At 41.4% G+C, this 141,671-nt stretch overlaps 1 protein-coding gene across 1 annotated transcript; it reads right to left on the reverse strand.

Moving 5' to 3' along the window:
• Positions 1–2,867: 2,867 nt before the first annotated feature.
• Positions 2,868–63,134, reverse strand: mid2 (midline 2; the record flags this gene model as incomplete). The annotated part of the gene is made up of 10 exons (XM_079228427.1): positions 62,247–63,134; positions 39,268–39,333; positions 37,723–37,818; positions 27,918–28,025; positions 23,371–23,519; positions 22,232–22,359; positions 21,516–21,659; positions 16,248–16,409; positions 3,626–3,833; positions 2,868–3,291 (listed from the first exon to the last, which is right to left on the reverse strand). Exons 1-10 carry the CDS (start codon positions 63,081–63,083, stop codon positions 2,868–2,870), a joined length of 2,322 nt encoding a protein of 773 aa, XP_079084553.1. The 5' UTR covers positions 63,084–63,134.
• Positions 63,135–141,671: the final 78,537 nt, after the last annotated feature.

Consider the following 141,671-nt stretch of genomic DNA (forward strand, 5'->3'; position numbering starts at 1 on the left):
ATTGATCATCTATGTAGCCTGCAGCGGTGATGCAATCAATATCTCCATCAATCAATAATGACTGACGCATCATCTCCCTGAAAGAACACTGCAGGTGGAAAGATGCACTGAGAGGACACAACATGTCAGGTTTTCACTATCTTTCCAAAACTGACATTTTTACATTACTGGATCTTTGCCTGAACTCGTCAATATGTAACCATGGTTGAAATCAGTGTGTGTTTTCAAGGTCGAGCAAATCATAGCTTGTAAATACAAATGTTACATGACATTCAACATTAAGTATATACCTGGTGATGTGTAAAAAGAGTGAAGATGGCTGAGTTGTCAAATCTAACAAGATGGTATGTAAAACATCTGCTTTTATTCTTTACACACAACCTCAAGTGTCACTGTCACAATCCCTCCTTGCTGTTTGTCTTAAGTCTGCATAAACTATAATATATATTTGATTGTCTGAATTGGAGCCACTACCTGAATATTAAACCAGAGAGAAACAATCACCCACACTAGGCCTTCAAATCCCAATAAAAAGCAAACAATGGATCCAGCTACAGCTTCTATCTGAATAGTGATGGGTGACAACAAGAGGTCAAGTCAGCTGGAAGCAAATATGCAGGTGAGTCAGTCTGATGAAAAACAAGATTGAACTTGAAAGAGCTACTTAAATTACCCAGTGAACCGGTGTGGGATCCTACAATGTTTCATGCATTTATCACGACAAGGCCAACCTAAACGAAACATGACATGTGTGTAGGTTGGTGTGTGTATGTGTGTGTGTGAGTGTTAACAAATCACAGAGGAAAACACAATCATGCCATGACATTGCGACAGACAGCAAGTTAAAGTGTTAACCCCCTCCTTCCCTGATTAGTTGAAAACAGAGTGACGTTTTAAAAAAACAACTATTAGTTTATCATCATTTCATCATGGTAAAAAGCGCATGAACATCATCATAATCATATCCCTTTTCTAAACAAGATAAAGTTACTATATGCTATAGCTATATGCTATTGAAAAGAGCCGTGGGGAGGGAAAGTCACTGTTTGCGTTCAAAGCACAGTGAAAACACCTTTCTAACTTTACAGCAGGGGCTTCTGAATCTGTGTAGCATTTGTTCTTTTCATATTCAATTGGGAATCCAAAATCAGAAACAGAAATTTTATTTTCCAATTTTGGATCCCTATTGAATGTGAAAAGAAAAAAAAGAAAAAGTTGATAACTGTATTTTATTGCAATACTTTATAATGGTTGATATCCAGTACCCATCATCAATTATTCACCATAATTGATTTTCTTTTATAAATATGAGTATGAAAATAAAATGATGTAGATTTTTTTAGAGTGAACACAACCAGCAGTAGTGCTAGTTGTCACTTTCCCTCCTCATAACATCCCTGTCACAGCTCAATCTACTTTATTACTCATAGAGGGGAAATAGTGTTAATTAAAAAGTGCATTATTAATATGTTGAGATCATAATAAAAGTAAACCCTCTTTTTTTTGTCATAAATAACACTTTTTTCCCTTGAATATTCAATAAACCTCTTATAATACAAGTTGAGTAGTCACATGATGCAAATCTACTCCCTGTGATCATATTAATATCTGGGAGCATCGTTAACACTTCCTGAAACTTGGAAGCTACAACCCATTAATACAAAGACTGCTGAATCAAATCTGGGAGGAAGATCAAGGAAAATACTTTAGCAACGACCACTTACAGCTACTGAGGCTACGACACATGAAGAGTGATGTGATGCAAAACAACAAGTCCACAGCTAGCATGTATTTGCGTTAGCAAGATGGTAGCATGTAGTTCACTCTATAAAGTGGAGTCAAAGAAGGCACATCAATATTCAAAGGAAGAAATGTTTCGGGACATACGCTTGCTTTCTGGGATATAAATTAGAAAAATTATTCCACTCTCATGTCTGTGCTAAATATGAAGTTATGCAGCCAGCAGGTGGTTAGCTTAGATTAGAAACAAGGTGGGAAAACAGCTAGCCTGACTCGGTCCAAGCCAAGGTAAAAAATATTAAAAACTCCTTGCAGCTCTTCAAAAGCTCACAAATGTAGACACGTTATTGGAACTAACGAGAAATGTAAAATGGAGACTGTAGTTTTACTGTTGTCTTTATGCTATGCTAAGCTAACTCAACTGCTGGCTCTAGCTTCATATTCCTCATGCAGATATAAGAGTGGTATCAGTATCATCTAACTTGCCAAAAAAAAATAAGTATGTGTACTTTATATAATTTCAAACTATTCCTTTAGCTGCACATTAATGTACAGTTTAATTTAGCTTATGTCAGATTTAGTTCACTTGACATATCATGTCAACTTAATGTGACAGAAATATGGAAAATCTTAAATAAGGAGGATTCTTCACTGTTTTTGTTGCTGCCTCTGCATTGTGCTGTGTTTTTAATCTACAACAGGTGCGATGAGATCTCACAGTTCATATGTTGTAACTTCAAACTCTAAATGGCTGATGCCTGGGGTCAGGTCAGGAGGAAGATAAATCAAAAAGGAAGACCTTAAATGGTCATAAAACCAGATGTCCTCAGTGACTCCAGGGCCTCAGATGTATTTTAGGTCTACTGACAGCTGTAGTCAAGAGACCTTGCTCCTATTCACTGGTGGATTTGCAAAGCATTGGATGGCTACAAACTAACAGGACTGACATTTTTCCAGACCGGTGTGTATACCTCCGACACTTTCTAAATTCATAAGAAAGTTACTGGTCTGCTCTTAATTCAGAGGATAGACCAGAACTCAGTCCCACTGGCAACGTCTTTCAGCTCCCATCAACCTTTCAGTCGCCGGGGCTGAGTGGACTCTGCTCGGCCATCCGTGAGCCTTTTTCAGTGGCAGGTCTTCATCCCGGTCAAGTATGGTGACTCTTGTCGGCACAGGCCCATCTGCTGCTGTTGCTGCTCTAGCAGATCTGAGGCCACGCCATCGATAAAGTCGGGGACGGGTAGCCCTGAGAGTATCATGACGGACTTGTTCCAGATCATGAAAGTGGCTACAACGGGCAGGAGGAAGGAGACTTCAAAGGTGTGAATGTGCTGGGAGTTCATGGCATCATAGAAGGTCAGTGAGTTGTTGTCGTAGTCCAGCAGGACACCCAGCCGCCTCAGCTGCAGGCTTGCCTCCACCAGCATCTCCTTGCCATCATGGCGCACCATAAAGTTGTTGTTGCAGCGCGAGAACACCCATGAGGACGAGTTCTTGCCACTCCATTCGTTTTTGGGGGCTGATTTGTAAGCCACGCCGATGGCATACCTGCAGGGAAGGAACATTTTGGAATGCATTAGTGATCTGAAACCATAGTCGTCCTTAATGACTTTACTTGCACAGTCAAGCTACCTCATGCTGAGGACACACAAGATAGACACGGGCCCTTTGGGTTTTTCCTCCATGAAAAGGTCTACTTCAGAGCCAATTAGTGAAAAGAATATAAATAGCATAAGAGTATACACTGTGTGTAGTAAGTGTGTCTGTTTGGTGTGGGTTTGCATAACAGCCTAGATTTTAACTCCATAGAGGAAGATATTTTGGTTTATCGAGCCTCCTTGCTGGCTTATATAATGCAGTCTTCTGCATGCGTGTTTCTTACCAAGTGGACGCTCCCAGCAGCACCTCCCAGTAGTGGCACCCGCTGTCAATGAAGACGTTCCCAGCTGCCCCATAGGAGCCCGTGCTGCTGAAACGCTCCGGGGTGTGGCTCTTCTTCAGCGAGCTCTCGTCCTTCTCCATGGTCAGACAGTCGTTGGACAGACGCAGCTTCTTGTGGGCCGTCTTTGGATCTAACTTGAAGGGTTGACCTGCAAAGAAATGTTATGCTTGTAAGGGGCTTTTACTGTGTGTTGGCAGCTAATGTTGCTAATGATAATGATAATGATCACATCACAATCATCATTCCCAAGCATCGTTAACAAACTGGCACCTCGATCTAAAATCACAGTTCACAAAGTTTCTCCCTGAAAGGCATAACAATTGTTAAATGATGCAACATTTATGGCGACACAAAATATAAAAAAAAACTTCACTGAGAATAATAAAATCCCCTGCATTTCCTAAATGTAATGTTTTTTGTATAATTTGCTTTTCTTCTAATAATATTTATGTCGACGTACAGAAGAAGGCAGCAACTGTTAAGTAATTATGTACGTTTTAGCTTTAAGTTGCCATGTAATGTCTTGTTGAACAGATATATACAAAGAAGATCTGAAGCCAACAGAGCTGCTTTCTTTATGTATCACAAACACAAGGTAAAAAGATCTGAAATATAACATTTCCCAATTTTAATTCATTTAAAAAATATGTTTTGTGTTTGTCATCCCTGGATATTGTTTACGTGGAAAAAGGCAGCACATACCACAAGATCAGAATGTGAAAGAGCCGAGAGTGAGAATACAAATTAGGGCAAGATTTTAACTGAGAGCGGCAGCAAAAGACGAAAATAAATAGAAAGTGGGGTGAGAAGTGCTCGCAGAGAACTCACATAGAGAGACAGAACAGGAGAATGTTTGAAATACAAGGCCGAGAGTCTAAACTTCAAAGCCTCTCGCAGCCTTTGGTGAAAACATTTTATAACAGTGGAGGAAGCCACCCGGCATTCTCCTCAGTGCCTTCTACCTTCCATCACACAGACTTGGAAATTAGCTGAAGGAAATAGCCTTCACTTCCACTGCAGTAGGTAGCTGTTGAGTCGGCTATTCAGTGGAAATGCTGCTATCCGGTGGCAACAATTCAATTTGCAATGACACCAGCAATTTGGGTGTAATGGGGGAGAAATTAAGAGGGTAAAAGTAGGTGAGTGGCAGAGAGAGAGAGAGGAGTAAGGGAGTGAGGAGAGAAGCTGAGGGGATAATAGGAGGCCGAAGATTCAGCAGAGGAGCCCCTCTCTTTGTCCATAATATGTGTTTGTGTGTGTGTGTGTGTGTGTGTGTGTGTGTGTGTGTGTGTGTGTAGGCTTCATGGAGGTCAGCCACATCCCTTCCAGACCTGACATTTAACTCTGACACCTCTCATCTCATCTCTCAGCCTCCCTGAGCCTCCCACAGCTTAATGAGCGACACAATGAGGACCCCGACTCCTCCTCCCCTCCCTCTATCTGTCCTTCCCTTCATCTCTTTCCCCCCCGTTCTCTCATTCTCATCCTCTCGCCTCTCTCCCTCTCCAATAATCCGCGTGGTGAGTGTGTGTTACCGCGTGTGGATATGAGACGACGAGGCCAATGTGCTGCTGGCAGCCAATTACATTAATGCGCTCTCTTCTTTGAACTGCTTATCGCTGCCAGCGCAGCCATTTCCAAACACTGGGGCTCTGTCATGCCTTTCCAGGGGATGACTCCTGAGAGCCAGGCTGTGCCCGAGGTTGGGGAAGGGGAGACACACGTGACGGTAGAGGACAAGCACACACACACACACACAGAGCATCAACTCCGGCCAAGACCCAAGCAGACATGCAGTATAGTAAGTGGCCAAGTGGAAATGTTTTGAACCAACGCCAGCAGGATTCTTGAAAATGGAAAAAGTCATGCGTTATAAGCTTGGGTTTGAATGGTGAATACTTTGTATGTAGAAATACATGTATATATACACACAAAGCTGATAGAATACTCAAAATAAAACTGAACTTTTTTATTTGCCACAGTGTTGGCAGACTGCCAGAGTGAACTGTTCGCAATATTCACACAACCCTCAAGGCATCATTGTTTGAAACTGCTCAACACTGTCATATGATGTTGTGAACTTGTTATTTGTATTTAGTATAATTTTGACTTCCTGTTTTGAGAAATGTGCAAACTCCGTCAAACTCATCAGTGGTGGAAAGTACATTGACTTAAGACCTGTACTTAAGTAGTATCTTTATGTACCTCTCTATTTGTATTGTATGCTGCTAAATACTTATGAGAAGAGGAGAGAGAAATATTGTACTTTTTGTTCTACTATAATGTGTCTGACAGTTGTAGTGACTAATTACTTTGCTGATTACGATTTTACAAACAAAACACAAGATCAGTTTTTAAAACGTTAACGCATTGTTCTAAAACAGCTGCATTTAAATGTTGCTTACATGTCAAGGTTTCAAGAAAAAATTACAAATATACACAATAATTCAACAGTATGAAAGAAATCCTTCTGCACTACACTTGCACTTTTGACATTACAGTACTATTTGCTTCTAATACTTCTGTACTTTTACATAAGTCTGAACGCAGGACTGTATACTCTGCATTGAGTACTTCTTCCACCACTGAAGATCAGTCACGTTGCAGAGTTGCCATGAAATGAATAGACCTGCAGTCACAGTGAGTATAGTGGTATTTGCTAGCAGCCCTCAGAGAACATGCCAGATTTGATTTCTACTGGAGAGCTACACCGACGGCCTGAAGGCTGAAGAACGAGTGTGTGGTGCAATACATCAGCAAGGAGACCAATTCAAAATAAGAAAAGTATATATGCCTATATGTCGAAGAAAGTTCAAAATCGTTTTTACATTGGCTGCCTGCAGAAACAACGCACGCACGCACACGCACGCTCGCACACACACACACACACACACTTGCGCGTGCACACATGCGCGCACACACACACATGCACGCACACGCACACTCCCGCGCTGTCAGATTGTACATTACTGAAAATAAAGACAGGACAAGATAATGACACAGTACATCCCGCAGACTAGGTTTGATCAGTCTGCTTCCACTCGGTAAAACAGTAGCAATTAGAGATGTTTCCAACTGTCTGCAGAGGTAATAAGTGCTTTCCGTTTGACTGCTTTGAAGCTGAGCATTGTTCCAAACTAGGAAGTAATAAATTGGAACTTATACAACCCAAAAAATGAAGTCAAAAAAAGAGCGGAGAAATAAAAGGGGCGAGTGTTGGGGGAGCATGTATAAAAAGCAATTTAATTCCAACTTCATTTTGAAGGGTCCTTGTTGGAATACTTAAAGTGGGATAACATCTGGGTAATAGATTTTATTTCAATTCAGTCAATTTCACTCACGCTTCTTTTTTTTCACTTCCTCACACTTTCGCTGAGGGATATATTGAGCTGTCTGTAAAGAGGGAGATATTTAAAAAAAGATAAAATTTACTGGATAACTAAACAATTTCTCCAGTAGAAATAGCAGCATTGGCGACGTAGAGAGCTCTCCAGAGCTAAAAATAAAACGTATATCTTTACACATCTCTGTTAAACTTGCCAATCATTCCAAGTCATTCAAATGCATGGCTGTGTGCCACTTGGCCTCTAATTGACTGATCCATATATAATATGGTGTGTAATCCAACAGTGCTGTCTACTAAAACACAGATTTACACTAGCGACATAAAAAATGCATTAACCATGTACCATGGCTATAGCACAGCAGGCGGATGAGGTGCACAGCAGGTATTACTGCCACGGTCTCACATCTTGTTTTCTCGCCTCTTACTGGGCAGTTTTGTTTGTCTCTTTCTACTCGATATCCACAAAAACGGAAAATGTCTGTGTAGTGAAGAGCAAAGACAAACAGTAGTCACTGATCTTCTCCAACTTCACCCTTTAATGAACTCAGCAGAGTCTTCAGAGACCAGTGCTAGGAAATGATTTCAGTAAAGCTTCTGGGTCTGCTTAGAATTTCACTGTGATTAAGGAGCCGTTTTTGTAAGGAAAGTTTCTCTGATGGTTCGTTAGAGTAAAAGCATGTGAAAGATTTTTCCCCCCAACAAGAGTCACTGTCAGTACTATCGGTTGTGTGTAGAATTTAAGCATTCCTTAAAACTCAGCTCCTGTGTTAATGATTCAGTCTTTACTCCTGTATCAATGCACATGCATTAACTGTATTGCATTAACAAAGGTTTGAAAGAATTACCGATTAATATCAAGGTTTGCTTGGTGAGGTGTGCTCAGAGCTCAAATCCACTCTGTCTTGCCTGTCTTGGAGAAAAAAATAATGATAAAAAAACTCCCAGCCAACTGGCATTTAAACACACTCCCAATCTCCCCCTCCACCTGCTGGCATTTTCACCTGCTCAGTGAATGAAGGACGGTGCTTTGAGCTCGTGAACACATCACAGAACTCTTTGTTGTCAAGCCCCAAAAGACAAATGACAAAACACGGTGATATATTGCTGCTTAATGTAAAATCTCAGTTCTAATTAGCTTGTTTGTTCCCTGCTATCATAGTGAAAAGTTTTTCTCTTTTAAGTTACAGATTAAACAGACAGGTCAAAGGATATTTTCAGCAAACCCCTTGAAGACCAAAGCTGACAATGGGTGAGTGAAGCCCCAAACCCATTGGTTCCTAAATAAGTAAATCTATATCAAAACGAGTCACAAATATTTAGATTAATAAAAAAAAAGAATTCTTCTGTAGTTTTGAAAACTTTCTTCAGTAGTTTTTTTGCAATGTTACTCTAACAAGAGTGAATAGTGTATTTATTAGGACTATTTTCAGCTGCAGACAACAATGGAGGTCTATGGTGCAGTAAGTAGTAAGGTAGGGAAGGTACATTCAATGTAGTTTTTTTGTCTTTTTATGGGATTCTTTTAATATCTTTTAAGCAGTGCGAGGGAGATGATGTCCAGTTTTACTCGAGTTCCTACTGCTTCCTGATGGAGTTGGAGAAAAAGGTGCTGCTCTTCCCATTGTTATGTTGAATCTACTGTAAAGCAGAGCCTTCCTATCCTTGACATGAACATTTTACAGTTTGTCTTTGCTTCCCCCCTCCTTTTCTTTTTGTGTGTGGATACTTTGTCAGCATGTTTTGTCTTCAATTGACAGTTCACAGAAGAGATTGACAGGAACAACAGGGAGAGAGGAACAGGGGTGACAAGCAACAAAGCTCTCCCACCGGAATCAAACCAGAAACATTGTAATCACACAGTGTGCATGAAATACTTATATTCCATGGAGACACCTGTCTCTCCTGTTGTACCCTCCCCTTCACCTCGTTCTCTTCTTCTACACAAAACACTCTGCTCTTCTCCTCTCCACCTCCTACTGTTTACTTTAGGGGATGTGTGGTAGCTTGAGGCCTGTCACCAGAGATGCATGCTGGGTAAATATTATTGCAAGTCCTTCAACAGGAAGTAAAGAGGGACGTGTACCCCTTGGGCACTTTGACAAGTGATATTTTCAGCCTGGATTTGAGCTGCTTTCTCAACGCAGGGACTGGGATCTGAGAAACACACACACACACACACACACACACACACACACACACACACACACACACACACACACACACACACACACACACACACACACACACACACACACACACACTGGGGTGCTTGCCGACCCCCTGCTTCTTACACACAATATGGACGCCCAAAATAGTTTACCAACACGACGGCGGACATTATAAAGTCAACAGTCCAGTGTTTTGACTGTCAGCACTGTAATTCATTCAGACTAGCTTTTGTTTGGTCACAAACAATGTGCTCAGTCAATATAGAGCCCAGTCTTCACTTGTAAACAATAGAGCTGCTAAATAAAGACATATTTAAGCCAGAATGTATGCTTTCGGTTCTCCTACGTGACACCATCCTGCAGCTTTGGACTGCAAAATGACAAAATGTTGGATGTTGATGTTAGAGGGCTGTACACTGCGGGACAAGTGCTCCCAGGAGGCTGCAATGCTGCTGGTCATTGTGGAAGCACACAATCGTCCCTCAGCGGGACAGGATTTAACCAGAGTTGGCCCCTTTTCAGATGCACTAATCACATTTATACAATTAGGTAATATAATAATGCTAACATTACATTTAAAAACCCTTCAGGAAAGCAAATAGCCACGAGAATGCAACAAGTAAACAAAATATTCCACATCAAAAGTCTTCAGAGAAACCGCAAAACATCTTAAAAAATGTGCTGAATCTAAAGCTGAGGAAATCCCATCTTGTCTACCACATGCTCACATAATCAAATCAGACACTATAAACAGTACAGGCTGCTTTCTCTGACCGGACCAGCTCAGCCTGCTGGATGGAATACTCAGAGGAGAGACAACACAGATACGGACACATCCTGCATTATAATGGAACCATCTACATGCTGCTGGTACTACTGAGTCTACATTTGAACCCTTTCCTCCGTCCATAAATAACAAACTGCTTTCCTCTCTGTAACTTTGTCTCTCGTTGGTTTGAAGTCGTTACTGAGACCGACAATTAAAGAGCACAAACAAGGCGCAGTCTAATAAAAGCCTCCTTTATTAATGTGCAGGCTCTTGTTCTGTCAGCCGCCACTCTAATAAGTCGTGACCGAACTCGGGTGCAACCTTAATTCAATTTCATGCTCATGAATGGCGAAGAATACGGTGCTTTAAACAGAAATATAATTATGACAATGTTGTCATCCAGAAGCGCGGCTTTGACTTTTTAATGTGAAAATGTTAAATTAATAAGATAGGCTTCATTATTTTTGTTTTTCATACAAAAATCAGTCAGTGAGAGAAAAATCTGAACAGAAGAATATATTATAGTCTGTATTTTAATAACAATATTACTGTTTGATTGTTGATATTCAGATTTAAAAAAATGTAACTGGACCAGCAGAGTACGACCTCGCTGTGCATCGCTCAGGCATGGACTGTATTAATAGGTCAAGCAGTGGATTGAGGGCACTCGTGTCTGCAGACACTCATCCCTGCAAAGAGCTATTTGGTGTCTTCTTTTCGTTCAACACTCTCCTTCTCTCACTCTCAACCTGTCACTTTTCATCCACTTTCATATCCCTCCGTCTCTTTGTAGGTTCCTCCCTTCACTTTCGAGGGGCAGTTGTGGAGAAACCTGGTCACAGTTCGCTCTGAGGTAAATGCACAAGTATGATCATAGCAATAGAAGGTCACACACACATGCATGCACACACTTTCCCCTTTACTGCCTTCCTCTCCATCATACTTTATTCATACGGGTTTCACGAAGCTGTGGGTTACTTCACATGTTAGCTGTGAGAACCTAACAGCACAGTGATACTTCTCCAGTATAGTCTGCAGCGAGCCACTCGGGGTTCAATGAGTGGTTTCATTGGAGTGACATTGGAGTGACCTAAAAAGCCTTTGAAAGCTTTAAGACTTCACAACATGATTTTAAATGTTGTCTCCATCAAGCCAACTGAATTGCACGAGACAGGACTGCGGCAGAGGTGAGAAGCCATTAAAAGAGTACTCCACTGTTTTTGCATCGCAGTCGGACAACGTTGTGGGACTCATGGTGGAGAGTTCAATACAAAGCAGGGCCAGAGATGTTATCTTTGATTTGACTGTGTGTGTATCCCTCTGAAGCCACAACAGGCCTTGTAAAACTTTTCCTCAAATAAGCAGTGAAACTTCCCAAGTCGTGGGGAGTAACAGACTTTGATGTATAAAATTGGTGGAGTTCCACTTTAATGTTCCTGGGTATCATGATAGATTATACCTTCATCATATACTTTAATGTTTTCCAGATTTACTTAAATAGATTACATGTTGTTTGGGCACCATTTGATAAGCAGACCATTTTTTTAAACCAATGTTTCAAGTCTTTGGGGCTAATTTTGTTTCTACTGCTGTAACATTTAATCAACTCAATGCAGGTTGCTGCATTTGACCTTTCTCATGCAATTGCACAAATGGCTACAAGCTAAAGTTATTCCAGGTATCGTCATAGCGGTGCTGAGTAGGGCCCTTAAAAGGCAGGCAGACGTTGCCTCCCTCCCAGAAAACCACACAAAAAAACCTCACAAATGTGTATCCAGACTCTGGATTTATGTTATGTCTGTGTGGCATATCTGGCCTGTACTCGCCGTGAGACCAAAAATCGGTGGCATCTTGAGTTGAAAAGATTTACCACTGGGAAGAATTGACAGATGGCATAAACATTGAAGAAAAGGCACCAGAAGATGCCAAACCCAGAGGTAACCGAGGACAGCATGCCAAGAGAGGGGTTACAGAGGGACATAAAGGAGAAACCAAGAGGCCAAGCCATCACATAAGAACACAGACTCTAACAATCCCTCTTAAAGTTCAGGAAAACAAAAACAAGCCTGAGTCAAACTCCTTGATTTCTTTCCGACGCGAGCAGTTCCCTTAAACTTTATTTCAGTTGTCACCAATCAGTTGGTTGTTAAAAGAGATGAGAACCCGTGTGTCGTGATGCAAACCAATAAGTGTTTGAATGAGCTTTTCTCGAGCATTAAACTAGATGCATCTTTTATATTACAGAGAAAACAGATCACATGGATACTCCATACTATAATTTACACTATAGTTTATATAAAAAGTATCGAGAGAGTCGGCTGCTCAAATGTGTTTCACACACACAGCGTTTACGGGTGTACTTTGGAGTTACTCTTTCGAACAGACAGGGCTGTGACGCACAACTTTCCAGTATCTGCGTGACTTGTCACTGCCTTCTTTGCTTTGCAAGCTGCCTGAAATATATGATGAGCTTAGGCTAAAAGCCTCCAGAGCCTCATTTCTTTTATCTTCAAAAATGTGACAGCTAAACCCTCCAATATAGCCACAGACAGAACGAGAGACTTCAAGTGCAAGGAAAATAATTTGTGGTTCTCAGCTCAAAAGCTTGCTACGAGAGCTCGTACATCAGCAGTGTGGAGGGAAACACAATAAGCCTGTCAGAGTGAGATATGTGTGATACATTTTGTTGTGACCTCTTTTTAATCCAAAAACACTGCTCGACTTTACCAGATCAGATGAGAGAGACACTTTAACCTGAATACCAATTATTCTGAGATGAAGAGGGAGGAGAGAGAGAATGAAGCACAAAGACGTACGAACAGACATGATGCAGGTAACATAGCATGAAACCTTAATCCCGGAGAAAAATATTTAAGGATTCTTTTCTTATTTTGATGGCTTGTCTAAACCATTACAGCAGAGAGAAATGCTGGTTGCCAATCACATGCTCAAAATCTCAACCCAACTTTTCTGTGGGTGGACAAGCTTCCCCACCTGATAGCACTGACTAGAGAAGAAGATGACAGACAGTGGGAGTGGAAGAGGAGAGAGAGGCAAAGCTACCACATTATATACTGTCAACAATGTGTCAGTCAGGTCCACTGGTCGAAATTATTTTCTTATGTAACCAGTCTTTGTTATAGACATCATTTATTTTATTTTTTTTTACGCTGTATCCACTTATTTCTTTCTCTAAATTGTTTGAAAACACAGAAGTATTCTTTTCAAAGGAGATCATTCAAACCCTCTTTGGTGAAAATGTAATATGGCAAAACTAGCAGAGGAATAACGTGAACCTGCTTTTATAAAGTAAGAAATGCTTTTGTGTTAATTAGTGTTATCCTTTATTAGTCGTTTAATTTTATGTAGTATACGGTACATATCAATTTTTTAGGTATTTATTGTATTTATTATTCACTTTAATCTAGTTACGTATATTGTCTACACAATTTATAAAAAATTCCAATGTCAATAAAGTAAATACGGCTTAATTAACTGTACTCAGAGGGAGAGAGAGAGAGAGAGATAACAGATGTGAGATTAACAATGAAAAATAACACCTACACACAATCGTCCCATTCATCTGTGACAATGGAGCACATTATAAATCAAACTGCTACTTAGTGTCATTTATATGGTGCCTGGTAAGAGCATCAGAGACAGCGAGCTGACTGCCAGCTGCAGATACCCTGCGCTTCACCTCTAAACGCTCTGCAGCTAGATGTCATGCCCGCATCACGCGGAGGCAGTAATCCACTCTAATGCCACAAGAAAAGAATTCAAGCACTGACATGCTCCGCGTCCCACAGGCGGGGTCCGCCTGGAAGATTTTGACTTGGGGGGCAGAAGTTCAGATGACGGGGCCTGCTGATATTTGATGGATAAATGGTTCACTTGAGAGTGCCAGATGGCAGTGTTGAATGCTGGGGCAGGACAGGTGAAGTAGTGGAGATGAGGCAGCGCTCTCTTTAGAGGCCCCTTATCACTAATAACAATAACATACATTTAATTGCTAATATGAACATAAAAAGGGGACAAAATGAAAAGTATGCCCATGTGTCCTATTAGCTTGTAACTAACATTCTGCTTTCAGTTATTTAAAAAGAGAACATTCGTACCGGTAATGGCCTTTTTTAAGTGGCAGACAACTCTGCGCCAGTAAAGATTTCAAATCGTGTGTTGACGAATTATGACCCTGAATACATTCAATTTGGATTCATAAAGGCAGGCGGTGATGGGTGAGGGTAAGCAGAATATTTATTTTGTACTTATCATTACAGCTGACAGAATCATAATACATATTTACAGGCCACTACATTTCTTTCTCCTTTTTTCTAATGTTGTGTTTTTATTGTCATTTATTTGGGAAGGTAGTCCAGGCAGATTAAGGCAATAACTCTCTGTAAATTCATCATTACAAGGAAACCCTTTCCTATTGTCATTATATTATACAGATATCGATCATAGCCCTCTTTAAGCAGCTAGAAGTTTGGTCATTAGTCCTGAAGCTGGAGCTGACAGGTTTAGATTATGTGTCGCCCCTCGACCTGTCTCTGCTCACAGGCCCATTTAGAGGGCCAGCGAGAGACCAGCAAGGTGAGAGAAAGAGGCTAGTGGTTGAGAGAGAGAGAGAGAGAGAGAGAGAGAGATCATCCCCTGACTACTGCAGTTTCCTCACACACCTATTTTACCCAGCAGTCTCCAGATTACAGTTAATCCTAAATGCCACAGCCAGACTCCTGACAGCAGTTCAGAGAAGTAGTCATATCGGCTTCATTTAGCTTCTCTTCGCTGCTGCTGTAATTTAAGACCGATTTTAAAATTTTATTGAGCACCCTTGAGGCAAATCCTAAATTAGCTGCATCGCTGAAGCTTTAACCCTTTACATGCTGCAGTCGAGCCCGAGACCCAAGTGAGGAATATTTAGGTGATCAGACTTCGTAGAGTTGGCCATATTGTCCCTCTTCACTGATTTAGAAAGGCACATTAACACTTGAACTAGGATCTGTTAGTCGTACTAATATTAAGTACGTGCTCTTTGAAAATAAAGTATTTTGGGTTCACTGTAACCTAACATGCTCCTACCAGTTTAAATATCTTTAAACTCTTTCTCAGTTTATTTACTTGCATTTTGTTCACCTTTAATTAGCTTCTTTCTATATATGTATTTACTGTGTGCAGGGAAGGAGAAGAATGGAAAAAGAAAACTGTTCAAGTCCAAGAAAGGATTCTGTATCAGATAAAACAATAAAAACAAGACAAGGGACGCATGCAGCCAATTAAACGCAATCTTTTCAAAGTGAAAAAAACTGCGTAACTCAGCTGAGACCGAGAGAGAGAGAGAGAGAGTGAGGTAGAGAGAGAGACAGAGACAGAGAGTGTGTGTGAGAGAGAGAGAGAGAGAGAGAGACAGAGAGTGTGAGAGAGAGAGAGAGAGAGAGAAAGGCATAGAAATAAAACAGAAAAGGAGAAGTAAGCTTCTCCACCACAAAAGCCAGTCTAGATGCATCTACAAATGTAAAAATGTAAATGTAATGTAACTTGTTACAAGGTGACTGGAGTGTAGGGTCAATAATAATAATAATAATAATAATAATAAGAAGAAGCTCTTATATGCTATGTTTAATGAACTATTAGCACACCATGAATGCGCCCAAAGTTCCGGATCCTTTCTTATACCATGAAACACACATGCTTCTATGTGGACAGACCTCCCTCCTGCCTGTTTTTAATCTCATAATAGTATTCTGGAAAGCTTAAAGGCTCAAACTAAATAGTAGGTTGTTTCCTCCACACTCCCCCTGATGGCTTAATAAACAACCTGACAAACAACATTTGAATCAATTAAGATGACATTCATTTTAAGTGAACTTAATTCAAGTCAAGCTAGGTTGTGCTTCTCTTTTGTTAAAAACAAATATCTGAACTCAACCATCTGTTTCAACTTCCTGATTCAGCACATCACACAGCGGACAACGACACCCCACTTTCATGACTGAAAAGAATTGTTTCAATATGATACATTTCTAAAAAAGACAAATCATTTAGGGACTCTCTCATGGAACATGTAATGGATGAATGAGTGTTTGTGACAGAAATCTATTGAACACCACAGACGGTGTTTTCCATAGTTTACAATCTAAGTTTTTATCCTCCACTCTATTGTAAATCAAAGACACCCGCCCTGAGGAAAGCTTTGATGAGGTAAGTTATGTTGCATACACGACACAGCCTTTGTATTCTCAAAAACAAAGCGAACACACATGAGTCTCCACTTACTGTTGGTCTTGAGGCGGGCGGGCTCACTGTTGCGGCTTCCTGCCTGGTTGATAGCCTTGACAAAGAAGATATAACGGGTGCCACTCTGCAAGCCGTGCACCGTGTAGTGGTTCTGCTTGATGTTAGGTACGATCATCCAGCTGTCTGCCGAGTTGTACAAACCTGGCAGGTCCACAGAAAAACACAAGGATACACACAGCAGGAGTTACCAAGTGCTGTTGATTTGTTTTCAGGTTAATCACGCTGAATCCTGCAGGGCAGCTTTTCAGTCATTTTCAAAAGAGCAAAAAACTATTTCCCCCCCCGCAAAATCTGACCATAGCAGTTTGTTATTTTTTCTCCAAACATCAAGTGAGTCATCAGACAGCAAGATGCTCGGAAATCATACCGTTAGCGATGCCATGCAACATTTATGTGGACACGCTGATCTCCCCCATTACCTTTCTATCAGGTTTATCATGGCATGCTCCCCTGAGGCGATGCTGTTGCCCACTAAGCTGAATCCCTAACGCATTAAGAACAAGACATCCCCACAACATGACAGAACGTCTGCTAGTAAGCGCCTGAGGGCGATTACCTTCAATGTTCAACGGTATGAAAACGTGAGCTATACCAACATGACCCCGGTTGGTGGGCACTTTGATTCAGAGCGGCTTGCAGTAGAGGGTTAGTAAAGGTTGGGCTAGCTCTGCAGTAACCTGCCTGTAAACACAATGTTTACAGTCTCTCAGCTGCAGCCGACAGTGAAGGATGAAAAATAAATCTCAGCTCCGGGCTGAGGAGAGGCTCGTCTCCAATGGGGTGCTCGAGAAGGCCATGCTTTTTTAAAGTGCTATTTTGAAGCTGAAACACACAACTTTCAACACAAGGTGAGAAGGCGGCTGTTTATTTGAATCAGATATTGCAAAATGTGAAACATTTTACAGTTGCGACAGTGCTGCACCTGTGCTTCTAGTTGATGTGTGAAAAAACAAGCATGCCGTGACATTATCCACTGTCAGTGTTTGCACTGACTCTAATGACGTTGTCATAGAGGACAGGTTAATAGTGGCCTCTTCACCTCGGGAAACGTGTTTGTGGAACAAAAAAAGATACAAATTAATGAATTATTACTTAAACTGTGAGCTTCACTAACCGCATGAGAAATAGTGCCGTGATGTGACAGAGGACAGAACTTATGTTCTTTGAGCAAACAGTGAACGCCAGCCTCAACATTTCTTCCACCCACCTACAAAATTCCGAACACATTCAAACAAACCCTCGCCAAAACACACAACGCATCTTGTTTATAGCACTACAGCTCAGGCTAATGTTTAGAGTTGAAGGTAGAATAACAATCCCTTTCATTGTCTCATCTTTCTCCCCCTCCCTGCAGATTTGCAGGGAAATAAAAGTCCTGAGAGGGAGCGAGCTCTCAGGGCCATGCCTGCCATGTCCCTTCTGGTGAGGATGCCTTGTGAATTATTGAACAAGATGGCAACAGCATGCATAAGTAATATCCGAGAGTCTGCTTGTAAATATAAATACTTCACAGGACGCAAATAAGGCCTTTAAAAGTGAGGCGGCGTTAAGAATGAATGAGGGGAGGGGACTGTTCAAGTTAAAGTGAAGGCTGTGTCTTTACACATCTGCCGAATTCCACTAGCTTTACTCAGACAAAGAATACAACGTACAAGGCTTTCATCTTCTCTAAGATGAGAGAGAAAGAAAAACAGAGGGCGTTTTAGAGCAGCTCCTTCACACCTTGCATTTACCCAATCCGTTTTGTATCCAGAGATGGCCAACAGACTCATCTGCATTGTGTTTCAGGCTGCTCTTACACATATGTATCCACTGTGAAATCCTCACAAAAACAAGAATGTCGATCTACTGGGACAGCTGTCCCTTTTTGTGAAAATTGTGCCTCCCACCTGTCATTTCAGCCACTTCCTGTAGAAATTAGGCACGCTACGATGTTATGTGGGCTTTCAAAAAGAGATACAGGGGAAAGACGAGGAAGAAGGACTTCATGCTGCTTTCCATTTTTAAAGCTTTTGATCTCTGTAGCACCTCTCCCTTTTTGCAAAATCAAATTAGGTCAGAACACAGCAATACCGCTACTGCTACTTCTACCTCTGAAAAAGGGCTTTCTGACACTAACCGAGTGCTGCTGCTACGGAGAGAATTGTGACTTCAAAGTGTGGTGGAGCAGGAACTGAAGTGTCATTTAAAAAAAAAAAAAAAAAAGATAAAGGAAACGAGGAAATGGATCAGCTTCTGTCTTGCATCCAGATATCGAGTGAGTGTGTACAGTATTGTGTGTGTCTGTTTGTGTATGTGGACAAGAAGGGAACAGAAACACACGGTATCCTCGGCCTGCAGGAGGGTTTGTCATTGATGAAGCAATATAGAGTTCACGGTTACTGTATCTGTGTGTGCATGTGTGTTGGCTGCATAATATTATCTGTTGTATTAGGAACAGATTTTGTGTGTGTGTGTGTGTGAGCAGATGTGCATGAATAAAAGTAATATTATGCATCAACAGCATCTATCTCTTGGTGCCTCCACATAACTTTAAAAAGCTTATGGTTTCACTAGTTTCCTGCAAAGACTGAACCCTCGTCAACATTTCATCAAACTGTGGCACAGAGATCGATCCGGCTGTTACTCTGAAAGATGGCCTGTTGAGAAACAGAGATTTATACCAAACTTTAGGCTTTCCTAACGGCCACTGTGCTGCTGCTCTCACCTGTGATAATCATATTTACGCTTCACCACAGGCCAGTGCAAATGAATACACATGAAATACAGATGAAACCAGCAGGCAGAAGTATTGCTAGTGTGGTTAACACACAGGCCTCCCGAAAAAAAATTGGCAATAGAATCTGGAAAAGAGAGGTTGAGGTCATGCAGGGCTATTGACGTCTATTGGTCCAGAGTCAGCTCAGTAATGCAGGAAAACTGACGCGTCTGGAGCTAGTGAGGCTATTTGGCACCTTAACTTTATTAGTTTATGGGACCATGAGGAGCGAAATTAATAGAAAATAAAGTGGCCGTAGAGCCAACAATGGTGCTGAGGATGTAAAGTGGGAAGACTTTTCACCTGGAGAATATCTGAAATAGTTATAGTTATTTTTCGCCTCAATATGAAGTTTTCAGTAATTTAAAGAAATAGCTTGACATTTAGTTGAATATGCTTATTTGCTGACTATATTTATATATATGACTATATTTTGAATGCACATACATTGGGACCTTTAAAGTGGAAATGTGTATGCTAAATGGAACCCTTAGATCAATACAAGCATTGGATTAAATCTGTATCGGTCAAATAATCAGCAATTACGCTCTGCTTTTCTGTTTTAATTTGCAACTATGACGTGTCAGAGTGTGTGAGCATGAGGATACGAGTACAAAGTAAAAACAAAAACAAATATTGTCAGTGGGGTGGATGCATAGTATAAGTGGATAGTTGGGGTCAACATAGGGGTCAACAACACTAGACACTGCAACTTGCAAAGGGCCAGAGTTGGCAGCTACACTATTACAGTGCAGACATCTTTGCTTGCAGTCATATTTGGCTTTTTGACACCGCTTACTTCTCTCCATGGTATTTGGCTTTACTGGCTGATTCTATTTTCTGCCTCTGTGCTTGGATGATCCTGCAGAGGCAAGGTTCACAAGACCTCCCTCCTCATGGGAGAGCCAAGGCTGAGGTTGAAGCCAGGAGAAGAAGAAAAAAAAAGGATGGCGCTCAGGCGGGAGCATTTAGCCACGCAAACTTTGAGAAAAATGCTATGGTAAAAACTCAAGTGGTGTGACAGGCTAAATGGGTTTCTCTCTTTCTCAGTTTCTCCTGTGAATCTCTGAGGACTTTGTGGCAGCTCACTGCTGAATATCTGAGTCACTCGGTCTATCACAGCTGAAATGTATCCTGATGTTTTAAATGGCCTGGGCACTTGAGTTGCATGGCTAGATGGAGCAATGTCGGGCTCCACAGAAAGGAGGAGAGGAGAAGAGACGGTGAAAGGATCAAAGTGGAGAGGATCAGGCACGGTTATGTACATCAATCATACTCTCCTCATTTCAGTAAGTGGTCATTCTCACCTCCCCTATACAACCATTATCCACTAGGATTCTCACCTGTTCGTCCATTACTCTCCTCCTCCCCAGTGACTTTTCTTTCCCTTCATTTATGTTCATGTGGTAGACAATCAGCTGTAAGACTGATTAGCTAATGGGGCCAATATTTTGGGTCAATATGTAGAATTAAACTCTACCAGCAGATCCAAAATACTTGGTAATGATGGTATCTTTACAAGCCAGAAACAAAGATAAGCTTTGGTATAGGGAGCAATGGATGAGGTCAAAGCAGAAATTTTACATTCTTACATCTGGAGACTTTTCACGCAACAAAAAACTGATACTAAATAGTGAATTTTTTCAAAGCATCCCCTGATGATATGTACTGTATGTCCTATTTGTATAGTCTTGATAACTCAGTTCTATCTCTCTATAAATACAAGCATGGCAGAGAACAAAGACTAAAGTTGGACAGAAAATCTAGCTTATGTAACACAGTTTGTATAAAATATGAAAATCTGATTGAGCAATGCTCAAAGTAATTTGGCGCTCCAGCTCCACTCTTTTTAATGGCAGAAAGGTCAGTGCACACAAATGCAATCTAAAAGAAAGACGCTTCTTTTAGATTGCATATGTGTCAGAAGAACCTGATGATCAGCAGCAACAATTACAGTACATTTGTGTTATATTTGTAAGAGGAAGTTTGTGTTGTTTCCTCTTTCAAAAGTTACACAATCTTACTTTAAAAGCTCTTCAAATCTTTGTTTGATAAGAACACTCTTGATGATTAAAACACTCTTTATGCCTGAGAGATCCATTGATCTCAAACCTTTGAAGTTACCATGCAGGTATTTTGCTCTCATGATATAGTAGAAGCCTTCATGTTCGAGGCCTTCAAAAGGCAACTGGATGGGAGTCATTCTTTGAAAACTCTAAATAGCCAGTTTGACATTTAAATACATGACTTCCTTCATAAACAACATCAAAAGTAAATCAAAGATTTCTGACAGTTTTCCAATTCTACGTCAAATTAAACTGTTACGGTATTTGAACACAAGTCTACAGAGTAATGATCCCTCTCGGCCAACCTTTGATTAAACAAAATCTAATAAAATTCTTGGTTCAGATAATGAGTCCATGTGATCTACTGTACCGATCTCATTTTCTTTGATACCAGACTTGTGTGTGTATGTGCACGAGACTCACTGATGAAATTTGTCTGTCCAGTGTAGATGGTGTACTGCAGCTCGTAGGAGGTGACGCTGAACTCGTCCTCGGACGTCCAGTGAACAGTGATGGTGTCATGGGAGGCGGTGCACAGCTCGTCTCTTATGGATGGCGGGGTGGGAGCTATGCAATGAGGAAATAACAGCATGATTCATAGTAAAGCAACAGGTATAAATTGTCACAACACTTGAACTGAACTTGGTCACTTTAGCATTCACCTGGTGCAATATTACGTGGAATACGTTTAAGTACTTTTTTATATATACTTTTCTATTCAGTCTGTATATTAATATTCTACTGTTTTACTGTTTATTTATATTTATTTATATTACTTGTTTCTATTTTATTATTCTTTTATTCACTTGTGAGCAATGCTGCTGTAATCCTGTAATTTCCCCACTGAGGGACTAATACAGGATTATCTTATTTTATTTTATCTTAAAAATAATGATAATCTGATTTAATTAATACATAAGTAATTTTAAGAGAGATGAGTCTCCTCAATATTAGTATGAAGTTTAAGTGCACCGGAGCAGAAACTGCAATGTCACATACAGTAATATAATAAGTCATAAGTGATTTAAATAGTAATACATATGTTGAGATAAAAATGCTGTTTTAGCTTGCATGCATACATGTACTTAAGGCTTAATACTGTATGAGTCCTTTGTAGACCAGACTGATGCAGATCTTACCTGTGAGGTAATCTAGTCCCTCCAGAATCTTCTTCTCTCGAGAAAAGTCAAGGGCAAAGTTGTCAAACGCATCATTCAGGTTGACGTCAGGAATGAGGACCTGGGAGGAAGCCGTCGCCATGGCAACCCTGTGGCGAGGAAAGGAAATGTCAAGGGGACGACAGAGAGGTGAGGGCGCAGAGGAGGACGAGAAGGGACAAGATGAAAGGTGATGCAGAGGGGAACAGATGTGAGGAGCGAGGTGAAGGAGGCGAGGCGACATGAGGGGAAAGGTGGCAGACAGTTGTGGTTTGTGAGAAACGGAAGAAAAAAAAGGGATGGAGGGAATTAAATAAAAACAATAAATATAAAATAAAAACAATGTAGAAATGTATAAAGCATCAAATAGAAGTGTCTGCAACCAGCCCCGTCATAAACTATCACTAACCCAGAGATCCATCAAAACCCAAACCAGACAGACAGTGACACACTGACTCCATGGTCTGTGCAGCTGTGTGGAAACTTGTGCCTACTTCTGCACGGAGCGCCAGTGATCCGTCTGTGGCAGCGTCTTTTGAGACTTTTGTTCCTCAGAGACGAGAAACCAGCCGGTCAATAATGCGCTCAGCCAGGCGCTGGAAAAGAATATGGGCCAAATGAAAAGATGCTACGCTAGTTACAGATTTTGCACAGAGCTTTGTCTGTGTGAGAGAATAAGTGAGAAAGCTTCCAGCCGGTGGAGGCAGGAAAGGATGAAGGTATTACAGAAGTATGCAGGTGGAAAGAGAAACCGCATAGCTGGCCACTTAAAAGATAGATGATTCTCACGAGAGGCCTGGCATTGATCGCAGGAGCTAAAGAGGTTGATATAATGCTTATTTCACCAGCTGCATTACTTTCCAAGATTGGATTTCATGGAAAGAAAAAGGCAAACTCATTGTAGGGCTTTAGGATTTCTGTGTCTTACCACTGCATTTATTCCTGTGTGTCTCGTGTTTAGTGTCTCTCTAAGTCGCCTCTTACCGGTAATAGTGTAAAAACTGGAGATTTCAATATTACCTCCAAACAACCTCCGATGTAATCAAAGTTTACCAACCACTCTGTCACTTTTGCTCCCTCATGGTGTGTGCAGATGTGTGTGTATACACTATGTAACCCACCTTTCTGCTACATTTCGGGCAGTCTGGAGGAATCGGGCGTGGTCATTCTCCTTCAGGCTCTGTTCGGCTTGTGTGATGAGGGCACTGGAGCGCTCCAGACACTGGCGACAGTTTGCAATCTGCTGAGCCAACTTGCGCAGTTTCATCACCTGGTACAAAAAAACAAATACACACCATGTTGCTATGTTTTGACACACCTATTATAATCATTCGCTCAGTTGGAGCCTGTTTTGATGACTGGACTGTTGGTCTCTATATGAGGCATTCATCATTGTGACACGAATCCATAAATATGTTCTTCTACTTCCAGAAAATATGATGACGCTTTTATGTCAAATTGCTCTATAATACTGAAGTCTGAATTGGTAGCTGCCCCTGAGATGACACCTACGAGGTGAAACCAACAAGTTGCCATATTGCAGGCTATTGATTTTAGCTGAAGTTTTATTACAAGCAAAAAATAAATAAACACAAACCCTCTGCAGAAATTTGTGATAGATATTGAATGTGTGGACACTATCTTGTCAGAATACTCTTTGAATTATTGTGCAGTTCATTTAACACGTAGAAACACTGTCACAGGGCATTACAACAGCTTATGTGAGGAACTGATGAGGGGAGGAAAACAAATCAAGCAAAAATGTTGCCATTTCTATCAGCTTTTGACGGCTGCCATATACTCAATAATAAACCTCAAGATTCCCTTTCGGAGAATGCTCATAGACATCGTGAAACAGGAAAACACAGGGACAAACACCAGGAATGCAGCAGAGAAGACAAAGTCCTGCTGGCTCGGTCATAGTTCTCACATTGACCTGATGAACATGTTGCGTAATAGAAGGGCAGAGGTGATTAGCGTAATGCTTTGCTATCTCATTTAATATATATATAATCAGAGCAAAATGCTGAGAAAAAGATTCAAAACATGGATTGGAAACTACTATGAATCCACTGAAAAGCAAATCAAGGGAGAGGTCATCGGTCAGATCAGGGTTCAGACACAAACAAACACACAGGGTTTTGTAATGCTCTGTTGTATGCTTATCAAATGAGCATGAGGAAGCCTATGTAAGCTCATTTGAATTAGAGTAATCTATTTATCGTCATTACGGCTCATATCCTGATTCCTCAAATGAACTTAGCTTGATCAAACTCTCCACAGGAAACTACACAGGCTGCTTGTGCACCTGGAGACTGAGAATTCAATACCAGCCTCAGTACAGAGAGCCTATCAGCAATGATGATTAAATACAACTTTGTTGAACTGTTAAATGGCAAACGGTGAGGTAAAGTTGCTTTATTGTCTGAAAAGTATACCTTCAGTAACAGCTAACAATTTGAATCTCTGAACACTAAAGTTAAATGAAAAAGAGCAGAAACATGAAATGATGAGTGCCCTTAAATAATTAGTCATTTTTATTTTGAATTTTTTTGAATTATGCAAATAAGAAATATAAAAAACGCACACACTGGGTGGCAATCGGTTAAGAGCCTGCCATCAAAAGCTCTCAAAGAATCAAAAGTGTATCTAAGGTGCACTCGCTTTCTACTGCGGTGAAAACGGGGGCTGCTCACAAGCCTCTCTGAGCTGGCAACTTAATGGATTTTTCAATTGATGTCTTCGCTGCTCTTCCACCACATCCACCCTAACCTGTCGTCACGAAAAACAACATTAGAGCGAGTTGTTGACCGCACCGAGAGGAGAGTTTAATGGAGGGCTTATTATTCGGCAACATGTGTCGCAAACAATTTTAGAGATGATTACTCCCTCTCTCTCTCAGAGTAATGGGCAATATGGCAGGATCTGTGTGTGTGTGTGTGTGTGTGTGTGTGTGTGTGTGTGTGTGTGTGTGTGAGCATCTCACCTCCTGTAAAGACACACTTATCTAAAGTCTTTAATCACAGCTTAAATGTTGCGGCGGTGACATTTCAAGCACATGAAAAATGTATTTTGCAAGCACACACATTATCCATCCATCCATTATCAGCCGCTTATCCGGGGTCGGGTCGCGGTGGCAGCAGGTTCAGCAGGCCGACCCAGGCTTCCCTCTCACCCGCAACACTTTCCAGCTCATTCTGGAGGACCCCGAGGCGTTCCAAGGCCAGCCGGGAGATATAATCCCTCCAGCGTGTCCTCGGTCTTCCCCGGGGTCTCCTACCAGTTGGGCGTGCCTGGAAAACCTCTAATGGGAGGCGTCCAGGAGGCATCCTGACTAGATGCCCGAACCACCTCAGCTGACTCCTTTCGACACGAAGGAGCAGCGACTCGACTCCAAGCTCCCCCCTGATGTCCGAGCTCCTTACCCTATCTCTAAGGGTGAGCCCGGCCACCCTGCGGAGGAAGCTCATTTCGGCCGCTTGTATCCGAGACCTCGTTCTTTCGGTCACGACCCAGAGTTCGTGACCATAGGTGAGGGTTGGAACATAGACCGACCAGTAAATGGAGAGCTTTGCCTTCCGGCTCAGCTCCTCTTCACCAAGACGGACCGGTACAGCGCCTGTTTTACAGCTGCAGCCGCACCGATCCGCCTGTCGATCTCCCGCTCCACCTTACCCTCACTCGTGAACAAGACCCCGAGATACTTGAACTCCTTCGCTTGGGGTAGGCAGTTTGTCCCCACCTGGAGGGAGCAATCCACCGGTTTCCGGCAGAGCACCATGAGGCACACACATTATATTTATATTTATCGCTCAACAAATAATTGAAGCTAATGATAATCATTTTCTGTTTCCAGTCTTTCTAAACGCTACGCTAATCATATGCTAAGCTCAGCTAACCTGGCTCCAGTATATATTCACTGTGTAGGCCTGTACTGTAGAGACGTGTATCAATCTTCTCATCAAACTCTCAACAAGAAATTTCAAAATATTCCTCAAAGTCGTTTTCAGGTAAGATCCTGCTAATGGTTAATAGACACACACACTTTGAATGGAAGCATGAAGCTACACATGCTTTCTACACCCAACCCTCGATGATAACCTCCGCCCTCAGAGGATCGTGGTGTCATAACATCGTCACGCTCCCGCTGCCATTCCGTTGGAGACACAGCAGTAGTAATTGGCAGAGCCTCAAAAGGGTCATTACTGTTTTATGTATTCAAACAAATGCCTGCTGTTGTTATTCTAATAACATCAGTTTTTAGAAAACCCCAAACAGATTTGAGTTGTTAATCCTCAAGGCTCTAGCGGAGTTAAAATAGTTTTGAGAAGCAGAGAAGGGTGGAGGACAAGCAGAGTCACATGATGAAGACCCTCGTGCACACACCAGGACGTGGGAATAGTGTGTGTTTTGTTTGGGCATGGAGAGATTAGGCATTCTCCTCAGAGAGAGAATGGGAGCACCTTGCACAGCTCTGCTCACCACCATCACGCCTGCATAATCCTGTTATTCTGTTGCAGAGTCACCTCTGAACACTAACATGAATAACAAACAATATTTTTTGTCTGGGGAAATGCAAAAAACAACCTGTGTTTGGTTGACCTTAATGGTCTCCTCTCCTCCCTGCAGGCAGGCAGACATCCCTTCTAACACACTGTGGTTTGAATTACTCAAGGTGTATTTTATTCATCTTTCTTGACCCTTAAACAGCCTCAAATATGAACACATCACCTACTGACATAAATGAAGCGCTCCTCTCGTTTTTTATGTGTACTCCCCTCTTTCCTTCGTCTCCTACATATCACTCCCTCTACTAGACAGACTTTTACAGACCAAGACTCTCAGGAGAATAAGCCTTGCTCTTTGTCGGCAGTCGCTGCGGACACACTGACACATTTTCTCCTCCCCAACACACGCACACGTTCAGTCCTTGTGTTCAGTGTTTGGAAATCTTTCATCTTTCGACAAAGCTCTTTTGCTGTCTCAGAGGATCTTCCACAAGCACTTAAAACCTCACCCCTGGGAGGGTGAGATTTAGAGTTTGCCTCTGTCCTGAAACCCTTGGTGCTCAAAGGGCAACAAACCACTCATAAACACATGGGCACGTGTACACACACACACACACACACACACACACACACACACACACACACACACACACACACACACACACACACACACACACACTCCAGCAGTCTTCGCTGCCATCTCAGATTCTTTCCACACACATTCAGGTGTGCTGCCTATGTTTTTGCTGCTCTCTTTTTCCTCGCTTATCTTTTCCATCTCTCCTAAAGTGTGATGTGTGTTTGGGTAAACAAGCACGCAACTACAGAGGCAGCCTTATTTTTTTTTTTTAAACCACTCTGAGAGACTCTTTAAGTTACAAAACCAGCGTTTCTCTGCTGAGCTGAGTTTCTTAAATATGTAACTTCACATGGCCGTAAAACAGAACTGTGAATTGACGTACTCTGAATGAAACAATGTAAACTCAATAAACCCAATACTGTTATAAATCTAAAACTGCAATACAATTTATTACATTCGTTTACATGTAGTCTTGATGTCCCTTTTACTTACTGAAACCACCCATCATCATAATTTAATTATTCCTGTAGTCGAGCCAAAAACAGAAAAAAAGTATAAAGACATCATGGGAATATTTTACCTTTGATTCTTTGATCTTCACAGCGATGACCTGTTTTCTCTGGCGGATGATCTCCACTAGCTCATCACACTCCTCCACAAGCTTGGTTTCATGCATGGCTGTGTTCACCTGGAGACAGAGGCAGGTACACATGTCAACATAATGCTTCTTCCTCTCTGTTTGGTGCCATGACGATCCATATGATCACTTACATGCAGAGAACATCATTTGTTTTTCCATTTCATCGTGCATTCTACACACCCAGTGTGCTCCTGGATTAGAACTAACTGGATCTCTCTCTCGACAAGTGATTTCCAAATCTTTAATCGTCACTGGAAAAACATTTTACATGATCCAAGGATCCTTGGAATTGAAGGTGATAAAACATTGCATAAAATAATTTGTCCTCTGAAATGTTCTGTTTCTTGCTGCTGGATTTAAATAATTTAGTGTTCTTGTATGAAATAATACCATCTCATTGTAACCCTTTTTTTTTTTTTTCGAAAACATGTTTATTTCACTCATTATGAACAAGAAATAGGTTGAGGATTGTTGGAATATTCGACTCTTCATTAAAAATGCTCCCGAAAAGGGTCTGTGCAGACACTCATTAATTCACTGACAGATTTTGCTTACACCACAGCGATTTAATAGATTCTGTGATTATTTTAGGACCAAAGTTGCCAAGGTAACTCATCATCAGTTCACCATCTCAGGCTAACACTTAATGAAAAGCCAGCAACTTCAATATCGTGTGGGTGCGTGTTATACACTAAGGGTGTCTGCTGAACAGTTTTGCGGGGTGCTTTCACTCAAACTGGTAGCTCCAGAAGTACCCAGAAAGGAGGAGGAGGAGTTCCACTAACAAATCAAATGGAGGCTGACCATCAACGATGGCCTTAAGGCAACCAACATAAAACAAAAACAAAAACAGAAGCACTGGTGAATGCTTTCTGTTTTCTGTTTTCTGACTGTAGCAAACAGTACTGCTGAGCTGGCAAACGTTATACACTCGTACATCCGCGAATGCATTGTGAGGAGAGACCCTTTCACTGCCCAGACTGGGTTTGACCATTTTTAAGTTACATTTAAATCAAAGATCACAGCAGCAGAGGGACAGTAGAGGCACACATACCTGTATGATGAAAAACTGGAAAAATAAAGCAGAAGATCTAAGAAAGTCTCTTCATTTGAGATTTGGATGCATTTCTTAATAACTAGTTGTGAGAATGAAAAAAGAATAAACAGGCCACAACGATATTAAAAAAGTTTTCTGGAAACTATGAATAAATAAAAGAGTTGAATTCTGTTTTATTGCCACTCTTATGTAGTCATCGTTTCTCATTGATTGTCCCAGATGAGTTTTGTTTTGTTTATTATTACAAATAGTTTTACCATCTGTGGATTTTGTCTCTATACTTTTTACGGATACAAATAAGGTAGTTTAATTTAGTTCAGTGCATTCTCATATGGAGTAAAACCTGAAATGCTATGTCCAGAGAACAATTCATCTCCTTTTAAATGGTCCGTCATTCTTAAATTGGACATGGTTGAGACTTGCTGTCATGCTGCAAACGATCAAACTACTAACCCAACGACAAAGTTCCACTCATTACTCCACAAAGCTCATTATAACCCGCCGATCCACTTAAGCCTCTTTATCACACACACGCGCACACACACACACACACACACACACACACACACACACACACACACACACACACACACACACACACACACACAATTCATTCTGCAAAGCAATCTTATGACTGCAGGTTAGTACTTAAGCAGGATAAATGCAGCCGTCCAGGATCATTGTGAATTACAACTGAGCTACTTGGCAGCTTAGAGTTACGGAAACAATCTTCTTCTCCGTCCTCCTCCTCTTTCACCTCATTCAAAACCTCCTCCTCCTCTTCCTCCGACAGCTCCTGACATTGTATTCCACTCCCTGCTAAACAAACACTATCACAAACTGTGCATCTCCCTATTTATCCGGCTCCTCTGCAGGTGTTTTCCGAAATCACAGTGCCAACTGTTAAAGTATACTCTGGTTCTATTATTGGAATGTGTGGAGAACAACTCCAGCAAGGTTGAAAACTCTTTCAGTGTCAAAGACATTTGCAGCTGTTCCTGCAATCAGGACAGTTGTAAAAATCAGCGAAAAATAAAAGCTAAAACCTCTGTGCTTGTTTAAATTACCAGAAAGTATAATGAATGTATCTTATTGGTTGATGATATTTATGATTACGATATTTCTTAAATTAATTGAGATTGCCATTTCATATTGGAATTATTGTGCAATAATGTAGCACACCGGTCATATTTTCTATGGCAGTATTCATCCTGCTAATGCATATCTAGTCTTACTCAAGGATTCAAATATTCATAAACTACATTATGCAACACCGTTGCGCAATAAAATGCAGTTGCAGCCCATTTGCTAAACAAGAAAAACATGCAAAACAAAACAAAACCAGTAGTGCATTTCTGTAGTGCGTTTTTTGAAGTTGCATCAGGAGGAATGTAAAAAACACCAACAAACTAACAATTATCTGGGCAGATGATATGACTGACATCTTAATATGAACAATTTGTCATCAGGGAAACATTTTCCATCAATTATAAATATGTTTGAGCATCATTGTCGTCAATGTAGCGGACATTTGAGTGCATCCCATTCTTTGCCATCCACTTATTCTCTCATTAGGTCAAAAAATATAAAATTATCATCAGCAAAGATAACTACACTCTGTCAGTAGCTGCAGACATAATTAGCAACTGAATATTATTAAATAAGCCCATCTAGACAAATATGACACAATGTAGCTCACAGATCGCAATCTGACAGCAAAATCATTAAATTAAATGTCCACTACAAACCATCACCACATCCTCCATCACTCGGTGGTTACATTGAGCCCATATGCTCCCATACATCATTAAGTTGAGTTCAGCTCCAGCATTATGTCAAGATTAAATCTATCGCACAAATTTGTATTCAAAGTACTGTATTACTTACAAGCTGAAATGAAATAAAATGAGCCATGCTGCTACATTTGCTTTCTGGCTTCAAATGGCTGACAGTCACAATAAAACACTCACTCTGTGCTGTTTCAGCAAGTAATAGCGTGACTGGAAAGCGGGGCCAAGCCGAGTCAATCGGAAGTTGTCGATCACACAGAGGTGGACTGTAGGCAGGTTTTGAACCCCTGCAATTGTGATTAACATTGTAATCTCTCACTATTTTGTAATTTTGAAAAAATCAGTTTACTCCAGAGAGATGAACTGAATTGTGTGTGTGTGAGTTTGAATGATTCTCCAAAATCGAGATGACATTTTTGGGAAAAAGAAAGAGAGGACAATGGCTGCCTTGCACAATGTGGAGCCTGGGAATGTCACATCTAACAGATGGCAACTCTGAGACAGTCAGACACGATCACACATAATGTGACATCAATTCATTTGTGGTTCAACAAAATCAGAGCCCTGTTGTCTGAAGTGCCATGTTTTAAAAAGTGCCCCACAAAGCATTTTGCTTTTAAATCAGACCAGTAAAAGTAAACAAAGATAATTGTTTTTGGGGCATTTATTAGATATCTGAAAGTAGACACATGACAAGAAATGAGTGACTGACACACAACAAAGGTCTGTGTTGGATGTAAAACAGGGATGTTAAAGTTCATGGTTGGCACCTTAAAGCTTCAGATGGTAACTTTTATAAATATCAATATAATCATATTTAATTATATTTGTTCAACTCTCACTATATCCTGACAGGTCATGAGAAGATAATCTGTGAAAAATACTTATTTTAAGCAGGACCAGTCACTGCTTGAGAACTCTGGTCAAACTGTCAAACAAAGTGGCGCTGGTCAATATGAATCATGATTCAGTTACTTCATTGTCTATTTCTCAGAAACATGTTTTAGTGTCCTGTCAAGCTGTAAAATAAATGGGAACGTTTGTGAACCGGCCGCCATGTTGAAAACAGTTGTGCCAACACCAAGCACCACCCCTAAGCCGGAGAAAAGTGACTAACGTATTGTACGTTTCTTTGGATAAAAGCATCAGCTAAATGAAATGTAATGCAATTTTAAAGCTAAACAGACACTGTTTCAAACTTTATGATGTTGTTGTATTGTGTTTTACAAATATAATGTTATACGGTAAATTAATGATTCTAAGCAAACTGGAATAAAAACTACAGTGCAAACATAATATACCACATTAAAAGACATTAATATATTCAGATGTGACTTTGCCATAACATTTGCCATATTGCGGTATGCAAGATATTCTACTGTCCTACATCACACTCACAACTTCAGAATGTGGACATCCAGGGTTGCCGACAACACGCACAGACAATTGAACAATGGACGGCTCCCAAACTGACCCAGTCTGGCCAAAGTGGCTCCCATTCAAACCAAGTGAGCACTGGTTCGGAACAGCTGTTAACCTCTTGCTGACACCAAAACCTTCACATCTTGAATCAATTTGGTGCTCATTCCTCTCCAATCAGCTTTTCCTGCCTCCTATCCCACTTTACTTTTCCCCACTTCTTCCTATTATACCTCTGGTCCCCATTCTGTCTGCTTTACTTCGAAGACCCCCCTTTGCCTCTGTCTCTCAGACATGATCGTCTCAGAAAAATGCAAGGATTCAGTCTGACAGCTTTATCTCCGATGCTGTCCACAGATTCGCGGATAGTTCCCAGAGATTTATGACACCTTTGTGGCACCTGGCTTTAAAACAGGAAAGAGTGGCTTTATGGATGGCATAAAAGAAAGTGCCAGACATATATTATGGAGGTTATGTCGGAAAGAGGTGATACATGGGAATGCTTCGCTGGTAGTGAATTTGAAGTAGGGCTTTTAAAGCGAACAAAGTGTTTGTGTAAACTTTTATATGCTAACCACATTTACTTATATACTATTAATCAATGATTAATCGTCATGATAATATATAGTATATGGGTTTGGAGATAAACCGACACAGTCCTGTTGAAGGGTGAATTGATTCCATTGCAGTCTTTTTAGCACACTAGCTAATGGCAATTTTAATCCGCACCCCTTTGATCCAGATGAAATTTTTAAAACAATTATTAGATGGATTACCATGAAATTTGTACACACAATCATGGGGCCCAGAAGATAATGATTTCCGTGATCCCCTGACCTTTCCTTTAGCGCCACAGTCAAGACGCAGTTTTCACTTATCCTACTTGATAAATTGGAAAAAGCATTTTTAATAGACATTCATAGTTCCCTGACTAAAGACTTTGATGACCCTCTGACTTTCATCTAGCAGTCAAAATTTAAATCTGTCCAATACCTGCAAAACTTACACATTCCCATCGGACTTCATGTTTAGTGCTCAGTATAACATGTTAAAATGCTGAACTAAGGTGTGTACTGGGTAAACATTAGAGGCCTACCTGCTGAACTTGAGCATGTCAACATGCTGACATTAGGCATATGGCTTAAAGTATTGCTGCTCTTTCACTAACATGAATGGACTCGACAGATGGAAAATTAACATCAATATTCAGCACAAAATCTGAGAAATATATAATTTCACGAATGAAAACGTGGTGTGGCCATCTGCTGAAGGCACAAACAATAATAACTGCATGAAGACGAGAATTATATTTTAGTATCTGCCATTATCCCACAGCATTGATGTCCTCGTCTTCGCCTGAAAGTGGAACTGCAAATGGCTTTGGAAATATAGCAAAGACAAACAAAACCAGCGGACTCTTCGATCTCACTGATACTGACGGTAGAAAGGTAAAGAGAGGCGAGATGAGACCTGATACAAAGGATTAGGCAGCATTACAGCCATCTCCACACGGCTCATTTATATTCTGCACACAGTGGGATCAGCGTCGGTGTACACAAACCTAGACAGTTCTGGCTAACGACTTACAGCTCAATGTTTAATCAGCAGACATACATGTCTGAGAATTAAACCCAGTGGGCTCTTGATGTGATTCTTTCCTTTTTCCCCATCAGTCATAATACGCACACACTTAGAGCTTTATTAGTGAGCTAATTTATTTCCTCCCAGCTGGCAACACAATTGTAGGGGTTGTGAAAAAATGGCTGTTGCTTTCGACCGCTTCCACAAACAATACGAACGCGACATTTGTGGTGTCTGGATCTTATACCTAAAGATACAGTATACGAGCTAGGCAGCGTACACATGTTATGGAAAGCCCTCATTAAAAAGACGTCAAAAAGCAGAGTTTCAGGAGAGTGAGTCGACCCATAAACACAGAGAATAAGAGTGAGATAAAGTGGGGCAGAGAAAAATGTTCTGTTGTCGAGCTGCAAAACACATTCAGAGGAGCGGGGAAAAAAAAATCAAGAACTTCACAACAGTGACAAAGTTCTCAAGTGCACAAGCCATTCAGGAGGTGTTATGTGAGTGTGAAAGAGGAAGAAGAGGAGTCCTGGGAATTAAATGAAAATCTGCTCACAACTTGAACAGTGTTCAATTATATCAAAGTGCAAATGGTGAGATACCCATTAGAATAAGAGAGGAAATACCTTACATTTCCACAAAATAATAGTTGCCATGAAATTGGGCCATAATATACAACATAGCTGCGTTTGCATACAAGGTGGTAACTCGTATTTGAAAATATAAGGCAATGGATGTGATACTCGCACATAAATAAAGGCCAGCTGATTGTGCAAACAAATTTTCCACAAGAATGACTTTGTTTACACATTTTATAGTAAAACAGCTTGAAACATATTTTGTAATTGTGATAACCGGCATGCAGGTAAAAGGACATGATTGTGGGTATCTCAGCTTTTACTTTGGCTCCATACTTAGTTTTTATATCAAAATCTATTCAATATCAAAGTGGTTGTTGGGGAAATGCTCATGGCATAATGCCTCACTGAGTGTCTCTTCTCTGCTGTCTATTAATATCCAGCCAGCTATCTGGCATTGAATGGATGACAGTGAGTGTTAGCTCAACAACAATCATTGCAAATGCTTAAGGATGCTGCCATTTGCTCAATGTTTTTAAGAACCCCGAACGTTACTCTGAATGTCATTAAGCGCAGCAACATAATTAACAATCCCACAAAGGATGCGATAAGGAGTGAGGCCTCCCAAGAAAGAAACACATCCCACACATCATCAAGTCATCTTTCCTTCGCCTGAAGAGAAGATATCTCTCCAAAGAGATCCCCAGGAGAGCAGGGCTGCATCGCTGCCGTGTGTGCTGGCACACTGAAAGCTGACTCACACTATGTTTGATCATATCTTTGGCACCAATACAATATGATGCAAACAAGGAGAGGAAACCAGGCCATGCTCAAAGCCCTTACTTTGTGCACACACACACACACTCTTTTATTATTTTTGCTTAGCGTTTTCTTCCGCACAATGCCTGTTTCTGTCTCGGTCAAAGAGATCATTGGTTGTCACGCTAACACTTGCCTTCTCAATCCTGCACATTCTCTTCCCTCTTTCTTCCTCTACCTTTTCTCATTTGTCCTCCTCTCCACTCCTCTCTTCGACTCTAAAGAGCCACATTAATATGAACTCACCTGAAAACTTTACTTCAGCTCATTCTTCCTGTCAATAATTGAATTAGCCTCTCGACATTGACGTCACACAGGAGAATAGCTCTGAATGGGTACAACAGGGATGGAAAATAAAGTTTCTTTTCATAATTTGCTGAAGCGTCGATGGAGCATGTTCCGCCCCATGCTATTGCTCTTTATTTATTTTTGATGAATAAGGGATGAGATTCTGCAGTTGTTCTGTTGGCGGTGGCACAGCATTAGTATGCAGACAATATGAAGACAGACTTTTTTGTTTTCTCTCTCCATGCGTTGTTGACGAACTGTTTGTCTGTACTTAATGAATCACTCAGCGATCATTTCATTTTGATTTGGAGAGCAAGCTGCATGAGTTGTTGTTCACGGACCTCAAAGACTCAGAGAAAATGGAGTCAGGCCCGCTAATAAGAAATGAACCACACGCAGCGGCATCAATGTGCATTTGTCCTCCGTGGCTATTATTGTCAATTCTCACAAAGAAATGCTGCCGTTTATTAAGAGGCAGTGCGTTAAGAGAGAAAGCATGCTCTTGTGTGTGTGTGTGTGTGTGTGTTTGTGCGTGCACATGTTGACGAACACTTGGTGGCTCAGCATTGGCTGGACTTGGCACCTTCATTAAATCACAGCAGCAGCCCAAATGGGAGAGGTCAGCAGTGACACGACTGGCCGAGGTACAATATTCTGAAAACAGGTATGGGTTCACACTCGGACTTGAGAGTGAAAACACTTCTTCAAGGTTGTCACTAACTCAAAGCGACTGAGCTGTGAAACATTGCCGACTTGTGAAGATAAATACCATTTGACAGATAATCTTATCTGCTTTAAAAGTGAGAGCGTGCATTTCCTGTATGAGTGGCTCCAGCGGGACTTAAACTCTTGAGTGTTGTAATTCATCCTAACACAGTGAGATGAGAGCTGAACCTCACCGTATTACAAGGCACAGGTGGGACAATGACCTTGAACACAGGAAGCGCATTATATTACGCTGCTTGCATCTGTAATAGGAGATGCTGCTCAAGTGCTTTGGTAGTAGCGTTGTCCACAGTGTAGTGGTCAATCCAATGTTTGAAGTTGTCTGAATTACATAACTGCCCCTTTAAACAGCTTGAGGGTGGATGGTTGCTGAGAGCTACTCCAGCTCATTCTTTGTTCTTGCGTCAGATTATCTGGAGAGCTACTGATGGCAAAGTACAAGAGCGTAACTGGTATCTGGTGTCTTCTTTTCATGGCAGTGCATTGCGTCAGCCACTGGATCAAATAACAGATAACAAGATCAATCTGTACAAAAACATCCCAGTGGTTGTAAATATAAAGAGATTAAAGATAAAGGACACTTTAAAAGATTCTTAAGTCATTATGGTTGTCTTTGCTCGCTTTCTTTGGAATAGTTTTCTCTCATCTTCGGCTTCCAAGTAATAAGTCTATAATATAAATTGTCTGAAAACAGTGCTGCACTGCTGACCTTTAATGAACCCATGATAGGAACTGAGATTCACTTTTCGTCTTGACACTAATCAATATTTGATCAGTAGCGCTTGGAGCGTTCATTTTGTTGCTGGCACAAACCACAACCAGGAGCAGTAAGAAGTCCAATTTCTACCACTGCGCTTCTTCAATCAGAAATGTTCCAGAGTCAGAGACAAAGCGTAAGGAGCGTGGCATCGGAGCAGTCACAAATAGCAAAGGCTGTAAACGGAAGATAATCAATAACAGTGAAAGGCTTTGGGCTGTTTATGATTTACCTGTTCAATTCATGCAGGTTAAGGCCTCAATCTTTAAAACCTGCTGTCTTTTGTCTTGCATTGGTCATAAACCATAAAACTGAAACAATAGCTTCTTTTGTGATTGTTTTTTAAGCTTGACATTTAAAGTTATAGATGAGGGAGTAAATCGACTTTATGGATGTTAACTCTGACAGCAAGGACTTCCAATCCAAGGTGGTTGTAATTTATTGTAAAATGCCTAACTTCCATTTGATCAATTAGGGTTGAGGAGCAAATATTAATGTGTGTAGATTCACAAAATATTTAATATATATCAAATTCAGAGTATTGTCATATTCGGAATAATAGTGTAATCTTAGAGTGCACATGAACGTAGTCATTGACAGGTCTAACTAACACAGGCTCCACCCCTCTACTGGACTCTATGGGTAATACTCTCCAATCACAAGCATGCATTTGTACTGGACCTTTCCTTCTGTCACTCAGGACTCAAACACACAACATGTTACATACCTCGACCTGCTGACAGATCTGGATGAGCTTTGCCATTTGGTTCTCCAGTTCGCTGTTCCTCTTCACCAGGTTGGTCAGGTTGTTCTCCAGGGTTTGCTGTTGGGAGGAAGGAGGAACAGACTCAATCACTAGTACATACAGAGTGGTGATGGTTATGGATTCCACCATGTTTTTGTCTATTTAAAGTTTGAACATTCAGTTTAAGACACTGGCCAAAACCTGATAGATCACTTATTGTAATTTCTCCCCATGCAATTGTGTTTTTTCAAAAAACAAACAATAAATACGACAACAATCGTTCTCTATTAAATGGATCTGGTGACAGCATGCCATAGTATGTGATGTTTTTGGTGAAGTGCCTTGTTATCAACAACATAACCAATAATTAATTAATATCATATATTTATACTGAAAAGCAGAAGGATTTAAAACCAAATTACCTTCAAAGAAACTGTCTATTACAAATAAACAATTGACATACATATTTTTGGGGGCAGCTACAACACAGAAATGATTTAGTCTTATGATACTAAATAAATGGTCACTACTAAAAATATCTTTCCTGGGACATCAAAGCAAAAATACTGAACTATGTTTGCCTGAACATGTCCTGAGGGTTACCTTGTAACAAATGAAATCAAAGCAAAGAAAAGTCTTTACAAATGTTTAACTGCTGTTCTTTGGCATTTCAAATAGGACAGCAAATTGGTCCAAATGCTTTGAGACAAAACAGGATGCTATTAAAACCAATACCTTGAAATCTGCATTTGAAGCAAAATATACTATTCATTGCTGGCTGTAGGAAACAAAGTCAATCCCACCATGCAATTGTTTTCTCTTTTTTTCTCTGTTTTATTAGCTAACATACCATCTGTAATATGATTATCTAACTGCCTGGCCCTGTCATACTCTACTTTACAGCCCCAAAAACCACCATATGATCCCTGACAAACTAAAAACAATCGACTTTTGAATGATCAAACACTCAATTACTATCCGTTAACTGTGGCTGTTTGTCAAATGCAAAACAAAAGACAAACACACACACAAACAAATTCACTCAAACACATATACAGCACAAAAGATGAAAATGCAAACAAGCAAATGGCGAGACAGAAATAGAAGTGCCGATCAAAAGGAAGCAAATCAACGATGGCGGTGACTACGATGAGCATCAAAACAACAACACAACAACCACAGCTGCAAAGAGAACAGTACAACAAAGCAGCAGACAAGCGGCGGCGGGTGTTTGAAGTAGCTCTACTCATGCAAGTGAAAGGGAGGTGGGCTGAGAAAGCACCTGGCCACTCCGCTGTCTGTCTGTCAGCCGCCCTGCTTTTCCAATATCTCCTCCGCCTGCCGCTCAGCCTGATTTACTCTGTCTGCTTGTTGTCTGTTTGACTTTGCACCCTCTTAATTATTTATCTGCCTGCTTATCCCTCCCTGCATCCCTTCCTTATCCATCCAGGTGTCCACCTGTGTGCCTCTCTGCCTCTCTGCAGCGAAGGGAGTTAGGGGGTGGAAAAAGGCAGCCAGGGAACTCACCGCAGCGCTTGTCTTTGAAGCCTCCATTACCGCATCTGACACTCTGCCCGGGCTCACCTGATAAGCCTACAAATACACACATACACTTGCATAAGTGCACACATAAACACACACCTGCAGACAAGCCCGAGCGCACAACGTCTGCCACCTAAACGCAACTGAAGAGGAGAACTCCTCCCTGAAAAAGCTGCCACAAACCCTCTTCTGATGGTCTTCTACATGAATGCAGACGAGAATGTGGCTCACAGTGTCTGGAGCTGGAGTTACATCACTGGAACTTGCGCGTTTGTTGTGTCGCAGCCCTGCGTGAGTGTGTTTGTGTATGAGGGAGTTTGAAGTGGAACATCAGTGAGAGGGGACAGATGGGTCATTAATTAGCAAGCTGGAGACAAAGATGATTAATACATCAGAACACAGCTGCCTCCCATGAGACTGCAGTGAAACAAACTCCTCTGTCCTTTACATACATACATGCGTGTTTCAGTCTGTCTTTATGTGTGTGACTCAGTCGATGTATCTGCGTTTATACATTTGAGATACACAATATCCGTATGTCTCTGTATATGCAGATTATATCTGCTTGTACTTGCACATGTACATAAATAAAGCCACTAAACTTTGTTTGGGTATTTATTCTACAAGTGACCACAAAACGTCTGTTGTGTGTGTGTGTGTGTGTGTGTGTGTGTGTGTGTGGATAAGTTTCTGCATGGCACTCCTGTGGCTTCAGCCCGGCAGGCAGGATGAGTGGCAGAGAGAGAGAGAGGGTGGGGAGGCAGAGCAACCGTCAATAACAAACTCATTAAAACACACAACAGACATCAAAGACGGCGAGAACCACTCCGAGATAGAGAGAGGGAGGAGAGAAAAATACGGCTCAAGGAGGAAATGGGGGCAGAAAAGGGTGTGAATGGTGGGAGAGGGTGCCAGCAAGTGTTGGATGGATGGTGACAATCAGGAACTTCATATGATGGCTTATTCTGTCAAAATCATGATCAGAGCAGATATGGCGACTGTTTGGAACTTGAGAGAAGATCAATGCTGGGTTTCACCGGATGGTGTGTAAAGTCCCTCCTTAGTTCTTTGTTACTACAAGTTAGTTTCAGACTAGTGATTTACTATATTTAGGTTTCACCATTCAAACTTCATGCGATAACTAGTAAAGGAAATATCTGTAGCACCATACAAACTATTTATAATTTATGTACTATAACTTTTTAAACAGAAAGTCACTGTGGCATCATGAGCTGTAACATAACTTCTGTAAATAACATTTTAGGATGCCAAACAACAACTTACATCTCCACTTAGTAAACTTTATAACCATGATAAGGTTAATGTTCCAACCATGGGCGTAACTTCAACTTATTTTAACTAACTAATTTTAACCTATACTGGCAGGAAAAGTAGGAATACAAGGTACAATAAGGCACACAATTAAGGAGACAGCGAGAGATAAAAGAGATGGGAGAGGGAGATGGAAGAGTGAGAGAACGAAGAGCAGAGGAACCCCTGAATGGAGGGAGGGAGGAGAAGGTAAAGGGCAAGTAGAAATGAGAGACAAATTGCATTTCAGTTGCTTGAGGCACATGATGGTAGGGCTCTTAGCATGAGGTAATACCATTCATTCACTGATTCCGCTTTGGACGTGGCATGTCATGAGAGTGAACAGAGAGAGTGCCACAGAGATGGAGGGGGTTGATGGGATGGAAATGGGCATGAGGCCCGTGCTGAGCGGGGCAGCTTGGTAGAGTAGCTCCTGCATGGCCTGCCCTCTAATTCGGTCTTCTGTCTCTGCTGCAGCTCTCTTTTCCCTCATTATCTGTTTTTCTGTCACTCTCTACCTTCTCTCTTTTCTCCAGTACGTCTACTCTCCCTCTAACCTGGTTGTCTGTCTCCTCCTGTGCTCTGTGCCTCGCCACTTCATTCCATTTCCAGTCCGTCTTGGCACAGCTATACGACTGCAGCTGCTGACAGCCCATCATCCTGGGTTAGATCGCCACCCCCTCATATGACTTCATTGTGTTGAGGGGCTCCTGTGTCTCATCCCTCTACAGATGATCCCATTTCTCTTTGAAACAAAAAAGGACTGATCCCTATTTATATTACAGTAGCTACCGAGACTGGAGAGAAGGATAGTGGGAAAAAAAATACCTTTCTTACCGAACGTATGCGTATGATGGAGGTTTTACTGAACACACAATCGACTGCTGTCACAGTTTAATCCTGAGTCATCACTGTTAACAGGGTTTGTAGATCCATTCACATTACTGCTAAACTAGGATATTACATTACATCCAAAATAAATACAATTATTTGTGTCCATAAGGTGACAACCCAAATAGGAGTATTTAGGAGAAATCCAACAAGCCAGTGACGGATTTTTGAAAGAAAATTGTGTGCGTCAGTGATAACTGTGACAAATTTGCAGTTGGCAATTTGTGAAATCATATTACGGTAATCCAATTACAGAGTAATGTGTTACTCCTCAACCCGAGGCATGGGCTAAGCTCTTTGTTACTCTGGCACAGGAACATTAAAGGACTTTTATCTGAGGTCAAATTCAAGTTCAAGAATGTAATCGCATCAAAAGTGAGGCAGTGAGAGTGTTCCACATATCAGAGAGGCGAAAACTCTCTTCTAAATATTGCTTGGATAGGAAACAAATGTACACAGCGTGTTTAAACTGCAAGGCATTGCTTGCCAAATAAGATGACATCGTCCAGTGGCTGAATCTCTGGGTCGGTGCGATGATGTAACAACAACAATTCAACCACCGACACAACAAAAATGGAACAGAATGCCCTAAGGCAAAGTATCCAACTTCAAAGTATTTTTCTTTTAATTAATGCGGGATCCTCCCCCATTCACAACAAGTCAGTAAGAGAAACAGGAATGAAAGGGAGGAAGAGATTAAAGTCGAGAAAGAGCAATAGAATAGAACAAGCTCGCTTTACAGCTGTTAACAAGAGGCTTTTCAGAATATGGATGTGTCAGTAACACAAGCCTTCTGGGAAACAAGGTTTTTGTCTGAGGATAATATTCCATAGGGCACAGTGGTAGAGACCAGCCAATTGTAGCGGGGTTTAACAAACGGGGAGTCACGCTTGTCTCATAACCCTCTGGCTGAAGCCCAATTAATGAGACCAATAGGGATACTTAAAACTAGCTAAAATGTTCACACTTTTCTGTCTGTACCTTGCTACCAAAAGCAGTCCATTTGTTCATTTGGGCTCTGCCTGTTGTGTCGTACAAGAAAGTCCACCTGCTACCGATTCCACATGCAAATATATACACAACCAAAATGTCTGTAATGGACTCTAAAGTATTCACTTTCAAAGTTTTAGCTCTGAATAAGATGATACACATATTTGGACTCCAAATGGACTCCTGTGACCTTCAAGCTATAAGCGACCGCGCAAACGTTCAAGGGATCTTGAAACAGTGGGGTGCAGACGGCTAGAAGATGCTTACTTTCATTTTATAAGTCTGGTGGGGGAATTTATTTAAAGTTGCTCAGAGAAAGCAGGAAAAGGAAGCAGGGAAGGGTACGGAAGGACAAGTCTATGCTGCCTTAGTCAACTTCTCACAGCTTTGACGAATCCCAATTGCTTTTTCCCCCTTAAGTCTTATTAGGAGAAAAAGCCATCCTAAATGGATACAAATCCAATAGTAATTCAACTTTTTAGCCACATGAGGGAATTAGGATCAAGAAATCTCTCTGTAGGTTTGAAAGGGAATAATGAATCGTCATGACTACTGAACAGCGGCGAGGAGGCCAGACACAAGATGGCATTTGATTTTGTTTTTACGACTCTCAGATATCCCATGGGCCCATGTGTAAATTTGAGCTTCCCAAATATTTGTTTAGGTTCGGGACAGACTGACCCAGGACTACTAAAAACCAGAAGGATGAACGAACAGAATAAGAAAGAAAGAAAACACAGAAATAGATGTAAAATGAGGCAAAGCGATATCCCTGTCCATTTCCCAATGGCCTTTATAAAACAATGTCATATCATATTACAGGCTGAGAATACTGTGATATTTGAATGTTAAGAGATGGGAATGTAATTCTGCGGATTAGGGGGGGTCTGGACTGAGATGAAGTGGGGTTAGTAGAAAACAGAGATATGGTTGAATGGGCTTAAAGGATCTCTCTGTTTCATTTCAATTGGCATATACTGGATTCTTTCAATTCAGTTTCAATGATTAATACTGAGAAAGGAAAATCCCACAAGTACAAGTGACTTGGCGGTTGTTCAATATGATCAAGATTTTCACCTGTTTTTTGAGTCAACAGTGACACTAACAGTGTTGTGTGCTAATAGAGTATTTCTTACAAATGGAGCACGGAGAAGCAGCAGGCCAATAGGGGCTAATAAATTAAGTTAATTAAAACAAGTAAAATAATCAGTTCTTCACTGAGAAACATAGGTCACTTATGTTAACATCAATATACAGAACTAATGTAATTAGTTTGGTAGTAAATCAAAAGCAACACACTCACATTCACACTGGCTTGGTACTCTGCTTCTCTGATAAATACATACAATTAGTTGTCAGTCAATTGGTAACAACAATAAAAATGTTGTTACTGCAATACAGTGCAGTAATAACTGCCTAAAATCCAACAACATAGCCAAAACTCAAAGTGCTCCACTGAAGTTCCTCCAAGATTGATATTTTTGTGTCATGGTCATTTCTGTCTTCACACTGGGAGGATGTAAGTCATGACAAACATAGCACACTACACAGTGCAGAAAAGCCTTCAAACACAATGTTTTGTAGTGGTTGAAGGCTACATTTAAATTGGATGACCAGTCAAAAAAATAAATTAAAAAAGACTGAAGCAGGTTTATTTCTCACATATTTAGCAGAGAGCCATATTCCCACCTGACTGTGAAATCTATGTATCTTGTGAAGAATAGGACCACCGTTTTACCACTGCTTCTTAAGATCTATGAACTTGTGCTGGAAGTAAAATGGCACTTTGATTTGGTCTGATTATTCAGTGTAGTATTGACTTTTGATAAACACGGAATTTCCAGAGAAGAAGTCAAAGTCAAAATTGAAATCTTACTGATACAATAGATTTTAGTCTCAGCGTCTATGAAATCCTCATCTGTTCATTTATTTGTGAATTACTTACATGCCAGAGACGCCAGAGCCTACAGTACAGGGCATGAGTGGCTCTTTAAAATAGTTTAATCATCTTGTTGTACTGTATGCTGCGCAGCTCATGACAAATCCTTGTTATTCACCTACAGCCGTATCCATTGAAGATGATACCATTAGGTTGGTGCTACTAGCTGTAGACTTCTGTCCTCAAGACTGGAGCTGTAGCCAGCAACTGTGACTCCTGACTAAAGACATTGTTATCACCGTGCCTTGGTTTGGCTGCTTTGTGGAGTAGCAACGGGCTTTTGAATGTCTTCATATATCACACATCACTATTTAGTGTGTACAAGGTTATGTGCAATACTGATGGTAAAGTCCAGGGAACAGAGAGAACAGCTCTGTAGCTAACCTAAATCAGCTATGGCAAGGTCACCTTGGTGAATGTGTTTCTTTTAATCTGTGACTGACATCAGATGTAGCAATGAAAAGGGGCCCAGATTACAAAATGCAAATCAAATGAATACGATTACAAACAACTGCTTAGCATGTTTGGGTCTGATTTGTTGCTTGGTATGCTTTGTCCACAGATAACTATCAAAACAGCAGACCTGAGCCGAGCAGATAATAGCCCTTTCTGTATCCATGAGGCCGCACCTCCGTACTCCTGATCACATCTGGACTGTGACAGATGTGAACCAAACACAAGAAGAACCAACTGGTCTACTATTCTAACTTTATAGGTTAAAATGGCAAATGTTGGAGAACACCTTCAAGGGACCAAAAGGACTACACTAGTCTATTCATATCCTAAAATGTGAGTTTTGATGAGTAACAGAGTGGCCTAAAGAACAGGGAGGTGGCTCTCCAATCCGATAGTCCAGTCTGGACATCTCCACTAAAGTGTCCTTCAGCAACGCAACCCGAAAACACGGTCCTGTAACCGACCTTAAACTCTCTCTGAGAAACAGGAGGAGTAATTGTCCCGTGGAGGTTTTATTCTATCTTTCTTTTCTTTCAGGCCGTCTTTCTTTTATTCTTAAAAACATTTTTAATCTACAGTCTTGGCACCATTTGCACAGTGGCGACAGTTCGGCTCCCACAACGTTGGCTTGTTACTTTTGCAATGTCAGGCCAACTGGATCTACAGTACACAACAGGACATTGTTATGCTTTTGTCAATCCCTTACAACCCACACCCCTCTGATATTTCATCAGCAGTTTTTTACTTTACTTTTTTAGGGTTTTATAGGGTATGGAAACAAGCCTTTGGGCAAACTTTTGCACATTTTCTATGAATGTGAACAGCCATTATAACTTAAATAAGTATATAAGCCATGCACTGTAGATATTCTGATATGCATGCCATGTGTGGCAGTAAGGAAGAGGCCCAGCTCATTAGGATTTCCATGGCTCGTTACTAACCGCCTGTCCTCGACGTTCACCTCCCACAGCACCAGCTCCAAGTGGCAGCCTGCAGCTTGATGGGCTTCACTGTCCTCTTTTCCTCCTGATTGGTTGCAATTGCAAATGGATCTCATATTCACACAATAATTGAACCGAAATGCCTGCTTAGCTCCTGCATGAAAAAACAAGCGAGGTACAGAATGCGACAACGAGACAGAGAGAGAAAGAAAAATAAAGCTTCACAAACAGGCAGCGCAGAGCCACATTTCATTGTCTGTAATACAATTATCTGCCGACTCGTTGGTTTATTACTATGAAATGGTTATTAATTTTCTAAAATGCAATAACAGAGAGAACTGTTGAAATGTTTTGGGTTTGCTTTGCTCTGTGTCTAAAACCCTCTCACTCAAAATGATCAACAAAATACCAACGTCTTTTTAGCAAAGATCTGCTATAAATTTCTATTAATTTGGTCGACCATAAAAGTCAACATAAAATGATAGAATTCATACTTTGATTTAGTTCAGTCTAAGGTTCTTGGAGACAATATCTATTGAGCATTTCTTAGATACATGTTGAATTGTGCACTAACGGTACGAACAAAAAACAAATGAGATGTGTAATGAAGAAGAGGACTCTATTTCATTAGACTGTGACATTTATCTAGATTAGCCGTGTGATTACTTAAAAAAAATAGATCATATTCAGTGGAAGTCGCAGCGCTGCAAAGCTAGACCGCACAGGAGGTCACGGAGACGTGCCGTGAACACCCTCATAAATATAACAGCGTAATGAGACACACAGAAACAAGCGGCAGCTATAGAAGATGTTTGCAGAGAGACAAAACAGGCAACCTGATTGGTTAGCTGGGTGCCGAAAGTGCAGAAGATCCCCAAATGAGGTGGGAAGGCCTTGTATGTTTTGTATTAGTAAATAGTACGGATGCGTGCAGAGGCATAAGACTACGTCATGTTGATTTTCGTTCACTGGAGCCGGAGATTTCAGAGGTAATTTCATGTCAGCTTTGCAATTCTACACTAGCTGCATGCATCTCATACCCACATATTTGACTTTAATAATTACAATCAGGGCGTGCTTATAATTAAGTAGTATAATCCCAGTGGTTTCAACCACACCCAGCGTTGTGCAACAAAGTTACTGCAGAAGTAAGATAAGCACAGCGTCAGTGGAGCCTGGTTAGCCGATCCAGAAAGACTGCTTTCCTGAAACCAAGGTGTTGTTCTCACTAAACCTCTCCGTAAGCCTTTAAGCACCAAGACATGCACCCAAAGTGAGGGAAAGAGAAAAAGTTGTGAAAGCGTCAAAGAAACCACGTGTACAAATGTCGACGATGTTTGTCTTGTTTCAAAGCTGATACGAATCTGTTGTCAATGTGAATAACTGCAACCTGATAAGAGGCACTTAGACTCACATTAATTGTAATTGGTTTGACTATTTATTACGCAGTCACCATCACCCTCTCTTAGTTCAACATTTTACATCTATAAATAATTCAACAAAAAATATTTACAATTATGACTAGCACTTTGAGTGTTGACGAGAAAAGCACTTAAAAAATGCAGTCCATTTACCATTACATTGTACAGATAACAAAGTTGTTGTGTTTACTTGGGTTAACAATCCAGCATGGCCTTCTCTGGTGTGTCACTTTCACGATGTGCTTGCGGCCTCTCATTAGATTGTATTACTATAGAGGACATTATTTAAAGCCATTGGGAAAGACTGCTAGAGAAGAGTTGCTGCTGTATTCCCTTAAGATACAGAGATTCAGAGCTGTTTGCCCGTGAAAACGCAATGAATAACTGACATGACAGTTATCAAGTTTTCATCACGGCCCCACAGCTTTGAGAGTCCTTGACGGTGTTTTACTATATCACTCGTGGCAAAGTGACACACCACATAATCTCACTTCCGACACATGGAGCGCACCACATTTTCGCTTGTGGAAAAGTCACGTGCACTTCACAAACACTGGATCTGCAGGGCTTTCTGGTTGAGCTGGTACATGAACCTCAAACCCATTTCCCCCTCTGAGACAAGGCTGCCGAGAGGAGACGGCTGATTCAGGCAGATGAAGTGATTTTCTAGGAATGGTTCCACTATCATCATCATTATCATCATTCTTCTTCTATCTTAGCATAGCAATCTCTCTTCCTGTACACCTGGATGCATGCGTCAACATGTACACTGTGACTGTCAGCTCCTTCCTCTTCTCCTCCCCTATATTGCATTTTAATTAGAGTGAACTTCTCTTATTGCTCTATTGAGACTCATATCGCTTGGCTATATCCTATAATCCTCCAAAACATTTGATGGTGATGATGAACTAAGCCTGTCTGAAATCACATAAAGATACATTTGCATGATCTGAGACACAAAGAGTGACAATCAGAAAACAAGGCTAGGTATTGAGCACAAAAGATTACAGACGCCTGCAGTTGGCTGACAATCCTCAGCGATAGTTTCTGCGTCTGGTTCTATTTCTCCGTGTGCCGCAAGCAAATCTGGCAAGAAAACACAATGATGATCTGCTATGAACTATATAAATGATATATGATATGAATGATCTCATTCTGATAAATGTTCAAATATGCATGCTTCGTAAAGCAATAGTCTTAACATTGCTTCTTCACTCTCTTGCAGAGTTAGATGAAAAGATCAATATCAGTCTCACACCTGTATTATTAATATGGAGCCAGGAGCAGGTTAGCTAAGCTCAACATAAAGACAGCATCTCCCAAACTCATTTATCAACACGTTACATCTTTACAATTAATTTGTATTGATAAACAAACAAAATATAGCATGATAGTTAGTGAGCTTGCGAGGTGCAGGTAGGCATGTTTTAGTTAGACTAGCTGTTTCCTCCAGCTTACAGTCATTATGCTAAGCATCGTTAACCACCTGCTGGCTCCAGATACATATTTACTTTACAGACATGACAATGGTGTTGATCTCGTCATCTAACTCTTAGGGACAAAAAACAAGCAAACAAACAAAACAGCATATCTGAAATGTATCTGTTTACTAGTTTCTGTTGATGGCTGAAGCCTCCCCTGTGGGTTTGCTGCAGGCGGGCTGGCTGAAGGGAGGTCGTGTCATTTAAACCTTGAGCGATGATGAGTGAAACACACTAAACGCCTCACATCATGGAGTCCCTTTAGCTTCTCTCTCTCTTTCCCTCCCCCACTACCTGCTCTTCATTCCCTGCCACTTCGGATCTCTCATACTCGCTCTTCTACAATGTCAGCTGTCCCCCTCTCCGAATTTCTTCCTCAACCCTGACCTTCATCATCTTGTCTTCCACTTCTCCGCTCAGATTTTTTTTAAATATATAACTGTGACAATAACAATCCTGTCTCTAAGACTTAGAGCTATTTTTTTTCTTCTCTGTTTAAATGTAACATGTTTTATTGGGTCCCACAGCCAACAGCAGACCAAGTGGAAATGACACGTCTTATCTGATCTTCAATTATTCAAGTGCTACAAATTAATCTACTCTCTCTTTGGACTCGCGCTGCTGTACATGTCATCTTCTTTAACGTTCAGCCACAACACTGGAACAATAATCTGGTGTGAATGACACTTTCCAGGCTAAAAGCTTTCCACTTGCCAGCTTTGAGTAAAACCTCCAGAGGAGTTCATCCGATCTCGTGGACTACAGGAATGGGGGTCGTTTCTGTGAGAGTGTGATAAGGTTATGAGCGACACAGTTAGTTGATTTATTTTGAGGGGACAGGGTTCAGAGGCATACGAGACTAATGCAACCAGCAGGAGGGTAAACTACCCACCCAGACACATGCACTTAAAAACATAAAGAGGAACACATGTCATGATGCGTGTCAAAATTTAACCTGAGATGCTCAAGGGCATCTTAACAGAACATAATGTATCATCACTGGCGCATGATTTCTGGGGAAATGGAGGCACAGAAGGCTCTGATGTAAATCAACTGTGATTCCAAGCTACTTTTACCGCAGTCTCAAATTTAGTCCCAGAAATACGTCATCTCTAAGACTTTTGCTTATCTCGACAGATCTCAGCGTGTACTTAACTCAATCTGCCACAAATATGCTTCTCCCCTCCCCTGCCTCTCGAATTAAAAACCCGCTTTTGCTCTAGCCTAAATTTTTTTTCAGCACTGCCATGTGACTTTTTGAATGGGATCCCTGAGCTCTGTAGCTCAGGGAATAAATGTTTGATATTTACTTGCAGTACATAAAGGGCAAGTGGGGAAAAAAACAGCACGATTGGAGTTGTGAAAGAAAACGACAGCTTTATGTTTGGTACTGGATGTGATAGTAGACGATCCAGAGATGCGTCTGAGAGAAACGGTGAGATTTCCACCCTAAAGCGTTTTATCTTGTCTCCCACAAAAACAGCCCCTTCTGAGCCCTGCAGGCATTCAGATGTGGAGCAGAAAAAGACCATGACTCGTCTTCCCAGGCTGCAGCAGGTAACATGCACACAACAAATCAGACAAATGTATATGCACAATAACAATAAGTCAGAGCCTGCACACACTCCCCTCCTCCCGTTCACACACAGTGGCAGTGGTCAGCCACAAGACAGAGCGACTCTATTAGTATCAAAGTGGATCTGTCCACTCTAACAGATGGGTTTGCTTCCTTCAAGGTGGGCGAAGTGATTTACTCTATCTCGGCGATACTTTGCCTTATCTAATTGGACCGACCGTGGTCAGGAGGCAGGCCAGTAAATCATGCCACTATCATGTATTTATAGATGAGGTCATGTAACTGCAGTGCTGATGGCAGCTACATAACATCTATATATGACACCTGTTACCACGCCAGCTGCTGGCAGGATGCCTAAAAAACGAGATGGACAATGCAGTCAGAGGAGTTTGAGCAGAAAAAGAGGAAGTTAGCAAATGTGAGTGGCAGAGAGATAAACATCAGATTCTCACTGCACATATATATATATATATATATATATATATATATATATATATATATATGTATACATATATATATATATATATATATATATATATATATATATATATAATATGACATCCTCAGCTCGACTCTGACGGGGATATGTTACAACACCATGGATTCACATGCTGAGATTCTCAACTCCAGCTCACTTAATGAAATGAAAAATCGTAAAGGATGACAGCCGAAGTGCAAAATCACACAAGACAACCCTAACTGTGGCTCAGCGTGATATGGCCAGACACCAGAGTTCTAGTGCAGGGAACACATCTGGACAGCGTCCGCGATGGAAACAGGGCTCCCCCACAAACAGAGAAGACACATTCCCGGCGTTCCTGGGATTCTGCTCGGTTGACTCTCTGGCGTCAATATCTGGAACAGACATTTCTCTTGACTCCCCGGGGAGATTAACTTTGTTACTGACTAACCCGTGCGAAACAGGAACCTCTGGGGATGTCCTTGCAGATCAGTGACATCAGAATTAGAAAGATTAATTATTACATTTTTCTTTGATATATATATATATTTTTAAAAATGGCATCACATCTATTATACCTGGCATACTAGTGAACATCATCTCTATGGGTCTGGCTTAATAAATAAACTAAAATGCAATGCAGAAATCTGGGTTTCGGCAAAATTAAGAAGCTAACTGCCGATTTAAAGAAATAAAACCACTCAGATATTTTCTGAGGTTGGGTTATGAAGGACGTGCATTAGCTTGATGGCTTTTACAAGAACTGTTAGCTTATATAGTATATACATATATACTATATATAGTATATACCGACATATTTCTGTATGTCGGTATATACTATATGTGGATGCACTTTTATTAATTATTCTAACACTTACTTAAGCTGACAGGTCAATACAGAAATTATTTAGCAATTTTCACTTACAGAAAAAGACCATTTTTAAGGCATGGGCTGTCATATTTGTGTGTGTGTGTGTGTGTGTGTGTGTGTGTGTGTGTGTGTGTGTGTTTGTGACCATTTCAAGCATCTTTCAAGTCATCTTTATGCCATAGATATTGTACGAATATCCAGATGGTGTTTCCATGTTTGTACTGTATGCATGACCTCAGATGTAGCCGTGGCTTGTGTGTCTCTGTGGAGCTTTAGTGGACAGGGTGCTGGCTGCTGCTGTCAGCACCCGGCTGGCCAGAGAGGAAAGGGGATGTGTCCCTTTTTAGAAGCCATAAAAGAGTGTGCCCCTTTAAGAGCACAGTGTTGTTATGTGTTCTCAATCTTTATGTTACATGAGATGAAGAAGCGAACAGGTAACTCTAGTCACTTCATGGTCATATTGTTCTGCTGCTACGTGGCTCCAAAATCTTTTAAACCTAAATGACTTGTACATCTTGGACGGTCAATGCTCGATGACTGGTGCATCTCACAGGAGACGCAGGTTCAACTTGTGGTCAGAGGTGCATGCTGTGGAGAAATATAGGCCTGAACTGCTGAATACATGGAAGCAGAGAGTATTTTTTAAATGTTTAATCTAAACACACAGCCATTTTGTATTTTGCCAAAAACAATGGTTGTATTTTCGAGACAGATTAACTTTAATTTTCTGTTTCAGCGCCGATATGGACGTTTTTGGAACATAATAATAAGGGTAGATGTGTAATTAGAATTGGAAATGGAACTTTTCTGTCTCCTTTCTTTAATGAGTTCCTAAGAATAGAAAGCAATATAAACGCAACTGCTTAAAATACACATTTATTCAGAATATATATATATATATATATAAAAACTTCAAAAAAAAACTTCAACTTTAACAATGGCATCGACAAAAAAATCTCCCGCAACAATGTGGGATGTTGCTCGGATTACAGGCAGTGACTTCCTCCCAACTCTGCCTGTGTAATATGCAGCACTTCCTGGCTTCCTACATTATGAGTGCCACAGTGTTAGATAACGGAGCTAACAGTTGTGTGTGTGTACGTGTGCTTTGAAAGAGAATGTGCATGTTTCAGGAAGCAAGAGATTCATGGGAATGGCCAATGTCCAAGGCAGCTGTGTCTGAGACCGAGCGAGATGTTTGAGAGCAGTGTGGGAGACTGAAATCCTCCTCAGCCAGCCAAAACAACACACACATGCTTCCAAATATATTTGGAGGACTTTTCTACAAACAAAAAGGAAGGATGGTAATAACTTTATGTATGCGAGATATGTTACAATAGAGAGATGGAACAAGGCAACTCAAAAAGAATGTGTCCTCAACATTTCAATGAATTTAAAATGTGTAAACATCCAAAACATTCCTGCATATGGCTTCAACCAAACAATCACTTGGGTTTCTCCATCTTTCTTTCCATTTCACAGTCCTACACTAATATGAATGTTCATGAAATCTGAATATCCAATGCAAAACTTTTTTTTCCTGCGGGGGAAACTTTGTCTGCTGCCGTAAACTGGAAGTCAGTTAAATTATTAAACAAAGACTGGCCATGGGGATACCCATTTGGGGAACAGTTGGGACTTGTTCAAGGGAATTCATCAGTTTAACTGCCACTATTTCTTTTTGGTCAACTCTTGTCTCACATTTCACTTTTCTTTCTCTAAACTCTTGTGATTTTGAACGAAACTAACTTATTCCAGATTCCCTGGCTTTCACAGAGAAGCATTTTTTCTTCCTGTTACTGTAATGGGATTGCTGAAGCTGTCTGGTTGCTGCATCAATGACATGAAAGACAGAAACATAACTCAATTTATGAGAACAAAGTGTGACTGTAAGCAGATAGGCAAGATGGATTCCTCACTAACTCGCGGAGTGGTGTGTGTTTGGCCCACGTCCAGTTTTGGTAATTTACCGCTCTTAGCACCCAATGTCATTGAGTTCTTCATCTCTCTGCTGAAAGGGAAATTATACGATTTACATTACAAGCAGTTGCAACTGTGAAGCTGCAAAGAAAGGACAGCGCCACTGCCTTCCAAAAATGAAAAACACTCCATAATGAGAATGAGTATCGAGAGCGACTATCATCAAGTAGTCAAAACATTTTTCAAGATTAGAGGGAATGATGCAAATGAGGCTTGTTTTGCTAGTCATCAGCCACAGCCTACATAGTTGAGTCAATAATGTACCTACATTGAATTCAAAACACCAGTAAAATCAAAGAGAAACACACATCTTTAGATGAACTAGACAAATTTCCTACTGGGTGCTTTTGAGTTTCTATCCTTCAGGCGCAGTCACACTTCCATCAGTGACACAGGTTTGCAAGTCAGCAAGTTTGAAATGACTAAACCTTTAAACTGGCATGACAATTGATGATGAAAACACAACATTGATATATTACCATAATATCTGGAAGATTAGCCACTAAATGCCCCACTAGGTTCACCAGCTAGTCACCAGCTAGTCATGTCTGCTGTTTGGTGCTGGGCAGGTAACGCACAGCGAGTCAGAACGTTGCCTGCTATGGTCGAAAAGGACACAGACGAGTGAAGAGAGTGAGCCACAACAAGTTGGGGGCCATGAAACCAAAACGATGAGCTGGAAGTTTCTCGTAGTGCTGAGGGGAACTGCAAAGTCTGGTGATGATGATCTGTGGATTTGCCACAATCCATTGTTCATGTAACATATATACATGTAGTATTCATGAAGCAGCTTTAAATGCACACTTTAAAACTCACAAAGTGCATATTTAATTTCAGAACAACTGAATGTGGTTATAGGCCGAATATCCAGTAAAAATGCCTGTAATTCACACTTCAAAATGTAGATAATAGAGTTGATTCAATGCTGAAAAGTATTATTTACCTATCATTACTGTTCCTTTGGTGAAGCTTAGAGAATATTAACCACCGGGCTATTTTAAGTTTGGGGATGAACCAGAGGTCACTGTTGTCCTCAGGCCAGTGAAGACGTGCTGTTCACCTCACACTGGTGTCGTTAGTTTAAACTAAGCGTCTTCCCAGTGGCAACACACTGTTCCTGCCTGGCAGCCTCACAACAGGACACACAACTCATCACGCACACAGCAGCATGCGAAAAAGGAAGTGTGTGTCCACAGACACCAAAAACATGCCAAAAATGAGAAAACAGACATTCACCCGATGTTCCTTCAGCCTCTGTGTTTACACATACACACATTCATACTTCTGTGCACTTCTGTCCGACTTTCCAGCGTCAGTATAAATATTCCTGTTATGCTTCAGTGTCTTGTCCGCTGTCCCTGAGCCACAAACCAAAACAAAACAGAGGACCTGGGATTTATACTTTTGACTGACAAACCTCAGTTATGATTACAATTAGTGGATATTAGTGGAAGCTTTTTACATTTTTCACAAGTCCCTGAGAGACACTGAAATGTAATTTCTAAATCAAGTAATGTTCCTAGACTGCATGTGTCATCAGTTTCCTTAAACAAAGCCCCTCCTTTTCCCTCATGAATGTGATCTGTGCCAGGGATTGTTGCACATAATAATAGGGAGTGCTTACTCATCAGATATTATAGCAAAATAATGCGGCACTTTATTAAGGGTTGGGATCAAAATGCATAGAACCCAGTGAAATAAAAACCCATCAGCATGGCAAGATGAGTTTCCACTGTTGATTAATGTGTAAATCCTCTTATGTTGTGGTGTGTAGCTGCCAGCCATCTGACTAAAACACATACATATGGATGGGTTTATGATCTGCTGTGCATTATGACAAACCATGTTGAACAGTAAATACATGAATAAAGCCACTGCAAACAAAAAAGAGATGTTATATCACATGTTTTAAAAACAGATACAACATACACATAAACTCAATCTGGCATGCTCGAATGCTTCGTAAATATACATATATAGTATGTATTTTATGGTTAATGCCACACGAATCCAAAAGACGTATTTATCAGCTTCTTAGTTAAAAGGACTTTTCTTGAGTGTCAAAAGAGTCAGAGGCTCAGCTAAGCTTTTGTTGTCAGCTTCCAACAGCTTTACACTAAAACACACACAGCACACGCCCACAAAATAAGTGGGAAAAAGACAGATGAAAGAGAAAGACACGGTGCAAGGTCTAGCAGGGTTCAACCAGTATGGATTTAGAGGTCAAGCATTACAGGATACAGACTGAGGAGGATAGTCCGAAATATTTTGTTTACTTTTTTCAAAGTTCATGCAAAGGAAAATCCGAGACGGGTTTACCCAGGAATTTTATCCTTGGGAGTGTGAAACGTCCCTAAAACAAAAGTAATGACAGGGCTAAGAGTGCTAACCTGAGGGTGGGCGCTACACTTGCACGACGACGCAGTTGGTCGGGGCGCATCAGCTGTGACCACTGTATGAGCAGAGTGCAGAGCGGCGCCTGTGAATGAGCCAGTAGGGCTCGCTCACATGCACTAACATGCACTAAAAGCCAGCTAGGCCGGCTTATGTCCACAAAGCTAGGAGAATCTCAGACACCAACACACACAGAGGGAGAGCGACTTCACTCTCTCCTCAGGTAGACATTACTCCACTACATCTTTACATAGATCATAGTGGTTTGCTGCTATTTTAATGCTTTGAACTTAGAATTCAGAACCTTTAAGTATACGTTGCAGAGAAAATGTAAAGTTTGTTCTGAGTCATGAACCTCAATTTTACAGATGATGAGCAGCACTGATTGGCAGATATATGCATAAGGAGTGTGTGTGTACTATAGCTGATCTATTTCAGTAGAACACATGCACCATCCTGTAGCAGTGCATCTGCATCACACTGTAGCTGCCTGAACTGTGAATAGGACCCAGCTATAAAAGTAAACCCTGCTCTCACTTTATAGAAGGAAAGCAAGGGGAGGCGGAGGGGGCATCAATTGATAATGGATAAATGGGAATGGATAAATTTGTACATTGCTTTCAAACATACACACAAACTCAGATGAGTAATGCCGGTTATATGCCCTTCTCCACATTGCATTGAATCACTGCTGACACCGAAGCTCTTAAAAGCTTTCCACTTTCTTTCTGCATAAATTGTGCATATGCACGATGCAGTGCCTGGGAGTTATTTGATAAGCTTTATTTATTATTTCATTTTTTTCATGACCCACTTAATTTTATGATGGGCTGGCGTGACATATTTTCACTACACATGCATGATGCATTGACAGTAGTGAAGTACAGGCACTCGCTCGTGCACAAACACACACACACACACTACCTAGGCATGTTAATGCACGTAGGCACACAGACTCTAAAAGCTTTCTACTACATCCTTGGTGGTTCCGTCAGCATGACTAAGTGTGCTCCATCTCACACTGTTCTCCAGATATAGCCATGATTTCCCCTGGCATCTCACACTCAGCTCCCAATCACTCCACATATGTCAGAGGTAATAGCATCTGCTACTACACACATGCATACCCACATCTGCTCGCAGGTGTGCCCCCCACACACACACACACCTGTAGATACTGCTCACAGGTACACATATTTGAAGGCAATCGTATGCCCTCCGACACAGAAACACAGAAACACACTGGAGGGCTGTGAGTCTCCCTCTCACCAGCGATATACTGCTGCACCAGCGTATGTGGGTTTGTGGGCGACTGCAGGCGGAGAGTAGAGATGTTACCGAAAACAAGGCAGATTGGCCAGGGGCCAAACGAGGTAGAGGGAGGAGAGAGAAAAACATAGCGACAGAAAGCGGGTGGGAAGGATGCTGTTCATGTGGCTGCATGCAAAACAGAAAAAGTGACAGAAATTTTGTGACAGAGGGGGAGGACAGCCCTAGAGACAGTGTGGGGTGAGACTGTGCATGAGGAAAAAAGATGAGAAATAAAGACATGGTGTGAAATAAAGTCTTCAGCTTGGTTGAGTCTGCCTTCGCTGTCTTTTGATTTCCTCTTAAAATCACATGTACAATCAGATTAGGTGAGCTGAACTCTATTTATATTTGCCTTATCTCTGTGTGTGTGTGTGTGTGTGTGTGTGTGTGTGTGTGTGTGTGTGTGAACAGTCAGAAAGTACAAGTAAGAAGCTCGCCTCTGGATTTAGCAAAGCAAATGGGTGTAAATACAGCGGCAGTGGAGTCAGCAGCAGAAGCAGGTATGATGCACACGTCGCACAGAAAAAGAGTTAGACAGTGCCTTAAGGAGCTTAGATGGGAGGAAAGTAGAAGACGAGGAGTGAAGGGGGGGGAGGAGGAAGAAAACGGTGAGGATAAAGGGAAAGAAGCAGGGCTGGAGGGACTGAAGGAAATAAAGAGAGGGGAAAGTTAGAGAGCAAACGTTGGAGAGGAGAGGGGGGTGAGGGTGGTGTCAGTATGCCATGACTTGCCTCTTTCCAAAACAGGAATTAATCCAATAATCGCTTGAAAATGTTTTGCATATTTCTTCATTCTTCTCCTAAACATAGTCTATCATCTGGCACGCGTATGCGGGAGACCTGTCAAGACCTTGGGGACGCGCACACATCCCATTGCTGTAGGGTAAGTGCACATAGGATGCCACATAGTAGAAGATCCAGAGTCTTTAAGTTGATCTGCTGTTTATTTCAAGTGTTGTGCGAGTGTCACAAATGTCAGCAGCCCTGCTGTAGGCTTTGCCACCATGGCAGCTCAGTACTTGATGCTAAAGCACACACACTTTAGAGAAAGATTTCTTATCCTAGTGATGTGAGCCATTGATCATCGTTCTCCATTTCCTTCAGTCTTTGTTCAGTTTCTTTCTCATCTTACTGTCTCTCCTTGTTTTTTGGCTTGTCTCTTACCACTTTTTTTTATTTGAGTGTCTTTGTTTAATTAAACAATGTCTAATGAATGATGTTTTGGTGCCGGGGAGAACGTGAAACACAGACACATTAAGTAGCACACAAACATGTCGGCACAAGAGCTGCAAGGTGACTATACAGACAATGGGCCTCATACGAGAACCATCAGAAGGAACAGATTCATTCTTCTTAATTTTAAGTGTCTATTATGAATTAACACAATTTGTGAAAAAAGTGGCCCAGACCTCATGTGCAGTCAGTCTGCTGTCAACCAAGCCCAAGTTTCTGACTAAAGGAGTCTATATTTCATTACTATAAACCCGATATAAATTACACTTCATAATTACGATCACATGATCCTGTTTGACTGTACAATTCGAATTATAGGCTAATATAACTTAAATGTATTCATACAGGCTAACAATATCGCCACTCATTTAAATTGACTATTGATGCCATTGTATAACACTAAAATATATGTATATATATATATATATATGAACATTTCAAAATGTGAAATCTAGACTGGCTCTGTTAAAAGCTATTGACTATTGATGCCATTGTATAACACTAAAATATATGTATATATATATATATATATATATATATATATATATATATATATATATATATATATATACATATATATATATATATATATATATATATGTATATATATATATTGTTTATATATATATATATATATATATATATATATATATATATATATATATATATATGAACATTTCAAAATGTGAAATCTAGACTGGCTCTGTTAAAAGCTGCTGACTCTGCCTACCAGCACCTCTAAAGCACACTAATTTCACACTGTATAGCTAATTTGTTTAATCTGTATAAGTATAAGTGTAAAAACAACAGGGTTATGTGTGGGACTATCTCTTGGCCGGGAATAAGCACCTTTCTGGTGTCACTGCTGGTTGCCTGGCAAAAAAATGAAAAAAGTCTAAATGCTAAACAAGGCTAACCTGCTGCTGGCTCCAGATATATCTTCTGTACAGTGATCTCACGCATACTTTCCAAAAGCCCTTTAACAAACAGGTCCCAACATAAATGGAAACACAAAAGGATTTGTATGAAAAGGAAAGAAAGACAATCTCAGTTACAATCTTCCAAGATTGAAATTTGATTTCTTCCCCTTGCGGCAACGACACTGAGATGGTTTACTTCAAAGAAATCACATGTTCAGTACAAAACCTCTTCTTTGCATCTTCGCATTAATAAATGCAAATTAACCTCAGTATAGTCTGAACTCTTAATTTGTGACCAGTTATGAACCATGTGGTAGAGCTACAATGTTGCAATTTCATCTTCGGGGTTAAACCGTTCAACTTTCAGCACCTTTTCAGAATACCAACATTTTGGAGCACACAACACACACTTCACCTCCTTAATCTAGTCAATCCAACCTCTGATCGGGGTTGTTAGGATGCCACAAAATTACACTAATGAGCCACAGGCTTTTCCAAAGCAGCAGGTGATGCGACATTCATCGCTATGACAGAATGTTGTATGTTAGCTGGAAGAGGTTTCATTGGATCTGATAGTGTGATAAACCAATACACATTTAAAGCATAGTCTCTTTAAGCTGCAGTCTTTTAAAAATATCAAAAAAGACTAATACCAAGGTCTGCCAATTATAAGGCACAAATGCCTTTACTTCTGAGGAAAGAGCTCTGCTTAGCAGCTGCCTGGGGAATTGACTCACTTCCCTGCAGTTTCAGCTGTGGCACATTCTTTTACTGTGCTGAACTTGTTGGCATTTTCTTCCTTGAAATATCCAACCTCCTTGCTCAAGGGAAGCTTACCTTCCCCTTAATGTGAGCAATCATTTAGTGAGAAAGTAACTCCCAGCGTGCACAGCAGAGGAAATAGTGTGAAGGGTAATTCAGAGGTCAAAGATCAAATGGAGTGAAGCGGGGTCAAACAGAGGCTACTGAGTGCAACTATTAAGCAGAATTGGCGTGTGGCCAATTTGAAGAGCTGAACGGGGCATTGCAGAACACCAATCAATAAAACCTATCGTTATATATGACTGAAAACACAACCAAGAGTGTGATTCACTAAATACAAGTCTTACAAAGACACAGAGAAAAGGGAGAATGCAGTAGATGCACACAGCCCTTTTTGACCTACATCTTCCATGATTAGCTATGCACAAGTAGGACTTCCTCTCCTTCGCCTTGCCATGAGTGAGAAGAAGATTATAAGTGAGCTGCCGCTGCCACTGCCACTGGTGAGCTGAGCTGGAGCTTGGACTGGAGCTGGTCTCCTCCCAGATTTGGGGTTGATTGGGGATTTCAAAGTCAAGCAAGTTCAAAGCCTTGGCTGGGGAACATTCAAAAGAACCACAGCCAGCTATGAAGTGGAGAGGACAGGAGGGGGAGAGCTAGCGAGCTACTTACAGTAAACTCTCCCACAGTCTGTAAGGCATTGGCAAAAAAGGGGAGGTGTAAAAAAAAAGAAGGGTAAATACCAGTGAAAATAACCTCTGCGCTCCAGTGGGTAAGTTGATGTGAGGTGCTGAGCAGGTGGAATTTTGCTGACATATTGATGCAAAACTGAAAGTGAGAGCCAAAAAGTTTTGGTAGCAGAAATCATAAATAATACAGAGTGTGGGATTGCATTTTCACTGAATCACACAATGTGATGGATTTTTGTTGTACATGGAATGTTAACAATGTCTCTGGAAACATTGCCAGCCCATTCTCACACCCACAACATTGTAAAGTAGAGTGAAAAGTGAAAAAAGACCAAATGTAAGACCATTAGGATCTACTTTCTTTGTGAAGAAGAACACCAACCTTACAAACACACACTTTTCTCCAGATGAGGCCCAAAAACTGCCAATGTAGTGCTTTCTCAAGTATCTATTTGATCTCTGTATGCTACTCAATGCCATTCATTTGACACCATGTCAATCAAACCTTGGCAACAGCCTTGCACCCTGGGGTCCGGGACTTAAATAATCAATTCATTTGAGTTATGCTCGGGTAAAATCAGTTACCCTGCAAGCTTCTGGGATAATTGTTTAATTTTGATAAAGGGTGCACAAAAAGGTGTGTAAACACACCAAAGACAGACACACTTGTGCTAAAAGTTTTTAGGCCAGCTGATGAGTGGCTGCTTTAGGTCTTTAGTGGTGGAATTAGCTCCAGTTAGTGCCTCTCTCTTTTGTGTTTCACCCTGATTCAGCAGTCCTGGACTTTACGCAGAGCCTCTGAAAGCTCAGTGGCCACAGGGAATGCCAGCTCATCGACTATTATAATGACGGCCTCCCTATTGCTCTCCGTCTCTCTCTCTGCCCTTCTCGCCAGCACACCATCCCAATTGTCTCTCTCACTCTTTCTGTTCCCCATCTGTCTTTCTCTCCTTCTTGCTCAACAAAGGCTGGTGTGAGTGTGTATGATGCAATTGTGGCAGTGCTGAAAGTTCATAGTAAACAGAAATGCACAGAATGAACATCCCCAAGGTAGGAATGGATGGATTAAAGATTTTGCTGTTTGGCAAACTGCAAACAAAGATATCATACTCAATGTTGTAGGCTATAAATGAAAAACTCTTTGTGAGAATGGCAATAAGCTCCCAAGCTCAACTGCAAATCATAAGCCCTTTTCAATCAAATCTTGTCCCAGATGGTGACTTACCTTGATTCTGTGACACAGAAGTCAAACAACATATTACGGAAGCAGTACAAAGAAATTGTAGCTGATATGACACTATCACATGCTTTGCAAACTGAAAAGGACACGAGGACTAACCTTGAGCTTATCAAAGCGTTCAGTGAGCGAGGACACCTGGTGCTCTCGGTGGCGCCCCACCAGCTTGCAGAGGGCGCAAATGAGCTGGTCATCCACCAAGCAGTACATGTTGACCTTCTCGTTCTCGTGCTCCAGACAGGTCAGGCCGCGGATGTGAGTGTCCGGCAACGGCTCCACCAGGCGGTGGCTGGTGAACGGCTTCTTGTTCGGGTGTGTTGCGCGGAGGCAGCGGTCGCAGTACGACACCTCACACGTGACGCACGTCTTGACGGCCTCACGCGGCGGATCCTGCTCACAGAACTGGCAGCTGATGCGTGGATCCATTTTCGCAACAACAGCCGGGCTGTGGTTTGCGTTGGTGTGGTTGGCGTGATTGGTGTGGTTGGTGTGCGGGTGGGAGTGGCTGGAAGAGGCCGGGCTGCCGCGGCTGCTTCCACTTGTGCCACCACCACTGCCGCCGCCGCCGCCGCCGCCAATTGTTCCAGCTATTGTACCGCTAATGGTGGCGGTGTAGGGCCGCTGCGGCTGCAGGCGCCGGCTCTCCGTGGGGGAATTGGGGCCACTAATGGAGGCCTTTTGAAAGCGGTCAATGATGTTCTGCAGCGTCACATTGCGCTTAAGGCCCTCCAGGCCGCGGTGATTCAGCGTGATGACGTAACGACAGGTGGGGCACTGAAAGGCCGATATGGACTCGAGGGGCTTGCTGGTGGAGCAGTGAGACACCAGGATGCGGTGGGCACAGTTAAAGCACAGGCTGTGGGCACAGGGCAAGAGCAGAGGATCTTCAAACAACTCCAGGCAGATCGGGCAGGTCAGCTCAGACTCCAGTGTTTCCATCTTCAGTTGAACCAATCTAGAGGTGACATCAAAACCCACAGAAGCTGGCAGATCACCTGCATTGAGAAGAAAGAAATATGTATGAGAATTTACTGTTACACATCACGTAGTCCGCTAATTACAGTAAGAGCTTCAACTTTACCGCACTTTTGTTCCCTGGCTATTTTTTATTGAATGTAACAGAGGAAAGTGGAGGCAGCTCATCAGTTTTCCCATTCACCCATTTGTGATTTTAACTGAATCAGTCATAAGATACTGGCTTTAGGAAACACTGAATGGCCTGTGCAGATTCAGCAGAAACATCACTAACACACACTTTCTTTTACTATTATACACTAGCTGCCCAGCTTGCAGAGCTGTGGACTGGGCATCCATGTTGCAGCCGTTAGTTTACACATGATGTCTCCTGCAGAGCTGTGTCAGAAGCAGAGAAGGACTCTCAAGCTTACATTTTGGATATGTATATTCTTTCTCGTACATTTCATTGCCATCTGCCTTTCTCCTGCTCATGCCTGACTTTGTCTATTTGTCATGGCTTCCCCGGTAAGATCAGCTTGACTTATCAAGCAATAAACACTCCAAGGACGTTTAAACCTTTAAAGCATGATCCCAACAACAATTTCAAGTGGGGCAGTGAAAACGGGGCTTGAGCTATCCACAAAGATTGATTTTAGATCCTCTGCCCCTTCACATCTCAGCACCCTGTAGCCTACATATTAAGCTGTCTCCCCTGGGTGGCCTTAAAACCACTGACATGAGAAATCACCAATAATAACCCCACACTCACTGATTCAGTTGTAAAGCGGCGCAGCTTTTAGTGGCTCTCTTTCATTTTAAAGAAACAAAGCAGGCACCGTGAAACTACAGTATTAAACTGTACGACCCCAGATGGCTGACAGTGGTAATTTCATTAGTAACGTTTGTTCCTGAAAGACTGCCCTTGTCTCCCTCTGCACCAGTCATGCAGGATTCACCGATGACTGGGTTTTACTGGTTATGGCTTATCAAAAGTTCACCTTCAGGACTTGGTTTAAACTTCTGGGAGTGACCTCGGAGGTTTAGATCATTGTGTACATGACTATGGTCAGACACAAATAAGTTAAATGATTTGAGTGAGCTTGAGTGTCCACAATGGTGCTTATCAGTAGATTTACAAAGCTACCATTCATTTACCTTCCTGATAACTCAAATTCAACCATTCTAAAACACATTCACAGTCCGCAATTCATTTTTGATCAACATCCCATTATTTTGGCCTGGACGGCAAGATTTTTTTTTAACCTCTAAAGATTAAAATGCTGAAAAGAAATGAGCATTTACAAGTTCAAAAGGTGATGTCAATTTGCTTTACATTGTCTGACCAATGGGCCAAAAGATTTACTTATTTTATTTACTCTCTCATATGACAAAGAAAAGCAGCAAATCCTTCCAAGAAAAAGCTAAAACATGGAAATATTTGGCAATTCTGCTTGAAAAACAACTGAAACTATTGGTCCATTATCTAAATATTTGCCAATCAATTTTCTGTTGATTGACTAATTGATTCATTTACTAATCGTTGCAGCTTCACTAAAAATAAATATTGTGCATTTTGCAGCTAAAATATGTGTATAAACAAATTCAAGTCATAAGTATATGACCTTAATCGGTTAAGCTGTACAACTTGTGTCAAAGCATCATGCAAGTGTGGCCTTGTCCTCTTATTGACAGTAATTAATCATATTAAGGTATATTGAGGTAGCTCTGCTACCCACAGCTCAATTGTAATAACGCTATTGTGCTGTGGCACTTTCTAAACTTGGTAGGGGGAATTCAGATGCATAGAGAACTACACAACTTCCCATAATCCCTGAGACCAGCAAAGTACAAGCTGGAGACAGGACTATACAGAAACAGAGCTCAAAGGCTCAAACTCATTTGCAGTAACAAAAGTCTCCTCCCTTCTGCTGCAGCAGAAAGCATGCCTCGACACTGAGCTGTGTTCAAAGCAAACATGATTTGAGCAGCAGCTAAGTGCTTGGAACGGCACTCAACTGAGGAAAGTAGTTATATGGATGCAGCGGCTTCTTTATGAAGTTCATTATCTGGAAAGGAAACAAATAACTTCTCACATCCAATCATGCAGATATTACGCTGATGGAAGGCATCGTGCTGTGTGTGTGAGGCTGTACATGAGTGTACATTTGAGGTATTTGTCTATGAGAAAGCTGTGTGTACATAGCGTCCTCATCCAATATTCACCTTGGCTGCTATTTATCAGATGCTTTATGTGGTTGTTATCACACAGCCTGGCTGTGGAAGTGATAAAGAGAGATCAGAGGCGAGCAACCACAGAACGAGCAAGCAAGAGGTTCAGCTTCATCACGCCAACAACAGGTCTTATCAGGTCACTGTATCAGAGAGTTGATAACCAGGGGCAGACAAATGGGAATAACCAAACAATAGTTGAGGGGAGGTGATGAGGAGAGTAAAAGACAACCTCCAAGACCTTTTGATTGACAAGCAAGGCCACTGGCGCCGCTGCTTGTCGACTCAAGATACAGACAACAGACAACACTCTCCACACAAACCTTGAGTCTTTACACTTTACGTAATCATCAGTTTGTCATTTGTATTCAATCTGCAGCCATTTTTTGGATGGATACTTTGCTTCTCACCGAGAAACCATTGCAGTTAATTCAGCAAGAAAACTGATGTTAGGATATACACATTTTAATAATTTTAACAACAAGAATCTGTCAAATCAAATGAATAAATGGTGGTGTGAGTGCAATCAATATTTTCACCAAGAATGAAGTTCTATGTCACTGAGAGCAGCTTTGGGCTGAAAAACAGGTCCGCTCTATATGACTCAGTGGAATACGTCAACAACAGGAAACAAGGCCCACATTCATTAAGACTCTCAGGAGAGACACTGATTCAAGATCATCGGGTCATCGGGTCATCGTACCATGTGCAAGAACAACAAAGAACAACATATTTTCTTCACAGTAGCTTAAAACTATCACCAAGTTGGAAATTAAAGTGAATTAATACTTTTGTTTTTGCACTTCAATAATCTTCAAAAAGTCCTGCCTCTCTGTTCATAAGTATTAGACAAATAAAACAAAGGAAGTCACACAAATCCCTCGATTCCCGTCTTACTAACAGAAATAAACCGTATATCATCACAGTAAATATGCTGTGGGATTGTGCAGCTGTCAAGACAGCGGAGTCACAACAAGAAAATAATCAGCTACATAGACAGAGACCGAAACGGAATACTAACGCCCTCAATTATTAAGCTCATCTCATCAACGAAGATGAGTGCATGACCCTTATCCTGGATGTGTAGACTGAATCAGTCTCCCTTTATTCCCCAGGACAAAGCCCAACAGTGCTGATGTTGATGTGACTGTGTTTAACGAAGCTTGGTGTTATAATTAACACTGAGCTTTAACACACCATCACCAGGCCCATTACACTTTAGCTGTGTCACTCTGGGGAGACAATGCCGGCTGAGCCACTTGGGGACTGAAACGCCAGCTACATGGTGCAGGCGTTTCATCTGCTGACAGGCTTGCACACGCGCACGCACACACACACACACACACACACACACACACACACACACACACACACACACACACACACACACACACAGCCATAGCCGCACATTTACAAGCACAAACTCTCTCTGTCTCGTTGTTTCTCTTCATCTGCCATTCTTGTTAAGGTGAAGTGCAGGCATACGCACACAGGTGACCATGAACCAAAGCACGGACCCACACACACACGCACACACACACACACACACACACACACACACACACACACACACACACACACACACACACAAAACTGTGAGGCACTCTCTCTGATCTATTGTGGTGCTGATTAATGTAGATTCTTAGGTCTCATTCAAAGCTCTCTTTTTTTACAAACGGATGAAAAACAACAACTCAACATTAGTCTGTCTGAAGAGGCAATGTTAAATAAATAATTTCCTTTAATGCCCACATAACAGACTGTGAATTGTAATCAGCTTATGCTTTATACTTTTGCTTTTGACATCATTTGAACAGGTGCATGTCCACATCCACACACAGAAAGCCTTTTCAGCCGATGACTTTGATGACTTAGACATTAATGCCTTAAAGTCTGACATCCCAAAAGTAGGACACCTATTGTGGTTTGTCTCACACTATAGGAATAGTCAAAATCTCAATGTGTTTGCTTTGCCGATAGGGACTTGTATGAGCTTAATGTAGTACAGCACAGCTTACGATCAAGCATCTGATGCCTGGTCAGGTCTGAAACACAATGGCAATCTAGCAGCTACGTTGCTACTGTGGAGGGCCACATTTTAAAAGGCCATGAAGGGTGTTGACAAACTGCTGTCCAATGCAAGGACCCAGTGTGACTACATGGGGATCGAGTGTATCTGTATGTATGTGTTTTTATGCTTTAATTAGATCCAATACGCAGCAGTAATGAATTCCTCTCACAGTTTATGAGACATGACCTTGGAGAATGCCCCAAAATAGAAAACACTGATGTCACGGTTTGTATAATTTTGTAATCTTGCAAACATCGACACAATGAAAGAGGCAATCCATTTAAAAGCAGTCACACAGTCCCCTGGGTGTCTACTTGCGTGTGTATTAATTCACTTTGTTGACGCATGCATCAGTTTAGAAAAAAGGCATTTGTGGAACAAAGATGATTATCCTTGTATAAACAATCCACTTGTAAAAACTGAATTGCTCCCCACTGAATTGCAGTGGCACAGCTGCAGAGCCAAAACGGGATCTTAATGGACACTTGATGACGTTGGGATAGAGAGGCTAGTTGAAACAAAGCACCACACCTAGACCTCTGAACTAAAGACACTCTCCCACTGAAGCAGGTACACTTCATTTTAAAGGAGCATTGTCAAGAGCACAAAAACTCAGATTCTTGCATTCCTGTATAGTAATGTTGGTGACCCTATTTGCACCTACATTCTTTTTTTCATCTGTAATCCACATTGTATGTATATTTTCAAGTGCACAGGTTCTAGGATTACATTTATTGAATATCCTTTTTCCCATACATTCCATGATTTATATAATCTCAATGATGAATTGTAATACTGCTCACGACCTAATGAACATCTAATCTAATCTACAGACAGACAACCATTCACGTTCACATTCAGAACCCAACGGACAATTTAGAGTCAACAATTAATCCAACATGCATGTGTTTGTGTGGCGGGAAGCCGGAGAACCTGGGAGAAGAACCACACTGACACAGGGAGGACATGCAAACTCCACACAGAAGGGCCCAGGCCAGCCAGCGTTTACTGAAAACATTTAACTTCAAAGATACGAAGGACGTGCTGAGGTGCAACCAGAGCCAGATGTTAGACATCTATCAAAGAGACTCATTCCCTGTGCAGAAAGCAGAATGCAAGATTACTTCCAGGAGAGCCTATGCCTCAGTGTGAGGCAGATTATATGAGTATGAAAAACAAGGCACATGTATGCACACACACACACACACACACACACACACACACACACACACACACACACACACACACACACACACACACACACACACACACACACACACACAGAGTTGTACTTTGAGTTTGTGGTCACTCCAGCACTAGCCATCGGTGGCAACCGACTCAACCGCAACACTGAGAATCTACAGTGAGTCGGTGGTTTTCATTGTCAGATTAGTGGTGTATGTACCCCCAACCAATCCCTCCATCAGCACTATACTCTCTGTTCTCTGAGTGTAACTGGAATCCATCTATCTCACTGGAGGCTGTCAATCACAGGCTTATCACCGCAAGGGAAGAGGAGCAGAAAATCACACTGTTAAGGTTTAAGGCTCCAGAGAGCAAGACAGTAAACAAGAGCAGCGGGGGGTTGGAGGTTTTCCTTTTGCAGGGGATTTGGAAAACACACCCTCAGACATTGTCATACTCTCATACCTGAGAGATGATAAAGCTGGAGGGAAAAAAAAACATTTGGATTGTCATTATGGGAAAATGATATCACTTCTTGTTGGTTACATATATATATATTTTGAAGCAATGTGCTTTTTGTCAGTGGGTGAAAATAAATTGAGACATTACTTGTGAAACAAATAGTTTCAACAAACCGATTAAAGAGTAGTTTGGTGAAGCCATAGGCAGGGAAGTAATTTGCCATTAAGGACAAGTCGGAGCCCATAACACTGTAGAAAAGTAAGAAAGGGGAGTTTTGGCTTCGTGCTTGGCACAGCACACAAACTCTCTTCATGTTTTAGATTATACACGTCTGTAGGTAAGTCAAGTACTTTACTAATAAAATGGTTGGACATTTTGGGAAATACTTTTATCGTTACGCCTTGCATGTCTGCACACTAAATAGCTAAGGCCAAAGGACAGTTAGCTTAGCTTAGCATTAGGACTACAGGGGGAATCAGCTCACTCGAGTCTGTCTAAAGTAAAAAAAAAAAAAAAAGAAAATACCCGCCCCTCTACAGCTCACTAATGAACAAGTTATATCCTTTCGTTTCATTTTGTGAAAAAAATTAAACACAGGTCATAGGCCACGAGAGTAGACTTTGGCTGGTCACAGTGACAGCAAGACACTCAACTTGTACTTTTTACAGATAAAACAAAAGAGAATTAATGAGCTTACATTTTGTAATCTTCTGACAGAGCCAGTCTAGATGTTTTACACAGTTTCCAGTCCTTATGCTATGCTGAGCGAACCAGCTGCCAGCTGTAACTTCACATGTACAGTACACAAACGTAGTATCATGTTCTCATCTGACTCATCTCTCACTGCATTTTCCACAAAACAACAACTTTGAAACAATTCGTCCAGAGAAACGTGCAAGCTTCACTTAACTGGTATCTCAGTTCAATCTTTGTATTTTTTACCCAAAACATTATATTTGAACTGGCAGATCATAAACTGTTTTTTAACCCCAGTGTGCACTCGTACAATGGATGTTGGCTCAGGGTCTTTTGAAGGCCAGCAGCATTCATTGTAGCCATCAGGTTTATTCTCCAGCAGTTCAGAGCTGAACAAAGACAGATGCTATTCAACTGACAAGCCCAGCTTGTAGTCTGTGACCTCAACCTGCTGCGGACCTGTTGTTACGCAGTGAGCATTCCACGAGTATGTCCAAACTGGCAAAAGAATAAAGATGCTCGTAACAAATTAAAGGCTTTATCCGCCAGCTTGCTAACTTGAAATAGTAAAACATAACCAGGGGAGGGTTACTTAAAAAAGATATTCCAATACAATAACCTGTTATGCAGTAACCTAATCCAGGTATCACAATATTGAAGTAGTGTAACTTGATTACCTTCCATGCGTTTGGATTACCTAAATACTAAATATGCAAATAAAGACAAGAGAAATGCTGACTTTTCGCCATTATTTTGTCCATAAAGCAGAAAAATCATTTGTTAGTGCCTGATTTTAACTTGAAGCAGCAACAGTACCCATATGAATTAAATTAAATTAACCTACATGCAAATGTCCCAAATGTTCTTGTATTATGCTTGCTGGACCAGAAATTTGAAGCTGTCACTCATTTCCTCCAAACTGTGTTTTCGCCCCGGGATGCCTCTCGGAAAGATGAATAATTTGATGAACTGGAAAGTGCGCAAACTATCCTGCTTTGCAATAACTTGCACTGTACTGCGATTTTGCTCCCCCTTTCTGTTTTACATACAAGATAACGGCCAGATTTCCCCGCAGTGAAAACATTTTTCCCACCAACATGGGCCACACCGGCTATTTTTACCTGTGTGCAACGGCTGCCTTGCTAAACTGCTGCAGAATGCAGGCCTGTCCATCTTTGTTGGAGACTGTGTCCTGAAGTGTTGAATTGTGTTAGTATATTGTTCTCATTATGTAACACCATTCCATGTAATCCATTGCTTCCAACCCTGAACATTACTTATTAAAAAGCTGCCTGGAAGAAAAAAGAAAAAACGTATGCTTGAAATGTTTATGGAGCAATAATATGTTCAAACATGGCCCGACAAGATGGCGGCTTGATTCCTCTTTGTGCCTCGCACTGCTACTTTCTAAAACAAGGTTCATTCATTACTTTATGAGGTAACAAAATGCCATAGCTGGAGCCAGCACACATCTCCCCACAGAGACTGCCTGGCCTGTTTGTGCAATGTTGGTAAAGCACAGACCAGACACTCAGACATTTACTAATCAAGGGTGCACACATTAACATGACGAACACTGCACTGCTGTATGAACGCTTTCATTAGTGGCCATGTTAGCAAACATAACTCTGCCGCTCTGAAACATGGCATTTAACCTAATCACCATAGCGGAGCATTTAAATTAGAAAGAAATGGGACATTGTTTGAGTGAATTCAGTGGAATTTAGTCACATGAGTGCATGGAATGCTTGCATTTTTGGGAAGGCAATTCATTTAAGCAATTTGGGGTGAAACATACCCATAAGTATAGGACACATGTCAGGAACAGAACTGCTGAGTTTTGCCAGACACTAACAGACTACAGTATGGTTTTGGAAAAAGGAAATGAGAGAACCTCAAGTTGACCAAAAGACACCAAACTGTACATATGAGTCTGTAAGTGGGATCAAGGAGACCATTAGACCTGTTGTGTTACATTTCCGTGCAATCTTTGAAAGAAGCCATGTGTCTCAATGCAGCCGCTTGATGGGATAAAAAAAAAAGCTTCAGCGTATGATAAACAGGCCAGGTTTTCTTTTGGCCATCAACTTCATTCTCGCCGTCTCCCTTCATCTTTTCCTGTCTTCTTCCTCTATTCTCACTCTTCCCACCGCCTCCACTTGCCCAGTCTTTCCTCTCTCTCTCTGAAGGCTGCGGAGAGAGAGAGAGTGAGAGAAAGGCAGGAAAAGACAGAGCGGTCTGGTTTCATCAAACATGTGATTCCTATTCATAGAATGTAAACAGTAATACAGCCAAGCCGGTGTTTCCATTTCACATTCAGTGCAGTTGAGCAGGCTGGTTTAAGCTTAACCCTCTCACTGCTACACTGGAGACAGCTCCTAATACAAAACCAATTTCACAATAAATCTACAATGTTAGGTTGCCTTTGGATCCATCTTAAGGTACTACGTTGTATAATTCTTACATCTTTGTTTCATTAAGTTAGGATTGGTTCGTTTAAGGACACATGCACTGCAAATTGATTCCACAATTAATTTATTGTATGTATTTGTTTTAAATGATTTGGTCTCAAACTGCCTGAAAGAATCCTTTTATGGGAAACATTTCACATTTAAAATACAATATTTTCAACAAAAGCCCCTTTTTCTGTTGCATAGCAAGCTTCTGACAGTCTTCAAGGTCAGCCTGCTCTCTTCCACCACATCAGTGCCGTTTTAAAAAGGCAGCAGGCAGAACTGTGACTCACTGTACAAGTTAGCTTTTCCATTCCCTGGTTACCAATGTTAGCTCCTGATGGGGAAAACATGGCTGGGACTCTGGGGACGAGTTATCTCAGTTCACCTCGCCGTGCCTCCTAATATTATGTAACACACAACGGCACAAGGAAACTGCATGACGTTGGCACAATAGGGAACTTGTGTGTTGGTCCAGTTATTTATGTTTTGGATGTCATCCAAAGTAAGTTTTGATACTAATCATATATTCATAGATACATATATTTTTTTCTTCATGTATAGACTTTTAATACAGTACATGACTTAGTATATGAATAAAGTATTTAACTTGTCATTATACTCTCATAATACATGTGTTTTATTATATCTCACCCAACAAACTGAGGAAAAGCTGAGGAAAGCATGGTTGTATGCGCCTTGCTTCTCTATATAACATTAGCTGTGATTGTGCATTTGGAATAATGTGTTGGTGTCAATTAATACAGACCCACATGACTCCCGAGGGGTGTCACTGGAGGTGCAACTGGGTGTCTGACTTTGCAGACAGCCAGCATTTGTTTTATATGCTTTTCACTGCCTATCACCAGCTGATGAGGGCTCTTTTGTGTGAAGGACATTTGCTGATGCAAGACACTCGAAATGAAATAAACAATCAATTCTTGTCAAACGCAAGGCCAAGCCAGACTTGCTAATTGGCTTAATACATTTATAGGCTACATGAAAGCCGAATTAAATTAGATTTTCACAGGGTTGTGACAGTGAGTAGCACACACCTCCTCCTCTCTTTCACCCTCCACTTAATGCATCTGCCTGTTCCAGCTTGGCAGCCTGTGGGTAATGAAGCTAATACTGTCAGACGGCGTCTCATCAGCTCTCTGAGGCTTCTTTTGCTGCGGTGGAGAGCCTTATCAGACCTCAACACAACACCGAGTAGCAACCATGCCCCTGCCTCCCTTCATGCAGCTTCCATTATTCATCTGCATTTGCCCAGGTGAGAACAAACCCGGGATCAGAAGTTGGCAGAACAGCTTATTAGATATTTAGACGTGGCTGAGCGGGCTGGAGGAAAGAAAGGATGAAGAGCAAAGGAGAACAGACGAGAGTTACCACGAACTGTCAACAAAGGCAAACATGTAATTGGTGAGCAGGCTTCCAGCCCAGTGGCTAGTTCAGGGTGTGAACTGCTGACCCAGGAAATCAGGCTTGGAGATACATTTTGGTCGGTATAGTAATTTCTCTCTTCAAATATTTTGCTTACAGGACTTGGATACGCGACTAGTTTAAAACTGACAGGAGACATGGGTCCAGAATCATGTTTCTTATTAAAAATATATATACTTTCTTCTTGGCTGTTCAGGCCTATTAAAACTCAAACATTTGCTCTCATACACAAGAAATATTGAACATTTTCAAAGCCAGTTCACCTTTTATATCATCCAAGAGATACAAAATTGATTCTGTTTTCTACGACTAAGCTCTACGGAACTTCTTTATAACTAATATGTTGGAGCAAAACAATTCCACGTATTCCATGTATTGATGACACACACTGCAGAACTTAAGAAATCTATTGTCTTCCCTTGCAAGAAACAAAACTTGCTTGTGTTTACGATTGACTTCAAAATCAGCTTCAATTTTTCAATATTTACATCAGTGTGTGTGCATGTATGTGTACAAGAGCATGGCGCCAAGTTAATGGCTTACCTTTTACTGGTATTTTCTATATATATGCAAATGTACTCCACATAGTGTGGAAAAGCAATCTACGCACCATATAAACGGCACTTTTAGCTTCCAAAAAGAGGTTCTTTTCAGTGGGAAATCACATTCTGTCCACATATATAAGACTGGAACACTGTCAAACAATAGCCCTCTGCATGAAGATTGACGATATATTCCTAAAAAGTTTTCCCGGTGTGAAAAACAGCTGACGTCTTTGAATGCATCGTATTTGTGCTAACTGACCCAGCCACTTTATCAGTAGCTTGCCAAACAGTATTAGCGATAGATGTTGTCCAAGCTGGCGTTATTGATTCTGGAGGAGGCAGATAATCAGGTCAATATAAAGGGCTCAAAAGCATTAACAAATCCTGACTGCTCGCATGACAACTGTCCTTATTAAGAAACATTTCTGCTGTGCTACAGCAATGGATTTGTCGACTAGAAAATGACGAGAGTTTGGACATTTTTCCTTCTCATTGCAGCAAGATAAAAATCGAAATGTCTCGGGAAGAGAGAAAGCTAAACTCACGCAGCTACGGATTCTGCCAGTGCGTGGTGATAACAAAAACAAAGAATGAAAGACAGAATGCCTTGGTGGCGAACGTGAGTGTCCTGTATGCAAAACTAGCCCATGTGCATGCAGCTCCCGAAATCTGCGGCGGCAGCTGGGGCTCAATCTTCCAAACTGTCTGCACAGACTTTCAGCCGAGGGAAATACATTTTTACGCTTGATACAAAAGGATAGTACAGATGAAAGACCTGTTGGAGTTGTCTCTGCTGAATCATCCGTAAACTCATTACACACTGCAGAAGCAACTTACCTCGTTTTAGGGACGACTCAGTCTCCCTCCCTCCCTTTCAAATGGAGGTGCAAGAGGGGGAAAAAACGAGTGTGAAATGACAAAATGAAATTGACGTTTCAATATTTTAAACCCTAGATTGATTTTCCATTCCAGCTCCGGTGGCCTCAGTGCAAAAGGCTTTACTCCCGCACCTCATGCTGCACGTTGTATACCATGTGTGGCCTCACACTGGCTGCATTTATCCAGATGCAGAGAGACATTTCTCATAACCCTCAGATTGAACTCCACTGCATTGAGCTGTCAGCAGGAGAATAGGCTGCTTGACCAAAAGCCATTAAACAAAAGCCGCTGTGCTCTAAGGACAGCATTCACATTGGATCAAAAGCTAACATATCCAGGAGGGCCACTTGCCACTTCAACTGTGGATGATGGTGGTGCCATTAATGAAGCAGGACGTGTTTGTGATGTGTTACTGGGCCTTTCAGTAATTCATTTTGACCGAGTGTCAGGGGAAGAGAGAGGGAGATAGAAAATACACAAGTAAAGAAAGGAGGTGAAAAAACACAGGGAGGTCAAACGAAATCTGCTCAAAAATAGATCACACGCCCAGGGAGAGAAAAACAAAGAGAGCAATAAAGTGAGAAGTGGGAGACCTTCATCGGTGTGACCCCAGGGAGGGGGTTCCTGTCCTCTATCTCACGCTCTCATTCTACAAAGTCAGAGCCTTCTATTTATACAGCACTGTAATGTTTGGCATTTCCTTCAGAGGGGGAAAAGTATGAGCCATTGTTTTCCTTGGCTGTGGTTCGATTGGCTCAGCAGGTTCCATGCTTCCAAATGTCGGAGGCTTGTAGCTCTATTTGTTCGATTAGTTTTATTTATCACCAATAGACGTTCATTTGTTCCTTCTTGAGATGGGAAATCGTGTTAATTTGAGCACAGGCAGATGTATGATGGATTGCTTCCCCCCCCACTTCTCTACCCTTTGTGAAATATTGCTATAAACATGTTGTAGGTTGCCGCCGTGTACTTTCTGGGAGAGGAAAACCAACTGTCCAAAGGCAGATCTGGGCTCGCAGCTGCAGCAACAATGATGCTGCAGTGATACGCAGCACATAATCATTGGAAACAGTCATTTGCAGCGGTGAGCAGCTACTCTAAACTACAAAGAGGCAGGCAATATAATATCACAGAGACATTTAAATATATGCAGAATATACTCAAAAATGGAATTTATTTGGGCTGAGATAGAGCTAGCTCTCTAAACAATTTTGAATTGTGTGTTTGTGTGTTTAGACCCCCCTCCTCTCCTTTAGCCCTCCAACTGAGGCCGACACAAATCAATAGGTTGTTGAACAATAGCTTGCCGGCATTTTAAAAATAGCCATCCCCAGAGCACTGCAAAACCAAAGGGAATAATTGTGAGGGTTAACAATGTCTACTGCTGTATCAATATTGAACTGAACCGATGGCCTATAGACTAAATAAAAAAGCTCAGTCCAAGATTTTTTTTGCTGTAGGCAGGTTCACAAGAACTCCTACATTAATGACCAGTCTGCACTTCAGCGGAGATATTTTATATTATAAGGAACTAAAAGTGTTACAACATAACATCCTGCAGGCACTGACAGATGATCTATGTTTAGCAGAGAGTCTTGGGAGAATATCAGAGACTCCTAGAGATCGTTGTAACCGTAATCAACCAGCAAGAGAGGAGCTGCTTTTAGAGAGGTGTTCCTTAAAGATGCCTGCTGGGGTGGGTGAGTGTGTATGATGAAAGTATGTGTGCATGAGTAAGTCGAGGAAAGAGCCATGCTTTTTCTACTCCTCTACCCCCATGTCTTTTTTTGTGTATGCTCTTTGCTGTGTGGCTATTAATGCTCCCCAGAATCCTCCAAACATCCTTGAAGCTCAAACATCTTTTTTCACGCCTCGTCCTGTTTACACCTACTCTCTCGAACTGTCTTATTATAGTTTTTTATCTCTCTCTGCCACCGTCTTCCCTGGCCAATCCCACAAATTGATCTTCTTTTTTTTTTATCACAACTGCATCCTGTGCTGGCATTAGTATCGAGTTGTTCATTACAGCTCTGGTAAATAGCCCAGAAATAAAGAGAGTGAGAGCTAGTAACAAGTGTCCACTATAGTTAGAAATCTTAATAAAAAGACTTCATGAAAACTATCTTCTAATGCAGTGATGTGTGAAGCAAGTTTGGTGTGAGGCATTTGTAGATTCTTCCATAACATCCTCAGATTAAAAAGACAAAATGCAAACACTCTGCTCACATGTCCTGATGAATACAGATGTCTACAGTATTTAGCCCCAAGGTCATACCACCATTCCTTTGCACAGAACTCCCCACCCTCCACCTCCTGCAGCCCGGAGAGAGGAGCTGTGGTACACTCTACCCCAACAGAGAGACCTCTGGGGTGGGCAGCGTGACGGCAGGACCTTATCCCGAGCTCCTGGTGCCAGCAGGTGAGATCATGGGAAACACTTGTCGCAGTAGGAGTAAACACAGGCAGCTGGCTGTTGAGGTTGGATGGCTCCTCAGCTCAGCTGTTGTTGTTGAGTGGAAAAGCTCCCTATTTCCTTATGTCTGGATGAATTCTCAGGATTTAGACCCCAGTGTTTAGAGATATGTGTGTGTGTGTGTGTGTGTGTGTGTGTGTGTGTGTGTGTGTGTGTGTGTGTGTGTGTGTGTGTGTGTGAGTTTTGCACACGTCAGAGCAACAGGACAAGCTGAGGCAGCGATGACACCTACAGTTGTTTCAGTTCTAACCACAACCCTGACATAACTTTGTCTACATTTTGTGTTTGGTTGTTTTGGTTCGAGCTGTCCAATTACAAGTGAGCACAGCAAAAGGACTCTGAAGATGCTTGCTCATTGGACATAGTTTTGCAAAGTTATTGGCAGTCAGGAAGTCAAAATAAATCTCTAAAGTTAGATACAATTCCACTATAGCTCAACAAGGAGGATTCTTATCTTCATGTTTACAATTGTTTTAGTTAAATTCATATCTTCTCTTCATCTCTGCCTTCCCACACTTTCAAAGCTCCTCTCCTTCACACATTTCCTTCATCACCAAACAACACTATCGAACCAAACAACTGAATCAAGCTGTTATGTTAATAAGGTCTAAGTCATTATAAATGTCAATTTTCATTTAAAGTTGTTCTCTCCATATTGAACGAAGCATCTAAATGTACCTTCCTGCTAACTGACCGAGACTCACCTGTTGAGGCCTCTGAGAACGTTCCCTCAATGTGGTTTAAGTTCGAACTAAATGTTTCTCAAATCCCAAATGAAACTGAAATGCCTCAGAATCGTCAAACTTTGTGTACATGCAGTTTCAAAATAAGAGATTGTTATTTTGGACAATGTATCTGTCCAAGGTGCAATCTGCTGTCTTGGCTGATTAAGTTTCCAATAGCGTCACCTTCAAGCAGCAATACCAGACAATTAGATTGCAGCCTTATGGCACCAATGCACAGTGATGCTGTGTAATCTCATCCAAATTAAGTGGACATTCAGTTTATACCCCAGGGGAACACAGCCAATAAACCTTTTAGCTAATGAAGTAAAACTGTGTGTAACCAATTCAGCTGTTTTGTGACACATCTCTGGAGTAAATGCTCCAAATGGTCATTTATTTACGACACTGGAACGGGGCATGTAACGTGCATGTTCACATCACTTGTGTTTTACAAGTGCATTAATGTCAACTGAAAAGGTTTGCACTTGTGCTCGATTACACAGAGGCGGAAGAAAGAAGACAAGAAAAAAAAGCAGAAGGAGAAATGTAAAGACAGGGGAGGAAATAAGTTATAGTGGTATTTGTCCTCCCTCTTTCTTTTAGTGTTTTTTGGTCTTCATGTGTTTCAGATTATTGGCTTCCAATTTCTCTTTCCTAGGTCAATGGGTTGTTGAATGTGAAATGCATGCAGCGTCTATCCCCGAGCTAAAGGCTGGGCCTCTGCCTGGAGCTTATTGGCTTTCACTGGTTTACCTTCAGAGACTGGACCATGACATGTTCTCTGCCACTGCCAGTTTGTCATCTGAGCTACCCCCGGACTCCACACATGTAAAGTTATAACCCAATAAGCAATGGCTCATATCATGTGATCCATTCCTGGCACTCCATGATACGGAAGACATCATACAGAATTTGGCCTGAAGTATGGTTTCTATTAGTAAGCAACCTGCAGTGAGTCTGTCACCGTCCCAAGTTTCCTTCCTAAATGGGCCCACAATCCATTTTTGGTCATAACATGCATAGTTTAGATTCCCTTCAAAAGACGGTCAAAATCTTGCAAGCTCAGTTCCTACTGTGAGAGATTATTCTGGAAAACATCCACAAAGTATCGATTGAGAGAAACAGCATTCTTCAGCATCTCTCCCAAATGTATTCTCTATTCCTTATTATATGTGAGCGCTGTTCTGCTGAGATAACACTGCTTGCCAGTTGACCAGCTGGGTGCCACTGCTCAATCCCAGTCTGAACTTTCCAGTTCAATGCAGCGAGGTGGATGTTTAACACCCGACCAGCACCCCCATAAAATCCCATTAATATTGTTTTTTTTGCCAGAAAGAGGAGGTTAGGCAATGTGTTGCCATGCATGACTGCTCTTTGCTGATCTACATGCAGTGTGAAATGTATCCGGGAGACAGGCAATGCCTTCGCTCAGTGCAATGAAGAGATCAAAGGAGTCTGGAAACAAAAACAGGAGGAAATCTGTCACACCATACATCCATCTATGCCATGTCTGCCTCGACTCCCACATTCATTCCCTTGATCCATTCTATATCACATAGAAACCATTTCCTCTGCTAATGAATGCTCCCCAGTAAGAACTTGGCAATCTGTTAGTTGCAGTTTTTGTACACTCCATAACTAATTACTACAGCTATCACATATAAATTGAATGCATAATGTCACCTTCATCACAATATTCAGAACTGTGAATATAAAAGTGAGTCATTTATTTCACTGAAAATGAGTTTGAAATTGTCTTTGTATGACTGATATTAATAATATGAAGGCATTTACTTATCTCCACTGCTGACTTCCACTAGGTTGGCAGTTATTGCCAATGATCTGTGACGGCCTCACCCTATTCAACTTATACTTACTGCAATAGAATGTGATTTTTGTTCTTAATGTAGGATTTTTAATAGGATAAGTCAGTCCCAGGAATCACTGCTGTTCCACCTGTTTTGACACTTCCCATTTAATATAATTAGAACCATGCTTCCGTTGTTGTTGTGCCAACTCTTGTGGGTAATGTGAATCTCATTACAGAGCCATGTCCGTTGCTTGTGTAGATATATTTTGAACGAAGCTTTCTGTCAGTACACACGCATTGGCAGCTGCTTTACACATCTCAGACGTACACAAGAGCATTTGATACTGTGATTATTGCCAACTTCAATGCTCCGAACATATCGCTTTTGTACCCAGCGGGTATTGCTGCTATTATAAAACAGACAAATCCAAATAACACAATAAGAAACACAAACAATGAATGGGTCAGATGATGTTGTGTGCTAATATATTACTGAAAGCAGTGCCAACTTCAGACTGTTTCATCAAGGTAAATGCCACTTGGAACTAGATGTACGACTCTGAAATGAAGATGAAAAAAGGTTCTGCCAAACCGGGCTTATTTCTAAGCTGCTGAACACTAGTCTTTATTTAAAAACCTTTAAGGACTATTGAGGACCTTGAGTAAAGGAGAGGGACACAATATAATGTATGATCTAATAAGTACCTGCCGACAGCAAGATAAATCAGCTAGGACACAAGTCACTTACTCTCACAGATGACCAGAGGGCTATCAGAGATATTGTTATAGATATTTTAAATCAGCACTCTGGAAAATAAGGACAAAATAATACGTGTCTGCTGTTTTGCTGAACTGCTGTGCTGTGTTATTAACAACCTCTTATGGTTGGATTGTTCCACTCACTGAAAAAAAACATCAAAGTAATAATTATTATATGTATTCTTTTCCAGATCCTTTTACAATTCTCATTAAAAGGAAATTAAAAGGCAACTTTTTTCTCCTGACCCGCCTTTTACAACCCAGACCCATGACTGCTGCAAGACATCCAGCATTAAAGCTTTGTGTCATGTTAAACGAATCTCCCCCGAGCCATTAAATTCAATGGGACAACAATATGTCTTTAAAGTCCCTTAATCTCCTTGCTGTCTTCGGTGAATAGACGCAACTTTACGCACAAAGCGCCAAACTAAATAGATAAATAACGGCAGTAAGCCTTGGAGCACTGACAGGGAACAGCACGCTTTATTTCTCAGAGGGAGAGAAGAGAGAGACTAAGGAGGAGGAGAGAGGAAGAAGACAGATGATTGACGCATGGATAAACCAAGAGAGGGAGAAATGAGAGGGAGGGAGAGAAAAAGACCACAGGACAACAACCCGAAAGATAGACAGTCAGGAAAGAGAATGTATGACTTTTGAAGATATAAGTGGCAGCCCGGAGCATTGGCTCTAGTTTATTTGAGATGGAAGCATACATGAGTGTGCTGATGTGTAATCGGACTGATGAGCCATGTTGTGTAATGGTACGAGACGGGGCATCTCTGAGGCTTTATGGCAAAAAAAATGACTACTACTACTACTACTACAGTGTACTTATGGGACACACAGGGTTGATTGGGTTTGTGCTCTTAGTCCAACTGGTCATGGTTTTTACTTCGCTCAAACAGATGGTGACGAGAGAGAAAGAAGCAGAGTATCAATCTAGAAACATGATATTCAGCAGAGACGCTGATTTAAGTAAAGGTTAGAGACAAATTATAAGCAGCTCACTAATCAAAATGTACTCATCTTGTAAAAAGAGTGCTGACCTTCCCTGTTAATGCTGCTAACACTTCAGCACACAGAGGCATTCAACGCAGCCTAACAACAAACCCGGTTCCTCACACTGACAGCTGAGCTCAGCAGGATCATCACAACATAGTTCAGCACTGCATGAGCTGACTTATGCGCAGTGACACTTCAACACTCTCCTGACAACTTTGTGCATTTCATCACAATTTGACAGGGTATTAATTCTGGGGCACCGGCTTACTGCTCTGATGTTACCCGGTGGCAGATGTGTTTTTGATATTTTTTAGTCAGTGTTCATTGCTTCAGATCAGTTGAAAACAGAAAGGAAAGAATATGTAAAAACTGCATATGTATTTCGGTCAAATCATCATTATTCTGTAAAACTGACATGTATTCAGGAATCCTAAAATACAAAAAAAATATTGCAGGCAATCACATCTAAACTCTGAAAAAAGAGTATTACAGGTATGTTACTGTTACTGTTAAAAACGGACCTCAAAATCTACACACAGAACAGTTCAGGCCACTGCTGTTCTGTTGGAATACTGCGGATATCTTGAATATACTCATATACGTTAATTCCTGACAAACCCCTAATAAAATGTAAAACATGTGTCATGGCACTGCGCAGCTCCACAATTGAGCGTAAAAAAACCCCAAACTCCAGCAGAAGGACAGAAGTGTTTCATGCTCGTTGCATGACAGCAACACATGAATCTAACTGCTGAATCATTCCAATCACAGACCTGCAGTCCTCTGCGCCGCAGGGGAGCCGACACGAAGTCGGGTCCGGGACTCCTACAGTTACAGGGGACTTCAAAGCAAAATACATAAATCATGTAATTTCACTAAAAAAATACTGGAAATGATCCCTGTGAGAAAAACCAGCTGATCCAATGTTTCACCCACGTTTATAGACACAGAATGCTGCTGTCACCAATGTAGCAGCGCACTAAACCAGCAACACACGTCTTGTCCATACATGGCAACATATGCGACTGGCTGCGCGTGCTTTTTAGACATGAAAACACACGAGAGACAAGTTTGAGCGTTACACCAGCAGCCTGCTTCACACATGTCCGTTTGATTCTGGGACCGTTCAAGAGACCGGACATTCCCAGTGGATGGAGGAAAACACAACCACCGGTTCCCGTTTCTCTTCCCGGGCAACCCTTTCCCAACCCCGCGTATTTGAAGCGCACACAGAAGCAGAACTACAACCAGAAGCAGAACCAGAGCCAGAACCAGAGCCAGAACCAGAGCCAGACAGCTCTCCGCGCGGTGAAGATGGGCTGTAGACACCTACCAGCTTTGCATGCCGAACTCTCTTTTCTTCTGTCATCTTGAAAAGTAGCCCGGAATGAAGTTAGAAGAAACACGGGAGAGGTGCGACAGACCGGGGTTTGAGCCGAGCCGGGATACTGGAGCGGACTACTTCTCTCCAAGTCTGTTCCACACGGCGGAACAACAAAAAAGAAAAAATACCCGCGCGGTGCGTTCAGTCAGCGGGGCTGCACCGCTCCGCTAGCGACAGCGCCCTGTGAGCGGAATATTCAACTTTGGAAAAATGAGAGAGGGAAAGGGGGGGGGAGAGAGAGAGAGAGAGAGAGAGAGAAAGAGAGAGAGAGAGACAGAAGCCAGACAATCACAGGAAAGCGACTCCTCCTTCTCACACAATACAAAAAGCAAAAACCAGCAGATAGAGCCGCGTCAGAGCCACGTTACTCCGAAACTGGGACGACGTGCTGTCACTGGAGCCCAATAAGTTATGTGTGGAGGGGCAGCCGACTACACGTCACACTTATTCATACCGTTTATCGGATAATCACCTTTAAATCGGAGGGCAAAGTTGGTGATAACAACTAATCGACTGGGGTCACACAATGAGGTCACAATCCATCGTCACAGAGGCAGTTTAAGATGACAGTAGTTTTCAAGCCTCCATGACGAGTCAATTAATGGCCACAATCCTCTTCATTTCCTTATCCTGGAAAATGATGCAACTGCGGGTAATAAAGCAGGCCTCTGATATTAAAAAGCCCTGCGTTGTTCATTAGCCTACTATCAATAAGTAAAACAGGGAGGTAATACTATGTTCAATTGCACACAAAAAAAGACCCAAAGGCGGCAATTAAAATATTCATAGATTTAAACTTGGGCAAACCTGGTTTATAATAACGGCGATCTCACACTTTAATTTCCTGGATAAATGACATGATTACACGATTCTTTTCTGCAACTGTGTGCCATAATGTCTGTTTGTTTTAGTGCAAGTGTGATACTACTGCATGACACAGTCGGTCTGTTACTTAAATGGTGTTTTTTATGTCCCACATTTTCATTGTAATATTTCTTAAGGATACCACACAACGAAGACATCCTATGCTACCGAAAGTATATCAGAGAATCATGACAACTTTGTTCTGAACAGCGGGTGGAATGTCTGGCTCCCGGTGTGTGTACTGCTGTTTTGTGTGTGTGTGTGTGTGTGTGTGTGTGTGTGTGTGTGTGTGTGTGTGTGTGTGTGTGTGTGTGTTCACTTGAGAACAGTGAAGAGGTAAAGAGGTTTTGCAGAGCTTTCCAGCAGACTGCTCTTGTGTGCTGCTGCTGCTCTCTGCATCTGTCAGACCCAACGCTGCATGTACATTTCTTCCCCATGCATTGCTCTGCATGTGGCCCGAGGGTAAACTGTGAGTGCCTTATGATAACAGACATATGTTACGAGTTATGTAATAAATGTATGATAATAAATGTAATATTGATGTAAATGTTACTCAAAACTGATCACATAGTACCATAGGCGCTGACAGAGTTTAGGAAGGTCTATATAACGTCTCAACAAACTGTATTAACAGTGTTTGAAGCCAAATTATAATACACTTGGATTTCTAAAATATGAAAAACATGTATCTAATATGGAGCTTTGGTTATCTGCCCCTAACCCGATTGGGTCCGACCTGATCCACGGGATCGGCTTTAAGTTCTCAAATTTCCCCTCTGACTTGAATCGGGAAGGTTTCGCGTCAATCTCCTGGTGATTTTTTTTCTGTCTGTGATTTGACAGATTTGGTGGGAGCAGGGAGTTTTATGAGATCACAGCACAAATGCCTGTCACCATACTGAAACTACTTTAGTTTAGCTTGCAATCTTTTCCTTTTTTTTAAGGTTCAGTTTGTAGGGGGATCTATGGAATGGAATATCATAATACCATAATATTATATCATAATACATTATTGACGATACAGTACTGCCTCTCGTACCTTATTGCCTGTGGAGATTTGTTTTTAATAGGGCTTTGGGCTGCTGTCATTCAGGGTCATGCTTGGACAGAAACCATGCAGATTCATGTCTGCTCAGGCCGGGTTTTTCGGCCTGATTTTAGCTCTAATCTAATAGTTTACCAATGAGTCAAATGAGCCTCCAGTGTAGAAAGCATTAGTGGCATGAAGGTGCAACGCAGTAGGCTGCTGTGGTAATTAGTGCCAGACAAGGTGTGGCCTGGCAAGCAGCTGTGCTCTGCAACTGTCAACACGAGCCACCACAAATTGTCTGAGTATCTGTTTCTTTGAGCTCACTGTTTACTATATTTACCTGTCAGCCTATATTCAATACATCTACAAACACAGATGCTAGGCCTTTTCTTGTCTCGATAACTGTTTGTGGACACCGTCTTTGGCAAACCCTGTCTTCCTGTCGGCAGCAAAATCGGCCTCCCAGTGTACAAATCGTTCCCTGCTGTATATGAGTCGAACTGTCTGACAGCTGGGCTTGTTTTTCCACCAAAAATACTGGAAAATCTTGTTACTGTGAAGCCGAGGTAGAGTTTCCACACAAACGCGTAGAATGGCATTTTTTTGTCAACTAAAGTGAATTCCCACATACTTTCTGCATGCGATTATAAATTGTTAAAAGAACACATTGTATTGACTACATGGTTTGAGCAAGTATATAAACTTGAATTCCCACCGAGTGTATTTTGGACCTAAACAGGTATTTCATGCTTTAAACCTGACAGAATGGTTCGCTGATTGACTGCACAGATTTAGCCAAGATCCAGCCTAAGGCATCCAGCAGTGCCGTCTTCACTCAGATTTCCTCCCTCACCACGTGGACATCTAATTTTTACAACTGGCGGTATTGAAGGCAGCCGTAGCCTCGTCCAGGATTCTAAGTGAACTCAGTAATTTGTGGTGCTGGACAGAGCTGATGTATGTTAACTTGTAGTGTGTGCAGAGCGACCACTTGCTGCTGTGTTGTAATTGGTCAGAGGTATGTTATTGATCATTTTGATGGGAGTCTATTCCATTTATTGTCAGTCTGTCACTCTAACTTCAGCCACTGAGACCCACTTGCTACTGCAATACTAGCTGGTTATTACACCATACTCCAATGTGATTATAGCACATATAAAATGATTATTATATCATAAAAAAGAAAGAAAACCAGTTCAGATAGTCACACTGAGTCTGGGATAGAATATATGGGGTACACCTTCAAGTGGAGCATTGAATGCACTGTGGGATGTTTGTGGCATACCAACTTTAATAGAACTAAGATGGTATGATTTACCCTCTGGAGTCTTTAAAGTTACACTTAAACATTGTGTTCAATTCTTAACGGTCACTTAGTAAACTAGCTGTCAGATCTAATCTATCTATTGTAGCTATAAGTGCCCAAAGTGTCAGCTCTGCTGCTGTAGACATGCTATATTTAGTCAAATCCATAAACAGGTCAAATATGTGTCACATTGGTGACCGGGTCAGTTCTAAAGCAGGTATGAGAAAACTAGACTGGAGCCGGCAATGTAAACCAAACTGAAGACATGGGAACCCAGTCTGATGAAATAATGGTGTGCCCTTTGAATGACAACTGCTGTGTGTGTGTGTGTGTGTGTGTTTTAATGTTTTCATGAATGTTCTTAACTGTTTTTACATCCTGTTTTCTTCTGCATTATGTTTTGATGCTTTTACTGGTTTTATGTGAAGCACTTTTAATTGCCTTGTTGTTGAAATGTGCTATACAAATAAACTTGCCTTGCCTTGCCGTGCCTTGTGTGTGTGCCTGAGCGTGTGTGTGTGTGTGTGTGTGCGCGTGCGCGTGCATGTGTGTGTGTGTGTGTGTGGGATGCCCAGACTTTCTTATCGAAGTCACATTGCCTTCTTCACCCTCTGGCTCCACACCAAGACAGGCTGGAGCCGAACTCAGGCCGTCCACAGACACAGAGCCAAACCTGAAGAGTGACTACTACTGTACAACACTTGATTATCATTTCATAAAAAAAAGAAAAGCCTGCAAACAAGTTTTGGTATTCACATAGTTTCTGCCGTTACGCTCACATGGCATATTCCATGATCATGACAGAAGTGTATTTAAACTGTCAGTGTTAGATCTTTTGCGGCCATGCCTGCTGCCACATTGCTCACCTGAGAGCTACCTGTTACTTGCTGCTCCTTGTCATGCAGCATCTGAAAGGCCCGCATCCATCCCAGCAACCTGTTGAGTCCAACCGTTCTTCTTAGTTTTATTTATTTACTTATTTTATTTTATTTTGTGCCTCTATTTTTGTGTTCCCGTCCTCCTGCCTGTGACCCATAAATAGATCTCAACGCGTCATCTTGAAGGATGTCTCATTTCCTAAGATGCATGTTGAGGAGAGAGGAGGCTTAAGCAGGAGCTATGAGCGAGGATGCAAAGGTGTATCCTTTGCAGAAAACATACAAAAGAGGCGTGACACGTTGTGCCATTTTGTGAATTGAATTCAAAGTAAAGTAAGTAAGTTGTAATGAACACTGTAATGCTCATCTGACAGAGATCCGAAAATACAGCGGACAGATGATGACAGATGAAGCCAGCCATTCGTCATAAACGACTTTAAAATGACGGCCCCAAAGCCCGGCGGTCACCTTGACTCCTCTCTTCTCGTGTCTCTTCCTTGCCTCCTCCGCTCGCAGGGACTAAGACACGAGGAGAGGAGGCGAGGAAAGAAACCGAGGAGGAACTCTCAACTTAAGTTGAGAACATCAATTTGACATCCAAGAGCTTCAATAGTCACAGCATCTGAAATTATCTGGAAAAAGTTAATTGTGAATCAATTGTTTTTTTCCACAGGTTGCTGGGACACCGACTCACTGCATTACAGTAAAATTACGATAAAATTTAGTTGAAACAGCATTTATTTGACTGTATTTAAATAAAAAAACGGTTGCTTTAGAAAAACTAAAGACATGCTGAAAAATGTGATGAAAAGACAATGAAAGACAGAATGAGGGCAGGCTGGAGGACTGAGGCGGCTGTTGACAGAAGACAAACCGGCCACTGGAGACTCGGCCTCACTATTGTGCTACAGCGGCCCAGGCATGGGTAATATTACATATCAAATTACCATCAGCGCCAGTACTTTAACAATGTGTGTGTGTGTGTGTGTGTGTGTGTGTGTGTGTGTGTGTGTGTGTGTGTGTGTGTGTGTGTGTGTGTGCACTTGGAAGTGCACAACAAATCACCAACACCCCCACACAGTGCGTGTCCAGAGGAAATGCATCAGCTCCTCTCTTCCTCTTTCCTCTCCCAGCCCACAGATCATCAGGGACTTATTGTACAGCACCGGACTGTCTGTGTGCTGCAGCAACATGAAGTGATTGGGAAAAACACTCACAGCAGAGACATTAAAAAACCTTTGTTCCCTTTGGAACGGAGGGAGTTTTTGACAGAGTGCAGAAAGCTCAAGAGTGATCTGTTATTCTGTGCATGCATGCGTTTCTAACTGTTGTGGTGTGATAATACATATACCTCTCAGTAGCCGTGGCGATCCTTTTATTTCACTCTAACTTTATTGAACTGTAATCAAGATGTATTGTTAAGCTGGTGAGAAAGCTTGTAGATACAGTATAATATGATATTTTGGACATTTTGAGCCGCCTCGCTTTCATTTGGCAACAATTGTTTTAGAAATCTAACATCGCTTCATGAAGCACTTAAAACAACCTACATTTATTTCACCATTATTTTAGTGTGATATAATACCAAAGGTTGGTACTTCCACTTTAATGGAGTTAAAAGTGGCATCTTCTAAGCCATCCTTTTCTTCATTTCAATTCCCTCATAAACAGATCAATAAAATACTCAGAGGGCATAAACAAACACGTTGCTGGGTGTGGCATCGCTCCATCAGCTTTCCATTAGTCTCGCCATCTCAAATCTGATATTTTTTTGCCAATAGAATCAGACCGCAGACATTCAGTTTTCACTTCAACCTACATAGACAAAAACATCATTTATATTTTGTATTAAAAACAAAATTGAAGAGGAGTATTGAAGGCACTATGGGTTGTGGCATTTTTACTTTCACAGAACTGAGAGGGTATGCTTCACCCTCTGAAGTCCTGCTCAAGTTAAACATTGTGTGCAATTCTAACCGGTCACTTAGTCAGATGTAAACGATCTACTGTCGCGACAAGTGCCCAAAGTGTCCTCTCTGCTGCTGTAGACATGCTATCTTTAGTCGAATCCATAAACAGGTCGACTATGTGTCACATTGGTGACCGGGTCAGATCTAAAGCAGGTATGAGAAAACTAGACTGGAAAACATGGTGGACCCGTCTGATGGAATAACGCTTTGTCCTTTGAATGGCAACTGCTGTGTCTGTCACTGTGTGTGCGTGTGTGTGTGTGTGTTTGTATCTGTCACTGTGTGTGCATGTGTGTGTGTTTGTGTCTGTCACTGTGTGTGTGTGTGTGTGTATGTGTCTGTCACTGTGCGTGCATGTGTTTGTGTGTGTGTGTTTGTGTCTGTCACTGTGTGTGTGTGTGTGTTTGTGTCTGTCACTGTGCGTGCATGTGTTTGTGTGTGTGTGTGTGTTTGTTTCCGTCACTGTGTGTGTGTGTGTGTTTGTGTCTGTCACTGTGTGTGCGTATTTGCATGTTTGTGTTGGTCACTGTGTGTGCACGTGTGCGTGTGTGTAAGTGTCTGTCACTGTGTGTGCATGTGTCTGTCTGTGTGTTTGTATCTGTCACTGTGTGTGTGCGTGTGTGTGAGTTGCATGCTCTGTGAAGGGAATGCCCAGACGTTCTTATCGTAGTTCCTTGCCTTCTTCACCCTCTGGCTCCACACCAAAAGACAGGCTGGAGCCGAACTCAGGCCGTCCACAGACACAGAGCCAAACCTAAGGACTGACTACTACCGTAGTACACACCCAGGACACATTGGAAACATAAACAGTGATTTAAAGAGCATGTATAGCCCCTTACTGTTTAATTTATATTAGATATAAAGAACTGAGATGCATTTTGGGGCTTTGGGCCAGCTTATTAAACAGACGAATAAACATGCACAACCAATTTGTCAGAAATAGTTGGATATCTGAGAGAAGAGAGCTTTTAACACTAAGTTAGTCTATACAGGAGGAGCTCACTATACATTCTGGTAAATGGTTGAAATATGCTTTAATGTGTCAGAGCACCACCTAGGAACTTGATTCCTTGCTTTCATCTTGACTTCCATGAGATACACTGAAAGTTAGTGGAACTTTTAACTGATTATGAAACAATTCTCAATTCACTACCGATGCCTTTATATGACTTACACAGTTAGACCATAGCTTGAAACTCCTTCAGCTCAACCTCCGGCAGCGACCAGCCCTCCCCGGATAGACCCAGGTCCGACTTCGCTGCAGCCTTCGACCTACGGTCAGAACGCAGGACAGCTTCTCCTCCCGCCAGGCCGTACTGCTGGACCTGCTGGAGGCAAGGGAGGCGTGGGAGAACCAGAACCAGGACTCCGGTGGGCAGACTGTCAGACTCGCTGCAGTAAAATGTGAGGCTTTTTAAAGAGACTCTGGTGCTTGGAAACATTGTCACATTTGTCCAAAGGGACCGCCAAAACAAACACAAAATGAAAGCTCCTTGAAGCAGCTTCTAGTAAATATGATCATGACCACAGTGCATATATAAAAAGAAAAAATATCAGCATAGCCATAAAAAAGAAGACAAAAAGTCAGATGTCAATCTTATTAGTAAAAATAATCAGCCAATACATATCATCACATAACAGAAAGTCTCTAACACCAAGCATTCTCTGTGTAAGCCAAACCAATGTCTCTTGACATCATTGTAATACTCATGTAACTCCAGCTGATATGTATTACCACGGCTGCCTGAAACCATCAAAAAGAATCTGGACTCAAATTCAGCTCTAAAAACTTGTTTCCATAATGCCACGTTTGTGTGTTATGCTTGAGTAGTTGCCCGGCTTGGGAACACATAGCTTGTTGTCAGCTGTCAGAATCTTTAGGATCACAGGAGCTGCTTTTTTATTATTATATTCACTAATGATTGTTTTGGCTTGGTGGCCTAGTAACACCAGACAGTATCATAGTTAGCAGAGTGGTTGGTTTCCAGAGGCCAGGCGAGGACTTGTTTGTGTGTGTTACAGTCAGGTCCAAATACAGCCCAACTGGGTCACATAGACATTAGCTCTTAACAGTCAGTGGGTCCCTAAGCTGCTGCTACATTACTGGTGTCTGTCAAAAATCCATTAACATTCTGTATTTTACTTTATAATGAACTGCAAGGGAGGATTTAAAATGGCTCACAGAAACAGTGGTGTGAAGTAAACGGCGAACTGAAAACAAGCCGTGTGTGTGTGTGTGTGTGTGTGTGTGTGTGTGTGTGTCTGAACCAGACGCCACAGACGAGGTAGAGGGCACGAAGTGGGTGTTAGATGAGCACAGCACTAAATTATTTGACAGCAACCCACACACTTCCCCATATAGTTACGTCATATTCATTCTTGTATCTGAGATCCCAAAAGCTAAACAAGATGACAAGACAATTTGATGAACGAGCAGCAGTCGCGCCAAACTATTTATTTATAAGAAAATAGATGACTGAACTACAAATGGTTGATATTAAAAGGTGCTAAATTCAATATTCAGAGCATTAATATAGCGGCAAACAACTATTTTCCTCGTGCAGATAAAGAGGAATAATGTCTACCTGAGCAGAGAAGTATGTCGCTCTCCCTCTGTGTGTTGTAATGCGAGCTTCTCCTTTCTCAGGCTACAAATATTACCGATGTAAACTATAAGTCGATCCAGTGTTTTGATGTGTGGCAATGGCGCTACACGGCTGATTACATGTGGATCACGGATCAGGCCTTTGAAAGACATTCCAAAATAGAGCACTGCTTAGTATTGGTCAATTATGCAGATATGGTCAATTATGTAAAATTAGTATTTCTCATCTGCTGGGTAGCACAGAAGTCGTTTAGGATTACAGACATCTGGAATGGACTCACTCACCTTATCTCTATAAAAGTGGATCAATAGGGCCCTCCTGCTGAGCACTTACAATTCCTTTTCACTTATTGCAAAGACCTTAACGAATGGCTGGTAAAAACTGGGACTCTGCATTGCATTAGTTGTCGCCTTAGCATCGTCTTCTCCCCTGTTTGGATAGCTCTACTGTGTAAAAATTGAGTGGTTCTCAGGCTGTCAGGTGACATGAAGGGAGGCTGCACTGAGGACGGTTTCGATGACAGATGACTGAAGAAGAAGTGCTCAACATGATCAGTCACTATTTACTGCATGTGCACACACACACACTCACATATACACCTCCAATGGCACTGGCTCCACCATAAAACATATGTTTGTATTACAGAACCCACAACACAACAGCAGTCCCATGCAAAAAAAAACAGCAAAAGAGAATGACAAATGATGTATGATAGTCAACTGAACGGAAATAATCAGAACACTGCAGTTTTGGAATTATCACTGGTGTACAGTCAATAACATTACGAGTGAACACAGTATGTGTGTGTGTGTGTGTGTGTGTGTGTGTGTGTGTGTGTGTGTGTGTGTGTGTGTGTGTGTGTGTGTGCGCGTATACACACTGCTACTGCAGTAAAAGGCAAAGAAACAGAAGCGGGAAAGATAGAGAGCCTGTGAGGGAGACTGGAGACATAAAAAGCCAAGACACGGAGGAGGCAGAGAAAATATGGGTCAGACAGAGAAAGACAGGGAAAGCTCAATGTAAATCAGAAAGTGTAAACATGTACAGGCCTAATCTCATTATCTCTCATTCTCCTGGGTCTGTGATGGGATGCTTGATTAAAGCAGGAGATAAAAGAACAGAGGTAGAGGACACAGACGGAGGTAGGAGGGAGGAAGGTGATTGAGCATATAGAGAAGAACTAAATAGTGATTAAGGGAAAGGAGGGAGCAGCGTCATGTGCAGATAAGACTCTACACAGAGTATTGTGTGCTAGGAGCTGTGCAGCACTCATTAACATAAGCAGAAGGATGGCACAAAAACATGCTGTAGCATATGGAATCAAATAGATAGCTTTTGGCAAATTGCAGGAAATTTGATACCTCCTCTGATTTATATGTTTGTATGTGAAAACCACTCAAAGCACATGGGGACTAAATGGATGTTAGAGGTATTTGTGTGATGATGTGGAAAATCATAGGCACTATAATCATATAAATGTATTAAAGCAAACTAAAAAGAACACGGTTGCTAACACAATCAGAGTGGAACCTCTCACCGCTGCCTTTACTGTCCTGTTCAAATAGGGACTGTCCAGTAAATTACAATAATTGTTGCAAACAGTTTAAGATCAAAATGAGGTTAATCGGCACATTTATTTCCATAAGAAGATAACTGACTATAAGAAAGTATCAACCACAACATACAGTAGATGTAGTAGTAGTAGTAGTAGCAGCAAAAGGAACATTCATGCATAATTCAAACTTAAGGGATGAGCAACTGAAAACCCCTGCAATCTTTACCTCAATTTATTATTCATATTCAACACCGATTTCATGTCAAACTCAACTTCTTTAAATTGCTTAATTCTTGTTTCAGCAGCAAATTACCTCATGATTATTTAAAAAAGGCTTTGAGGCGTTTTCCTCTTGACATGCACATCATGTGCATCATACTGCATGTGCACTGTGTTCATGCACTGGACCTGAACGTCTCCCCTCTGGCTGCACCCGGCAGGTCCAGGTGTGGTCCCATCTATTTACTCGAGCTTGAGGAGCTTTGAAAGGAGGGTGTGCCGAAGTAATTCTAATTAACTGCTCATCAGAGCGCCTGAGCAAGCAAGGAGCACACTCAAAAGAATGCAGCACAAAGAGGATGTAATGGCATTTCAGTGCAGCGCTGCCATGACTGAGCAGGAGCAGCAAGGCTTAGCTAAGTTATTTTCTGTTCCACACCGACAGCCCAAGCACTAATATAACACTTGTTTGTTGTCTGGTGGCCTTGTTGTGGAAAGCTTAGGCTGACATTGATGCACTGGATAAGTACTCTTACTGCTCTGTCAACATGTTTATCCATTTACCATAGGATTGTTGTTTGCCGCGACAATTCATTTCCCTCCCCTCTGGTGCCGTGTCATCTCATTGTACTAGAGAAAAAAGAAAGGGGTCCGACACAGATATGAGCTCAACAATGCAGTTTGTATATTAAAAATATTCTCAATCTGAAGAGATAAATTGCAACAGAGGATATTAACATGTTTGGTATTGTGCTACCTAGACTCCGACATGGTGGTTAAAAGGATGAAACGACTGCACAAACAGGTGTGTTGCAACCAATGGTTGTCCCTTCATTTCACGCACACGCCATAACATAGTCATGTTGAGCAAAATAAGCTATTATTTCTCAGTAAATTCACGAGAAACTGTTTGAAATGAATCTCTTTGGCCGACCTTTAAACGTGCATTCACGTCCCCGACATTATCCCGCAGTAGAAACTTCCCCTTGATATACACGTTTTTTAAATGAGTAGAAAAATTAAATAAAGTGCTCCCAGTTATTGCGTGTGGGCCTGTAATGCAGTGGCATTTCACACTTGAGATATTTTCTCATACAGTTAGCGCAGACACCATGAAATAGCCTATAAAGGTGCGTGCAAAACACGCACTTCGGCCTGCTCTAAAATCTGCACGCAGGACTGTTTGAAGTGCTGCCACGGTAACTGTAGCCACATCAAGTGACAGCTTGACCCGAGGTTTTGGCACATGCCTTGTTCTTCGGCCTGCCCTTCCTCTTCTCTTCTTTATCTCCTTTTCCCCTCTGCTCTATGAAATGTTGACCTCAACCTTTCCTCCATATCTACTCCTGAACATAATGTAAATGTGCCTCAACTTTTCCCTGATTCAGTGGTTCATTATTTTCTTCACACCTCCCCCTCCATGCCTCTTTCTTATCCTCCAACTCATCCTAATTCCCTCTTTCCCTTTTCAATCCACTCTCCCCGTCCTCATCACTCAGAGGAACAGCAGAGCTCTTCATCAGGCAGACGTCAGGCATCTGTCACGGTCCAGGCCGGACTCGGGCGTGATTGATTTTTGGCCCACCTGCGTCTTTCGTAATGACCAACTGTCAGTTATTTTACTGCCCGCACTGCCTCCCCTCAGTATCTCCTGTCACTGCAGCATCCAGAGGCTAAATCTCCCAGCTCAGACCTACAGTGCATTATCTAGCTTGTCTTCAAACAAGATTTATGTCGGACGATATACCATAGACCCCGCTTGTTCTCCTTCCAAATCCCTGAGGAGAATGCCATCACGATGGTTATTTCCAAGAAACAAATTGTTTACATTCTGACGGCGAACACAATATCTCTTTTACGCTTAAAGTTTCCAATTATTCCCAGGCAATGACTTTTCCGACAGAAGCTAATAAATGTATGCTTGGGCTTGCGAGCACAACGCTGTGTTTTGATTTGTTCTAGTAACGGCTTGTAAAACTGTTTGGAAGCTGAGGCAGCAGACGATTTTGACTGGAATAAAATGGGAACTGGACAACTGCCACACAGTTGAGCACAAGCAAGACATATTTCCTGTGTGGCAAGCCAATATCATTTCAAGTGGGGAATCAGCACATCCTATTGATTAGTTTGAGAAAAAAGACTTTAGAATAGATCTCAAAACAAGATGCCAAAATAAGTGAATGTCATGTCCATGTGTTATTTTCTTGAGATAACATGATTTTCCTCAAGATCAAACCTCTCTTTCACAGAGAAAACAAATGTTACTTCCTCTGCTCTTTGATCCATATGTTTCAGCATGAGGGAGAGCAGCTCGCTTCCATCGCACCAAACTGATAAAACAAATCCAGGCTAAATATATTTGGACATCAGTGCTGACTTGATTGGCTGCTGAAGCCAAACAAGCCATTTAAATTTCAACCTGAGGGATGAAGTTCAATGGATTTTGATGAAGGCACAAGTTGTTACTTCTTCAACTGAACCCAGACCTCAGTGTGACGCCGAGACATCAGGTGATGAAAACATGTCAGCAACAATTTCAAAAACCCCTTCATGTCCCTTGGTGACCTCCAGACTGAGTACGGATGTCGGAACTGGAAGCCGAGTGAAAGCAGGGACAGCGCTTCCCCTCACCTGAGCGTCTTTGATCATCTACAGAGACCAGACAACTTCCGGATCTGAAGTCAGGCATACTTTCAAGAGCTCGCTCTCTCTTTCTCTACTTTCTATTACTGTTTTTCTCTCGTAATCTTTCCTTCACTCTTCTGCCCTTCCTTTTCCTTCTCCTTCCCTTGCCCTTTTTCTCTCCATCTGCCTGGCAGGGACAACTGAGTGCTCCTGGAGAGCAGGGATGCAGCAGAAGGCATCTTTGAACGAGAACTTTGGCTGCAACCCTTTCATCTAGCGCACTACCTGGCCAAGACAGGCTGCAGGGTACCTCGGCTGTCAGTAGGCACACGGCAGAGGAAGGAGGAGGGATGAGACAAACGGAGAGGACAGGAAAGGAAATGAGCGGGAAAGAGGAACAGGGAAATGAAAAAAAATGTGCCTCTCTAGTATTAATGATCTATTTATGCTTTTGCCAGGCTAAAAAAAAGAGGGCATGAATGAAGATGAGTGAGAAACTGACATCAGAGGAAAAAGATGGAGAGCATGAAGGGAGAAGCCGAAGTGGATCAGAAAGATGAGAGACAGAGAGACCCTTGTGGCTCATAGAGGAGAGCCAATTTACAAGGGTACTGCTAATACAGCTAGTTGACAGCTAGCAAGACAGCTAGCAAGACAGAATGGGTCAATCACTGAAAATACCTATGCTTTTATAACAGTTGCATTCCTGCTATATTTACTACTGAGCATAGAGGAACAACACAGAGAATAGAGAGAGGGTCATAGCCTGGATTATAAAAAATGGCATGGGTTAATGTTTTTTTTAATGATTAAACATTTGAATGGGCTCTAAACGTAATATGCCAAAGCATAATTGCTGTTCATTCAAAGCCTATACTCAGTGCTGCATGCAACATCATAACTTTGGCAGCATTATCCCAGAATGCACTGCTTGGCCTATTGGCCTATTGCATCTGCCGCAGAGTGTTCCTCCTTGACAGCCTAAGACTGAGCACTTGGAGACTGTGTGATGTTCCTCGACAAAGAAATGGCAGAGAGTTAATGTGTGTGCGTATATCTTAGTGCTTGTGTGTGTAAAATGCTTCAGAAACCTCTCTAAATAAACAGGCTGCATGCTTCTTTTGGTAAGGCACATAATAACTCAAAAGCCTCCCATTGACAGCCGTTGTCTATAGCCGTGAAGGACTGCAAGTTTGACAAATGGATTCTCTCATAGCTGTTTACCAGCGCAGGTTCTGCATGGGGAAATCAGGGAGGAATGATACAAGGCAGGTCTGTCCTGAGCCCTTAATGCCACGTCTGGGAACACAGACAAGGATCATTACCGAGTTGATGCGTGTTGTTCAGGCTGACAAAATATTGTTTACCTCAAGACATGGCCAGCCCTTTCGATTGTCTGTATCACACAACAGAAAATGGAAATCATCTTTCAAGTCAGCAGGTATTTAAAGTGTAATTTGTTCTGGAGAGGCCATCATAAAAAACTAAAAATGCTTGCCAATAGGACAACATCTGGCTTCAATGACTTTTAAATCAGCCTCAATCTAGTCTTCTTCATATTATGTTTCCGTCTCTGTCCCTCCCCCTTTCTGTATCAAAGACAACCTTGATCAAGTTCATATTAAATGGAAATGCTTCATATCAAAGACAAACAGTGCAACCATGGGAATCAAACCCTTTGTTCATAAGAAAAATAGATTATTCTTTAGTCTGTAGGTGTCCAATAAGCCTTACAAGCCCAAGGGGGACCACCACTAAATGGAAAGTATATCACAGAAAATCAATGTTGCATGAATTAACTTACATTATTATGTATATTATGGGATCCCCACCGCTGGGATAAGATAAAACACCCATGCCACCTGGACAACTAGAGAGCTGCATCTGCAAGCTGCATCATCCTGCAGTCAATACCTATAATAACAACGCTTAAAACATTACAATGTAAAAAAAAAAGTATATATATATATTTATATATCATCACTCAGGTAAAGTCGAGCTATCACGGATAAGTCCAATCCATTTCAAGCTATTGGTTACCATCACAGAGGCGTAAATAACTTGTTTTTGTGAGAGAAATGCACACCCACTCAACCTGTGTATAATAAAATCAAAAAGCTTTTTCCACACAAACACAGATAGCTTCAAGAGCGTGGCACTCATCAGCTGGAGGAGGTTATGTGTTATGTGTAGGCTCTTAACAGGAGGATATGCACCGGGAAAAGCCAGTGGAGCGGTCTTAAAAGACAAGAGGCTGAGGAGGGGGAGCTGACGAGGACCCGGACTGCAGCTCTGTAGTCCAACAAGTGCATTATGTTTCCACTCAGTGGGGGTCCGAGGCGACTGCCAGGCTCCACGCGAGGCAGGGTGGCAGCTTAACAAAGCAAACCCTTTTAGACATGAATGAACGAATCCACTGCTAATCCAGTCATTTAAGTCAGTGTGGCTCTCAGTAGGTCTCGGTGCATTACAAGTGCTCTAAACATTGAGGCATTAAGTCCTAATCACGACCTTGGTTATATCATCCCTCCTATCTTCTACCTCAACTCACCCACTATGTTCTCATCATCTTACACATGCTTCCTATCTGATACACTTCATTTATAATCATACTAATATGATGAAAAAAGAGGATAGAAAAATGTGCCCTCTCATACTGTAAAACATAAAAAAATATAGAAGAGTAAGCATGGGCATGAATAAATAAATAGGTATTGGTCCATGGGCTCCTACACTTGGCTGGAATGCTAGTTAGGTGCTGACAGAGATGCAAGTTGGGGCTGGAGAGGGAGAATCATGGGGAAGGATCCTGCAGAGTGGAGTTAAAAATAGAGCACAAAGTGGAGGAAGAGGAGGGGGAGGGAACGTACCTGTGGGCTTGGAGGCAGCCTAGTTAGCAATGAGCAGCACCACTGTGGACGGCGCTGGGCTGGAGAGGGAGACAGAGAGAGATGGTGAGACAGAGATACACAGAGGGAGGGAGAGAAGGGTTGGGGGGAGGATAATGAGTAAACAAGTCAGATTAGCATGAAACCACATGTTCGAGTTGAAAACAGACAATTATTTCACAGCAGGCTGCGGATGGCAGCAATGACAAGCAATAGTCTGTGACAGACCCACATGCTGAACTTATGCCTCCCAAACACACACTGGGTGTTCTATTGTCAGTGCTCGAGGTGGGGGTTTCTTAAATAATCCTTCCAGCGAAAAAACTGTATAGAGACAATGCAGTCATATGTAATTATGTCATGTCATGTTGCCTACTATCTAAGAACTAGTCATTCATAAATAAGGTAGCCCTCCAATTCCTAAGGCTTTTTCTTTTTCACATAACGGTCTCTTTGTCTGTTCATCCAGGTTCTGGCCACACTGACGCCGCAGTTTACGATATGTTTCTTTAGACATTGTAACCGTATATTGCACGTCTGGATTCAACACAAAAAACTACCAATTAAAAAAAGAAAGAAATCAACAGTGCTTATCAAGCAAACAATGCAGCTATCAGCTGCATGAATCAAGCATGAATCTTAAAAAAAAAATACAAAATATGTAAAGGAAGTCCTACACATGCATACAACAAAACAATCAACAACTCTGAAGAGATTGTATCACCATTTCTGACTCATTACACTTCATGGAATGCCTCAGATTTTACATTCTCAAGTGAGATCTGGCCTCAGAGAGGCGACAGTTAAATATTGACACCAGTCGGCAGCCAAACAAAGGCAACAGCATGCAGTCAACACAGAAGAAGTTGCACTATGGACAATCAGTGCTTTGTTTACTTGAGGGCCAGCCAGGTGTGCTGTTACTTTTTTTATCAGCATGAAATAGTTTGAGAATACGGGGCACATAGCCCATCATTTCGATCCTAATAAACAATTGTTCCCAACCTGTTCAGGAGGAATTCCAGTGAGCAGAACAGACTGTGTTGAGCAGTTATGTAGAAAATACCTCCAGATTCTGAAGCTTCAACCATGAATACTAGGGATTTTGTAGTATTCAGTAAACACTAAGACAGCGTTATTATGTTTCATATTTTTGATGTTCCTGCATATAGAATGTTTGCTTGCTTTGACATTTCTCGGATCATGTGGAATGTTCTATGTAAATACAGATAAAAACACAAAGGAAACATGATGATATTCGTTCACATTTTTCAATTAGGTTTATTTGCTGCATCCTGAATCATAAATTATCTTTAGAAATCACTCTGTAAGCATTCATTAATTTTCAATACAGCTCATTATTTAGCATATTAACTAACTCACATGAGTTGTAGGAACAAAATGCCAGTTAATTATGAACGACGTCGCTGCTTGCTGCCAATCTCTCCCCCTGTCGTCCACTGTGTGTTAATCACTGATGTGCATCGATGTGCCACAAGGAACCATTATGATTGGCCAATACGAGACAAGAAGAGAACAGGCCTGTCAAGGGATGACAAAGTGGTGCAACAAGTTTCCATTTCCTCTGACTGCCAAATAAGTAAAGTAAGTAGTCTCTTCGTCACAGAAAAGAGACGAATAGAAAGAGGCAACATATTCTGACAAATACATCCAAACAGTATGAAGCAAACAGTAAAAATGTGTTTTTCAATAGTTAGGTCTATATTTATTGTAAAATGTTTCAAACTGTACACAGTTAATCCCTTTTTAAAATGACATTTTTTATTTAAATTTGTTTCTATACTTAGAATATACATAATTCTGCGAAATAGTTATCATTGACACTGCACTCATTCCACTCTGTTTGGATTAAGTGTCAGTTCATGACTAGTATCTAAATGTAAATGTGAGATTTATGTCTATGCCAGCTCACAACTACCTGCTACTGCTTCATAATGACCACTGATAATGTTTTTTTTTCAGTTATATACAGATAATGAGTTCACCCAACAAATCGTACAGCCTTGCACACATGACATGACTTGGAAGAATAGCCTACAATGTCTTTCTACTCTGCAAGCAGTTGCATTATACAGTACATGGTGACAGCATATAGTCTAGTTTTTTGTCTCAATTACAAATATTACCTCACTATTAAATCTCAAATAGGAAACCCATAAAAGGGTCTGATGTCAAAACACAACCCAGAAATCAAAACACATGACACTAACAGCTTCCGACAATCAAACCGAGAATTTCAAGGCAATTCTTTTTGCTTAGTAATGTATTTTCCACGTTCCCCAGACGACCAAATGCAATGTGATGTTTTGCTATATCATACTTTGATAGTGGAATCATTTTCAACAAAAACTCCACAGCAAGTTTCAGGGCGTTTGAAGAGCAGCCAATTTGTACCTGCTGAGAAATCATGTCCACAGATGGAAGTGACAAGCTCACAGTCATTCTCTAGTAGCCGTAGAAAGATATGTTGAAACGTACTTACTAAAAAAGATACAAGCAGGTTGAAAACAAAGATGTTTAATAAATTATAAAATCATGCCAACACCAGCATTTTCTAATTTGATCAAAGATTGCCATCACTGCCATGTTGTATCTGGACTCAGGTTAAATGGGTTGATTCTGTGGCAGGATAACACATATTTATGAGAATAACTCTACTCTACAATCTATATGGTAATTTAAATCCTTTTCATAAAGTATATCCCGAAATGCATTGCCGATTGATGACTTCCTTCCATCCATTTCCTGCTGTTTATCTGGGGCAGGGTCGCCCTGACAGCAGGCTAATCAAAGTAGTCCAGACGTTACGGCCAGCCTGACATGGAACTTGTGATGGAGAGGTATTTCTTGGCCAGATTACTGTGAATGTGCATGAGCATGTTGGATGCATTTCCATTCCCATACCCTACGCGGTGGAGCAATGTGGATAGGCCGTCCCTGTCTTATACACAACTCTCTTCGCCATTGCTATTGCAGCTGACGGGGAACCAGTAAGTAGCTCCACATTCCACTCGGTGTAACACCATTTTCTGTGTGTGTCTTCCCAGTGTTTCCTGATTGTTTATTCCCTTCACCTGTTCTCGTTTCAGACACCTCCCTCCTCTATGTGATTGTAAAGCCCCGCCCTCATTGTTTCCACCTGTGCCTCGTTGCCTGTATATTTAGTCGTTGTCGTTCCCTTGTCAGTTGTGAGATTGTCCTCTTTATTTGCGTTGCAAAAGTAAAACACTTTTTTAAAATTTATTTTGCCCCACCATGACTCCTGTCGTTTCCTCTCCACCTGAGTCTCCCTGTCGTGACACTTGGCTGCATTCATATGGTTGAGATGCTGGTATCAATTAGTTGAGCTGCAGCTTTCAGTTGCAATAGACTGTAGAAAATATTTATAGAGGACATTGTTTTGCTTAAGGTTGCTGAGGAAAGGATGCTGCCATGTTGGTTTTCTGTGTGTGAAGACAACTTGCACGTTTTTCTATGAACTTCCTGAGCACAGGGAATCAGTGGCCGTTCCATACTGTAATTACCAGAATTATATCGAAAATCTATTATTTAATTATGAATTTGAAGTAATTTTAAAAGATCGATTTATCGGCCAGAGCTACCAGACATTTATTTCCCCAACAACGTCTTCCAGTTCCTTAAGCCAGGTCTACCCCGGGTTCTAGGAAAACCTTCAAAGGGCTCCCAGGAGGCATTCTGCTCAGAGGCCCAAACTGCCCAGTGTGTGCTGGAGGTCATAGTTTACTAAAGCCAAAAGAACCACATCATCTGCAAACTGCACAGAAGTGATTCTAAGGTCCCCGAAGCATACACTCTGCACCTTGAGATCTTATCCATGAAGACCACAAAGATAATCTGTGACAAGAGACAACCCTGGTGAAGCTCAACACTTGATTCATGCTGAGAAAACAGATGTAGCTCTCGCTCTCTCTCTCTGCTTATATAAGGACCGAAAGGCTCACATCAATATCTCAGAGCCCCCCGTATTCTTGCATCGACCCCGACAAGACACTCCTAAAACACGACACAGACCGGATGAATTGATCTAACCAACCATGTAAAAAGGGAATGTCTCCTTTCACCCTCACAATGTTTTTACAAAAGGAAACTCTTTCATCTGAGTGGAACATTTGAATCCTCTGAATAGAAACAGGTGTGGCAATAAAAAACCAGGAGTCAGCACATTCATACATTAGTAGGGCTGGTGATGCCATAAAAGAAAAATACTGCGTACAACTTAAAAAACGGTTTGCCATCAACCTGTGAACAGCATAACAACAAGGCTGTCTCATTTGGTGCTTTATGCCCTACTTTTAGTTTTAAAACAAAATTATGTTTCCAGCCCACAATGCTCTACCTGTGGGAGTCAGAAAAGAAAGATAGTCAGGAGGACACCCAGGGAAACATATCCAACCTTGGAATATAAATAACTCAGATATGCTCTCCCTCCCTCACAGGTCCACATGCTCTGGTAAGAGGTAGACAATGATTTCACTTTGATGAGAACCCTGTTAGAATCCAGACATCGCGGTTCGGCTCGTTGATATATTTGCTTCTGCCACTTTCACTGCTGAGTAAAACCGACAAATGTGGATGAATGGCATAATTGGGAGCATAGCATTAAACACTAATTGAAAAGACTAATGTGTTTAAAAGCTCAGATGTAGTAATTGAGCTGACAAAAACAATGCGCCTTTTCTTCATCTTGTTTGGTGCCATTTACCCAAAGGTTATACTTCTCCAACTTCACTTGCATTGGCAGAGGCACTGCTTAAAAAGTAAAATTCTTAATTGGTGTACAAAAATATATGCTTTTTTTCACTTTAGCCCGTGATTATTGTGAGAAAATAAAGCTAATCTTGTGTGAGGAACTTGTGCAGAGCAGCAACAAGCCTTTGATGTAGATAAAAGGCCTTTCTGATCAAAGTCTGGTTTGGAAAAAAGATAACACTTTAGCATAAAATGTATGGAATATGTTTGTGAATGAATTTTCTCTGACCCCGATACTGTGTGCATGTCAATATTTTATAAAATCAAGTCGGGATTCCATAGATTCCATCTTTAAAGTATGTCTTTAAGGATTAGGGACAGACAAGCCTTGCTCTATTTACAGAGAGTGATATGTATTTATATCTTAAAAACGAATTAAAAAAAAGTCAGCACGACATTCTTGTTCTTCTCCAGTCCTCACAACCACAGTTTCCTGCTGGTGGCCACTGGGATCCGCCCAGTACAACCACGATCCTCTACTGTTGGCTCCTCAGCAGCAGCACACATTGCCATTAGCTGTCTTTCACTTTTCCAAACCACATTCTTCTAGCTGCTGTAGGGGCTGACACTTTCTGGTCACAATCCCACCTAATACTTGATAAATACAATTAGATATTCCATCAACAACCTTTCTGTCTCAATCAAATGCAAATGGTTTGCTTTTCTATATAATTAATAAGCAAAAAGGAATATCAGGCACAGATACAGTGGTGCAATGTACACAGGCTAAAGAGTTCTGAACACCGCTGACACAGTTTGGCTCAAATAAAATGCAAAGGACAAGAGGGATGACAAGTTCACTATATTCAATTATCCGGCCTCAACAGAGGCCGTCACTGTGCTCAGTCAACTCAACCTCGGTGAATTAACTGCCACGGCTTTGACGGAACAGAACAGACCAAAAGCTGAACACACTATCAATATTCCTCAAGATAAGCACTTCACAAATGGTTGAGATCAAATGACAATGCTGGTGTTACACAAGTCACATAAAACCAATTTTCCACCTCTTTGTTTTGGATGACGATCTCAAAAGCTAGAAATGGTTTTGGTGGTAACTTTTTGGAAAACAGAACTTCTTGGGGTTTTATGGGAAAGGGCGTTGGTTGCCTCTTCCAGAATTAGCTCAGCACACACGTCTATGCTCATTATCAGCTCCACCACAACACACAGGAGCCACTTTGTATCGCCAGGGAAACTCACACATCCTCGCCCCGTTTCCTGGTATGACCTCACTCACAGCAGAATACAAACATTGTACGTCAACCATCAGCATTTTTTCCCAGCGTGAGAAAAGCAGGGCTTTTTTAAACTCCATTAAACTGTTTTTGTGTTTAATCTGGCCTGTTTACAAAATAAATGAACAACGCTACAATGGAATATTATGTTATATAAGAGTTTAGCTCATTTACTGCATTCCCTTAATGTTTATATTATTACACACTCTAGACTATCTACAAATAGCAGGTAGAATTGTCCTATTTTTTCCTCCCGGGTCAGTGTTAGATTTGTACTGACATTAGCTGGGTCCCAATTTAATCATTGGACAAAATGTTTATTTTGGAGCGAATATGCTTCGATGCCAATACAAGACACTAACAATGTTCTATTACACACAATAACATGAGCAATGTTGTGAAATCAGATTATTGGATTGTTCACACTGATGATTCACTTTTACAGACTGAATTCCAAGCTTCCAGAACTTAATTTTCTTTGGAACCAAATAGAAGCTATTCCTACGTGTGCCGATGCATTAAAAAAGATCCGTCTTAGAGCTGTAGTAAGATCCATGCTGATGGCCAGCATCTCATCCTGTGCACTTTTAAAATGTGGCAGCGTATGTGTGAGTGAGCAATCACACACAGCACTTCAATATAACATTTGCACTAAATTAAATTACAAGCTTAGCATTGTGATTAAAGAGAGGGACTGATTTGATGGACCGTGGTGTGCACTGTGCTTCCTCACCAAGCTTCTCAATAATGAGGCGCCAGCTTCGGCCGGGTCCCAGTGCCTGTGTAGACTGTCCAATAAGGCCGAACCTCTCACCTTAATGACTGTCGACTTCTTTCCTCAGTCGGATGCACTTTTAATTATCAGCTCCAAGGCTCTACGTAGCATCTGTACTCAGAGGACTGGGCTTGCCTTTTAACTAAGACCCTCCAACTTTACAGAGTTGGCTCAAAGTCAGGCTCACAATCTGTTAGCATTGCTGAACACAACTACACAGCAGCAGCACTGCCGTAACCCTTTCATGGTACTGCTGTCTTTAGCTTGGCTGCTACACGGATAACCTGCACAGCTGCTGAGCTGGTCTTTGTTTCATGAGCAGCAGATGCGCTAACAAAGCGAACAACACTGACAGATGACAAGCAAGGACAACCTTGGTCTAGTTTTGTGGAGAATTATTCCCATTTCAGGCTTCGGTATACACATTGTTAATACTGAGCCTTCTTATATTTTGTAAAATCCGATATTTCATATTCTGTCTTAAAACAGTGTGACCTTGAGGAGTCAGCTGGGTGAGCATCTTCAATGCAAAATGTGTTCTAAAAATCATGAATTATTTCAGCGTCCGCCTCTCACTGTATATCCACCACTGATTCTCTCATTGCATGAGCACATGTCCGACTATACATTCTCTACAATGAGATATTAATACATGTGATCTTATCAGTATCTGATGCGTCCGTCATGTGCAGAGGACATCCTTAAACAAACAGAAGCCTAAACAGGCTGAACAAACTGTTGTTTTTAACCCACCGCATGTGCATATTCTGCCTATTTCAGTGCTTCACCCAAACAGACAGCAACAATGGCTTTCCACGAGGCAGCTGTTCCTGTCTCCCTGCTGAAACTCTCACAGGGCCTTCATTATCGCACAGCACATTTTCTTCCATCAGCTTTTGAATTAGGTATCAGTGCTTCTCCAATGAGTCTAATTTCAACAGTCACAAAAAGTAAATTCTTCAGTAACAATATTATAAATGAATATTCTTGAGGAATATCACATAAGGAGAGATTGTTGTATTTGATGTATTCACGTCATTAAAGTAGACAACACAGAAATCTGTATAGTAGAAAGTTAATTCATGTGCCAATAGCTAGCGCACTGGTTGCTAACCGTTACTTGGTAGTACGGCTGTACTACCTACTTTGAGTATTTATTTGTGTCTCTTTGGCAAAATATAAGTTATATTGACACATTATTGGATATTTAAAAAAACTAATCTCAGAAAAAGAATCTTCTCACTCTTAGCAAACAAAACTTTGATAATTGGGTCAGGATTATTCTGGAAATATGGAGACACTGAACAGCACGGTAAAGATAATCTTCCTGGATCAATCGTTGTTTTATTTAGCAGGTAACCCAGCTGGATCGGCATTTTTGAGCCACTGGCTGATCTTCCTCTGCCGCTGTGTTGGATAATCATTAAGACAGAGCTCAGCCAGTCAGATACCAGTCAGCGCTGAGCAGCCTTGTTGGTATCTTTCAAATAGCATCTCCCTCAAAAGAAAGGCCACCAGCTCATCTTCCAACTGCTAGATTATTTTTTTAAATAAACAATGTACTCCACATTGTTGTTGCGAAACAAGTTTTTCCTCATCTAATGAAGTTCAAGTTGATGTAATGCAACAAAAAATGTTTCTTCACCTCAGAATCAGGGTTCACAGACCTCTACCACGTCACCATACCACTTTGCAATGCAATATTAACTGTAAGTGTAGTGTAAAACGGTTGATTGTTTATTTCCTCAGCAAACAGCTCTAGTGAACGGTGTCTCATCACAGATGAAAGCATAGCCGGAAAACAACATGCTGACACTGGCTCAGTCCTATTCCATTATTAATAAGCTTCTTATTTGTAAAGAACATCTTACACTAGCCTTCTTTCCTTTTTGATGTGCAAACCAGACTTTTTGCAACAAAATAAATGACCAGTTTCTCATCTACTGAAAAAACTCTTTTGAAAAAACAGTGTGCTACTGAGAAAATAGCACAGGACTTAAAAAAAAAAGAAAGAAAAGAAGGGAAAGAACACATAGATTAGTGATCCATCATCACACTGTCATATTGGGGTCAGGCTGACTTCTGGGATGGACAGATGCATAATATTAGTGAGAGAGATGAGGAGTAAGTATAAGAGGATGGAAATGTGCTCTAAAGGAACAGTGGAGAGAAAGGGAAACTTAACAGACAGTAAAAGAAACCTATTTGAACTGCATATATGATCCGACATCAAACGCACCACCAGGAGGAGAAGGTTGCTGAGTGGGAGTCATCTCGTTCCTTCAGCAGAGCTTCCTGCTCCTGTTTTGCTCTGTTCTTGCTCTACTGTCTTCCTCTGCGCCATCTAAATATTTTATATGTAGCCTGATGTTGTGTTAGGGATGTGTCCCACTCTTTGATCAAGCAGACTGTCATTGATTTGTTGCTGGAGCAGAGAAAGGCATTGCCTGTTTCTTCACATAGGAAGAGGCGATAAAGACGGGCTCACTGAACAAAGGCACATCAATAAATAATGCATCATCAGCTTGTCTTCAGCTGTTTTATTAATCATTAAAAAGGCCCAATACAGTGCAGTACCACCATTACATACTGTTGCCACCAGTTAAACGAATGTTGCTCCAAATTTGTGTGCACATGCAGGTGTATTTGGTGTTCCAGTCTCAAACCAACTTGAAAGTTGTGTTGCTGTAAATAGTTCCTTGTATGTTTCTTGTTTGTTGCGTACGGTATGTTTACTGTAAAGCAATAAATACATAATGCTTCAACCAACCTGTTCACGTTCTCAACTCAGCCAAGGGGCGACGTACCCACCGGCGCAATTATGTGCAGAACAAGGGACGCAGCATAAAGTGCAGCTATGAGGTGGATGGGTCAAACAACCACAGGACTATAGTCCAAGGACTGCTGTCCGTATCTCGTACAAAACTAATTGTATAGTTGACATGAGTTTACGTGAGCTGTTAGTGTCGTGAGTCAGTCAAGTTAACATCAACCACACTCTTTTTCTTGACCTAAATGGGTTTTGTTGCCTACATTTTGAAAAGGCACTATGTATGTAACGCATCATTTGAAGCTTAGTTCCACTGACCATGCTGCGTTATTTGATGCATTGGTGTGAGAATGTGTTGCTTTTAGAATTCAACATCCTGTATTGTTCATCTCAAGAGTGCGCTTAGAAATGCAAAAATTCAAAACAGAAAATACAGCAGTAATTACAGACGGACAGTTTTCTGAGCCAGGGAAGATGAGCTGTATACTACAAAATCATATCAGCTCTTGTTGCATTACTGAGCCAAAATCCACTGTCGCTCTGGCTTTGATGTTTAAACTATAGTCCTGCACAGCCAGGAAAAAGTGTCCTAAAAACGGGAACTAAAATCTGTGAGAAAGAGAAAATGTTGCTGTTGCCATAATCCTATGGGTAATCGTTTACATTTGATCCCCACGCATGAATATGAATGCTGTCCTGCGTGTCCTTGAAGAATCCGCCCAATTTAAAGTCACTCGCTAGGGTAGGGGGACTGATGCGAGCATTTTCTGCACTTCTTTGGGAACATGACAGCTATTCAAAAGACTGACTGCAACCTCCAGCCAAAACGGCTTGTGTGAAACAGTCACAAGTGGCACAAATTTAATTTACTCAGCGTGGTGTTGCAAAAACAGCACGAGGGAGACAAAAAAACAAGAGATGAAAAAAGAGAGATGAAAAGGGGAGGGCGCTGGGGTGCAGAACAATGCCGAATAGAAGATTGCAGGTGGCTGGCTTTGTGGAGGGGTGCTTGAGCATGTTTTCAGGCTCATTTCAGTGTAATTTTCTCCTTTTATCCATGGGCACGCAGCCTGTGAAGGGTCACAATAAGGCATGGAGCCTTGCGATGGATGGAAAGAGGGAGGCCAAGCAGTGCCGATAAGTAGGCAGAAAGAAAATGTGATGTGCTTCTGGAAAGGCTACCATATATCACTGGCACAAGAAAAGAGAGAAACAGCGTGTTCCCTGAAGCACCCTGCATGCAGACAGTGATACACGCCACAATGCTTCTCAGTAGAGAACGCAACCTGAAATTCGGCACCAGATTGAAAAATAATGTTCTTTTAAATTAGCTGTAATGATTCATGGGTTTTGGGTTTATTACCTGAATTCAAAACTAGTTAAAATGTCTGCTATGGCACTGATAAAGAAAGAAAAAACGAAGAGCGCATCAAAATTAAAAGGACAGAGAAATGGAAAAGTGGTAGTGTAATTTGGTCTTCAAAAGGAGCTTAAATTGTGGGGAAGCTATTTTTAACTAGTGTCCTATTTCTTTAAATGCGTTACCACATTCATTTGAAATTGGCTTGGTAGAGTTGGGATACCAGCAGGGTAGTGTTAGGTTAGATAAAAAGTTTAAAGATGAAATCCTCCCTTAAAACGGATTTCATATTTTCACTGTAATTCCAGGTTCAGTCTAGATTTGGGAACATGAACATGTCTCTCAAGAGTAGAGATTAGGTTTTTTTGTGAAGTCTCCGAGAGGTAAGGCCCCGAGTTGTTCTATTAAAAATAGATGGAGACAGATTTTTTTCAGGGCATTGTGGAGGAGCAAAAGATTATTCTCCCGACATTTAAACTGGATGTATGCTTCTACGTCAAGGTCTATAAAGGTCTGACCAAAGATGCTTCCAGGCGAGGAACTCATAGTTCAGTATAGGATTTCACCCAATGCATGATGCAGAAGATCAAGTTTTTGAGAATTTCTTAATTGTAACTTCTCAAGCAAAAATGACAAAAAAATAATGGGTTACACTTTTCAAATGTGAATATTCACCGTTTTTCTGAGGCCTAGTTCAAACGTACAACATGTGTGTTGAAAACCCCCACAACTGAAGCACTGTCAAAGCCATTAGTCAGGGGGGGGTCTGTGTTGTGTAACTGTACATTTATGTGTAAACATTTGGCCACCTCCGCCGTTTATGGATGTATTCATGCCGCTGTTGCACAACATGTCATCTCATTAGTGCCGCCTCACAAAGGAGATAACAGCGCACATTCTGACAGAGCAAGCTCTATTAAACCAGTCGACACATCAACACTGAAAACAGAGTTTCTCAAAATCTTTAATCAAAAGCTCTGTTTTCAGTGACCTAAAAAGCTGTTTGGGTGTGGACTAAAGCCCGAAATGCATAGAAAAAATAAGAAAGAAATACCTGTGTACGTGTGGACAAGGCCTTAGTCTTCTATGAAAGTGAACTGAATATCTTTGACATCATCTTGGGCTTTACAAAACTGTGACAGCAACTTTGACTAATTTCAAACATTCTTTGGACAAATCAGATAATCAATTAATTGAGAAAATAATTGTCCGATTAATCATTTAGTTACAGTGCATTACAGTGTAGCTACATCTGTTCACATCTGCCACATGAAACTGTATGACACGTCTAATCCACTCTGAGGGTGATATGGGAATGGACGTGACGGTACATATGTTACATTTAGTAAAACACAAACTCAGTTGGCTCCCATGTTGAGCGGTTAGTGTTCTTAGGATTGCGGGAGTGGTTTGAACAAAGGCATCAAAGTGGCCTGGAAGTATGTGAGAGTATCGTACTGAGTAGGAAGAGAATGACTGCAGTTTCAACTGACGTGTCAGGAGCGAGGTGCAAAATAAATCTCCCCTTTGGGACATGCGGCAAATGACCTGCAACGACTTCACACATATGCTGTCGATTCATATCGTGGGATTTAACACGACTGTATGCCTGACACCAGAAACACGAGACTCACGAGTCACACCAGTACCTGGTTCCCATGAGTCAAACCAGGGACGAAAGGCCCCAAGCGAATCTGTCACAATGCAACCCATTACCCACCCAGTCGCATTTCTGATGTATGAGCTTCAAAAGAGTGGAGCATGAAACGGGCTCTTTGTGCAGAACAAAGTTTCACAGAGAGCAGTGGCATATTATCTGGTGGGCATTCCCCTTGAGTCAGGGGATGCTACATATGCACACGACAGACACACACAAACACACAGAGATGGACAAAAAGACGCTGGCACACAGGGCCCATTCAATTGGATGTATGCACGAGTTTCTCTACACTTCAAGTGTAATGTCCTCTCACACACATGCACACACACACATTTTCTCTCCCCTCCATGCTCTTGTGGCAGAATATGCCCTTTGTTCACGATCTTTGGGGGAGAGTCGGGAGCTGGGCTGCTGGGGCTCTGGGAACGGACATGAATAAATGGACTGTCGTTCATTGCAGCATGAGGGGAGCAGCCAAACACCCCAAGCTGGAGATCTTACATCCATTATCAAAGGGCCTTTTGAAAAAGGCTTCAGCGACAACTACCGCACATTTAAAGTGATAGCTACTCACACGCATGCCCAAGCCAAGCATGTGGGGAATGCCTGCACAGGAAATGTGCGCGCACACACACACACACACACACACACACACACACACACACACACACACACACATCCAACAAGAAAAGTCTCTTCTGTCCATCTAATTCACAGCAAACCAAATGGACAGTGCTTAAGACCTACGATATGGAACGATATTGAAAAGGGTCTTTCAGAACGCAAATTAATATTTGATTCAAACGCTGTCGCTTTTTAGAAAGTGCTATCTTGTATGCCGAGCAATGAATATATCACTAAAACCGTCTGCCCACTTTGAGTTAAATGCTTAAAGTGAAAGACTGAATTGTGTATAGACTACAAAATGGATAAAAGAATTTAAGAACATTCAATTTCCCAGAAGGGCTGTTTTTTTTCCCCCACAGCAGTGGCTCAGAGTGGGCTGTTAATCTTAACATGCCAATATGGCAGACTAGCATGTTGGAAATGTTACTCCCCCATTAGCACTGTGTCTCTTTGTCACAGCGCCTCGCCAAGCATCCTCATCACGCAATGGGACAGTTAAGCTCCCCTGCAGATGCAATGGATGTGGCTTACTTCAGGTTACAGCCATTTAATGCAGATGAAACGGTGCCTCTAGGGCGCCATAAACTGCAATCAAGGGGACTATGCGGAGTCCCACAGACACTAACTCGGCTGCACTACACAAATAGCTTTTTAGTTCAAATTTAAAGCAGTACATACACTAAAAGGACGATAGACTTCAATCAATTGAATATTCCCCTTTACTTTGCAATTGGAAACAGTAAAAAAAAGAAAATTGTTCATAGCTCTAATAACAATGCATTTAGAAACGACTAGCTGGGGTTACCTGATGGAGTTTAATTCAAATACCGATCGCCAAGAATGGTCCAATTACTATTTGTGTTCATAGCTCCATCTCAAAGGCAGAATGATTGGATCACACGGTCTAATCTTGGTTCTCTGGTGTCTGGCTTTGGGAGAGATTTGTTAGTGATCACGACTATTGATCGGGCTGTCCTAGACCATCACAAGCACAACGTGAATACTAAAAGCTGAGTCTGCTAAAACAGCACTTTGTGATTGATGCCATAAACATTTGAAACCTTTGACAATATTTAAATTAAATGTTTAAAAGGATTTGGGCATCAGTCAACATGCACTCTCCCTTCCCACCTACATTTATTTGCCTTGATTAAGTGAATATAAAGACAGGGTGAAATCGTTGTTGCTGTGGAGCGTTTTGCTTTTTAGATTCACTTTCAGAGTTTTCATTAGCCCCATCTAATCTGTGGCTTTTCTATTGGGGGGGGGGGGGGGGTTGAATAATGTATTTGCGTTAAAAATCTCACCTGAAGCCTGACATTAGGTGCTATTTCCATTAGAAAATGAGAAGTTGCTGTGTTTTTTTGTCAAAGGCCTTTTCCCTAATACTCTCAGATCGCTGGGCTGGCAACTTCACTCCAAGACACCTTAAAGAGTGCAGCCGCCTCCAGCACACGACTAATAGCTGGCTACATGAGACTTTAAAATCTCTTCCCCAACAAGTCTCTCTGTGGCCAATCCGAGCACAGGGTTCCTTGTTGTGTTCATCATAGAGTGGAAAAGCTGCCTTTCTGTTTTTGCGTCAGTTCTAGTGGCCTTGTTGTGCCGACACACACACACACACACACACACACACACACACACACACACACACACACACACACACACACCTCTCTCGACTATGGAGTGCTCTAATTAGCGTGGATAAACATTTGAGTTGATAACAGTGTGCTTGTGTAAAGATAACAGAGCTTCCTCAGCGATTGATCTGTTAGCTCTGTTTGTGAAAAGGTCACAGGTCGGCAAAACAGACAGAGATACTGCACATGCAGGACGGATGACCAGTTTCTTGTACAGACAGTTCCATACAGTTCTGTGTAAACCATGGAGCTGGATGTTGTTGCCAGTTCTCAGCGATAGCACACTTTATACTGCAGGTAAAAAAACGCTGTGTGACACGGGAAGGCCTCCTCCTTGGCCAGCTGTTCAAATCAGCAACATTTCAGCAACATTTTCAAAAGAAATCCACCGACCAGAGTGAGCAGATGGTTTGGCAGTGTGTCGCGAGGCTTGAGATGTTCAATTAAGAGTTGAATTACAACATTTTTATCCGGTTGGTCATCCGTAATACATTTCCCAATTTCGAAACAATTTTGTTTTATTGCCGTCTGGAGGAAATTACTCACACTCCTTTTAATAACTCCAACAATGTTGCTTCTGCATTAACATCACATTAGTTGCTTGGACAAGTTCATCTTATTCCTCGACATGATATTCAAGCAGGTGTTTTATCAAGTTTCGGGTGTTGAAGTCTCCAAAACCCTATTTCGCTTCATTTATGAAATGGAAAATACTGCCACACCGCTAACATGGTCTCGGCTGGCAGCTATTGTGGTTACTGTTGTATCATGTATTGTTGCCTGTCTTAACAGCAGGCCATATATTTCAAGTTTACATGTCATTGGTTCAAATCAAAGTGTAAATTTCTTTCTGATATCTAATCCCATAATTCAGGCAAGGTGCAGATACAGACTGATCAGACTGGCATATCTCTAGTTATCGGTATCTCAATGATCTCTTGGGGTGCAAAACAAAAAGGACCCTGCCAAAATTAAACGAATGAGCAGATTTTACTACACTACCAATACTACAAATCTACTCCACTAACCGCAAGTCTTCGTGTGTGAATACAGTGCCTGCACACATTCCAAGTGGATAAGCATTAGAATAGCAACTGGCTCTTTGGCAACAGGATACCATGCCATACCATGTTTTCCTCCTGGTCGTGGCCTTGATCGAAGTTTCCTTTAAAGTGTGCCTGCTTCAGTTTCTACTGTCTGAAGAAAAACTCTCTCCCAGAATACAACAAAATATATTGTTTGAATATGACAGGAACACACTTTGTGCGGGTGGGTCCATTTTTATGCAATCAAATGCTTCTGAACACCAGTCAGTGACTATCTGAAAAATATTCCATCAGCCAACCAGAGATGCACTTTTTTTATCATTCCAGCACAATTGCTCATATGATAGATTTTTTTGTGCATTTTGCAAAAAATAAATAAATAAAAATACTGCATTTTTTTCCTGACACATAGCAGCTCAGAACGCTTACGGCTGCATCGCGGCATGGCCTGCTAGATTGCTTCGATTATTACTGGGGATCCATATGGGAGAGAGGAGAGGAGGGAAAGAAAAGAAGAAATAGAAGAAGAGAGAGGGGCAAAGAATGAGGATAGCACTGGGGATAAAAGTTAGATTTATATGTAAAAGAGGAGAAGAAAACACAGGAGAGACGGAGAGACATGGAGAGTAAATGTGATTAGATGTGGAGAGAGCATCCCCTCTGTGTGGACGGGAAGGCTAATCCCCAAAAATGGAGCAGATTAAGTGCATGATACAAAATGCATGTTTATGAGGAACAGCCCTAAACTGAAGAACAATCTGCCTCGAGGGATCGGACACAGACACAAACACATGTGATGATATGAACCCTTAGCACACACAACCTCACCTTTGGTAATGTCACAACCATTTCCAAAGCTCTTGTTGGTAATGGAGCAGTAAGGTCAACCATCTAATAGAAGAGTTGCTGTTTATTTTAAATTACAGTATGTTGATATATATTTTCAGTACATTATAGAGCAACATACACATATGCATACAGATTATATTTTATCTTTATAACACATATGCAAATTACCCTCTTTACATGACACAACTAAAGTCATTTTGCATGTATGAGTGGGAGCGAGAGGCTGAGAAAGGCAGATTTCCCAAGGATTGTATATCCATAGTGCCATCTAGTGTCTCCAGGAAAACACACACACAAACATATGATATTCCAGCTGTGATTATGCCACGGACCGCAGCTCATGTAAAGCCTTTTCATGCAACACATTACAGAAGCTGACATTAAATAAAGCCATTTCAATAGTTTCCTTCAAAAGTCGTTGTTTCCGTATTACTGAACAACAACTCCAGGGCTGACTCGTGAAATATGGAACAATTGTACACACTATATTCTCAAATCCCACTTCAGTGTATACACATACAATAAATTAGACAGAATTGAATTTCAAATTAAAGGAGAGCAGGTGTAATGATTTTACAACATATTAGTAAAATGATTCATAACATAATCATTTATGAATAAAAGCATACTCATTATGTCAGTAATCACATCTTGCTATTTGATCTGTGTGTGGTAATGGTAATTAAACTAATTATTTATTCAAATTAGTTATGGGATTTTTTTAGAGCAGTCTTCATTAAATGGAAACTTGTCAAATGTGTAACGACATCTCACATTAGTTGATACATGTGTACTTAATCTCATTCAATAGAGACACTAACAAGAGAAGAACATTTGAATCATTTGATGAACCAGATGTATGTTGGATGATTGAATTCAACCATCATTAGAGAGCATCTAAATATATTCAGTTTACTTCATTAATGTCTGGTGTAAAAAAGAAAAGAAGCCCAAACCCAAGCACCTTAATAATAGGGAGAAAAAAAGTAAAAGGGGAATAAAACATGAGCCTGAGGAAAGATGTCTTGCTGCACAAGAGACCAAGAAAAATCCATTTCAATTACATCTGGACATGGTATTGTCAGATATTCAAAATCATTCAAATATTGTTGTCACCGTGACGGGAATGTTCCCGTCAACCTACATTTCAGAGCCGTGCGTCCTCTGATGCTGCACTCACACACACGAGCATGCATACATACACTGGCTTGTTGCAAACCACAGTGTGCATTAAACAGAAGACTAACATAAAACATTTTCCAGAGAGCAGTAAAAAGAAAACGCATAGTCTGGACTGAGCAGAGCAACCGATAACACGATGCACGTTCTGTTCTGTTGCACTGCAGTGGACAGCAATGATATAGGAGCTGTTGTTGCTGAAATTCAATATACTGCGGGTGACGGGAGCCGTGTCCTGCGAAATCCATTATGAAACAGGCCTCTACTTAGGAGTACAAAGGCCACAGCTTTGCATGTCTGTGAGTGTGTATACAGTGTAATTGCTGCTGATGATATTGAGCTTATGGGAGTGCCCACTGTGCACCAAACTGTCCCCTGCTCCCCATCTGTCTTCCTATCAGTGTTGTCCCTACATCTGTTTCCTCTCCCCGCTGTCCTCCGGGTTGCATCGCTCTGCAGTGTCTACTCCGCTCTTCTTCATCAGTCTCTCCAGGATTTAAATTACTTTAATTCCTGGACTGTTCTCAGCTAAATTAAATGCTTCTTGCACCTAATGTCTGCACGGGATTACAGTTCTCTCTGATATTTCTGGTGTAAAGCCTTTTACTTCTTTACAGACTTCGATTTTATCGTTAATCATAGTGTTTGGCCTTAAATATATACTAAACATAAGAAAGGTAATTGACAGCTGGCTATTAATGGACATCTATACATATGTCAGGGTTGTAAGGCTGATATGAGCTATGACCTCATAATTACATTGTTTTTGTCACTACCTTTTCTTGTAATAACATATATTATAGATTTAAAATACTGACTTATTCATACTTGTGTCTCTTATTTCATGAGCTGGTCCCAAAATGGGTCACAGAGTTGCTCTGGTGGATCTTATAAACAAACCTGATTCTCTAGCTTAAAAAACTCCCATCTGATTCTCTGGCTGAGTTGTATGCTGTAAGCTCCAAGCCATTTTATGTTCTTCTTTTCCCCCCTTGTGCAGTTTCCTAGAGCATCTTGAAAGAGATTTCCGAAAGTGTCATTAATTATTAGCATATCCCTTGTCAGGAGAGTTCTGTGCAAGAGATAGAGAATAGGGGCCTCATTACAGAAAAACATCCTAACTGCTTGTCCAATCTTAAATTCCAAGAATAGGATAAATCCTAGCTTCCTATTACAGAAGCAGTTCCCAAACGCATGACTGTGTCCTCTCCTATATTAGATCCTCTATGTTAACGTAAGAAATCCTAACTATGAATATAAATGTGATTCTCGTCTTCTCTCATCTGGATATGAATGTACCGGTCGGCTACTCTATATTGACAAACCATAATATCAGCGGCTATCTCTTGTCACTTGCTGGATGGCTGGAGGTCACGCTGAGCAAAAAAACTCATTTGTGATCTGTACGACCACTGGTAGAGGCCCATTCCTCCTTGTAGACATGCCAGTGCCGTACGCATCATGTAAATAAAAATAAAAATGAGTTTACAGTAGTTACATTAATACATGCTCCGGTAAATCTAAAGCGACATCATACAGTTTTGGTAAGCTTTTCATCATATGTCTGTGTTCATGTTGTTTCCCATCTTCATTGTCATTGCCATACAGACCTAACAAAGGTTCTGCTACACTTTTTGGCAGTTATTTTGAATTTAGAACAGGCTCAAAGACATCCTCACTGAGGATTCATAACTTGAGAAATCCCGAAGTTAGGACGGTTCGGCAATAGATGTCGGGACTTCACCACGTGGTTGAAACAAAGGAATGGGACCTACCTGGCATGTCAACAGCCTGATATGAGGCCAACCACACCAAACCCCCATCAGACATTAAATCTCACCTGTGTGAGTGTCATTGGACGAGGACCATAGGGATCCCTGTGAGACAGCCATGACGTCACTGAGACTATAAACATCAGCGCTACCTACAACTCTGGGCCATCCCAAGCAATTCGATTTGTATGTAAGGGCGCGCTAAACAACGTTGTTTGCTTTTAAGAAAACCCAGGAATAGTTCTTCATTCGCTGGTCGAACAATAGACTGTTTTGGATCTCGAAAGAGGACCGGATAACCTTCCTCATACTATAACCTGCAGAAGGAAGATTCACATAATCCCCATATTCTTCAGAGGAAGAGAAGGATAACTTCTACGCCCCGCTCTCTTACTATATAGGTCGACAATTCACGCTGCCATATGGAAGATTCACGCTGCCATATGGAAGTAGTGTTGTTGAAGGTCCGGTGCCGCCTAATCTGAGTTGGCCAGTCGGGTTTCTGTGTGATCAAATAACAGTTACTGTATTTTACTGCGGCGGTGAGGATCTGCCTTGTGTTTTCCCTTTTCCATATTGTTTAAAATAACTCACACACACGCACAAATACTCATACACACATAGAGGTTGACATGAATACTTGTATTGATGTAAATGATTTAGTTTTCATACTTGCTATTATCCAAACACTCTCCTGCCAGATCCCAACAAAGCTACATTTCCATCTTCAGGTAAAAAAGGATTTTTTTTCCTAAATGCAGTTAGGAAACATGTTTCTGTAAGACCAAAAATCCTCCATGTCATCTTCAAATGAGATAAGACTTTTCTGAAATGAGGCCCCCTACATCTCTTGTGGGTTGGCAGGAACACAAAAATGCTACCCTAATTCAAGAATAAAAGTAACTCATCACACCAGGGGACATTTCAAACCGTCACTGCCAGAAACTCAGACAAAAACATGCTTCAAAGAGAAGCTGGTGAGGAAATGTGTGAAAACATTATCCAAGTATTACATCAACATGTCATATGACAAGCGAGACTGTGAACAACTACAAGCTATTACAGGAGAAGAACATACTGGGAGGGAAATCTGTTTTGATCCACTCAGACTGATTCACCTTGATAAGTATTGAAATTATGTTAAGTCTTTTGTAACAACAGACTCATTTCACCATTTGGTTCTCAAGAAAGACATGTTGTAATTTTAGAACACAGATAAACATGTGGCCTATTTATTTTTTATGTTCTTTCGGCTGTGTTCTTTTTCTTTTTTTTTACACATTGTGATAATCACCCTGATGAAGAGCCTGTGCCACAACGACCTAGGATAAATACAGGAGGACAAGTTTAACAGTGTTGCATAGCTGTTTTTCATGTTTGATCTGTTGTTGCATGAGCACAGAGATGGCAGTTATTTCAGTAATATGTGGCTTTGGAATGTGCTCCTCATCTTCTTGCTCAGGAGAACAGCCTCTAATTCTCTCCAGCTAGGTTTATTTTCCAGCAGTGTTATCCCCATCGTTACCTAAGGTCAGCTAGCTAAATCTGTTGGATAGTTGCCTGGCTAAGGGACTCCATGTTCCCTTTGAAGGCCATTTCTCTTTGATGTGAGCAGTTTTACTTCATCACTTTTTCATCATTAATTAATATAGGGAAATATCAGGGCTAGACGTGGTCACTGGTGCAAAAATCCTCTTCAGTCACTGAAGAGTTTGACATTAAGATCAAAATCCCAAAATATCTCCTCGACCCAGAGGAAGCTTGATTCACTATCGATGGCCAATCCTCTACGTGGAATTATTTGATTTTTTTGGATTAATGCTTATTCCCTTTTGTGCTGAGAGTTAGATGAGAAGATTTTCAAATATGTACACTAAATATAAAGCTACAGGCAAGAGGCTGCTGGCTTAGTTAGCATAAAGAATGAAAACAAGAGTTTCATGTTCTGTCAACCAAAGACATTCGTAGTCGACTGACACTCAATTATTTGATTTAATTGAGAGGTCTGTAAAAACTGAGCTTCTCCACAAAGAACCATAGAGAGGATCCATTTTACATCTTGTTTCTTGGAAGTAATTCAACAGAAAAAAAGAAGAAAAAAACTAATCAACTAAATACACAGTTGATTAAGACAAATATGATCAACTAATCTATAAAGAGGGTGCAGGCTGAATATTTACCAGAGAGAAAAGTCACTCTTGGCTTGGCTACTAACAAGTGAAGCCTCATCATTCTGAGAGAAATGTACCACCAGTACCCTGTGAGGGGACAGAGGGACCACGCTGCCCCTGGGCTGCAATTTAATGCAAAGCAGTAAGGATCTAATTACAAGGCAGAGAGGGACCCAGTACTGTATGCCAGGCTCCATTTGAAAGGAACAAACAAGATCCCCTGGGAAAGACAAGGCTGGTATGCTGTCCGCCTCTTTTTCAATCGCTGTCATTCTAAACAGACTCGCTGTCCAGCAGAATTGACGCAATGACAGAAATTAAAATTCAGATTGGGTTTCCCAAAAGAATTATTTCACAAGAGCGCAAACTAATAGAAACTAGCACAGTGTGTACTTCCGCTTATGGTAAATCTTGTATTTGAATAGCGTTTTTCTAGTCTTCAGACCATTCAAAGCATTTTAACTCTACATGCCATTTACCCATTGACAACAATCCTCTGATTGAAGGCTGAACCACTGAAATCTTTTTCTGAAAAAAAAGCTGCTCTTAAAAGGGGAAGGATCCTGTGTACTACAGTTGTCCCTTTGTCAAATGTGCTTCTTTTATATCATTATACATTGAATATATTTTGGACAATAGATTGACAAGTCATAATTTTAGAAAATGTTATTGATGAAACAATGAATAAATTTAAAAGACTCAAGGATTCAATTACCCTGGCAAATACTTGACAGATTAATCAAAATAATCAATTGTTGAATTGTTCTCATCCTAAAACATATGTATTTGTGCAAATTACAAAGAATTGCTCCAGGCATAGAGTATACATGTGAATTTTGTTCGAATCTCTTAGAAAACTTCCCTGATCAGGCTGCACGTTTTGAAGTATTTTGACGCACGTGTGTGTGCAACGCTGTGGGTCGAGATACGCGGCAAACTTTTGTACAGAAGATGGAGAATAAATCGATTAAGCCCGCAGGATTATAGTCAGTGCTTTACCACCTTGTTGCTCCACAGCAACACTGAATTCAAGTACCAGGACGATGCAGCAATCACATACACAAAAATGTGTCAGATGCCAAAGCAATGTTTTTATCAAAAATATCCACAGAATGTTCCAGTAAAAAAAAAAAATCGGTTCAAACCTCTTATAGCAAAAGAAAGAGCTTTTTTTAAGTCACACTGGCTGTAGGAGAGGAGATGAACGGGGATCCATCACATCTATGTGGATATCACAAGGAAAATAGCCTTTAACCAATCCACTTGGATCTCTGCACTCAGATGTGAATGTGTAAAGGGTGAGATTATGTAGTCGCACAGTCCATTGTGCTGCCATATAACTTTAACATAAAAGGCTCCACTTCATTATCTCGACTCATTCAAACAAAATCATCATCATGATCGTCATCATCAGCATCATCATCATAGTTTTATACTAATAATAATAATAACACCCAGCCACACTCACAGTGGTGGATGGCATCTTTCTGAGAGCCAAACACACAAACACACTGCTAGAATGAAAGTGGTTTTTCCTTGAGATCACATCCCCAATTCTGCAAAATGCCGGAGGGGTGGGGTGGTGGTGATGAGGTGTGTGTGTGTGTGTGTGTGTGTGTGTGTGTGTGTGGTGGGGGGCTGCATGCATTCTCCCAGGATGCTTAGCCTGCATGGGCTATGCAAGATTGCTTTTGTTAGGGTTTTCTGAGGATAGTTTTCCTTTCTCATCGGTCGAGGAATTTAACCATGTGATCTGAAAATGATGCAACAGTATGAGTCTTTATTTTGTGTGTGAAAATAAGACTGTGGTGGTGGAGGAGGAGGGCCAGAATGCTGTCACTTGTCCAGCCTCTGAGAGCAGATCATTGTCAAAGTATGATCACAGCTGACCTGACCAGTCTTAGGGGATAGGCAGAGAGTTCAGGTCCTCCTTTTATCCTCTTTATAAAGTACTGCCATCTCTCATTTATAACATTCACACAGTTTGAAAGATTTTAACACGGATCAATGTTTTTTTTATCCAATATTGTCCAAGAAACTTTTTTCCCCTCATCACTTTTTTCACCTGCCCTACTTTTTTCTGATCAAGGGGTCAGATCTTTAATTCCAGGGTCAGTTGATTCTTACAATAAAAGCGATAATCTCAGTAGTACAGCCCTTGAGTCCTATTGAGTTTTATGGAGTTACTGTATTGTATGATCCTGCGGCTCAGCATTAAAGCTTTCAGCACTCTCATGTTGAGCCGGGCAAAAGTGTGAAAAGATGTCACATCAGGTTTAGGGGAGAACTCTCTTGCCCCCAGTTTTTAAAGTAAAAGTTATATTTCTGTCAGCAAGTCACGCCATGCCAAATCTCTACCCATGCAACATCTATGTGTGGTAATATTCAACCAAAACCCAATAATTAGAAACAAAATGACTTGTCTTTGGTTCTGCAAATCAATCTTGTCGGACAAATTATGAATGCAGTGTACTCCAAACATTCTGAAGCACCAATCTATGATTGTGATGAGCATCTTCATGTCTCAAAATGGGGAGGGAAATTACAAAGCGGTTAACATGGAATGTGCGATCCCCTCTAAATGCATGTATGCAACTATAATCATGCCAGCATAATCACCTGATTACGTGGAATGCAGTCTAGATAGCGGATTGCAACTATCTGGCACATCACAGCCCAGTTTATCACCTTACTTATGGCTCAATATTCAGAGAAACTATTGGACGCAGGCCATTATTCATCAATGTAAATTCACAAGACATGTTGATTAGAGCCTTCTCTGGGGATTCAGAGGAGTGTCAGTTCAATGGAAGGGATTGATCGCTCAGCTGTTTTGGCAGCTGAATAGGCTGAGGTGAAGCAATTAGCACGGGTCACCGGAAAAAACGGACGTGACCTTCTAATTTAGCACCATATGCTTGTGACAAATTGTTTCTTCTCCCTATAAACCCAATAATTAACATTCCTATCAACACAGCAGAGGACACGTAACAGATAATCTGGCTGGAAACTGGCAGCCAGTGCGTGGAGAACGAATAGGGCCTGCTATGGAGATGATTAGAAACTACAAAGGAAAGATTTAGATCATGTTTGTAGGCACGTGTGTGTGTGTGTGTGTGTGTGTCGAATCATGAAAGAGGTACACAATTAGCGGGAAAGGCGGCGGGGAGGAGGAGAGAGGAGCAGAAAAGGGGGAATTGTGTATGTTCATGCATGTATATGGAAATCCTTACGTTTCAGTTTGGCAGCTGAGGTCAGAGAGACAGTTAGAGTTTATCACAGTTAATTAAGGGAAGAAGATGTCACACATGCACTGTCTCTCCTACTTTTGTGATTATATGTAGAGCAAGTGGTGACAGAGGACAACCAGAGGTCGCTGTCATCTTCCATTTAGTTCCTATCTACTACAGCGTCTCCACACTCTACAGAAAGCCACTGATACGGAGTGTGATCATCAGGTTCTAAGCTATCATAATACATATGCAGGGCAAGACAATAGAGCACTTTAAAGCATTTGAAATAAATAGTTTTAACATCGTTCTTACGGGGATGCAGGACGGAATGTTTAACAGTCAAAGCCTTTCACATACCTTCAATCATGCATACATGAGTGATGCTTTCACAAACAAATTAAACTAAAGAAGAATATTTATATAAATATAGGCAGGCTGTAAAAGTCGGATTAAGCTTAATCCAGACAGGCTATATTAAAGACTTGTTCCAAATCTGTGCGCTGTCAGAAGAAGAATGCATCAAACCACTATGGGACATTTACATTTAAAGCTTTGAAAGGACAGTTGTGTACAAAACCCTGCCGTTTCAAAGCAGAGGATAAGCTGCCTTATTGTAGAATTGAGTAAAGCAATCATCAGGTACAGAAGCAGTTTGAAATGAAACCTTTCCATTTCTTAAAGAGCAGCTGAAGGCCATGGGGTATTTATGATAGCTGTTTTGCTTAAGGGTTATTTCCTGCAGTCAATATCTCTGTCCCTGTGTTGCATCTCTCGTACAATGCTTCACCTTCTCTGCTCGAATGCAGGATACGCCTTGTCAGGCAATTTGCCTCAAATAAAATCATCCCGGGGGAGTCGGCCGATAACATCATGGGGCTCGACTTTGTGTCATTCAGCTGGTTCTGTGAACGCAAGAGACAATAGAAAGCCAGACAATACGGATGGCACCATAGTGAAGTTACACAAACTGATATACCGTACATTTAATATTAATGCTAAAAATATATGTATGAAAAGATTGTATGATTTGCTGTTCAAGTCCTGTGTTTGATTTACTTTGGTGTTGGGGATGGTGCTGGTACCTTTTGATATACAATATATCTCAATCTTAGAAATTGTACCTCAATGTATTTTTCTATTATAGACAGCAGCAGTCTAGCAATACAGACCTTTGCCGTTCAAATCAGTGACCCATAATCATTGGAAACAGTTTGTCAGTGTTTTTGCTGTCCGTCTTCAGAGAGAACTGAGAGTGTTTGTGTGTTCGAGGGTAAATGGCTGCACATGTGCATGAAGGGCACAGAGGAGGCAGCAGTCTCCCGAAGGAGGAATTTATTTGAAAAGAGCCTCCCATGACCTGGCTTGATCTCGCCCCTTCATTCTTCAGTGGGGGTTGCGTGTGTGTGTGTGTGTGTGTGTGTGTGTGTGTGTGTGTGTGTATGTGTGTGTCTGCGTGCCTGTGAGTGTATGCTCAGTGTTGGGGGATTTGCAGACATGTCTAACGGCTGTCCCCCCGCCCCACAGGACAGGACTGCTCTCCCACCAATGGCTCACAGCGCTAATCTGACTGACAGCTTGCTCCAGCTTTCAGCCACGAAACAGCCCACCAGCAAGGTCCAAATACCTGACTGCCCAAGAATCTTATCTGCCTTGAGATGACAGAGGAGAAGCTGCTCTCCCCACACTGTTCCCAGGCACATGCTGAAGCGCCTGTCTCACTCTCCGCCTCTTTATCTGTCTGCTTGTTGTTTGTCGGCACAACACTGTAAAACCTGCACTTCTCCGGACTGAGTTGCATGTGACAGTTTGACAGACAGCTACAGAAACAAACTGAAAGCAGTGGGATGATGCTGTCATGTTACCCTTCTGCAGGCATTTGGAAAGAACTCCTTTGCATATTTGCCCTTGATGCCTCATTTGTATGTATAATCTGACCACACTGTATAATGCACTTTAGATGCATTCCGTTATTTGCATTACTTCCAAAGGAAAAACAAGGGAAGAGAAAAAGGTTTGTGTTTTCATTATGCATGTGAAAAGAAGTGTACATCTTGAAGATTTTCATTAAATAAATGTCACTATCTGTCGCCAAATAAAGGTAACACAATAGTGATTGAGCCTAAGGCACACTGATGAAAGAATTGCAATCTGTATTTACCTGCAGTATGATGAAATGGGTGTCTAAAGTTTCTGCTCATGCAAAGTGAACATTTCCTACTGCTGCAGCTTGACCTTGAAAGCATGTTATTGGTGAAAACATGAAGTGTACTTTAATTTGTAAGAAGTCACAGGAAATGCAATGGGTTTGTCAGTGAGCTTGATATTTACCATTCGCTATGTAACCAAGTAATTTGCAGAATATTGCCGTGTGGAGCAGAAAATCTGATCACAGTTGGTCACAGAATAGTGGGAAAAAAAATCCAATTATGTCCCGATTTCTTCATTAAAAACAACAACTGTTTGTTCTGCAGTATTCTGGGACCTGTAGCATTACACCAGGACTGAAATCTTAAGGCATTGCCACTTTAAAGCTTGATCTGCTTGAACGCTGACTCAGTGTTGCACTCCTGTTACTGTTTATACGACTAATAAGGCAAAACTACAAGAAACTCTTTCCACGTCAGTAAAAACACCCACACAAGCCATCTGCTTCATTCTTCCTCCTTCAGGGACAAACGGTGAGCCCGTTGAGCTGAGATGTCCACTCATCAATCAGCGGGGCTGTTCCACAAGCAATCCAACACAGCTTGAACTAGATGACCCTCATAATTGAATATTAAACCCCCGATGAGTGGCAAGGCAAAGCACTGCGGTGGCGACTGGAAGCCGTGATGTGTTCCTAGCAGAGGTACGTGTGGAACTGTTCAAGACAGTGTCAGTCGCAGCCTACTACCCTAAGGCTATTCTGTCACACTGTCATAATTTCCATCTTTGGGATAAGAACTGTATCTACAGTCACACAGCAACACTCACTCCGGGGTCCGCAGGAGCCAGCACATACTTACAGAAACACAGTCAGCTTTTAAATAAAAGGTGGCATCGCAGGAAGGCTGTAAAAATGGCCTTTTGTTCGTTTTTTTTTTTTGATCCCTGTTCAATACAGCATGCTGAATATCAAAGAGGGAGGGATTTGTAGACGGCAACAGATTTAATCTGACCGATAAAGGAGCAACATGTGATTCTTCAAACATTAGCCTAAAAGCCTCATTAGCCTAAAAGCTCAATGTTGAGGAGACGTAAGGAGTTAATTCACAAAGTAATTGCATTTTTCTTGTCTGCACAATCTGATGTTTGAAATGGTGGTTGAGGCGGAACGTGATGTGGGGAGGTACAAAGGAAGCTCGGCCTACTGTTACAAATTAACATGTTTTTTGATGATTTGCTGTAACAGAGGTGCAACCACAGTGTTTCTGGGGAATCAAACTGGGGGTTTCACACCTGTGCGTATGGACATGGTGACCACAAAGATTTTGCTGTGAAGAACGACGACTTTTGACCCGTAATAATTTGAAATGTCAACTTTTTGGAGTTACCAAAATCGACCTATACATCGTGTGTGCCCTGTTGTTGCATCTATTTCAGTAAATCATAAAATATGCAAACAAAACTATAATCAACCCAAAATATCCTTATTTCACAGGAAGCTGGAGTTGTATCCTTCTACCAACTTAAGCAAAGCTGAACAGCAGCTGAGCCTCTTGCTGATTCAAGAGGCTCCCTGTGAACGCATGGCCAAGAGACTGCCTCTTAGAAAAAGGCCTCATTCACACTCAAACTGGCATCAGCTGTTGGCAGACAGCCCAGAATAAAAAACATCCCTGTGACGGGTGTCCTTTCTGGCAAAGTGATCTGTGAGAATAAAGGGATTAAAATGTACAGAGAACATCCCTGAGCAAACAAAGAACGTGACCAATATATTTTAAAGATTAACGGTAGTGACAGGCAGTCAGAACAAAACTGGGATTAAGACATTTCCTGTTTTCATTTTGAGAGTAAATGATCTCTATGACGTCAGAAACTCTCTTGCTCATCAGTGTTTATAGAGCAAATCTCAAAGGAGCGATAATGTGATCATTTGACCTTGCAAAATTATTTTAGATCAAGCGAGCACTAGTATGCATGGCTTTGCATTTGGGTGTAGCTCTTCTTCCTTGTGATGAAAATATTGGATCTGCTCTATAGATGAGTAGTAGTGGGATTCATAATTTTGGCAACATTTTTTGGACTGTTAAAAAATAGCAAAATGATAAGTGTGTTCAAACAGACACTCTTGAAATTGTTTTAAAGTCCCCACATCCTTCTTACAATAATTAGTTTTGCAGAGGTAGGAATTCAGAGACGTAAACATGCATCAAGCTGCAGAGTCCACCAGGTAACACCACTGTGCAGTAGGTGTTCACATCTATTCTTGAATATCATTGCAGCTGCACCATCAACACAGAATGGCGACCCTCTGCCACGGCTATAATCATCCCAGCATGGAGCTGGGGCCGTCTTGTCCTTAGAGGAAAAAAAAAAGCGCTGCTCGTCATTACAATGTCTTAATAATCATCATGTAACGGTGCAACGGGCGAGTGTCTGAGCGAGACAGAGAGGGGCAGGCATGGATAGACTGCGAGAGCAGCCAGGCAGCACCCTAGATGCATGATGAATGAGGGTGTCAGCTGTATTCACCAACTAGCGGCGCCGTCTCTGAGAGGGTTTGGCCCCATGGGCTGAGACCTGTCTCATTAACCACAGTGATCATGCCTTAACAAGACAGTGAGCGAGAGACCGAGAGGGGAACTAAATCATGTTTTTATATATGAGATGTGATCCACCAGTTAAAAAAATAAAGTATAATAGCTCTCTCTCAATGCTTTAAACATGGCCTCACTGATGGTTTCAAACCTACCGGGTGCTTGCTTGGGGCCATGTTAGGATTTGTAGTCATTAGTATTATCTACTTTAACAAAAAAGTTGTCATTTCATAGTTTCAAACAGCACATTTAGAGAAAGGGACACACAAGGGCCAACACTGGACCTCGCTGTCTTGCTCCCCTTTGTTTTGCCGTTCTGCATTATTGATGTGGAACTGACATTTTACACTCGGCTTTACTGAAGCCACAGCCACAGTAGCCCCACTGTCACCTGCAGCGCTGTCTCCACAATAACCGCTCTGACACACTGTCAGGGCCACAGAATGAGGCAACGTGCCTATAGGGGACTGTGTGGGATCCTATTATATTCGTTAGTGAGTTCATGGTGATGTGCTACACTCTATTGTACTAGTGTAGCATTATATTTTTGTTCATACACATAATACAAACTACATGCATTCATTACACTGAACACATCACTTGTCTCTTTGATTACAAATGTCTTTCTTGTTCACATAAATAAGGAAGATGTGTCGCACCTTCTGAATCCACTGTATGTCAGACTGTTGCTGTAGTCTAGATAGTATCAGGGGCGTGGTTGGCAATCAGCTCAGGTCACTCTCTTTGATCCTATAGTATGACACTGAGACGGAAATGATGGTGCCAGGAAATGTGAAAATACTTTCAGCAAACCTTAACACCATGCGGTGCAGCTTAACGTGCCATTAAAAGATCTCACAAGCAACATCATCCAGACCCCAGAGATAAACTGTCAATCACACTAAGTGTAGTTTCAGCACTCAAGCAAACAGTTATCCTCGTGGCTTTGTGGGCCCAATGCGATCTAATTTAAAGGCATACGTATTAAGTCCATGATGTAATGCTGACGCGCCACATGCGAGAGTTGCGAGGGCACCTTTGCTCTCTCATCACTTCATCGGCCAAACACTCATTCTTCTCATCTTGCATGTGTCTGTGCAAGTGGAGAACGCGTTTTCATTCATTCACCCGCGTAATAACGATTACCAACATTACACTCCGGTCTCCATCTCACAGCCTCGCGCAGCGCACACATACTCACAGTGTTGTTACTCAGCCAGTGTGCGCGTGGTCCCTCTGAACCCTCAGCAAAGGAGCGCAGCCTCCCTCGGATCGCCGTGACAGCTCCGCTCGTCGACTTGTAGCAGTTGCTGGCAACAAGGTGACGCTCGCAGCGGAAATCGCAGTTGGTTAAGCGCAGAAGTTTTTGACGGGTCGGAGACCGAGGGATCACACGCGCTGTGTCGGTGAGGAGTGTTTATGGCAACGCCCCAAAACAAAACTGATCCGGTTGATTCGGCGCCGGATCATTAACGCGTGTTAAGGATGTTGCTGTCCAACTCGGCTGTGCGCAACGGTCGCTCTCTCTCTCTCTCTCTCTCTCTCTCTCTCTCTCTCTCTCTCTCTCTCTCTCTCTCTCTCTCTCTCTCTCTCTCTCTCGACGTGGTGCCCAAACTAAAAGCTCCCCGAGGACACGTGACCAAACCCAAGTGAGACGGGAATAGCTCAAGTACACCGCTGCCTCCACGCGCCCGTGCAACACAACCCGAGCCACAGTCTTCCTCCACGCGCCCGCCATCCCCCCCTCACGGGGTCGCTGTCATGTTTACGTTACTGTGCGCTAAAAGCAAGATCTCGATGTGGAAATGCACCTGTCTCATCGGCCTATAAAGTCATTATTAAGACATTTGGGATGACATTATTTTGGCTCCAACATTCGAGAAAATTGGTCTTCATTGTTATAATAAAAGTAATTTTTAAAGTAGTATTTTTAAAGCCTCACTGGTAATACTGCAGCTCCATAAACATGAACACACCATGGGAGCTGAGAAAACAGAACAAAAGACAACATCTTTTAATTAACAAACTGACATGCCTGTCAACATGACTGATATTACAGAAGGCTACATTGAGCTTACATTACGCACAATGTAATACAACTACGAACATTGTCCGACATTGTCATGTCACTCAAATACAACCGGGAAAGGACATTTGGACCACCAGCACCATGCCTTCATAATGTACTTTTGCAGCCTTGAGAACAAACCTACAATCTGTGAAAAACAACAGATGCTGGACCATACCAAAGACTCTGTGGCCCATTTCTGCAGGCAAAATATTGGGAGATGTTATTCCCTCCTTTCCACTTTTCCCCCTCTGTAACAGCAAAAAAATATTATTTGATTATTAGACATATCTGGCGCTGACTAACTCTGCTCACAGCAGAGTGGAACGGAGAGAAACTTGCTAACCAAGCAACATTAAAGCTACAAACAACCCATAATGCAACACTCTCTTAATTTAACAGGCTCCCTCTGGAAAACAAGATACTTTTTGCAGAAGTTCAAGACCATTTGAACAACTGCTCTTTTGCATTTAACTGCTGCTTTCTGTTTGCATTTCTGTTATTCTCCTCTGTAAATGTACGTTTTAGGCTCCAACTGTAAACTGCTCAGCTAACCTTCCTGCATAAATATAGAACACACTGTACACTGTTGTCTGTATGAAGTGTGATTGTATAAAAGTCTATAAGGAAATGACCCTCATTCAGTCATGATTTATTACCTCAGTAAACATTGTAAAGACGAGTTTATAGTCTTAATTGTGAGTCTTGAGTCTTCTTCAATACAGCATAATGTTCATTTGGTAAATTATGGTCTCATTTGGATTAAAATAGAGGATAAAGCAGGTTATGCTTTCGGGCGTTGCTACCTTGAGATTGACAGGTTGCTACCACAGCATTGTCCAGTCTGGGTGTTGTCCCCATTTTTTTCTTTGAACTTTAACACTTTCACAGTGTGTTCTCAGTTCATGAAAGTTTATTGTAACATTCTGGTGTCCTTAAAATGTCTCGTCTCGCAAAACTCAAGGCTTTAAATCCGTAGCCCACAAACCAACGGATGACGCCACAGTGACTACGTCCACTTTTTATATAGCCTACAGCCAGTGACAGAATATTGGATACCCAAATGTATTCCTGCATTCCATTTAGAGTCTTTTGACATAGCAGGTGACCATATTCAGAGGGTTTAATATCTCATACAAGCACTGGAGTTAATCTTTTAAACACTATCAGCATGTAAAAGTCAAGTGCAGATTATTGACGCCTGGCACATTCTCGGGAGATATACAGTATGTAAACACCCTTGAGAAGGGATGCTACGTTTAGGTTTCTATCTAAACATGGTTTGTTCCAGAGGAGCAGATGTGCACACAATCCCTGTGGTCTTTTGCATCAAACAAATGCTGATTGGTTTGGAACACGGAGGGAACAGAAGCTACAATTGTGCAAACGCCAAAGAAAAATCCTCTGTGCAACTCTCATGCCAGTTCACAACCCGCTGAAGGAGGTTCCAAGCTTTAGTCATGACCTGCGTTTAGCCAGAGGATATTCTGACCATTCTGATATGAAATATAAAAAAATAAGAGCATGTAATTCTGATTTTAATGTTAAAGTCAAATGTATACATCTTTGAAAAACAAACGTTAATTTGCTCCACATTTGCGTTGAGGTGCATGAACATCCGTTGCTCCCACTAATTAGCAAAGCAGCCTAAACCTGACGACTTTGCTATAACAATTGTTGAATAAATACATTTCTTTGTCAACAACATGAGACCTTTGAGGCTGATTCCACCTCCTCAGCTACTTGTGGTCTTTTTGATGGTGGGCGAATGGAAACAACATTGCTTGTGCACTCATTAGCCTGCTGTGCGCATGCAGGCAGAGGAATGTCACATCATTACTGCCGTCTGCCCGCTTCGCATGCACAATGGAAACAACTTCAGCTACTGCGATGGAAACCTTGGACCTTTGGTGTAATAGGAGAATTTTTGTCAGGTCCAAGAAATGTTGAAGGTGGAAGGCCTGGAAAGGATGCTGGAGTCCAGACAAGTCATATTTAGCCTTTCCTTTCATAACAACACGGTTTGCATGGGGATAATGTGATTATTTTTTTTGGCAGCACTGATAAGGCACATCAATGCTCCAGTGCCACGTGAAGTTAAAAAGAAGGGGGCTGGAAAATGTGTGCATCTTAAATTTTTCTGTCACAGTTTGGAAACGAGGTTATGGTCCTGAAGACGAAGATGAGAGGAGCTGTCTTTTCCAAGCCCGTAGGTAAGCTAACGTGGGTGTGCTGCTGAGAAACAAGGATTTGTCTGCTGAATTACCGCTTCAAACGGCTCTCAAATGCAAATGGGACAGATGTCAAATAGTAGCAGAGCTGTACAATCGTACGAGTTGGCATCTTAATTAGTTCCTCTTTGACAAGGTGCTCATTCAGTGGTGACAAGAAGGACAACTTAATGCTGGAGGGGAGACTGACAGGTGGTCTTTGTCTCGCTGTCTGTCTCTCTCTCTCTCTTGCTCCCATACATACACTGCCAGTTACCATTTACGTAACAAAGATCATTATTGATTGAATTTTCGTATACAGCGACTGTGCCATGTTCAGCACACATCACATTGTTTCCCAACATCCCTTTTCAATTTAGCCCATTCAAAGATCAATCTCTATTTGGCCTGTAAAAGCACTCCCAAGAAGAAATATGATATACAAAGGAAGCTCTCGGTGGAGGAATGCACACAGGGACACAGCTTTGAAAAGGGACTAAAGGGAACCCAGCAATCTTCCTCAGCATGCCTGGAGAGTATTAATGATTATTTGCATACGGTCTTTGAAATGGGACCATTGGCAAGGCAGATGATGAAGACATAGGGGTGCTGTGGCTGCTCCCCACCTTGCATTTATGTTTATGCAGGAAGTTGATAAACTGGATCCCAAGGGTTCAGTGTGTCCACAGGACTGAATATCAAAGGTGACAGGTGAATCTTTGCGCTGGCGTGGGAAGACTGCAAATGAGTTGCTCCCTCGAGGACATGTCATCGCCAGCTAGACAGGTTTCATCTCTGTCAAGGTCATGTCAGGACACGCCGACAGATGCAGAAACCACCCCTGACCTGATGGTGGCTCCTTCTCACTGTCTTACATTTCTAAGCAATCCACGCATTTATGCATACAAAGCAAGAAGAAGACCCTGTACTGTAGAAGTGGGCCCTCAAAATTAAATGATTTACATTTCTGAAGTCACTCTGACTTTCAATTCCACTCTTCTCTTTTTGCCTGTGAACTTACAACCCACCATCTTTCAATGACACATTTCTCTCTGTGTAGACTGTCAAAGAAGTGTATTAATCCTTTGAGACAGCACAAAAATAATGAGATGTCCTTGCTGGTCTTGCTGGTGAAGTTAGAATGAGAAAATATTTGATGTTGCCCTTTTATGATGAATGTCCTCTTGCCCAAACAAAACAATGTTACATACAGAAGTGGGTTTAAAGGTAGCGTGTGGAGTCTTGGACCACTAGTAGCATATGGAGCAGCACATTCATGAGGGGGTCAGCCATTTGTGGATGATTGTATGACATGTTTCCAGAGCAGAAGAATTTTGTAGCAACGAGCAAAGAAGAAAGAGAGCGGGAAAAAATGGATGTGAAACAGGATTTAATATATATTGAAATAATCGGCTTTGCTTTATGTATTTATGAGGGAGGGAATATATAGATGCATGTATTAGAGCTCATGGGTTCACACAATGAAGGAGAGAAGATGAATAGCAAAACTAAGAGAATGGTCAGTGAGCAAAAATTCTTGTGTGTTTGTAAATGTGGGCCTTGGCATCTTTTTAGTTTAACAATGGAAAGCTGGTCCTCCAAATAAAACACAAACACTCACTAACGTTGAACCCTTAAGGTCGATAAAGAGTATTTAGTATTGTGTGCAGATAAGTGGCGTTATCTATTACAAAGCTCCTTTAATCTGCAAAGAGATTAGCCCAAACATATTGTTAATCATTACACGGCTTATGAATAGTTAATCGGAGAGGGACAACTGAGACTGGGGACAAGTAATAATTGATGAAGCTGGGTGCAGATGGGACATGGGATACTTAATTAAGTAGAATAGAGTATCCCATACTGAGAATTACCCATTTTTAAGTTGTTTGAGTATGAGTAAGTACAACATAAAATAAATTCAAGAAATAAAACCTACTTGAGTTTCAAAATAAAAACAAAAAAGAATTTTTTTCCATGATGTTGAATGGATATATATATATATATATATATATATATATATATATATATATATATATATATATATATATATATATTCAGTCTATTGTAACCTTTTTGACTAAAAGCTATTGGACTTACTCAACTGTGCATGTTTCAGCATCTTACGTTTTAAAAACAATACTTTGTGAAGCATTTCTGAGGATTTTATTGTGTTTGTGGTCTGTCTATAGGGTTTTTTGAGGCTCGGTGTTGATGCAAGTAGCTGCAGAGTGCCGCCTTCATGCTCACAGTCCAGTCAGTTCCCTCGGTCACTGAGCCAGCCAAGAATAAAACGTTGCGTTCACACCTGCTCATAAATGCCTGAGTAGGAAGACATCTTAGTCCACTGTACTGCAGGGACTGTTTTATCTGTGAAAGTCTGCAGGTCAGCCAAAGCAGCAGGAAGAGTTGAACAACACCTCAGGTGATCAGGAGACGTCTATAACTTGCTGATGAAATCTGTGTACAATCCATTTAATACACCGTTCACACCGAGTTCTTTTCAGTTCACAAAGCTTTTTGAAAGGTTCAATAGCTTTGAATATGTTTTTCCTTTTTTTTGTCTACTATAATAGTAGAATAAAAAGTTCAGGCTCATACAATACACATGTTAATAGTAAAAGCCATGGCCATGGAAAAAAAAATAAAGTGATTAAAGTTCCTCAAAGAATTCTATCAGTTAAAAAAAATCAAAGAGCTGCAGAGCTGCAGTTATCTGTGCTTTGCATTTGTACTGCTTTGATTACATTTGTTTAAAAGGATCATATGTTATGCAAGGTTAACTTGGACTTTAACCTCTGATATGAAAGAGGGCTGAATTAAATGTATTAGTTTCACATCCAAAATAAACTATACATCTTATTCAATGTTTATTGTACATTTGTGGTGGAAATCTAACTGACTTTGCTCTACTTTGAAGTTTATCAGAGAGGTTCTTCCCCTATCTGAAATTGTCTCCCTGTACCAGCAAAGCAAAGAATTGTTGCAGATTTGGGTCAGATTTGGTGTCACCTCCTTATCGCCTGCATTACCAGAGGGAATTCTCTATCACAAAATCAGAAGAACAGTGCATTGTTAAGTATAACAGATTGCGAATCGGATTAGCCCGGGGATTTTTCAACTGGGGGAAGGGTATCTTACAATGTAAAGACATCTTATACTATTCCACTACACTGAAACATCGCCGATAAGACACACATGGGAACTTGAATGTGTCTGACGGCTAAAGAGATATGAAGTGAGATGGATAAAGGTAGTGCTCAGCAGGTGGCATCAAGCTCTAAAACTGTGAACATCTTGGCATAGTTAACATAGCTCGGGGGTAGAAACATCCCAAAGACGACAAAAACGAGAAAGAGAGTTAAAGCATGTAAGTGTGGGAGTAGATGGAACAAACTGGAAGGAAATCGACCCACTATAGCGTGTGGTTCAGGAAGGACTTGGCATTTATTTCTCTAAAACTTAAACTGAGAAATAATGAAGTAAATAGATTTTTTTATTAATCAGCTACGGAAAGATACAATTTTAGTCTCACGTAAAGTCTCGTAGTAAAATCACAACTTTAAAATATGTGTTATGAGTATGTGTATATGAAAGCTTTTCTCTGTTTTAGCCGTGGCAGTGTTTTTCTAACACTGTGAAGACGACGGATGTATTTTAAGGTATACAGGACAGGGAAGGCTATATATATATATATATGCACTGTGTTGGTAATGAATTGCAATTGTATTTTCTCATTTTCATGTATCAGTTCAAACATCAAGGAACATTTCCTTTACATTTTTGGAGAGAATTGATGTAGTATTGACGTATTTTTAATTGATTGTTTACTGTCCGCACAGGTACTTTCAAACTTTTAAGTTATGTCATATCCTTTCTGTCCTTGACACACATGCATCTTTGTGTAGGTTACAGAATGGTTTATTTAAGTATTGCAGGGAGTTAAATATCTCGGTACCAAGCTCCAAAAGTAAGCAGTGAGGGTTTTGTTTCTATCTGAAGAATGAAAGACAGCTGGGTGTAGCAGTAGGTACAGGCTAAAATGGTCCATTTCATTCTCAAGCTAATTAAATGTCCGCCTGATGGCAGGATACAACTTCTCCCAGCTGCAGAGGCCTGAGAGGTGGTCTCATGTCACAGAACGGAGTTGCACAGAATATCCAAGCATCTGGTCCTGCCTACCCAGGAAGCATCGCCAGATTAGGAAACCTTGAGGGGCCCGTGATTATCTTGGGGCCCCGTCTACAACAAGAGTCCGGGTTGGCAGCGGCCCACGAGGCAGTGTCGCCATCCCGGAATTGAATTGGGAAGGATTTAATGGGTTTAAAGGCTTTGGCTCTCAGTGTGATGGAATCAGATAGGGGTGAAAACACCAGGAAGTTGTGACAGGCAGAAGACTCGGTAGTGGAGCACAAAGTAGGAGAGACAGAGAGATAGAGGGAAGGAAGTGAACACGGTTAAGACCAGCTGATAATCTTCATTAAGTAAAGGTCAATTTAGTTTAGTGTCTCTGCGGCTTCCATTCTGTAAACAACTTGCAGTCATGAACCATACAAAGAAATAATAAAACATCTGCCATCCTGTTGATAGAGCATGCTGTAAATCATCAGACTGTTTCCATTATTACTGACAATGAGACTGTAAGAAACTCCAGGGACTCCAAACACTGTTCATTTCTACCCCGTCGTTCTGTTAACAAGTGTATGGAATGCAACTTTTAATGCTAAATTTCAACATGAAAACATATTTTATTGTGAAATAAACCACCGGGACATTCTCTTTTGCAAATGATTAAATCACATGAATAATTTATTTTTATTAAAGTGTTTTTGCTATTTTGCAGCAGACAAACGTGCGCTCTACATGCAAAAAAAAATTAGTGATTGCTGATTTGTGAAATGATGATCGTGCTTGTGTAAAAATAATGTAACTTTCAGGGAGTGTGACCAGGGAAAAAGGAATCTCAGACAGAGACATAGTGCATCAGTTGCGATGGAAAAATGAGCAGCAAAAAGCAAAGAAAATGTGTGTCAAGTTCCACGTGACTCCAAGTTTCTGATTTCAAATTGTGTTTGCATTTTAGATGGCCACTTCGTACAACCTAATCTGAATTATTATTATTGTGCTGCAACTTCTGCTGTGCGTGTCTCTTTGATTTCACTCTTTGTTCTCACACAAACCCAGTCTCCTCTCCAAAAGCCTTGTATTTGTCTGAGAAAAAGCTAAACGACACAATGGAGCTGCATGCTTTTATGCAGTGCAAAATGTCAGGTTTCTGCATGCATGCAGCTCTGCAGACATTGCACATTATCAGTGGAAAGAAAACACACTGGCCAATGTGTCATTGGTGGTTTTGTGCGTCATGCCATCGATCTGAGTGGGGGGAAAGGAAATGGCTGAAACATCTTCTCAATTGCTGCACACTTATTTTCAGTGAAACGTGGAGCTTATAGACTATCAATACATCCAGATGAGGCGAGCGGTAAAGGGCTGTGAAAAGAAGTATGTTCACTGAAGCAGTCACTGCAGGACGTCTGAGCTCAGAGCTGGAAAAAAAACCTGTTTTTAAGTGGTTTGGTATTAAGGCGCCAGAGAGGCAGGTACACAATGACAGCACATTACCTTAAAACTGCTCTGGACCGGCCCGATTCTTTGTCCACACCATTCCCAGTTTGCAAACCCATGGGCTCAAAATGAGGAGAGGAGACCAGCTCTCACTGCCCACTCATGACCACTCGTCATGGTTCCCCAAACAATCTCCTGATCCGTCAGTCCTACAGGAGGGAATCCAAGAAGCAGGTGCTCTGGGACATGACTAGAGGACACGGCTCAGAGAGACAAAGAGGAAAAGAAGTGTATCTTTATCATAGGAGTTATAAGTATGCAGTAACACACATGAGCAAAAAACAGCATCCATCATGCCAACAGATATGATAAAACATTTTTAATGACATTCTTCTACAGCATTTCATCTAAGAATACCTTTACAGTTTTTTTTTTTAGGATCGCTGGGTTTAAAAGAAGAAGCGTTTAAGAAGATGTTCAGCTTTTGTAGGTTTCTCAGAGTAAATGACGTGGTCCAGCGAGTTACTGGCAGACGCAATGGAACAAAACGCAGAAATTCATAGCAAGCCTCCGTTTGGATGCAAAGGGAAATGAGAGGCTGCACACAAACATTGTTTGTGACCACACCAACAGCAACCCAGCAGCGCGCAGAAGAAGATCACGCTGTGTTGTTGGACAGACATCAAAGGCAAAGGCCTCAAATACTTTCTCTGTCACACTGGGTGACCCAGCAGCACTTCACTTCCTCCATATGTACACCAACAAGCCCATATCCATAAAACCTAACCATGCACTCCAACACTCATGAACACACAACACAGTCGTATGCACTAATCATGCACTGTGCAATATCGTCCTATATTTCTAAGAAGTAGCATTTTATTTGCAACTAACCCAGCACCCAGACTCAGTTGGGAATCTGCCACAGTCGTCTTGACTTTTGATCTCTCAGTCCCCCCATCCCAGCAGCCTCCGTAACCCCTGACAGACTCTCTCAAAGTAGCACGTGGGAAAATGCCCACCGGTGCTTTGTTACTAGTCAGCGTGATATAAGTCGAGTCACACACGGAGAGAAGTGACAAGTGAAGATGTTTTCAAGTTCCTGCATTTTGTGCTCTGTCTTTCAAAAGGTTGTTGGTTCCTTTAAGGACCTGTAATGTGGAAATTTAAATCCTAAAAGGATCTTTATTACTCACTTACTTAAGTTGTTTTTGATAGTCATCGTAAAAAGATACAATTGTCAGTTGACCCTGTTTTAACTCACAAAAAAATGAAAGAATTTTGAAAAAATAAATACTACATTATGCATTCAGTGCATTTACATTCTAACCTCATCCCAGGGAAGTGTGTAATTTGTGTCTGACACCTTTTAGGGTGCAAATCATATCATGCATGACTGTGACTGAAAACGACGTTCTTGAATCTTGAAGTAATCTCACGCTTAAATATTTTGATAGTTTTGATACAAGAAACATATCAATGTGTTTGCTGGGCTTGGGACACTAAAACAAATTGCCACTCTGTATTACCTCAGAGAGCATGCTAAGACTGGTCTTTCCTATCACAATATTTCTTCTACAAATTCACTTACTCAATTACAACTTGAAGCAAATTATCCGAGGCATGATTTGATTATATCATTTTGGCAATCAGACTCAAGGGAGACCGACAGTATACCTCCAGATGAACTGCCTGCAATGCAACACACACACACACACACACACACACACACACACACACACACACACACACACACACACACACACACACACACACACACACACACACACACACACAGAGCCAATTTCAAGCAAATTTCCAATTTCTCATTAAAAAGGCAGATCAATTATACAAAGCATTGTCCCAAAATAGCCGCAGGCGGGCTGCTTTTTCTCTCTCGATGATCTGAGAATTCATTAGAGACAACAAAGCATATGAGAAAAATAAATACATATATATAAATAACATAATTAAATAATTCCACTGTAAAGTCTCTCTTTGAAAATGTAGTGTGACGGATGCACGTGGACTACAGGCCACCTTCTGGTGCTTGTGTGCTTGGTTTAATTGTGTTTGTCCAAGAAAGATAAGGACCTCTCCATGGAACAACTGAGGGGATTTCATTACCAGTGAGTGACAGGACCCGGTATCAGTGGCACTGTGTTCTCCAGCGTTTATTTTTTATTTATTTTTTATCCTGTCACGCAAGACACTCTGCTGCACAGCGTGGAAGGTTTAATTTGACTCGAGAGGCAAACTATTTTGGTAAGAATGGAAACAGCCTCGTCTTAATTGCTCAAGTATTATCATGTCAGAGACTGTGGCCAAGTAGACATATAGCTGCTAACCCTGGATTAGTACTTCCACTGTGAGAGGCTAAGTCATGTGGCGCCAAACACTTCCTGACTTAATGACTCTTAAAAGTAGATGCGTCACCATCTTCATGACCTAAAAAGTGAGAGTGAACTTTTTCCACTGTGCTGCAGATATGGAATTACTGGCGTGTCCGTCCTCAACCTGCCACCGAGGACACACATCCTCTCTAACTGGACAAACAAATGCTGAGTGCTACAACTGGCCTCGGGAGCCAACAGAGAGCATTCATCAGCAGCGTCAGTCAGTCACTGAAATGTCACAGCACGGCAGATTTCACCCCGTCCAGATTGTTTTTAAATCCATTATTTGCCCACATCTCCCTCATCACGCACGTAGAAAACAAAAGAAATGTGAAAGTTTTAAATAAGCTTTGTTCTCATGCTGTACTGAAGGCTAGACTGTAATCAACCAGAGGAGGTTGACGTTAAAAGCCAGACGAGGCCA

This window comes from Taurulus bubalis (genome assembly GCF_910589615.1).
Source record: "Taurulus bubalis genome assembly, chromosome: 13".
Taxonomy (NCBI): domain Eukaryota; kingdom Metazoa; phylum Chordata; class Actinopteri; order Perciformes; family Cottidae; genus Taurulus; species Taurulus bubalis.